The sequence below is a fragment of the Trichosurus vulpecula genome, chromosome 1 (assembly GCF_011100635.1).
Source record: "Trichosurus vulpecula isolate mTriVul1 chromosome 1, mTriVul1.pri, whole genome shotgun sequence".
Lineage (NCBI taxonomy): Eukaryota > Metazoa > Chordata > Mammalia > Diprotodontia > Phalangeridae > Trichosurus > Trichosurus vulpecula.
In genome coordinates, this window is record NC_050573.1 from 74,552,239 (window position 1) to 74,655,616 (window position 103,378).

General features: G+C 46.7%; 1 protein-coding gene across 2 annotated transcripts; it reads left to right on the forward strand.

Annotated features, from left to right (window-relative positions):
• Positions 1-17,437: 17,437 nt before the first annotated feature.
• ADGRL1 (adhesion G protein-coupled receptor L1) lies at positions 17,438-82,319 on the forward strand. Of its 2 annotated transcripts, XM_036756039.1 has the most exons (24): positions 17,438-17,654; positions 46,121-46,262; positions 48,852-49,065; positions 58,906-59,015; positions 62,353-62,367; positions 67,321-68,121; positions 68,862-69,176; positions 69,616-69,719; positions 69,953-70,138; positions 70,590-70,628; positions 70,817-71,000; positions 71,333-71,455; positions 72,626-72,840; positions 73,560-73,730; positions 74,191-74,400; positions 74,646-74,866; positions 75,172-75,238; positions 75,963-76,054; positions 76,438-76,606; positions 76,746-76,874; positions 77,064-77,160; positions 77,279-77,407; positions 77,830-77,847; positions 78,328-82,319. In XM_036756039.1, exons 2-24 carry the CDS (start codon positions 46,154-46,156, stop codon positions 79,065-79,067), a joined length of 4,458 nt encoding a protein of 1,485 aa, XP_036611934.1. In that variant the 5' UTR covers positions 17,438-17,654; positions 46,121-46,153; the 3' UTR covers positions 79,068-82,319. The 2 variants fall into 2 exon arrangements, with proteins under 2 accessions (XP_036611934.1, XP_036611943.1); XM_036756048.1 differs by lacking the exon at positions 62,353-62,367 and having other exon boundaries at positions 17,582-17,654.
• The last annotated feature ends 21,059 nt before the right edge of the window (positions 82,320-103,378 follow it).

Consider the following 103,378-nt stretch of genomic DNA (forward strand, 5'->3'; position numbering starts at 1 on the left):
CTGTCTTTGTTAATCTTTGTTACAAAGACAGCTCAATGGGAAGAGGAAAGGGAGAGGGACATATTTAGAAATGAAGGTGATATATAAACAAAAGGCATCAATTTAAAAAGAGAGAGATAATGTCCAGAAAAAGGGAAGGTAATAGTTGGAATACAGTCTGTCCTAGTTAGAGTACTGGGCAGGTAGGTGGAAAAGTGGATAGAGTGTTGGGCCTGGAGTCAAGAAGACTCATTTTCCTGACTTCAAATCTGGCTTCAGACCCTTACTAGCTGTGTGACCCTAGACAAGTCACTTCTCCTTGTTTGCCTCAGTTTCCCCATCTGTCAAATGAGCCGGAGGAGGAAATTACAAGCCACTCTAGTGTCTCTGCCAAGAAAATTCCAAAGAGGGTCACAAAGAGTTGGACACGACTGAAATGAATGAGCAATATCAACAGTTGGACTACATTTGATGTCTGGTATTCAGTTCTGGGAACTACATTATATAAAAGATAAAGATAAGCTAGAACATGTCCAGAAAGAGGTATCTAGGATGTTGAAAGGATTGGAGAATATGCCATACAAGGATAAATTCATGGGATCGCAGATTTAGAGCTGGAAGGGTCCTTAGTAGCCATCCAATCCCCTCATTTTACATTTAAGGAAACGGAGATTCAGAGGGGCTCAGTGACTCAAGGTCATATAGCGAGTAAGTATCTGAGGTAGGATTTTTCGACTCTAGGACAGGGGACTATTTTTGTGGTTATTGTTTTCTTTTGCTGCCCATCCAAGCCTATGGCCCCCTTCTCAGAATATTTTAAAATGTACATGCTAAAATGCAAGGGAGAGGGGCAGCTAGGTGGCACAGTGAGTAGAGCACTGGCCCTGGAATCAGGAGCACATGAGTTCAAACGTGGCCTCAGACACTGGACACACTTACTAGCTGTGTGACCTTGGGCAAGTCACTTAACCCCAATTGCCCTGCCTTCCCCCCTCCAAAAAAAATAAAATAAAATGCAAGGGATTAAAAAGGAAAGCAAAGGTTAGTAAAAAAAAAATAAAGATATCCAAGTTCACAAATTCCAGGAAATCTAGACCCCAGGTTAAGATCCTCTGCTGTAGGAACAATATTCTATCCACTACACCAGGCTGTATCTCTCACAGTTAAAGGAACTGAGGTTGATAGCCTGGAGAAGAGCAGGGGTGACACGTTTGCTACATTCAATTATCTGGAGGGCTGTCATGGGGAAGAAGGGCTAACTTGTCTAACTTGTCCTGCTTGGCCCCAGAAGGCTAAACCAGAAAAACAGAAAAAAAAAAAAACACCTGACAATTAGATCTGGGTCAAGGTAGATTGGATTGACTCAGAAAACTATGGGATTTCCCATCACTGGAGCTTTACAAGCAGAGACTGGATGGCCATTGGCTGGGGATAAACAAGAGTGGACTCTTATTCAGGTATGGCCTGAACAAGATGACCTCTAAGATTCTGTACATTGAGATACTCTCACGAAGCCCCTCCCAGCTCTAAGATCTACACTTTCTATGGCTAAGAGCCCAGGGTTGAGGGCAACACCAGCAAGACTGCCTTCTGCCTTCCCAGCTGGGAGGCTGCCGCTGTGGAGAGATCCACATGTGGTCCACCTTAAGGCAGCATGGCTCCACCTGATGCTAGACCTCCCTCAGGAAGCAGTACAATCCACTTCCCACTTCTGAGTATCCCTAATTATTCAAAATTTCTATGGTATGTTAGGCCAAAACTTGCTACCCTGACATTTCCACTCGCTGGTCCTACTTTTGTTTTTTGGGGTTTAGTTCATTTCAGCGAATACTTATTAAGCACCTACAGTATCACTGAGTCATAGATTTAGACCCAAAATGGGGCGCAGAAGCTGTCTAGTTCAGCTCTCTCATTTTGTAGCTAGCACACTGAGACCTAGAAAGATGGGCTTTCCCTAAGTGACAGGGGCAGGTCCTCTGACCCCAGAGCAGTGTTATTTACCATGCTGCCACCCTCTATGCAAGTGCCTGGGGTGGGTACTTGGGACACACAAAGATAGAACCCCAGAACCCTGGAGTCACTCAGACCTAAATCGAATCCCTCTACTGTATGGCAGATGTACTCTTCGGATATCCAGAAGCCAAATTTTTCTCCAAGTTTTCTCTATTCCAGGCTAAACATCCCACACATCTCCAACTGTTCCTAATATGGCAGAATTCCCTTACCATCTTAATTACTCGACTCGGGGACAGGCGCTAGTTCCATCTCCCTCTTAAAGGAAGAGGCCTCAGCATGGAGATAATCCTCTAGATGTGGTCCAGCTCCTAGGGAGGACAATGGCATAAATCCTTCCCATGATACGGTGCCTTCTCCTTTACTTGTGAAATTGATTTTTGTCAAGAAAAAAAATGCTATTTAAAATCCATCCTGTTAAATAAATTCAGTCCAATTTTCCAATCTGTCAAATTAATAGCAGCAATAATAATAGCAAGTGGCATTTACATCGTTCTTTAAGGTTTATAAAGAGCCTGGCATGTATTATTTTATTGGATAGATTGTAATTGTCACCACTTAAAAGATTATTATCCCCATTTAACAAATGAGGAGACTGAGGCTGGGTGATTTGGATAAGGCCCTGCAGCGAGAAAGTGTCTGAACATAACTTCAAACTCACACTTCCCTGACCCCAGCTCCAGTGCTCTATCCACTACACCACACTACCTTCTAAGATCTTTCTGTATCCTCGTTTGTATCCCTCCCTGCTTATGTCATTCACAAATGGGATAAACAGGTCACCTAGGCCAAGTCATTTCATTTAATTTATAAACATTTTTAACAGAACAGGGTCAAGGAGAGAGGCTGAGGCCACGGATTTGCAAACTGATTTTACCTATTTTCTGCATTTGATTTCAATCTTTTTTTAAAAAGGTATTTTTTGAGGGGGGAAGGCAGGGCAATTGAGGTTAAGTGACTTGCCCAAGGTCACACAGCTAGTAAGTTCGTCAAGTGTCTGAGGCCAGATTTGAACTCAGGTCCTCCTGACTCCGAGGGCCGTGCTCTATTCACTGTGCCACCTAGCTACCCCCACATCTAACCTTTACAACAACCCTGTGAGGTAGGAGCCAACATTATCTCCATTTTACAAGTGAGAAAACTGAGGCTGAGAGGGAAGGTAGTTTGTCCAGAGTCACACAGCTAATGATTGGTCTGGGGTCCGATTTAAACTCAAGTATCCCTGACTCCAAGTTCTGCTGTGACACCTTGCTGCCTGAGATCTCCATCCAATATGATAATAACCCATTCACTCACAGTATCACAGATTTAGAGCTGGGAAGAGCCTTCAAGGCTATCCGGGCCAGCCAGGGATGAACCAGAGAGCTCAAGAAAGCTGATCGTTAAACTTTCAGTGTGAGAAAAGCAGAGAAGTGCAGAAATCTGCGAACACTACAAATCGGGCTTGATTTGTTGTTTGGCTGATTGTTGAGAGTCGACTTAAGAAAGTGATGGAGAAAAAGTGTTAATAACTGCAGATTAAACTTAACAGTATGTCCTGAGGTTGTTAAACATTTCCTAGAACACTCTGGAACTCAAAGAAAACTCAAGTGATTTGCCCAAGGTCACACTGGTAGGAAGCCGAACAATCGGTGAATTAATAGTCTTTATTAAGTGCCTACTTTGTGCCAGGCACTGTGCTAAATTCTGGAAAGCCAAATACAAAGACTGAAACAATCCCTACTTGCAGTGAGCTCACACCCTAAGGGGGAATGGTAATGTAAGCATGCATAATTGATATCATGTTCCTTTCTTCTCAATGGCTGGGGAGGGAGAGAATTTGGAACTCAACATTTTAATTAGTTAATTTTTAAAAATAATAGTAAGTGACCAAGTTTCCAGATACAGTTGTTCACCCAGCTAGAAGTGTGTCCAACTATACTGTCACCCAGGCTTCGTTTTTTTTTTTAACCTTGTCTACAAAGATATCTCAAAAGACTTTGTCAGATACTACACTGGAATCCAGATGTATTGTGTCTATTTCCTTCATCCACCAGTCTAATGACCACATCAAACAAAACAAAACAACAACAAAAAAAATCAGGGGTGTGTGAGTGTGTGTGTGTGTGTGTGTGTGTGTGTGTGTGTGTGTGTGTGTGTGTGTGGAATCATTTTGAAAACTGGAAGGCTCTACAATCTGTGTCAGACAGCTCTATGATGCCTCAATGGCCCCTATAACTAACCTTGCTTCTTCACAGGTCTAGGATGATAGCAAAGACAGCAGTAATAATAACACTGGTCTTTTAGAGCATGTTCAGGTTTAGGGGAAAGAGGAAAATCAAAAGAGGAAAAGACTGTTGCCCAGGGTGGATGGAATGATGATAACTGACAACAGTAAGAAGGAAGAGGGGCTCAGCTCTTACCTCAATTCTGTTTTCTCTACAGAGAAGAATGACCTTCGCATTAGAAACAATGAAAGAAAAATGGCCACAGGGCAGCTCAAACCCAAGACAAGTAAGGAGATAGTATGAGAGTAGATATAGGCCCTTGATTTATTCAAATCGCCTCGTACAGATGACCTAGATGTCTGGTACTGAAAAAAAAAACTGTAGGATGTGAATGCTGATATTTGAAAAAATATTTGTGATATTTGAAAAATCATAGAAGAGAACAGGTTCTGAAGAGTAGAAAAGGGTAAACACTGTCCCAATTTTCAAACAAAGGGAAGAGATCTCCAAACCGTAAGCTGGCAAAGTTGACTTCTATTCCTGAGAAAATTCTAGAAGGAGTCATTAAAGAGATAGTTAGTGAGCATTTAGAAAAGTATGCAGTGATTCCAAAGAGCCAGCCTGACTTCAAGAATAGATCAGACCAGACTAACCTTATTTCTTTTTTTAACAGGGTTACTAAGCTAGTAGATGAGGGGAATTCTCTAGATGTGGTCTACTCAGATTTTAGCAAATCATTTGATAAAATACCTCATGCTATTCTCACGGAAAAGATGGAGAAGTGTGGACTGCATGATGAACAGTTAAATGGATTTGAACCAGTTGAATTCAAGGGCAGACTCAAGGAGCAGTTGTTAAGTGGTTCAGAGGCAGCTTGGTGGGAGGTCTCCAGTGGAGCACACCAGGGCCATTTGCTTTGCCTTTTGGTGCTTAACACTTTTATCAGTGACTTAGACAGAGGGATAGATGGCATGGTCATCACATCTGAAGATGACACAAAGCCAAGAGGGGTGGCTAACACACTGGAGAAAGAATTAGGATCCAAAAAAGATCATGACAGGCCAGAACACTGGGCTTAACTGAATAACATGAAATTCAATATGAGTTGGTGGTTAGATAGCTATTTCTCTGAGAAAGATCTTGGGGTTTTAGTGGACCGCAAACTCAATGTGAGTAGGAATGTGATGAGGAAACCCAAAAAACTCATTAGAACCTGAGCTACATTGAGAGGCATAGCTTCCAGGAACAAGGAGATGATAATGTGATCTTTGATCTGTCCTGATTGGACACCATCTAAAGGACTGGGATCAGTTCTGAGGATCAGAGCTTCTCCAGGACATCAACAAGCTGGATGGTATTCAGTGGAGAGCAATCTGGTGGAAAAGGGATTAGATTTGTCCTGTTTGGCTCGGAAGGCAGAATGAGGAATGATAGTTAGCAGTGACAAAGAGACAATTTTGGCTTTTCAGGAAAAAAAAACAAACAAGTAAACAAAACTTCTTTAAAATTGAAGCTATCCAAAAGTAGGTAAGATGCAATTCCTTTAAAATATGTAGAAGTAAAGGGCAGCTAGGTGGTGCAGTGGATAGAGCACCAGCCCTAGGATTAGGACCTGAGTTCAAATCTGATCTCAGACACTAGCTGTGTGGCTTTGGGCAAGTCACTTAACCCAGATTGCCTCAAAGTGTGTGTGTGGGGGGGAGATATGCAGAAGTTGATGGTTGTTGAAGACCCAGCCATTGCTAAGTTCTATTCTTTTAAAATTATATATTTATTACTTCGTTTATTCTTTACAACAACCCTATGAGATAGTTTCTATTATTAGTTCCTTTTTACAGCTGAGGAAACTGAGGTTCAGAAGGATAGAAATTTTAGAGATGTAATAGCTGTGTTCAAGTAACTGAAAGGCTATACAATTAACCAGTTCAAAAGCATTTACTTAGCCCCTAACTGTGTGGCAGGCATTATGCTAAGAGTTGGGGGATTCAAAGACAAAAATGTAACAATCTCCACTTTCAAGGAGCTTATAGGGAAACAACATTTATGGGTTAAGCACAGTGTATATAAACTATATACAAAGTAGATGAAAGAGATTGGGGGAGGGGAGGTAGTAGCAGTTGAAAAGATGGGGAAAGGCAGAAGGTGTAGCTTGAGCTGAACTGGGAAGGAAAGTAAGGATTCTAAGGGACAGAGGTAAGGAGGTGTACATTCCAGGAATTGTGGCAGGGGGTGGGGGGAAGGGGACTGCCTATACAAAAGCATAGAGATGGAAGACAGAGATGTCACGTGTGACAAACAGCAGGAACGCCAATTTGGCTAGTTCGAAACAAGAGTATATAAAAGGGAAGAATATAGGAGAAGCCTGGAAAAGTAAGTTGGAGGTGGGTTGTGAAGGGCTTTGAATGCCACCCAGAGGAGTTTGTATTTGTTTCTGAAGGTCAGTAGGGAGCCAGTGGAGTCACTGAGTAGGGGGATGCCACGGTCAGGCCTATACTTTAGGAATACAGATCACTTTGGCAGCTGTGTGGAGGAGGGAGAGACTTGAAGCCGTGAGACTCTAGGCAAGAGGGCTTGCCTAGGATGAGGACTTGAACTAAGGTGGTAGCCATGTGAGTGGAGAGAAGGGATGGATGGGAGAAATGTAGAAACATCTATTCAGTTGGAGGTAGAAATAGACAAGATTTGGCAACTGGTCAGTTATTGGGAGTGAGGGAGAGCAAAGAGTAGAGACTGCCTGGATATGTAAACCTAGGTGACAGGAAGGATGGTGGTACCCTAGACAGAAACAGAGAAGTTTGGAACAGAGGTGGCTTTGGAGGGAAAAGATAATAAGTTCTATTTTGGAGAAGCTGAAATTGAGATTACTGTGGAACATTCTATTGTCAATGTCCAGTAAGCAGTTGGTAATTAGAGTTCAGAAGACAGACTGAGGCCAGACCTACAGATCTGAGACTCATCTGCACATAGGTGATCACTGAATCCATGAGAGCTGATGAATTCACCAAGTAAGTGGATGTAGAGAGAGAAAGGAAGAGAGCCCAGGACAGAGCTTTGGGGGACAGCCACAATTAAGGGATTCCAGCATAGGACATGGAGAAGAAGTAGCTTGAGAAGTACAACAAGTGTGCTATCACATTTAGAGACTGGCTAAACTCATTCTGCTTGGCCACAGAGGGCAAAATTAGGAACAGTGGCTACAAGGCACTGAGGGGAGGATTTTAGCTTGCTATGGGGAAAAATTTCCTAAGAATCAGTACAATTCCATGAGTAGGATGGGCTGCCTCGAGGAGATAATAATAATTTTTAGAGTTTACAATACTTTCCTAATTAGCCTTCAAAGCATTCTCATCCCCTAATTTGCAGATAGGAAAACTGAGGCTCAGAGAGGGAAAGAGTGGCCCACCTAGTGGATTCTTCATCCCTGAGAGGCTGTTGTGACCACTTGCCTGGGATGTCGTTGAGGGTATTCTTATTGGGGTACAGGCTTACTTAGATGCCCTCTGGGATCCAGATACCTCCCCTTACGAGATCCTAGGTACCTCCCCTTATGAGATCCTAGGTCTCTGTGAAATATGTGACTGCCTATCCCAGAGGTTGGGAAGCTCAAGATTCCTGAACTCTCATTGTGAACTGCAAAAAAAAAGTGTTGCTCTGGAACTCACCTAAAGGGTTCCCTTCATTGGGAACGACTGACCCAGGATGCATCCAGACCCAACCCCATGGCCACACCTAGGCCCAAAGCACAGGTATGCCCAGCCACAAGCAGGAAAGCAGAGCTTACCCACAGGCTGCCCCTCAGAATGCATACTTTGAGCCACCACAAGCACAAGCACAAACACATAACACACACAAACAAATACATCACACACACACACACACACACACACACACACACCCTGTATAGTCATGTAGGCACCCAGAGAACATAACCCCTCTTGCACAATTTCTTGCTAGAATATTTTTCAGTGCAGAAAATGAACCATTATTAAAACATCACTGCGACCAGCCGGGAAAAGTCATTTGCAGCAATTTATATCGTGTCACTGAGGCTGCTGAGAGGAAACAGGAGAAGAGAGTGATTTAAGGACTTGGTGAAAAATCACATTCCATCAGAGGGAGAACAGATGGGTATTTTTTCCCCACCCTTTTCCCTGGCTCAGGCTCAGAGTCAGGAATCTTAAATCAGCTGCAGATTTGATCTTTGTTTCATTTCCTGTGGGGTGAATCTATGGCCAAGGAGAGCACAGTTAAGCCAGGCTTCAGGTGAATGTGACCACTGCAACTTAGTAATGTCCCCATCTCCCCTCCAACACCCTTCTTTCCAGCTTGCCCCACTCTTGGGACTCATACTGCTTTACTTCCCCTCTGTCTGGCTTCATCTTCTCCTTTACATCTCACCCAGACATCCACCCAGGCCCCTCTGCTTATCATCCCTGCCCTGCTTCCCTCTCCCTGGACCTGGACCTCCGGGCTCCCTTTCTTCCCCTTCCAGAGAGAAGCTAATCCATTCATCTTTAGAGGGCCCAACCCAGCTGATTGCTGACTGAGTACGAACTAGACCTTCTAGCCACCTCAACCAGACCAGGCTTCTTCTTTACATTCATTAACCGCCTCCCCGTTTACACCCCTCCTTTTCTAACCACCACTCCCCTTGAGATCCTATCTTACCCTGCTATATGGGGTTTTTAACCTGGGGACCACAGACCTGATAAATTTCAAGGGGTCCTTGAACTTAGATGGGGAAAAAACTACATTATTATTTTCATTACCATGTTATGAAAATGTTGTGTTTCCTTCCGTTAGAAATTTTTTTAGAATATTATTCTGAAGAGTCCGATGGCTTCACCAGACCTCCAAAAGGGTTTGTGACAGACATACAACTCTGCAAAGGCTGTGTCTCTTTTTATATTCGTAATCCAGGCGCTTAACAGAGTGCCTAACGCACAGTCAGTGCTCAAGCAATTTTTTCATTCATTCATTCATTCATTCATTCATTCATTCATGCCCTTAATCCAGCTTCCTATCATCATGGAGGTCCTAGGCAACTCTAATATATTCTAGAGTTGAGCTACTAAGCTCAGGCCTTGGGCCTCTCTTAAACAATTCAATCCAATGAGCATTTATTAAGTGCCTAGAATGTGCTAATCACTGGGGACCCAAATAAAATGAAAATGCTGCCTGCCCTCAAGGAGTTTACCTTTTGCCATGCTCGTCAGTCAGTCCCAGTCAAGGCAGTTTCCTAGTTGCTACATTAGTCCTGAACAGGAGTCTACACCAAGGACCTAGACCTGGGCTCCTATCTTTCCCCTTTCTTCCTCTGATCTTGAGTCCTGTCCTCCAGTCTGGAGGCACATTTAATTGTCCTCAACATCCCTGAAAAAAACTGGGCACCAAAAGACTTTCATGGCTCCCTAGCAAGGGGTAGGGTCTAGCCCCAGGGTCCCGCTCTTCTTCTGACTGCCTGGTCCCTGGGTCATGGGACACAGCAGCAAGCAAGGTGAAGGCATTAGCAAACTAATCACAGCCTAAGAAAGACTGGGAGTTGATAAAGAAATTGGGTTCTGGGGGACAGAGGGAAAGGCCCAATGCCTCCTGAAGGAAGGCAAGCTCTCTCTACAGAGTGACCTCTGGGTTTCCTCAAGCAGGGAGAGAGAGTCCAGAATTCTCCCTAGTCTCCTCATCCTCCCTCCATCAGGGGAGAAGCTTCCCATACTTTCCCTAGGTCCCAAGGACCTTCCCATCCCTATCTCAGTCACACTTCCTATAAACAGGGTTCTTTAATCTCTCTCCTATACATCAGCCCCTTTCCTTCTCTACTTCATTTTAGCTGGCTAGTCACCTACCTCCAGATTTTGCTTCAAGGCATCGGGGTGGGAGATGTTAGAGTGGGCTGGGATGTGACATAGATTTTCCCTAGAGCAGCAGAGACGTATTTTTTTTCTTCCATTTATTTCAGCAGCCCACCCCATCCCCCTTCACTTCCAGGACACATACAGTGACCTGAACCCTTTCAGATGGTAAGTCATTATACTCTCTTAGGCTGCTCCTCAGATTCATCATATCGAGCAGCCACAAGCACAAACGAATCACATCCAAGCACTTGAGTATAGTTGTGTTCCCAAATGCCTGTGTACACACACACACACACACACACACACACACACACACACACTCATGCAGACACGTAGAGAACACAGCCCTCATATTTCTGTCATACTCTCATATTCTGTAACATATTGTGTACCATCTACTAACATCTCATATTGTGTAACATTTACTAACTCTCCAACACTTTCCCCATTCTGCTTGGGCTTGCAAATTTCCAGTTTCTTGGTACTGGTTTTGAGGTTCTCCAAGGACCTGCCCATCCTTGCCCCTCCTCTTCTTCACCCCCTTCAATGTATCAGGACTAGAAAACCCTGTTACTCTGCTCTGCCCCCATCCCCAACCAAGCTCCTACCTGTGTGCCAAGCATCCTGTCCTCCTCCAGAGCTAGTCAGGAAAAAGCCTGCCACAGGAGGAGGTCTGAGTGGCTCAGGGCTCATTAGCTCTTCAGTGGTGAATGCTCCAGCCATGCATGTCAGGAAAGTGTGGATCCCCCACATCTCCCCAAAGAGTCCCCAAAGTCTCTTCTTGGTGACACACCCTTACTTTATGGTCAGTCTTCTGAACACAGGCTCACCGTAAATGATTTGCACTCTTATAGAATCCATTCCTATGCTTTAGCCCTTGCCCTCTCCCTGAACCACAGTTTTGCCCCTCCTGATCTTTCCTCCAGGCTCCACAACATGCCCTTCCAAGGCAACATTTTCCCTCTCAAGCCCTTTTTGTCACCTGACGCTCTCCAGTTCTTTTCTTCCCCCTCCAACTCTCCACTCACTCTCTCCTGGACTTGCAGAGTCCAGAGCAAGAGCTTCCTATTCTCCCCCATCTTGAGCCAGTCTCCCACCTAGACAGACAGTAGAATTAGGGGCAGGAAAATTCAAATAGGAATGGGGGAGGAAGAGGAGGAGTGAGATGAAGAAACTAGAAGGAGAGAAAAGAAGGGAGAAAGAGGAAAGGAGGTGGAAAGGAGGAAGGGTTAGGGTTAGAGAGGAAGGAGTGAAAAGGGGAAAGGAGGAGAAGAAGGAGAGCTTCTACCTCCACTTCACCTTATCCCTATTTTCCTTTTAATCTTCTTTTCCTCCTTTACCATTTCCTCTTCCATTTCTCCCCCTCTTACCTCACTCTTCCTACTTACCTCTAATCCCAACCTGTCCTCCATCCCCCATCCCAAACATTCACTAATTTCTTTGATTACCAACCCCTCTACAGTACCCCCTATCTGAGCTCCCTTAACTTTCCTCCTTCTGACCCAGGCTGCCCCTTACAGTGCACTCAAGTGAAGAAGCAGGGGAGGGGGGGGCCCTCCACCTCTCTCGTCCAAGGACGGAACACTTACCTGGTGGCCTGGGAGTAGCAGCATATCAGCTCCTGGGCACTGGGGAGGAAAGAACAGTCTAGAGGAAGGGGGCCCCTATGTGTTGGGAAGAGGACAGATTCTAGATTTAGAGCTAGACAGAAACTTTAAGAACCACATAGTGCAACACCCTTATGAAGAAACTGAGGCACAAGAGGTTTAATTGGATTGCCTGGGGACAAACAGCTTGTTAGGTCTTTCCTGACTCCAAGTCCAGTGGCCTATCTACAAACCATGCTGTCTCTCAAGTAACACCTGGGTGACAGAAGGGAAGATGAGGGGGAGGGGTATCCAAGGTGTCCAGGAGGTCTCTAAGACCTAAGGAACTGCATTTCCCTGGATCCTTGGCAGTTCTAGCTAGTTTCCTTGGCCCCCAGCCTTCTGATAAAGGCCTCCACCATAGCAGATTCCCTTACTGGTAAATGGGAACACAAAACTTCTTTGGAAGACTGCAGAAGGGGGGGGGCAAGCTGAGTTTCCCCCTCTATCATCTTCAGACAGGAAGTTACACCCAAAACCTGGCCCTGGGCAGGCAAGAGAGATGAATTCCTTCAGACCTCCTTCCTCTCCTTCCCTGAGTAGAGAAGGTTGGGCAGAAGGTCGGGCAGAAGGTGTCTTATGTTACCCCCTCACCCCAGCACCTCCACTGTCCTCTGGCCCCCACCCCATCTTCCCTCCTTCTCTTCTCCATCATCCCTCTCCTCTATTCTTCCATTTCCTTTCTCCTCCCACCTCATATCCTCTCATCTTCCTCCTCCCTCATTTACCTTTCCCTCTCCTTCCCCCGCATCTCGATCCTCCATCCCCACTCTCCCTTTTTCCTTCTCTCTCCCTCATTTCCTCCTCCTTCCTCCTTCCCTTCTCTCTTGCCTCCTCTGTCCTTTCTCTTCCACCCATCTTTCTCCTTTCCTGTTTCCTTCAACCTCTCATCTCACTGCCTCATTCCCCTCACTCTTGCTCAGATCCCCCCATCTTTTCTCTCCACTTTCTTCTTCTCCCTATACCCCCTCACTCCTTCCTGTTATCTTTTTTTCTCTTTCTCTTCTCCTCCTCTTTTTCTCCCTTTCACTTTCTTTTCCCTTCCTCCTCCCAAATTTTCCCTCCTCCCCAATTCTTCTCTCTCATTGCCCTCAAATCCTTCCCTTGGCCCATCCCCTCTTGTCTTCCTCCTCTCTTTCATCCTCACTTACCTCTCTCCTTCCCCATTCTCCCCTTCTGTCTCCTTCCCCCTTCATCCTTTTACCCCTTACATCCCTCTTCATATTCCTTCCTCCCCTTCATTCTCCCCCATTCTGCCCCTCCCCTTTCTGTCCCCATCGTTCCCTTTCCTCCTCTTCTCTTTCTCTCCCCACTTCCCATCCATACCCCTCCTCCTTCCCGGTCTACCCCAGGCCTGTACCTTTGCCCACTCGCGAGCATGTCACACGGAGGTTGGGCAAGGAGCACGAGGCGCGCCCGCGTGGGGCGTTTAGCGGATGGGTCTGCATGGAGTCGGATGGAAGAGCACTCGGGAGCAGGGGAGTGGGGGTGAAGATTGGCCTGGCTAGCTTCTGGAGCCCCTCCAGTCCAGGCTTTGGACCTCGGGAGGGAGGGGCCTACTCCAACCTTCATTCACAGGAGCCTACGTTAATGTTTTCAGCCGCTCCCGTGGGACCCCGCTCCGTTCCTTCTCTCCTCCCCCCCCCAATTTTTCGTAAAGCACAGGAAGAGAAGGGCCCCACAGGCACTAGAAAAGGATTGTCCTCTCACTCCCCTGGCAGTATCTGCTCCCGTTGCCTTCTCTTCCCAATCCCTGCTGTTCTAGTCTTTGGATCTGCAGAGAAAGATGGGCGTCCTCCCCAACCCCTCAAAAATAAACTTTTCCAGCCTCAGGGGAATCTTGCCTTACACTGACTGGAGGAGAGGATGATTAGCACCTTCCGGCGAAGGCCAGCTAGAGAGCAGTAGTACTTTGAGAGTAAGGTGTGTGATAGAGTGCAAGAACGACAAGATATACACTGAGACCTTAGTGGGAGGAAAGACCCTGCCGACTGTGAAACCCTGAAGAAAAACTACAACTCCCAGCATCCCCTGGGCTGCAGTTATTAGATTATTATTATTTTTTTCTTTCTATTCTGGACTCCGGGGTCTCTGGAAGCAGCTCCTAGGGTGGGGAGTTTGGGGGCACTGGGGATAGGGGGCTGATTGGGACTCTCCTACAGACATATGGAATGGTTATTACCCACTACAGGACCGCGGAGGATCTCAGAGCACTCTGCCAACCTAACATTGGTGGGTGAGCCTTTCAAAAGGGAAACTGAGGCCACAAAAGAGAAGAGGATCCCTCATACACACACACACACACACACACACACACACACACACACACACACACACTACACTGAAGTACAGATAAACTAGAAACTGAATCCAGGCCTCCCACAATCTACATTTTCATCTGTAAAATATAATCTTTGTATTATCTGCCTCACAGGGTAACTGTGAAGAAAATGCTTTGTTCATCTGAAAACACTTCTGAAACTGGTGATTAGTAGTAGTAGTAGTATTGCTATTTCTTTCCCCACCCCCCCATCACATCAGGGCTGAGCCAGGTCATACCTGGCTCCTGTGATCAGGAAGGAGATGGAGAGGAGCTCAGTCAGATAGGGAGACTCTCCCCTCTGCCTTGAGATTATGGAAGCAAAGCCTGAGAAAGACCCTTTGGAACAAGTGAGAAGACCTGACCAAGGCCTTCCCTCCCCCTAGTCAGTCATTCAATAAGCATTTATTAAGTACTCATTATGTGAAAGACATCCTGGCTCTCCAGGAACCCCCATTCTAAAGGGGGGAGGGGGACAGGAAAACAACTATGTACAAACAAGATATATACAAGATAAATTGAAAATAATCAACAGAGAGAAGGACCAACAGAGAAAGGGCTGGGAGGAAGGTGGTTTGGGGGCAAGTGTCTCCCTACGCTGATGTTCAAACTATTACTCTAATCCCGTCTCTCCCCCCACCCTCCAACCCCACTTCTGCCTCCGAGATTCTATACCCTATGTTAAAAATACGAAACTGGAGCATAGAATTGCGATAATGTACAAAGTTAGGACCGAGAAGCAAAGCCAGGTGTCCTGACTTCCCTGTCTCCTCCTCTCCTTCACTTCTTCCAGTTCCAGATGTCACTGCCGCCCCAGGGCAGTAGACTCCAAGTCGGGATTAGCTTTGCCTGGAGAGTTCTATTCAGGCACCTAGTCCCACACCTCCAATCCAGGTTTTAAGAGATGCTCAATGTTCTTATACTCAGTGTCAGCCGCCCCCCAAATTATGTGCATCCCTACTCCCACTACTTCCCACTGCAAGCTAAAACCCTCAAGGAAAAGATTGGGCAGTCCCTTCCCTGGAGATCCAGACCTTGTTTTGCACTGTTCCCCTCCCTCAAGCCTCATAGTCTTTCTCCATTACCCCGACCTAGCTTTGTCCCTGTCCTAGGTCGTCTGTCTTATTTCCCACCGGTTGCCAGAACTGCCTGCTCCAGGTGTAATGAAATCCATCCTGGATTTTACCTTCCGCTTCTGTTACCTAGGTCTGCAGGCGAGCTGGGCTCCCTTCCCCCTGGGATCCAGGACCAGATTTTGCACTTCCCCACCCCTCTTTGGTCCTTCTCCCTTCTCTATTCTTTTTTATCCCGAAAACTAACCCGGTTCGGTCTCCAGAGATCCTAACCGGACCTTACCTCTTATCATCATACGGCCTCCCCCTAGTGACAGCTCACTTTCCCTCGTTCTCCCGCCCTCATAACAGGTCTGTTCCTCCGAGATGTCCATCTTAGGACATCTGGGCCAGGTTTTGTGGCTCCCATTGTTTTTGCAAACGGGGCTCTAGTCCACAGTTCCGGGGTGGATCCCTCTGCCTCCCTGCACCCCAGGGGGTAGCGGTTGTTGACTCTGCAGCCCTAGGACCCAGGTCCTCCTCCTCCTCCTCCACCTCCCTCTTCACCTCTTCCACCTCCACCACCTTCTCTCCTTCCTCCTCCTCCTCCTTCTCTTCCCACTCCCCCACTCCCACCAGATTCCTGGGAATCCGGGGCCAGGCCATGTCCTAATTATGCCTAGCAGCTCGCGGCAATGTATTTTGGATACAGGTCCTGTTGCTAAATCCAGAGCCGAGTTTTTGTTTTCGCCTGTGAAGCTAAAAAACACCCCTGCTTCCCAGGAGCAGAGGGGATATTTATTGAGACCCTAGCCTCACCCCAACTTAACTATACAGTCCTGGCCGAGTTAGCGATCCTGGTCTTCTACACTAGATGACCTTCCTGAGTTCGTTTCAGTCCCTTTCATTATTGGTTTCGTCTCCCTGAGCAGTGGCCTCCTCCCTGCAGTCCCGTTTCATCACCCTAGAAATCCAAGCCCTAGCTTTTAAATGCTGTGCAAGGAGCTTGCCTAGATCCGTCCACACCTGGATCCTGCCCACATTTTGTCTCTCTCCTTTGCATGTAGCCGCCTGGGCACCCGAGACCTGCCCACGCTGCATCAACCAGCTCACATCTTTCTTTCCTTCCCTACCCCCACCCCGCCCCAGTTCTTGGGAAAATCCAGACCTGGGCTTTTCTTGTTCTCACTGCATTGGGCATGACGCAGTCTTCCGTCTCCCAGGGTGGAATCCAGTCCGCGATTTGCATGCCCCCGGTGCAACTGGGCATGTCGCATCCCTTCTCCATTCTCAATTCAATCCAATCCTCGTTTTTCATATCCCTCCTTAAACTTGGCACGTCTCATTCCTTCTCCCTTTCCCGAGAAAGCCGTTCCGTATTTTTCTTGCCCACCCCACCCCCACTAAGCACGTAACATTCTCTCTACCTAATTTTTCCTAGGGCGGGGAAAAGACCTGACGGAAGGGGGGGAGGGGAGGAAGAAGAAATCCAAGCCGTGTTTTTGTTTTTTCCCTCGCTGCACCGGTGCTGGTTGCAACGGCCCCGGTCCTGTCGGCTGCTCCAGGCCGAGTTTTGGAGTTACCTGCTGCCCCCCTTCCTTCTCCTCCCCTCCCGTAGCGGGTGCGCTGGGGAGCGGAGAGAGCAGGCAGGCGGCTTGTCATTGCTGTGTCCGGGCGCCGGCTCTATCCGTTCATCCCGAGGTGCAAAAGGGGGCCAGGGCCCCAGCGCCCCCCTCCGCCCCAGCTCCGCCCCTCCCCTCCGCCATGCAACGCGCTGCCAGCCACTGTCTCCTCCTCTAGCCGACCCCCCTTTCCCCGAGCTCCTCCATTAGCTCCGCGCCCCCTCCCCCCAGGTCCCCCGCTCGCTTGGAGCCCCCCGCGGGCACTGCAGGGAGCTCGAGCCGTAGCCTCCGCAGCAGCAGCAGCAGCAGCCCCGGCAGCTGTCCTGGGACCCGGGCCCCCCCGCAGTTTCTCAGCCGCAGAGGAGGCCCCGGCGGATGGCTGAGCGGGAGTCCCGGAGCGGCCTCGCCCGGCTGGGGGCAGCGGGCGGGGGGCTGGAGCTGCCCCGTTAACCCCTTCGCCGCCGCTGCCGCCGCCGCCGCCACCGCCGCCGCCGTCGGGGGGGGGGGCGGGGGGGAGTCGGCTGGACTCACACGTGCCGCCGCCGCCGCCGTCGGGGGAGCCGAGAGAAGGCGGGGGAGAGATGCTGCCCGCTTGTGTCGCTGCCGCCTCGCCCCAGCCCCGGGCCCCGGAGCCCTGACGCTGCCCACCCCCCTCCCCCCGCTCCCTCCCACACCAGGGGGGAGAAAGACCCACTCGCCCAGATCTTCGCCTCCAGCCCCGGAGCCCGCGCCCCCTCCCCATCCCCAGCCCGGGAGTGGATTGTCAAATTCGATTTTTTCCCCCCGCTAAATTTTTGGTGGTGGTGGCGGTGGGCTGGGGGAGGGGAGCCCCGGAGCCCGCCCTCTCTCCGCCACCACCCCCCTTCCTCGGCTCCGGGAGATGTGCCGGGCGGGGGGCCCGGGGACGAGAAGCCGCAGGAGAGAGGAGAGGACTGGCGAGGAGAGCGAGCCGCCCCTGGACAGGTGAGTGTCCACTCCGGGGCTAGAGGGACATGGAGGAGGGGACGTCACACCTGGGCCAGGTGTCTGGGGCACACGGATCGGGAGAGCTTAGTCTGCCCCCTGCCCACGTCCGGGTCTTGCCCCTATGCGGAGGATGGGAGCGAGGCGAGGAAGGGCGTGGGGGAGGGGGATGGATGGGATGTAGTCTTGTCTGGAAAGGGGGTGGCTGGATGGGGGTTCAAATCATTTTTGCATCTATTCGGGGGTGGGGAGAATCGGGGGCGTTGTAGCCGCAGAGCTGTTCATGGGAAGCCTATGGGGTTGCTATCGCCGCGGAGCTGGGCACCAGCTGTGAGCTAGCCGAGGTGCTGGCGCGGGCTGGGGTTGGGGAGGCGGGGGAATGGGGGGGAGGTGCGGAAAAGAGAGGCAGCGTCGATCCGCGGTGTGACACTAGCCGGGAAAGCGAGGCTGGGTCTGGGTGTCTATGCCTGAATGTATCTTTGTGTATCCGAGTGCTCGTGTGTGTGTGTGTGTGTGTGTGTGTGTGTGTGTGTGCATGTGTGTGCATGTGTATCTGGTTCTGCCATCCTGTGTCTTTGTGTGTATGTATGTACCGGCTGGTGTCCGTGTGGCTGTGATGGTGTGTTCGCCCTGGCTGTGTGGGTGTCTGGTTGTGTGTCTCTTCGATCTGTGTCTTCCAACCCTTGGAGGGGCTGTCAAGGGCTGATTCCGCAGGATGCTTTTGAATATACATATACATACCTGTGTGTATATATGTACATATATACATATATATGTTCCTTTTTGGTTGTTTTTCTCTGAGAGGAGGGGGGGAGTGATTGGGGGAGGGGTTGTCTGGGTGTCGTGGCGGCGTCTCCTGCTAGAGGCTCCCCTCCCGCCTGCCGCTGCGGTCCCCCAAGGAACGTGCTGTAGACCTGAGCACAGGCCCGGGCTTCTGGGGTGGGATTGCTCTGTCGGGCTAGGAAGAGTGGAAAAGGTAGCTTGGTCGCCTGTTTCTGCCTTTGATTGCTGTTAGACCCCTGCATCTGCTTCCCCCTCGATCTGCAACTGGGGGAGGAGGGTGTCAATCATGCCCCCCACCCCCATGCTCTAGTCCCTGAAATGTCAGGTTTAGGAAAGGGGAAAGGAATGGTTTCCCAACCACCCCCACCCCAACCTTACCCTGGATTGTGTGAGGGAGAGGGAATTGGTCTTATTCCTCTCTAAGACTCCCAACCATAAGAGGGTCTTGAGAGCTCAGGGGGGAGCTAGGCACAACCACTGAAAAGGTGACTGAAGGGAGGGGGGAGACGACATTTGTCTGTCTGTGTCCTGTGTCCTGTGTCCTGAAGCAGAGAGACGTGTAACACCTCTCTTCATACCCAATCCCACCAAAAATGAATATTCCCTAACCTTGTGCACACCTCAACTCCTTATTCCCCCATAGGAGCACAAACCCAACCCTTCCATACCCAGCACAGGTATACAGCCCTCCCTGCTCCCACACACACCTCAATCTTTATACAGATATGGAAAATTTAACAAACCATTGTTAAGCACCTACAAGAGTGCAAGGCCTTGTATTCCATTAGGGTTACAAAGATGGAAAAAGTCTCTGCCCTCGAAGAGGTTACAGTTTAGTAGGAGGAAAGGACATACACACATAGAATACAGGCATATACCACCTCTACTTCAAACCCCACCCCCCCACATACACACCCAACACCAAGTAAATGCCCCTGCCAATCACCTTCCCCACAATCTCCTACCAAACAGGGCAGACTCCCTTCTCCCATGTTTGGAGAGAGACCCTTGGAATCTTGTTTCCTCTCCCCAGACCAGAGGATCTGCCCCATGAGGAAATCACTTCAGTGGAGTGAGATGGGTAGCAGGATTCTGGCCATAATGGTTCATCTCTGGCTCTTCTTCCTTTCAAGGATCTACATCTTGACCCTAGCCTATCCCCCAAGCCCTTAGGGAAGTCCTTTTCTGGGCTCTCAGTTTTCTCTTTTGTCACACGAAGGGTTTGGATTAAAGCTGTTCCAAATCCTATGACCCCTTCTTTTCCTTTATTTCTCCCCCACCCTGTTTCTGATAGCTCTGTCTTTCCATCTCCAAACATGTGGGGTGTGGACACTGGGGCGTGGGGGATAAAATGGATGCCAATATGGCTGCTTCTTTCCTTCTCTCCCTCCCTATCCTATTCCCCATATAATAAGCCCCCTGTCACTCAATGAGAGGCTGGGGCCATGGGGGAAGGTCTCAGGGCAGGTAGGCAGGAAGAGAAGGGTCAGTGTGCTTTCTAAACACTGAGAGTATGGTCCCTAGGGTCTTTGGATGTGGCCTTGATACCTTCTGCCTTAGACTCTACACCCCACCCCCTTCCCATCCCAAACCCACTCCTCATCTACCTCTGGCCTCAGCCCCTAGATAGTGGCCTAAAAGCCTTCTCCCAGAAAATTCCCAGCACTCTCTGCTGCTCTATTCCACTGTGCCCCTGTCTTCCTCTTTTCCTCAGACCATCTCCCCTTTCCCATAGGGTGGTGGGAAGAGACTTCTGCCCTGGCTAGCTTCCTGGCTCCCTCCTTACTCCATCCCGGCCCTTCCCAAATCCAGTTCCTTTGCTTTTCCTGCTGAAAGTCTGAGTAAAGGAGTACAGACACCTTTCTTGACATTGGGGTGGTGTGCCTTCCCCTTCCATTGTCAGCTAGCCCCAAGGTCCCTCTCCCTTATCCCCCTTCACCTTATCTATACCTTGGGTCCAGTTGTCCTTTTGGGGTGGGGGATCCCCAGTACTAACTCAGGTCAGACCCAGGTCTTAGAGGGTGGGTGACTTCTCCCCTTCTCCCACTCACTCCTCCCTCTAATGCCAAATTTATTACTTAAAAGTAGGATGAAAACAGGGAGAATAAAAGAAGGAATACAACCTTCATTATCATATCGAGAAAATTATCCGTGATTTCCCTAACTAGCAATTTGCCTGCCATGCCGTTCAGCGCTGACTTGCCCATTAATTACAGAGATGAAAAATCATCTGGAAAGAGGGAAAAGGAACTAATTCGATCCCTCGCCAGCGACAATCAGTACCCATGCACACAGACACGCCACCACATACGTGTGCACGCACATGCGTGGGCCTCTCCCTCCCACTCTCATTCTAGTGACTCGGTGGCCATCTCTTTCCTTCCCTTTCTGCTTCCTGTCCCTCCTCCCTTCCTCTCCCACTCCCAGCCTTATAGATGGTGACTACTGTGAACATGTCAATGTCTGATGGGAACTCCTGACCCCACACCCTTGGGTGCCGAGATGAGCTTTTTTGTGTGAATACCTCCCTCTACTTATTTGTCTGGGAACACCTCATATGTCCCATGCTTCTCTGGGCAGAGCAGGCATATTCCCTTGTGCCCTTGAGCCCTTCTGTGAGTGTGGGGATAGAGGACCAGGAGGCAAAGTGTCTCAGTTCCCAAAGAATGCTAGTGAGCTACTCACTGGTCGGGAACCCTGGGGCATGGAGAACCTCAGGAGGGGAAAGCTTAGGAAGGAGGCAGGCAGGCTATCTAGCCTGGAGGGCTACCTGCTGAGCCAGTGAAAACCAGATTCAGCCCAGGAATTGTGTGACTGATCTGCTATGTGTATACTATATGTGGGGGGCAAGAGGTGGGTAGATAACTATGTCTCCGGTGTCTTTACATAAGTATGTGTGCATCTATATGTATGTCTTTGTATGTGGTTGCATGTTTGCCTGGGTTTGAACATGCATGTGTGTACACGTGATCCATGTATAAGCCAGGCACACCTAACATGAGATGCTAGCTCAGTAAGAAGACCTGAATTCCAATCCCAGCTTTGTTATTTAGGAGCTGTGTGGTCTTGGGCAGGTCACTTTCCTTCTCTGGGCCCCAGTTTCCTCATCTGTAAAATTAGGCTAAACTAGATGTTTTCTAAGGCCCCTCTCAGATTTATGGCAATGAAAATTGAGATTTAAATCAACAAACACTTATTAATTTCCATCTGTGTGCCAGACACCATGCTAGGCACTTCAGAAGAGGAAGAAAACGCGAGCGGGCGCGCGCGCGCGCGGGCGCGCGCGCACACACACACACACACACACACACCAATTCTATCTACTCTGAGCCCTCCTTTCCCTTTGCAAGTTGTCTGTGGGCTCCCGACCCCTCCCCCATTCCAGCGGGATACTACCGTGGCCAAGGACACGGGAGGATCTGGTTTCAGTGTGGGCTATGCTGCCCTGGGCTTCGATTTCCAGACAGCAGACAGCAGACAGCCTACCCTCCCCCGACCCCTGCCCCTGGGGAGGGGGGACCTGAGTCTCCCTGAGAACAGGGAGTGTCTTACAGGGGACCTCCCTCTTCTGGGATTCCCTGGGTCTAGGTTCTGTAGGTGGACAAAGGTGGAGGGGTGGGCCAGTGGGTTGAAAGCAAGGGGCAGAAAGTGGGATAACTAGCTCTGGGGGGAAGCAGTCAGAGGGGATGCTTGGGCTGGAGACTCCAGATACCTGAGTGTCTGCTTCCACTGCCCTAGTAGAGAGGCTTTTCCTTTCTCTCCTCAGCTTCCCCTGAAGCTAGGGGGTGAGGGGTAGGGAAGGAATGGCCAGTCCATGGGAATAAATCAGAGTCTATTCCACTGGGAGAAATCAGAGGCTGTAGCAGTGGGCTGAGCTATCTCTGGCCAGTCCTCTGTGTCTCTTTAGAGAGGAGGGAGGGAGGAGGGGGGAGAAAAAAAAAGCAGAATTCTCATTTTTCTAGCATTCTAAGATTTACGAAGCATTTTCCTCACTTCAGTCCTGTGAGGTAGGTCATGAAAGAATTACTCTTCCACCTGACAGATGGAGAAACTGAGGTTTAAAGAAATCATACAGCGAGTGCCACAGAGAGCAACGGGACAGTTTAAGGGGAGTCGGGGAGCCAGCCCAGCTTTCTTGTTTTGGAGATAGAGGGGTTCAAAGAGAAAGAGAAGAGAGCATGGCCCTTTGGCTTGATCAGTCCAACTAAACTCCAATCTGGACCTGTCTGTCTGTCCTCTGAGAGCAGGTTTATGCCTTTTTCGATGTCTGTTAAAGACTGTTAAAAATGAAAGAAGATAGGCAGCTCTTGAATGGAAGCTATGTAAATCTGGTGGGCCCCTACCCAATAACACCCAAGGTCAATCGGAGCTAGATCAGACTGGGCACACAAAATCTGACAGCTTCTGCCCTGATCCTCTCATCTTCCTCAGTAGGGAGCATGGCTTGCCCTTGGGGGTGTAGTGTAATGAAAAAAGCATTGGATTTGGAGTCAAAGGACTTGGATTCAAGTCCTGCCCTTGTTTCTTACTAGCTGTATGACCTTGGGTAGGTCACTTAACCCCTCCAGGCCTCAGTTTTCTCTCTAAGATGAGAAGGTTGGGTAAGATGATCTCTAATGTCTCCCTAACTCTAAATCCTAGACTTCCCTTTTTTTTTTTTTTTTGAGGTGATCGGGGGTTAAGTAACTTGCCCAGGGTCACACAGCTAGTAAGTGTCTGAGGCTGGATTTGAACTCAGGTCCTCCTGACTTCAGGGCTGGTGCTCTATCTACTGTGCCACCTAGCTGCCCCAAGCCCACACTTCCAAGAGAGAACTACCTTCTGTCACAACCACTACCAGGATCAGGAAGGCCTCTGGGAGCTGAAAGGGATATTGGTTAGGACAGAAGGGGAAGAGGGGGCATTATCCCTGTGGATTATGTCTGGGTAGAACAGGGACTCCATTTGTAAATGTCCATCTCAAGGTGCTAGCCCCGCTCTCCTATCCCTGGGGCAGACACATGAGGCAGAGAAAATGAGAGAAGGTATAGGGCAGGGAGCTCTGATTTGGGTTCAGAGGTCCTGGGTTCAGATCCTGACTCTGCTACTTACTTCTGTGACCTTGGGAAATTATTTTCCTTTCTTGGGCCTTAGTTTCATCTAATTTTAAATGAAGAGGTCCATGATCTCTAAGGTCTCTTCCAGATCTGACCTGGCCTCAGAGAAGAAATTTCCCAAGGAGAAAGGAAGGAATAGAACTATACAGGGAACCTAGGGCCCATTCTCAGCTAACCAAATCTAGATGTTCTGGGCTCCAGGCCTTTCTCTCAGGGATTAGAGGAGGTTCCCACTGTTCCTTCTCTGCCTCCTTGCTCTCAGCACTATTTGCCCTTCCTGGGATGAACTTAGGAACCTTGTGACCAGCAGTGGATTTTCCCCAGGATAAAGATCTGCATCAGAAGTGGATAGAGAAGCTACCTGTGCCTTGCTCCCTAGCCCCACCAAGGCAGAACCCTAGCACTCAATCAGACCAGGTGGAGGAGGAAGGCTGAGCGAAAGGTGCCCAGGGATCGAGACACCTTGGCCCAACCAAGACAACTCTGGAATCACTGCCCTCTACTTCATCGTCATCTTTCCTGTAGCCCATAGTGGTGATGGTGGTCACCTAAAGGGTTTGGGGAGCCAAGCAAGCCATTAAGGCCTTGCCTGGTTCATCCCATCTCTTTTCTCTCTGCTTGACACCAGCCCTCCAAATCTCTCCTTTGCTATTCGTTCTTGTTATCTTTCCCTCTCCCAGTTTCTAGAGGGAGTCCTGAACAGAGTTACTTATCCTAGGTTCCCTCCCCCCACCCCCGCCCAGGTCCTCTGTGGCTTCTCTGCTCCAGCCATACCATTATCCTCATTATGCCCCCAAATCTTACCCTTCTCCTACCCTAAAGCCTGGAACAATGACCCTTCATCCTCTGCCTACTGAAACCAAAGTCTTCAAGGACCTAGTCAAGCCCTATCTTCTCTAAAACGCCTTCCTTACTCCACCCCTAGACCCAGTCAGAAATGACCTTACTTCCTACCTGGTAACACACATGGCACTCAGTACAGTGACTTCCACCTAGTAGATGCTTAATAAACTCTGCCACTGACTTCTTGTGAGACCCTGGGGAACTCCCATCCAAGTCCTTCCTCTGAATTTCATTGCCCATGTGATCTTGGATAAGTTACTTTACTTCTCTGGGACTCAGTTTCCTCATCTGTAAAATGGTCTCTGGGGTCCCTTTCAACTCTAGATCTATGATCCTTTTCTGAGCTTCAGTTTCCTCCTCTGAATGATGAAGGGGTTGGACCCAACGATCTCTAAGGACCCTGCTAGCTCTAGAGTCTATGATGCTGTGGCTGAAAACTCTAAGAGGACAGGGATGGTGAGCCTTCCTACCATACAGAGGGCACGTGTACTGAATGGGTGAGAGAATGGCTTGGGTGGGAGAGGGGCGATATAAGTGACAGCTCCCCCTTTCATTGTCTTCAGTTCCAGTCAGCTGAGCTCCCTAATATGCTCAGAGCTGTGCCAGAGTACAAACAGACTGGGTCAAGGAGACCAGAGGGAAAAAACGCATCCTTGCATCTTAAGGAGCTTATGTTAATTTGGAGGCGGGGGTCACTTAGACTCACATCTGGAACATCCAGAGAACAGTACAAGGGGATGTTCTGTATCTTAATGAGCTGTTTGAGAATGGGGAGGGTTCTGAGGGGAAACTGGGCTCCAGAGAGAGCCCTGTAGGCCTTATGAGTTAGTCTTGGAGCAGATGTGACTTAGGCTGGGCTTTGAAGGCTCCAGAGGATTGGGGGAGTGGTATGAGCAAAGACTGGAATAAGTGGGGCCTCTGTGGAGTGGTGAGCCCAATGACTGAGTACCTTAATGGAGCAACAGAAAGAATATTGGCTCTGTAGTCCAACAGGACCTAGCCTCAAATCTCAACTCTGCTACTTGCCATTTGCGTGACCTTGGACAAATCACTTAACGACTCTGGATGCCTGTGATCACATCTATAAAATGAGAGGCTGACTCGATCATCTCTAAGGTACCTCTTGGCTTTAAGATCTATGAACCTATGGGTCTCATCATTCTTTATCGATGACTTGGATGAAATCATAGATTAATTCATTTGTTGTTGTTCAGCCGTTTCTCAATTGTCTCTTCATGACCCCGTTTGGGGTTTTCTTGGCAAAGACAATAGAGTAAATTGCCATTTCCTTCTCCAGCTCATTTAACAGATGAGGAAACTGAGACAAACAGGGTGAAGTGACTTGCCCAGAGTCACACAGCTAGTAAGTGTCTGAGGCTGGCTTTGAACTCATGGAGATGAGTCTTCCTGACTCCAAGGCCTGTACTCTATCTGCCATAACACTTATCTGCCCCCAAATTAATTCACGTATTATGTATTTAGTCCCTGCTGTGTACAGAAATACTGTGCTAGGGGGCTGCAAGTGCAATAAAATTGATATCCCTGCCCTCATGGACTTCACAGTCAAATAAGGGGATAACACACGAACACATGCCTGTAATATCCAATGTTATAGGAGAGTTGAACGAGGTATGAAGTAGAGTGATATGTGAGGTCCAAATGGGAAGATAGTTACTGACCAGAGTCAAACACGTCCATGCTCTAGAAGGAAAGAAGCATTTATTAAATACTTACTAAATGCTGGGCACTGCACTAAGCCTTTTACAAATATTATCTCATTTGGTTCTCGTAACAACCCACTGAGGTAGGAGCTACTATTATTTTACAGATAAGGAAACCGAGGCAGGCAAGGGTCAAACAGCTTGCCCAGAATCACTCCGTTAAGGGTGAATTTGAACTCAGGTCTTCCTGTCTCCAGGCCCATTGCCTTAACTACCTAGCTGCCATTCCCCAGTAGAATGTATGCTCCTTGAGGACAAGGGTACTTTGTTTTTGTCTTTATGCCTGGCATAATGCCCTCTACTTGTCAGGCACTTAATAAATGTTTGGTCAATTGTATTAATCAGGGAGGAAGTAGAATTTGAGCTAAATTTTAAAAGATGGGTAGAAATTTAATAGGCAGAAAAGGGGAAGGAGGGTATTGCAGTCATAGTGAATATCCTGAACAAAGGTATAGAGGCAGGCGGGCATCTCATTCATTTAGGGAACAAAGACTAACTCAGTTGGGCTAGAGCAAGGGTTCTTCATTTTTTGTGTATGTCATGGATCCCCTTGGCAATCAGTCAGGTGAAACCTATTTATCCCCTCTCAGAATCATGTTTTTTTAATGCACAAAACAATACACCAGGTGGCCGAAGAAACCAAAGCTTAGTGAAAATAATATTTTTCCCACCCAAGTTCATGGACCCTCAGAAATCTATCAAAGGACCGGGACTCCATGAACTCCAGGTGAAGGAGCCCTGGGTTAGAGCATAGCTATCATGCTTATCAAAATTCCAGATGACATGAAGCTAGAAGAGAGAGTTAATACACTGGATAACTGAATCATGAAAGAAGGGGAAAGGAATAAGCATTTATATAATGCCTATATTATCTCATATAACCGACAAGGATTTCGATAAACTGAAATGATGGGTCACTGAATAGGGGTAAATGTAAAGTTCCACATCTAGGTATCAAAAGTCAATTGCACAAACTCAAAATGGTGGTGCTATGGCTAGACAACACTTCTTGTGCAAAAAGTTCGGGGTGGGGGGTGGTTTGGTGGACTCTAATATCAATCTGAGTTGACTATATCATGGCAATTAAAAAGAATTTTAGGTTGCATGAATAAAAGCATGGTATTCAGAAAAGGGGAGGTGATGGTCCCACTGTCCTCTGCTTTGATCAGAACACATTTGGAATACTATATTCTGTTCTGGATACTGACAGACTGGCATTATAACCAGAGAAGGGCAACCAGGATGGTGAAGGGGCTTGAAGTCATGTCAAGTAAGAATTAAAGGTATAGAGTTGGAAAGGATTGTAGAGGTTGTCTACTGCAACAACTTTGTTTTATAGATGAAAATAATGAGGCCCACAGAGGTGAAATGACTTGGTTTGAGTCATACAGGTGGCAAATGACAGCACCAGGATGTGAACCCTGGTATTCTGGCTTTGGATCCTTTAGGGTGTTTGCCTCTCTATCAGTTGAAGGAGCTGAGTATGTTTAAGAAGGTAAGATTGAGGGGAAACATAATAGCTGTCTTCCAGTACTAAGGGAGGATTTGACTTGTTTTGGTCCAAAGAGATCAGAGCTAGGAAACAGAGGAAGGGGCTAGGGAACTGGCGGAGAGGCAGATTAGGGCTGACCCAAATGGACAAATAGAATAGGTGGTTTTGGGAGATAGTGAAACATCAGACACTGGGGCTGTTCCATGGGAGGCTGGAGGAGGAAGAGTTGTTGGGGTAGTGCAAGAGGGGTATGGGATATAGGTATAGGACAACACTGCACAGGCCCTGTCTAATCTTGAGAGTCTGTGATTCTGACTGGACAGGAAGACTGTGGAAAGAAAATATTGTGAGAGGTAGGTTCAGGGTCAATGGGGGACGGAGGGCCTGGAATGGCAACCCAAGGAGTCTAGGCTTGATCTTAGGCATCTATACCACAATTTGTTTTTCCAACATGGAGCCATTGAAACCCTAAGTGAAGAGAATGGAAGTGGGAGAGGAGGTGAAGTAACCAGTGGAAAGTAGGGTTTTCAAAGAACAAATATGATCAATTGAGGATGGAGATGAAGGAAAAAAGACTCTTACCCCTTACTGTTTGGTCACTTTTCCTGGCTACCCACTCTCTTTCCAGTTCCAGGTATCCTGTCTTGGGCCCACCTCTCTCCCCCCCACTCTGCCCCCCCCCGACAGTTGAGAAGGTTGGACTCCAGTGGACTGGAGTGGAATATAAGCTCTTTGAGGTCAGGGCTTGATGTGTGTGTGTATATGTGTGTGTGTGTGTGTGTGTGTGTGTGTGTGTGTATGTGTTTGTATTCCCAATGCCTAGCACTATGCCTTACATATCATAGGCACTTAATAAGTGTTTCTTGAATTTAATTAAATTGGCTCCCTAGGAAGCCCAGGGAAGGGAGGCAAGGTGAGGGAACCTAGAGTTTTAGAGCTAGAAAGGACCATAGCCACCACCCATTCTAACCCAATCAATCATTTTACAGATTTAGAAACCGAACCCAGAGAGAAGAGACTTAGGGTCTCAGGATAACAGATTTAGAGCTGGGAGGGGCCTCAGAGACCATCTAGCCTAGAGGTTTGCATCAGTGTTCACTCTGCATGAATAGTCCCCAATGTTTAGAATATATTCCCTTGTGACCTCCACCTTTTAGAACCCTTTACTCCCTTCCTAGCACAGCTCATCTCCCTCCTGTTTTGCATTCTAGGCCCCTTAAACAGCCTGGTGAAGCCTATGGACCCCTCTTCAGAGTAGTGTTTTTAAATACATAAAATAAAATACATTGGATTACAAAAGAAAACAATTATCCTGAAATACAGTCATCAAAAAAAAAATTTTTTTAAAAACAAGTTCACAGACCCCAGGTTAAGAACCTTCAGTCTACAATTTACAGATGAAGAAGTAGAGATGGAACAGTTAAGTGACTTGCCCAAGGTCACAGAGCCAATAGGTGTTAATGTGACAGGAGTCTAGGAAAAAAGGTGATAAACCCTGAGTCAGAGTGGGGTCAGTCTAAGTGGAGAGAAGGACCCTTCCTGAGGACTGGGCTATGCTGGGGCTTTTTGGGAAAGGTGAGGCTGCCTAGAATATGTGCTGTGGTTTTAAATTCAAGCAAGTGTCCTTGATACTGAAAGTCAGGATATTGAAAGCCAGAATGGTAAATGGGCCTACACATTATGCTTTATGAGGAAGGAGCAATTGGAAGAAGTAGGCATGTTTAGCCTGGAGAAGACTCAGAGGAGATGTCATAGCTGCCTCCAAAAATCTGAAGAGTTATCATTTGTAAAAAAAGTATTAGACTTTGCTTCTTGGCCACCAAATTTGGCAGAATTAAGAGTAATAGGTGATAGTCGCACAGGCAAGTTTAGGCAGGATGTGAGGGAAAACCTCTTGAAAATCTGAATTGTCCCAAAGTGGAATGGGTAAGGGCTGCCCTGAGCTCTCTGAGGGCTGGGACAGTCTTTTGTCCTACCTGTATCCCCAGTTCAGTGCCTGGCACATAGGAGTCCTTTCATAAATATTTATTAACTGACTGACTGGGTTCTCTTCTTCCCCTAGACTCTCTTCCTTGGTAATCTAAAAAAAAGCCCACAGGCTCAATTATCTTCTCTGTGTAGACAACCTCCATATTTATATATCCAACTCTAATCTTTCTCCCAATCTATAGTCCCGAATTTCTAACAGATTGTTGGAAAACTCCAACTGGATGTCCCACAGGCAACTCATACTCAGCTTGTCCAAAATGGAACTCACTGTTGCCCCAAATACCCATCCTTTCTCTAAAATTTCCCTGGTTCTGTTGAGGGGACCCCACCATCCTTCCAGTCACTCTGGTTCACAACCTTGGACCATTCTCAGTTCCTCCTTCTCCTTATATCCATTTGATCACCAAGCCTTGTTGATCCTACCTCTGAGACATCTCTCTCATGTGTTCCTTTCTCCCTATTCACATAGCCTCTATACTATTCTAGCCACTAATCACTCCATGACTGTTCTATTTCAATAGCCTTCTAATTGGTTCCCTTGTCTCTAGTCTCTCCCCTGTTCAATCTGTTTTCCATGCAGCTGCTGAATTGATATTCTTAAAACACATATAATACCATGTCACCCCCACTCTAGAATTTTCAATGACTCGCTATTGCCTCTAGGATCAACAGGCTCCTCAGCTGAGCATTTAAAACTTTCCATGATCTGACTCCCACCTACCTTTCCAATCATTCCATATTACTCCCTTAATATACTCTCCATTCTAGTCGCTGCTGTTGATTGTCCTTTGTTCTCGAAGAGGACCAAGACATCTTCATTTTGGTTAAAGCAACCTGCGCTAGCAGCTTCTGAATACCTAGCATTTCACCCATCTCCAGCCCTTTTGCCTTGCCCAAGTGGTTCCCCCATGTCTGAAATGTACCCCCTCCTCACCTCCACGCTTTAGGATTCCTAGCTTCCTTCACTACACACTTCTAGTGCTACCCTTCCCTGCTGTGTTATTCCCTCTTCCCCTTTGTATGTACTTTGCACTTACTTATCTCTCCCCACTACCACCTCAGTAAGAATGTGAGCTACCTGAGGGCAGGGGCTATTTCATATGGTCTTTGCATCCATAACCCACCATGGCAGCATAAATGTTTAATAAATGTTTATTGAATTGGACTGGGAGACTGGATGATTACTTGTTGGGTAGTCTGTAAAAGGAAGCCTTCTTCAGCTACTGGAAGGACTATGGCCTCAAGGTCTCATCCAGCTCCAAGATTCTATGATTCCATGAGAGGAAGCATGTGAGATAAAGGACAAGGCACCTGGAGATAGGCCTCAGTCCAAGCCCTGGCTCTGCCAACCTCCTAGCTATGTGACTTTGGGCAAACCTCTCTGGGCCTTGGTTTCCTCATCTATAAAATGGGGGGATACAGGTAGGAAATATCAGATGAGCTAAAACTATAAAGCATATAATACTAATACGTGCAGTGGTGGGAATAGTAATGCTAACATAATAATATTAGTAATATTATTACAATACTAAATGTAATACTAAAGAGCTCTATAAATGTGAGTTGCCTGGAGTTGATTAGCTGGGGGCTAGAATTCACTGGAGGCCTCCGCAGAGGCCCTGGATGAGAAGTGGGACTAATAGACACGAGGGAGAAATAGAAAGGAAAGGACAGACAAATCCGGGCAGGGGTGCAGGGGGAGTGTTTAGGGTCCGAGGAGTCTTGGAATGAGTGTCTGAGCTGAGGTGGATGGATCATGGAGCAAGATTAGAGTCAGGAGGAGCCTCAGAAGGCAAGAGGTTGAGGCGGGGGAGCCTGCATAGGCACCCAGCCCCATTCTCCCCCGCAGCACTTGAAGGCCTGTGAAGCCAAGAGAGTTGCTATGGTAACTGGCTTCTGAAGCTGGTTAAGTGAGGGGGGGGTAATGCTGAAGCAGTCTGTTCACCTCCTGTCACCCTCCCTCCTCCTTCTCAACTGGGCCCCACCCACCCTTGCTGAGGACAGAGCCTGGGTCAGGGGTGTGCTCAGTAAGCCCCACGGGAATGACCAACTTTCCTATGACAGAATCACAAACTGTTAGAGCTGGATAGTCCAACTCTCCCATTTTACAGATGAAGTTGAAGCCCTGAGATGGTGACTTGGCCAAGAATGCACACAGTCAGTAAGTAGCCAAGCCAGGAATTCACATGCAGGACTGACTCTTTTTACCTCACCATATGGTGTGGTTAAGCCTCTTTGTCTCCTACCCACTCCCCATCCCAGTCACTCCTTGGTCCTCTGACCTCTTAAGCTGCAGCTTCTCCCCCTTCATGACTCCAGCTTGGTGGACTATTTCATAGTCCATAGAAGCAGAGATACCCAGACATACAGAGTTCCAAGTTGGGGAAATTCCCCTCAGCCCATGCTTTTCTTTTCTCTTTCAGCTCCCATGCATGGAGATTAGGAAAGGCTGGGGGCAGCTATCTAGTGCAGTAGATAGAGCACTGGCCCTGGAGTCAGGAGGACCAGAGTTCAAATCTAGCTTCAGACAATTACTAGCTGTATGACCTTGGGCAAGTTATTTAACCCCAGTAATGAGAGAGAGAGAGAGAGAGAGAGAGAGAGAGAGAGTCAGGAAAGGCCAATACATGGTGATTTGCGCTCAAGGTGTGATCCCTGCACCCACTTGCACCCTGACTGTCAGCTCCATGAGGGCTGTATCTTTCCCAAGAAGACACTTTAGTGAAGATTGTGCCATATTGTAGCATTGTCCTCTGGGATCTGAAAGAAAGATTGGGACAGAAACTAGTCAAATAAAGTTGCGTAGGAATAAATGTCAAGTCCTACATACCTGGGTTCAAAAAACCAACTGAGGCAGTTGCTGCTGGATCAAGGTGAGAGAGCATCCCTTCAGAGAATAAAAGCATCCCTGCCTATGAGATGAGCCAGAGGAAACCACTCACTTTTGGGGCGTGGGGTCTTAGGGGCCTCAGAAGCCCATCTTATCATTCTACCTCTCCTCTACCACAGGATAGGAATCTCTAGGATTTAGAATTGGAAGTACTCTTTGAGACCAGCTAGCCCACCCCTCCCTGCTCCCATTTGACAGACAAAGAGACCCAGAGCAATTGAAAGTCTAGTCCAAGGCCCCGCAGGTACCAAAAAGCAAAGCCAGGGTGCCAACCCTGGCCTTCTTTTTTATTTCTTAATAGTGCTTTTTTTCTAATTCCATGTAAAGATAGTTTTCAACATTCATTTTTTTGGTAAAATTCTGAGTTCCAAATTTTTCTCCCTCCCTCCCCTCCCCCCTCTCCAATATAGCAAGTAATCTGATATAGGCTATTAAATATATTTCCACATTAGTCATGTTGTAAAAGAAGAGTCAGAACAAAAGGGAAAAACCACTAGAAAGAAAAAAAAGTGAAAATAGTCTACTTCCATCTGCATTCAGATTCTGTAGTTCTTTCTCTGGATGGGGATGGCATTTTCCAACACAAGTCTTTTAGGATTGTCTTGAATCATTGTATTGCTGAGAAGAGCTAAGTCAATCATAGTTAATCATCACACGATGTTGCTGTTACTGTGTCCAATGTTCTGGTTCTGTTCACTTCACTATGTATGCATCAGTTCATGTAAATCTTTCCAGGTTTTTCTGAAACCATACTGTTTGTAATTTCTTATAGCACAATAGTGTTCTATTCCATTCACATACCTCAACCTGTTTAGTCATTCTGCAATTGATGGGCATCCCCTTAATTTCCAATTATTTGCCACCACAAAAAAAGAGCTGCTATAAATATTTTTGTACATGTGGGTCCTTTTCCCTTTTTATGATCTCTTCGGAATACAGACCTAGTAGTGGTATTGCTGGATCAAAGGATATGCATATTTTGGTCGCCCTTTGGGCATAGTTCCAAATTTCTCTCCAAAATCAACCCTAGCTTCTGACTTAAACCCTATCACTCAGCCCAATGTAGTCCCATCCAGGAAGCTTTCCCTGAGGCATCCCCTCCTCATAAACTTACCCACTCCCAGTACTTTGTTTGCATGTGTCTAAATATATTTATCATATCAAGTGGTAAGTTATAGTTATCTTTGCATCTTGTGACCCTACTCATTTGTCAGTTCTAGGAAGGCAAAGATTAGGTATTTTCTAGACTGTGTGTCTCTCCCAGCACACACCAACCCCTGACCTCCAACTGTTCCCTTTATATAATCAGGAGATGCTTAAGTGATGGGACTCTATTGTAACATTGTCCATTCCCCTTCCTCTGGGATCCCAAAAGGATTTGGACAGGAACTAGTGAAATAAAATTTGATAAGACATCCATTTGTGACATCCTGTATCCTTGGGCTCAAAAAAATCAACTGTAACAATACTGGTTGGGGGAAGTATGATGGAAAAAGAAATTGCAAGTAGAAGAAAAAGAATACATTAAGAGAGACATAGAGTCTACAGCTAAGGAAGGAAACATGGATTTATTAGGCACCTACTATTCTCGAGGGACTAAACTAAGCTCTTTATAAATGTTATTCTCTTTTACCCTTACAACAACCCTAGGAGGTAGGTGCTGTTCTTATCTCCATTTTACAGATGGGGAAACTGAGGCAGTCAAGTGACTTGCCCAGGGTCACACAATTAGTAAGTGTCTAAGGCTGTCTTTGAACTCAGGCCTTCCTGACTCTGGGTCCAGAGCTCTATCCACCGCACCCACCACTTACCTAGCAAAAGAGACAATAGACCCATCGTTCTATGCCCTAGTCAGGTCCCATCTGGTCTACCTACCATGTTTGGTTCAGGGTACTGCATTTTAAGATCTCCATTGACAAGGCAAAATTGCCTCCAGAGGAAAGCAACCAGGCCAATGAGGGGACTGGATACCAGACCATGAGATGATCACTTGAAGGAACTGGAAATTTTTAGCCTGGAGAAAAGAAGACATAGAATAGAAGATGTAGGAAGGCGTTTCTAAAGTACCTGAAGAGCTCCTGGGGTATAGAAGAGAGACTAAAGTTATTTTATTTCAGTGCAGTTCCAGAAGCATTAAAGTGCCTACTATGTGTTAAGCCCTGGCCACAGACAAAGGCAGAATCAAAACAAAAGATCCTTGCCTTCAGGAACTAACATACTACATTCTATCTGAGGTAGGGGTAATGGGGGTGGGGGTGGTGGCAGGCACATTACAACATATATGCAAATACACATGGTACAAGGAAAATTGAGGGATGTTAGCCCAAAGGCAGATCTAGGAAAGATAAGAGAAAATTACAGGGAATCAGATTTCATCCTGATGTTAAACAAACACCTCCTTTATGATTAGACCTGGCCCAGCTGCCTTGGGAGGTAGTGACTTCCCTGTGATATTAAGGGCTGTATGATCCCCGACTAGGAGACTGCTACGTACAGATCAGTCTAGTTTCTCTCCAAGCTCTCTCTGAGCCCTAGAATTCTATGGTTCCTTTGTCTCTAACGCCAATCTCATTGCCGGAACCCAGGCATCCCCCCACCCCCACCCCGCCCTTCTCAGACCATGCCTACCAAAGCCCTGTAGCTCTGCCCCCCACCATCCAGCCTCTCGCCCTGGGTACCAGGTGCACTGGCTGAGGCTCCCTGGGGTGGGGGCAGGGGAGCAGCCAGTACCAAGGAAAGAGAAAAACACAGAGCTTCCTCGTCCCTGGTGGGCACCATGCCAGGTGCTGCCAACAGCCTCTATTCCACAGAGTAGCGGGGTCCTGGCCTCATGCCCAGTATTGTGCCCTGCACTGTTTCTGCCCAATCAAGGCCACTAGTTTTCTGGCCCTGTAGGCTGGAAGGGGCCAAGTTTATTGGACCTCCAAGGCCATCTAGTACAACCTACCTAGGCAATATTCCCCAACAAGTGGTCATCTGGCTGCCTCTGCTTGCAAACCTCCTGGGCAGGGAGTTCTCCACCTGAAGAGACAGCCCATTCTGCCCTGGGATGGCTGCTGAGTCTGACTTGTCCAGGACATCTTAACAATAACAGTTTCCCTTTCAATAGCCCTTCGGAAATTAAAAAGTGATTTCCTCACAACAGTCTTGTAAGGAAGATAGGACACATTTATCTTTAACTTAATTTTATTTTTCTTCAATTAATTGAAAAGCCACCTTTTCTCCCTTCCCCCTTCCTCCTCCACTAAAAAGAAAGAAGAAAAAATTCTTATAATAAATATGCATAATCAAGCAAAATAAATTCTAGCATTATCTAAAAGACAAATTGTCTCAATCTGTACCCCGAGTCTGTCACCTGTCAAGAGCTGAGTGGCAGGCTTCATCATTGGCCCTCTGGAATCATGGTTGGCCAATGCCTTGATTAGAGTTCTAAATCTTTCAAAGTTGTTTGTCTTTGCAATACCGTTGTATTACGTTTATACAATACAACATATTTATACATTTCTATACATTGTCCTCCTGGTTCTGCTTACCTCACTCTGCATCAGGTCATGCAAATCTTCGCAGTTTTTCTGAAACTTCATTATTCCTTACAGCAAATCACATTGTATCATATTCACATGTTATAATTTTTCAGCCATTCCCAAGTTGATGGGCAATCCTTAATTTCCAGTTCTTTATCACAACAGAGAAAGCTGCTATAAATATTGTTGTACATGTAAGTCTTTTTTCTCTTTCTTTGATCCCGTTGGTATATAGACCAAGACACAGTATTGCTGGGTCAAAAGGGAACACGCAGTTTAATATAGGGCATATGTTATTATCATCACTCCAAAGATAAAAAAAACTGAGCCCTAAAGAGGCTATGACTTACTCAGGGTCACACAGCCAGGGTCAGAGCTGGGACCTGAAGTCCACCACCAATGGTCTGACTCCAAGTCCAGAACTATTTGTTGTTATATCAACCTGCCTCCTTGTCCCCTGGGGAAAGGAGACTGCTTCCTGGTAGGGACACCTCCAGATAGGGACACTCTAGTGACTAACTGGCTACTCCACCCTTCCTTATCACCTTCTCCCAAAGCTGAGCTACCTCCTTCTTCCCCAGCTGTCCCCCGAATGTGCCCTCATTCAACAGAACATTTTTTAAAATTTATTTATTTATTTTTAGTTTACCACACACAGTTCTACATAGTTTTGAGTTCCAGATTTTCTCCCCTCCCTCCCCCCTCCCTCCCCAAGATGGCATGGAATCTCATATAACTATCATGTATAACTTCACATTGAATTAATTTATGCACCAGTCAAGTTGTGGAGAAGAATTATGACCAATGGAATGAATCATGAGAAAGAAGAAACAGAACCAGAAAAAAAAAACCCAAAAACAAAAACAAAAGAGAAGCAAAAAAGGCGAGCATGTAGTGCGCCTCGATCTGTATTCAAACTTCACAAGAACATATTTTTTAAGAGGAAAATTCCCTTAAGAGAAGATCCCATCTTCTCATGGGGCTCACAGGCACTTAGATAACTATAACACACAAGTGGACATAGTTCTTATAAAGGAGGTAAACCAAAAGGCCAGATGAGATCTGAGGACAAAGGTCAAGTACAGCTTGGCTCTAATCCTCCTTTTCCAGGTTTATTACACATTATTCCCATTATACCCTCTTGAAATAAACCAATCTGACCTTGCTGTTTCTCACACATGACAATCTATCTCCAACCTCTCTGCCTTTGTCCAGGCTATACCCCATGCCAAGAACACCCTCCTTCCTAACCTCAGCCTCTTATCTGCTTTTAAAAAAATATTAATTTGTTTTTAGTCTTCATCATTCACTTTTATAAGATTTTGAGCTCTAATTTCCCCCCCTCCCTCCCCACTCCCCAAGATGCCATGCAATCTGATATAGGCTATATATGTACAATCGTATTAAACATATTTTCACATTAGTCATATTATGAAAGAAGAATCAGAGCAAAAGGGAAAAACCATGAGAAAGAAAAAAAAAAGAAAGAAAATAGTCTGCTTCAATCTGCATTCACACTCCATAGTTCTTTCTCTGGATGTGGATAGAATTTTCCATCATGAGTCTTTTGGAATTGTCATTGCATTACTCAGAAGAGCTAAATTTAACAAAGTCGGCCATCACAATGTTGCTGTTACTGTATACAATGTTCTCCTGGTTCTGCTCACTTTACTCAGCATCAGTTCATATAAGTCTTTCCAGGCTTCTCTGAAATCCTTTTGCTCATCATTTCTTATGGAACCATAGTATTCCATTACATTCATATACCACAACTTGTTCAGCCATCCCCCAACTGATGGGCATTCCCACAATTTCCAATTCTTGGCTACCCCAAAAAGAGCTGCTATAAATATTTTTGTATATGTGGGTCCTTTTTCTTTTTTTATGTTCTCTTTGGGATATACGTGGTTATCTTCAAAGCTTAGTTCATACCATACCCAAGGCCTATCGAGATTTCTCCTTTGCTGGCCTCTCCCAAATAAATACTTTGTATGTTTCTTTGTGTGAATGCTGTTCTCAATAGAGGCAGTGTTATAAAAAAGACCCCAGACTCAATTTCAGAGTTAGTGTCTCAAGCCTTTTTTTATTATACTGGAGAGGCTGAAGGACTTTTCCCTTGGTTCTCAGGAGAAGCAGACACACCTCCTTAGTAACAGAGAGTGTGTTGAGTACAGAAGCAAGAACAAGTCTTATTGGGTTAGTAACTGTAACTCCTCCCTTCTGGATCAGGATTGATCCTTCTGGGTTACAATCTTCCTTATATGCCCATCCCATGTAACTCCTTGAAATGTTCCCCCACCCTGATCATATATCCCATGTTCACTTAATGAGGTCCTAATCCTATGCTGGGCAGGGAGAGTGATATGCATGAGGTTCATTAAACATGCTCAGTTACCAGACAGTTGCTGGCTGGGAGTTAACCCTGGTCAGTGTGAGCCAGTTTGCCTAGGGCCCCTCAGTTTGTGGTTTCTGAGCCCTTTCCTGGGGACCCTATGGCTCTAACTGTGTGGAAACTGAACTTTATATATATCACTGTGTGTGTGTGTGTGTGTGTGTGTGTCTCACAGGCAGCTAGATGACACAAAGGACAAAACATCGAGCCTAGTCAGGAAGACCAGAGTTCAAATCCAGCCTCAGACACAGCCAAACTGTGTGAACCTGGGCAAGTCACTTAACCTCTGTTTGCCTCAATTTGCTTATCTCTAAAATGGGGATAATAACAGTACTTGCCTCCCAAGGTCCTTGTGAAGATAAAATGAGATATTTACAAAGTGCTTTCCAAATGTTAAGGTACTCAATAAATGCTATTATCATTATCATCATCCTTATTGTAATTATCAACATCATCAAAATTTTACCCTCAGGTATCATTTTTGTCTATGAAGCCCCACCACCTAGCAGAGTGCCTGGCACACAGTAGGAGCTTAATATATGCTTGTTGATTGATTGCTAAAGAGATTCTTCTGGAGGTGGTATTTGAATTTGGCTTTAAAGGGTAAGTAGGAATAAGTAGGGCTGTGAGGTGGTGCAGTAGATAGAGCACCAGGCATGGAGTCAGGAAGACCTGAGTTCGAATGTGGCCTCAGACACTTACTAGCTATGTGACCCTGGGTAAGTCACTTAACTCTGTTTGCCTCAGTTTCCTCATCTGTAAAATGAGCTGGAGAAGGAAATGGCAAACCGCTTCAGTATCTCTGCCAAGAAAACCCTAAATGGGCTCACAAAGAGTCAGAAGTGACTGAATGACAACAACAGGAATTCAACCAGGGAAAAGGCTGAGGGAGACCAGCCAGGAACAAAGGCCCAGAGGCAGGTGAATGAAAGGTATGGTCTGGGACAGAGAATAGTTTAGTTTGGCATCAAATTAAGGATGTGAGAGTAGAGGCAACTAGGCAGCAGTGCAAAGAGCATTGGCTGGATGTGGAGTCAGGAAGACCTGAATTCAAATCCAGCCTCAGATACACTTACTAACTGTGTGATCCTGGGCGAGTCATTTAACTTCTGCCTGTTTCAGTTTCCCTGCTCTGGAAAATAGGCATGATAATAGCACCTGCCTCCCAGGGATGTTGTAAGGGTCAAATGAGATCATATTTGTAAAGTGCTTTGCAAACTTTAAATGCCCACTTCATGGAGGGAGGCTTTAAATGAGACATTGACCAATGGAATGCTGACAAGGTACCAGACTGTGGAGGACCTTGACTGCCACCCAGGGGAGTTTGAACTTTATTTAACAGGCAAGAGGAGGCTACTGAACTGAATAAGGTGAAGTGCAGTAGGGAGAAATTTAAAGCCTGGGCTTTACAAATATTATCTCACTAGATCGCCATAACAACAATGGATCTATTAGTGTCCCTATTTTACAGATGGGAAATTGAGACAGATGGAAGTTAAGTGACTTTCCCAGGGTCACACAGCTAGCAAGTATCTGAGGATGAATTTGAATTTAGGTCTTCCTGACTCTAGACCCAGCACTCTGTGCACTGTGGCACCACCTAGCTGCCTTAAGAAGACGGAAACATGACTTAGATAGGAGACCATTTGAAAAAGATCAGAGGCTCTTAATGATGAACAAGATCACTATGAACTAACAGTGCTATATGGTGCCAAAAAAGTGAATTCACTCTTGGACTGCATCCAGAGAGGCATAGTTTCAAGGTAGGGAGAGGTGAGTGTGGTGGAGGGAGGGAGAAAGAGGAGGGAACAAAGATGTATTTTCATTCATTGAAAAAAAATTGAACAAAATACATTTAAAAAAAAAATAAGGAGATGATAGTCCCCCTGCACTCTGCCCTGGTCAAGCCACATCTAGAGGGTATTGCTGATTTCTGAGCAAATACATTTTAGGAAAACACATTGGGAATCTAGAGAGTGTCCAGAAGAGAACAGCCAGGTTGGGGGAGGGTCTTCAAAATCATGTCATATAAGACTATATTGAGGGAATTGGGGATATTTAGCCTGGGAAACAGAAGAGAGGGGATGTCATGACTGTCTCCGAGTACTTGAAGAGTTGACGTGGGGAAGAAGTCTTCAACTCATTGTGACTGGCCTAGAAGCCAAAGGAAGGAAGCTGCAAATTTCTGCTCACGAAAGGAAAAAGCTCCCCCCACTCCCCAGTTTTCCAGTCGTGTCTGACTCTGGGTGACAGGTTTTTGTGACAAAGATACTGGAGTGGTTTGCCATTTCTTTCTCCAGCTCATTTAAACTGAGGTAAACAGGGTTAAGTGACTTGCCCAGGGTCACACAGCTAGAAAGTGTCTTGAAGCCAGATTTGAACAGTTTTTGGGATTCCAGGCCCGACACTCTACCCACTGCGCCATCTAGTGGCCCAAATGAGAGCTGTTCAAAAATAGCCTCTTACTAGAAGTTTCTGATCCAAGGATGGATGACCTTTTATCAGAGAATCTGGTAGCAGACATTACCACACAGGTACAGGGTGGTCTAGAAGAGGTGTCTAGCTCTGGCCATGCCATTCTACTAGCGCAGAAACAGTGGCCTAGAGTAGAAAAAGTGATGGCATCAGGAGAGATCTGGGTTTAAATTCTGCCACCGATACTGACTGTGTGGCCATGGGCAAGTTACTTACCATCTCTGAGCTTCAGTGTCTTCATCGGCGAAGTGAAGATAATAATGCCAGTAGTCTTTGTCTCATAGGGGTTTGGGGGAAGGTCAGATGAGATAATATGTGCAAAGTGCTTTATAAACGTTAAGAAACTGCCTAAGTGGTAGGTGCTGTTGTAGAGCACCGAATGCCAGAGCCAGAAGCCCTTAGAGACTCCCTTCACTGTGTAGACATGGACCCCTTTGGCGGTCAGTCTGGTGAGGGCTAGATACCCCTTCTCAAATGAATGTTTTAAAATAAACATTAAACTAAATAAAGATTAAAATAAAATAAAGGATTACAAAGGAACCCAATTATATTGAAGTAATAGTTATCAAAATATTTTTTTTTAAGTTCACAAGTATAAGAACCCTTGGTCTATCTGGGCCAACCATTTCATTCTTTGTTGATAGGAAATCAGGTCTAGAGAGGAAAAAACAATCTGTACCAGGTTTCGCATCCAGCTCATTTGGGCCAGAGCCAGGACTAGAGCTGGTCACTTTCCATCATACCAAGAGAAGATTGAGTTTGTGTCCTGGACAAGTTTTGCACACATTTTGTTAGACAAGACAGACAGACACGATAATGAGAGCAGTACAAGATGGTATGATCGTAGGTTGGTTCATATGGATTCGGACTGTTTGGGGCCCAGGAGAGGTCCAAGGTCACTGCAGACTGAGTTGGTCAAGGAATGCTTCATAAGTAAGGTAGGGGTGATGAAGAGAAGGAAGGGAACCAAATTAGCATTTATATAGCCTATGTGCCAGGCACTGTGCTAAGTGCTTTTAACAAATACCATCTCACTTGGTCCTAACAACAACCCTGTGGACTAACTGCAATTATTATCCCTGTTTTAAAAACTGAGGCTTAACTTGAGGTTAAGTGACTTCCCCAGGGACACACAGCTAGTTAGTGTCTGAGGCCGGATTTGAACTCAGGTCTGCGACTTCAGGCGCAACACTTTATCCACTGCTCTACCAGCTACATACCTGGCCCTCGAACATTCTAAACCTGTGGTACAATGTGGACTAAAGTACTGGTGGGAATGCCCATGATTTGGAATGGGATCGGGGCAAGGGGAGAGAGCAGTGAAGAGCTCCTGCCTAGCTAAGACTTCTGCTCTGGCACAGATTGTATTAGGTGACCTCTGAGGTCCATCCTAGCTCTGAAATTCTAACGTTCTGAGACTATAGGATGCAGGAGCTCAGCAGGGCCTAGAATGCAAAACTTCAGCATTTAAGCTGCAGAGTGGAGCGGAAAAAACACAGAATTTGGGAGACCACGGTTGGAAATGTTCTGTCGCTCCTTGTTAAGGAATAATAGTAATAAATATAATGATTGCTAACATTTATTCACAACCTTCCTGGGACTCAGTTTCCCATCTGTAAAATGAGAGGGTTAGATTAGATGGCCTCCGAGGTCTTTCCCACTCCAGATCTGTGATCCTGAGACCCCTTCTGCCATATGTCCCATGAAGCTATGATATGCCCTTATGGGAAAATGGGGAGGGGACATGGAAAGACTGTTATGTGTTGGATTGTGGGGAGAGGAGGTTGATAAAACAAGCAAAAGGGACATTCTAGAAAGATTAGTCCGATTGTAGTGTGAAAGATGCATCTGCCCCCTTTCCAGCCCCTGATTAAGCTCCTTTTGGGAGGAGTAGGGACCCCAGGAGCCCAGGTTCCACCCAGCCCATTCAGGTGGTAGCGCCACTTTCCTTCTCCCCCTCCTGCCTTTATCTGCCTCCTATATTTTCATAGAGGGGTTTTATGGATAGCCCCAACTTCAGCCTGGGCTTAGAAGTACTTCCCACCCCAGAGAACAAGAGAATTGGGGAAGCCCAAAGACAATCACTTTTTACTCTCTATTCCCACATCCATGGCTTCCTCCCAGAGGCCCTGAAGAGACAAGTGCCCTGTCCCCGACAGCTAGGCTCCTGGCTGCCTCGGGGGGTCCACATAAGGGGAAAGAGGGGACTTGGGCGTCCCTCGTCCCACATCCGTGGCGCCACTGCTCTGCCAGCCAGCCGGGTTCTAATTAGCCATGGGAGCTAGAGAGCAGGAAGCAAGGGGGCTGGGGGCTCATGCCTGGGACTTGGAGAGGTGGAGGATCAGTGCTCAGAACCTTATGCCCCTCACTCTGGAATTCAGTCCTCAGTCTTAAGTTGGGCTAAGATATCTGGGTCCCCTCCCACAGGTGGGGGAAGAGTCTAAGTGAGGAGGCAGGCAAAGGAGTGTGGAGGTGGCCTAAAGGGGAAGAGAAGATTCATTCCAATGCAGCAAGCAGGGCCATGTGCTAGGACCTGAGTGTACAAAAACGAGGTTGGACCAAACCCTGCCCTCAAAGTACTGGCTTTTTATAGGGGGATACAACATGTACACAAGTAAGTGAATACGACATACATACAAAAGACCAGATGATAATTCTAAGAGGGAGAAAAACAAATAACTTGGAGGGGAAGGCAAGGGCAGGAAAGGGCTTGTGTAGGTGGTGGCACCTAAGATGGGCTGTAAAGAGAGCTCAGGATTCTGGGAGGCAGAAGTGAGAAAGGACAGGATTCCATTCAACAAAATGGAAGTATGATGGATGTCTTGGACATGAATAAGCTAGTGGGACAGTTTGACTGGAATGGAGATGACAGAAAGGGGAAATGAGGGCGGCAGGAGATGTGGGGAGGACCACCTATAGAAAGCACTAGTGAGGAGGAAGATGGGTGGGAGAGGGGAAGAATGGGCTTGTTCCTAAGGATTGGGGGACCTACCCTCTCACTGAGTCTATCAGCAAGCATTTAATAATAGCTAGCATTTATATAGCCCTTTAAGGTTTGTGAAGCATTTTATATATTTATATATGTACATATGTTATATATTATTTCATTTGATCCTTACAACAACCCTGGAAGGTAGGTGCTATTATCATCTCCATTTCACAGATGTGAAAACTAAGGCTGAGAAAGACACACAGCTTGGAAATGTTTGAGTCTGGATTGGAACTCAGGTCTTCCTGACTTCAGGTCCAACACTCTGTCCACTGCACCACCCAGCTGCCCCTTACTGTATGCTTCTTAACAAGTACAGGTTTTTTTTGTGATATAAGTAAGAGTTGTGCGTTTTCCATCAATTGGATCTTTTTAGATCCGATGGCAGAGGTTAGACAGTTGCTTGTCAGTTACATGGTAGAGGGCATTCTTGTTGAGATATGGATTAGGCTAGATGGCTTTTGATGTCCTCTCCAATTCTGCAGTTCTATGATTCTGCCACTCCCCATGCTAACTGGGGGAAGGGTAAGAGGTTTCACAGGAATATTGGGGTAGAGATGAGAAGATGGGTTACCCAGACATTAAAACCTGAAGTCAGGCTGTGAGCTGAAGCTCTGATGTCACTGTGGGCAGCCAGCCCAATGTCCTAGTGTGTTGCTCCCACACTAGGGGAGAAATCCCCAGAGGACTCCAGTTAAGGGAGTAGAGTTGGAAGGTAGAATTCTGGGCTTCTTTTACTTGGGGACACTGAGATGAATGTGTGCCTGGTTCTTCAGGTGTTTGTGCCACCCTTGTGGATATATGTTAGAGGGAGTCAGATCCTGGACTCTGTGACCAGAAGGCATGTCTCCCTCCTCCTTTGATGCGGCTGGTTCTAAGAAGGTGCTGAGCCTGGCTGGCATGACCCAGCTCACGGGTGGGGATGAGAAGGAAAGATTCCAAGGGGTGGGACCGGAAGCATTGCCAAGAATTCTGTGCAGTTAAGAGATCATGGATGTGGGCAAAGCTGCAAGGCCAGAAACAAGTTCATCGGCCTAAAAAAGGGGAAGGGGAGACTAGGTGGGGGCTGTGGAAAGAGGGTGTCAGGAAGGGTAGGAACCCTTGGAAGGAGTTAAGATTGAGAGTGTGTGTGTGTGTGTGTGTGTGTGTGTGTGTGTGTTTATGAGAGAGAGAGAGAGAGAGTGGAAGGGAGAAAAAGAGAGAAGGAGGGAGGGGGGAGAGAAGGAGGGAGGGAGAGGGGGGAAGGAGAAAGAGAGAGAGGGAGGGAGAGACAGAAAAATAGAGAGAGAAGGGAGAGAGAAGGAGGGAGGGAGGGAGAGAGAGAAAGAGAGGAGGGAGGGGGGAGAGCAGGGAGGAATAGAGAAACAGAAAGAGAAGGGAGAGAGAGTGAGAGAGAGAGAGAGAGAGAGAGAGAGAGAGAGAGAGAGAGAGAAGGAGGAGTCGATTGTGCCAGTGTCCCTTTCTGTGTGTCTTTGTCTCTATGTGACTCTGCCTCTGTGTGTCTATGTCTGTTCCCTTTGTATGACTCACTGTATCTCTGTGCTGGGATGTATGTGTGTGGCCATCCCTCTGTCTATGTGTTTGCACATATGATTGTGCCCTGGATGGATGTCTATGTCTGCATGTGCCTGTTTCTCTATGACTGTCTCTATGGGCCTGTGAATGCACCTTTGTGATTGTACCTGGGCCTGTTTCTGCGTGTATCTGTACGTGTGCACCCATGCCTGTTTCTCTCTGTATATGCCTGTGCCTGTGGGAATGTGCTTGGGTGGCATGTGTGTGTACCCTTATTGGTTTCTGGGTATGTCTCTGCCTATGTGCCTGGGTGTATGTGTATGACTGTGCCTATCCCCAATCTTGTGTGTGTGTGCATGTGTGTGTGTGTGTGTATGCATACGTGTGCGTGTGTGTCCCTGTCTGTCTATACCTGTGTTGAGTCTGTCGATGTACCATCTCTCACTGTGTCTGTGTGCCCCTGCCTGTATCTGTATGTGTCTATGCTTGGGTGTCTGTGTATGACTATCTAGGCTTGTAGGTGTGTGCTTGGGTGCCTGAGTGTCTGGGTGTGCCTGTACCCCTCTGTGATGGTGGTGTGTGTGTGTGTGTGTGTGTGTGTGTGGGCATGTGTGTGTGTGTGAGTGTGTCCCTGTCTGAATGTGCCTATGGTGAGTGTGTTTTTCTACACCATCCCTCACTCTTCTCCACCCATGCACCTGACTGGGCAGTTAGAGGGAATCTTTCCTCCTCACTTTGTCCCCTCCCCTTCTCCTAGGCTGTCTGTCTGTGTCATCCTGTTCACCTGGTGATGCGGGGCAAGGCCCCCTGTGCCCACCTGTTCTCAGCCATGGCCCGCCTGGCCCCTGCCCTCTGGAGTCTCTGTGTCACTGCTGTCCTGGTTACCTCAGCCACGCAAGGTAGGGAATGGGGCTGGGGAGGGCTGCTGTAAGGGGAGTGGCCAGAGGATCCCACGGAGGAGAGGGTGCAGTAGAGGGCAAGCCCTTTGTCCAGTGGCTAGGCCTTTCTGCCTGTCCCACTGAGGGCTGGGTGCTGGCCCTGAATCTGGTCCTTCAGCCAAGGCAGGAATCTCTCATGCCCTCTTGTGCCCACCACACCACACCCTGGCCCTTGGGTCTCCCCAGTTTTGTCTTGCTCTTCCTCTCTGTGATTACATATCAGCAGCTCTCACTGGGAAGAAGGCTTAATTAAAGCGTGCCCGCTGACGTTTATTTAAAAACAACTAATTACCCAGCTCGGCCGGCACCGGCCCCAGGATCCCAAGTACATAGCAATTAGTACCCCGTGCCTGCCCACCCACCCTGATTATCCAATTACTCTCCCAAAGGCAGTGATCAGCAGGGGTCAGGGGCCAGGCCACGAGATGGGGATCAGGAACCCTCCCATTTCCACCTTTGGCCCATTTCCCACATTCTATCCCCCAAATCTTCCACACTCCCTGTCTCCATTTGTCTTTCTCCCAAGGCCTCCCCTCACACAATCTAGCCTTCCATCAATCCCTCTTCAGGGTGACTTCCCCAATGGCCCTAGCTCCATCCCTCATCCTAAGACATTCCTCACACCATCCCCTTGTCCCCTTGACCATTCTCAATGCCACCGCATGGCCCAGTGCCATGAGGACTCCATTCTGTCAAGATCCCCAACCACCCCAGGCCATCAAGGTCCACTGCCTAGCAGTCCCAGCCTGCCCCCCCCTACCCAGCTGAGCCCTCCCCGACTCCTCCCCAGGCCGAGCTGGTGCTAAAATTAGATGAGGAAGCAGATGGCACCAAGTGAAGCAGATTAAAAAATCCTCTCCCAGCCTAGCCCCAGAACATCCTTCCCTTTTTGCCCCCCATGTCTGGAGCTGAGCACACAGCCCCTTGGAGCTGTGCCCTTTTCTCTCTCCATTGCAATTCACTGTGGAACTCTGAGGTGTTTAAGATAGAGCCACCTGGTCTGCAGGAGAGAGGAGAGTCATAGGGATGGGAGGTAAGATTTAGTATGACTGCCAGCAGGCATAAGGCTCTCTCTGAAGGCTCTCAGTGATTGACTGGGTATACCTTGGGCCATATCTCCCTTGGACCCTATCCCACTGCCTCTGGCTTGTTTGCATGCACGCTCGAGTGCACACACACACACACACACACACACACATACACACACACACATACACACACACATACACACACACACACATACACACACATATCTATCCATCCCTAGCCTGACCCCCTCCTCTTTCCTTCCCTTCCATCTCTGCTCCCTTAGAAGATTCCTACCAGTTTCCCATCATTCATCTTCCTGCCTCTGTATTTAATAAGCACCCTGAAATGGGTACTGCAGATTCTAGTGGCGTGCAATGCACTGGACCTTGAGTCAAGTCTTGGGTGCAAGTACCAGCTTTGCCATGTGCCAATGTGACTACATGCAAATCACTTCTCTTTGGGCCCTAGCTTCCTCCTCAGTAAAGTGAGGGGGTTGGACCAGATGGAAGTCTAAAGTCCTTGCCAACTCTAACATTCTGCAATTTTGTGACACCCCCACCTCCTCTTGATCTCTCGCTGCATTTTCTGTCTCACCTGAATTCCACATGCTGCTGTTTCAGCCAAGGCCCTCCCATTCAGTTGGTCATCCTAGATGCTAGGCCTGCAGAAACAAAATGCACTCAGGTCCCTTCCCCCGGCCTCAGTCTCCTTATCTGTAAAATCAACGGCTTATAAGGTTCCTCCCTTAACATCCCAGTTCTAGCAGTGACATCTTGTATCAGCCTGGTGCTATATGCTTTTCAAAGCAATTTCCCATCCATTCTGTCTCCCAGCACCCTGGTGACATCCTAAGGGTGGGAACTATTGAGTACTGAGTGCAATATACATATACAATATACAATATACATATATACACACACACATATAAATGTGTATATATAGATTAATGTATATATGTATATGTATATATTCGTGTATATATGTATATATATTCATGTATACATGTGTATATATTCACATCTAGATGAAAATAAAGCTGATATGCCCAGGGTCACACAGCTAAGAAAGTGTTGAAGCTGAGAATTCCTCATTCTTGGGCTTTGATTGTTCCCTTCCTGCCTCACAGAAAGGACATGAGATTTGAGGTCAGAGGACCTAGGTTTCAGCCCCCAACTTATGATATGTGTGATCTTGGGAAAGTCACCTAATTTTGGTGGGCCTCAGATTCCTAATCTGTAAAATGAAGGGGTTGACTTAGATGACCTTTCTGGTCCCTTTCAGCTCTAAACCCAATGATTAACCCTATGATTATCTTCTCTGCACCACCACCACCAGTCCCAGACCATTGCAACCCAGTCCAATCTAGATGGGAAGAGGCCCAGGATCCTTACTCCTGTGAAGCCTCAGGGAAGCGCTGGGAGGGGGAGTGGGCTTTGTCCACCCAGCAGAGCCAAAGGAGCTCCTGCCCTATAGGGCCCCCCAGATCTAAGTGTCTCTCTTCCTTTGCCCCAACACTGGCAGGCCTGAGCCGAGCTGGGCTCCCCTTTGGCCTGATGCGCCGGGAGCTGGCGTGTGAGGGCTACCCCATCGAACTCCGATGCCCAGGAAGCGATGTCATCATGGTGGAGAATGCCAACTATGGACGTACAGATGACAAGATTTGTGATGCTGACCCCTTCCAGATGGAGAACGTTCAATGCTACCTGCCCGATGCCTTCAAGATCATGTCCCAGAGGTGAGGACCCTGCTGGTATTTGGGGGTAAAGTAGGGTGGGGGAAAGTCATTCATTCAAAACTCATTCATTTAGTTATTCATCCATCAACAACAACAAAATGTAAAGTGTCTAGAGTGTTCAAAATACTGTGCTTGCCACCGGGGGGACACACTATGTTTAGATAATATATGGTTCCTGCCACCATGGAACCTGTAGTCTAGTAAGGGATAAGACGCAAACACTGCTAAGTATGAGTACATTAAAATGAAAAACAACCTGCTGTGGGGATGCACTGGCTCAGTGGATAGAGCACCAGGTCTGGAGTCAGAAAGACCAGAGTTCAAATGTTGCTCTAGACACTTCCTAGCTGTGTGACCCTCATCACTTAACTCTGTTTGCCTCAGTTTCTTCATCAGTAAAATGAGCTGGAGAAGAAAATGGCAAACCCACTCCAGTACCTCTGCTAAGAAAACCCCAAAGGGGTCACAGTCTGGCACAACTGCAAAATAACATGAGGATGCATGAGAGAGAAGGTTGTGTTTTGTTTTGTTTTGTTTTGTTTTGTTTTTTACTGGGAAAGGCTTGATAAAGGAGGTGATATTTCAGCTGGACTTTACCGAATGGACAGAAAGTTAAAAGTTGAATGAGGAAGGAGGAGGAAGGACAGTTCATGAATGGGAAGCAGTAGAATTAAAAGCACAGAGGAGCATTCAGATGATAGAGGACGGACCGGTTTGGTAAGAGTATAGAGTGCATGGAGGGGAGAGAAGGCTGGAGAGGGTAGAGGGGGCCTAATTGTGGAGAGGCTTGATTGATGGGCAGAAGAGTTCTAACTTTATTGGGGAGGCAACAGAGAGCCATTGAAGATTTTTGAGCTGAGGAGTAATATTTCCAGATTTAATCATAAAGAAGATTATTCCAGCAATGAGGCAGAGCATATACTTCAGATGTTAGAGAGTGAAGCTTAAAAGACTTTTTAGGAGACTAGTACTGCAGAGGTCCAATGAGTGCACTCAGGTTCCAGAATTGCCTTCAGATACTGGGGCCTCCCCAGTAAAATCCAACCTTCAAGATCCTACTGGGCTAATCTTCTTTCTTTCCTTTATTCATTCATAAACCCTGGTGCAATGCATACGATGCATTAGGTGCTAATATTCCTAACCACACTAACTCCCAGTTCGGAAGTGGCCAACTGCATTGTGGGAGTATCATAGGGTACACCTGAACCCCTAGGCCTCCCTCTTTGTACTCTCAGTGATTTCATGGGCCCCCAGGGGTTAATTAGCCTCTCTGTGCAGATGACTCACAAATCTACATATCCAGCCCTGATCTTTATCCCAAATGCCAGTCTTTTTCGGGGGGGGAGGGGAGGAGAAGGCAGTGCAATTGGGGTTAAGTGACTCACCTAAGGTCACACAGCTAGTAAGTGTGTCAAGTGTCTGAGGCTAGATTTGAACTCAGGTCCTCCTGACTCCAGAGCCGGTGCTCTACTCCCTGTGCCACCTAGCTGCGCCCCCCAAATACCAGTCTTGAACCACCAATTGGCTACTGGACAAGCCCACGTGAGTGTTCATATCTCACACTCATGCTCTAAACAGAACTCATTCTATTTCTAAGGGTGCCACTATCCTCCTGGTCACCCAGATTTTCAGCATTGGATTCATCCTTGACTCTGCTCTCTCTCTCTCTCTCTCTCTCTCTCTCTCTCTCTCTCTCTCTCTCTCCCTCCCTCCATCCCTTTCTCTCTCTCTCTCTTTCTCACCCTTCATATCTAATCCAATGCCAATGATGAACAATTTTGCCATTAAAGCAGTTCTCCCCTCCATCCTCTTTTTCTCTGCTAACATAGCTTCTAGCCTTCTCCAGGCCCTCCTCACATCTCACCTAGGCTATTGCAATGCCTTCCTAATTGGTCTCCTTACTTACAGTGATTGGATCAATATTCCAAAATCACAAGTCTGATGGTGGCACTCCTATACTCAAGAAGCTTCAATGGTCCCCCATTGCCTCAAGGATCACATTAAAAAATCGTCAAGCTGGCATCTACAGCTCTCCAAAATCAGCAAACCATCCATCTTTCCAGTTTTATTTCATATTATTTCCCTTATCATTCTAGGTAAACTGACTTGCTAGTAGTTCCCCATATGAGATACTCCAACTCTCCTTTTGTACTGGCTCTCCCCCATATTTAGAAGGCCAACCTTCCTTACTTCCACTTTTTAAAATAGCCCTGGGTTCCTTGAAAGAAGAAGTCTAGTGTTATCTGAGGCCCACCCCCCACCATTACTTCTGTCTGTCTCTGTCCCTGACACTGTCTCTTGTTTCTGTGCTTCTGCTTCTCTCTGTCTCTCTGTCTCTGTCTCTCCCTCTCTCCCCTCTCTTTCCCCTCTCTCTCCTGTCTCTCTCTCTCTCTCTCTCTCTCCCTTCTCTTTCCTCTCTCTCCCTCTCTTTCCTCTCTTTCTCTCTTCTCCACTGTCTTCCCTCTCCTTCTCTTCTCCTCTTCCTTCCCTTCCCCCTCTATTCCTCTCTCTCCCTCTGACTCCCTTTTTCTCCTCTCTTCTCTTTCTCCCTCTCTTTCTCCCTCCTCCTTCCCTCTCCCTCCCTTGAAATTACACTGTATAACTTTATAAATACTCTGTATCCTTCACATTTACATCTCTGCATATGCCTTGTATTGCCTTTTGGCCATAAGTTCTTTGGGGGTGAGGAAAGTAGAGAAAACTTTGTATCTTTATATCCCCAGAGCATAACACAGTGTCTTGCATGGAGTAGACCCTTAATAAATGTTGAATTAAATTGATCTAAATTGAATTGAATCTAATCCACACTCTGCCTGGTATTCAAGAAAGACCCTCCACAATTTTAATCCCGCCTACTCTACATGTGCACCCACTGCTCCAGCCAGGCTCCACACCTCACTGGACTCTTCTCACAGCACATGCCGGGGTCTTCTCCCACCTCAGCACCTTTGCCTACTGGATTCCCTTGCCAGGCATGCCTTACCCTCTTTTTAGCTCACCCAATCCTACTCACCTACCTTAGTTCCCACTTCTCCTAAGAAACCTTCCAGTGAAGGAGCCTTGATTGTTTTCTCTCTTTTGAATGCCCTCCCTGCTTCTCTGCACCTCTTGACTTTCCTGGCTTCCTTCAAGTTCAAAATAAGATCCCACCATTCATGGCAAGCCTTTCCCAATCCTGCTTAATCCTATTACCTTCCCTCTGTTGATTATTTCCTATTTATCCCGCATATAGCTTGTTTGTATAGATTTGTTTGCAGACTAACTCTCTACTCCATTGTTCAGTTGTTTCAGTCCTGTCCAACCCTTCATGACCCCAAGAAAACCCCAAATGGGGTCTCAAAGAGTTGGATATGACTGAACAATGGCTGAACGTGGCAAAGAGACTGGAATAGTTTGTCTTTTCCTTCTCCAGCTGACTTTACAGGTGAGGAAACTGAGGCAAGCAGAGTCAAATGACTTGCCCAGCTAATGAGTGTCCAGATTTGAACTCAGGAAGAGGAGTATCCGGACTCAGGCCCTGGCACTCGATCCACTTTGTGGTCTAGTTACCTGACCTTGAGGGTAGGCATTTTTGCCTCCTTCTGTGTTCTCACATAATAGGGCTTGGTACTTTCTGAGTGATGGATTGACTGGGTGACTGACTCCTACTGAAGCAGAGAATTAAAGAATCTCGCATCTGCAGGGACCCTCAAAGACCATCTAGCCCAACCAACCAATCGATATTTATAAACCACCTACTATGTGTCTGATACTGTACTAAGCACGGAGGATACAAAAACCAAAGTGAAATGTGTGTCTACACATAAAATAGATACAAGGTAATTAATTGGGAGCGGAGGCTGCTGAGGGCATTAGAAAAGACTTGATGCAGAAGGTGGTGCTTGAACTGAGTCTGAAGGAAAAGGAGGGACTCTAAGCAGTGGCGGTGAGGAGAGCAGTGCATGTCAGACACCGGTCCAGCCACCGCACTGGCACAGAGACAGAAGAGGGTTTGTCATTTGCCAGGAACAGTGAGAAGTCCATTTTGGCTAGACTGTACAATGTACGAAGGAGAACAAGGCTGGAGCACCGTTATGAAGGGCGTAAGTGCCGGTGCCAAACAGAAAAGTTTATAGTTGATCTTGGAGATAATAGGGAGCCATCAAAGCTTCTTGAGCTGGGGGGTGACATGGTCAGACCTACTGTGCATTAGAAAAACCACTTTGGCAGCTGTGTGGAGGATGGATTTGAGCAGGGAGGGTTCTGAGGCAAGAAGGCTACATGGAAAGCTACTGCAGTAGTCCATGAGAAATCAGTCAATAAGCATTTATTAAACACCTACTATGTGTCAGACACTGAGCTAAGTGGTTTGAATGCAATGAAAGGCAAAAGATAGTCCTTGCCCTCAAGAAGCTTACAATCTAATAGGAGAGATAGCATGCAAACAAATGTATATGAACAGGCTATAGACAGGATAAAATGTGTTGTTCAGTCCTGTCTGACTCTTTGTGACTCTATTTGAGGTTTTCTTGACAAAGATACTGGAGTGGTTTGCCATTTCCTTCTCCAGCTCATTTTATAGACAGAGACACTGAGGCAAACAGGGTTAAGTGACATGCCCAGGGTCACACAGTAAGTATCCAGGACAGGGGTGGGGAACCTGTGGCCTCGAGGCCACATGTGGCCCTCTAGGTCCTCAAGTGCAGCCCTTTGATTTGAAATTTGTTCTGTGAAGTTTGGATTCAGTCAAAGGGCTGCATTTAAGGACTTAGAGGGCCACATGTCACCTAGGGGCCTCAGATTCCCCACCTCTGGTCTAGGCCATGTTTGAACTCAGGTCTTCCTGACTTCATTCACAGTACTCTATCCACGGAGCCACCTACCTGCCTCCTAGGCAAACAGTTTAAGTGACTTGCCCAAGATCACATGGCTGATAAGCATTGGGGGCCAGATATGAACTCAGGTCTTCTCAACTCCAGGACCAGCACTCTATCCACTATCTAGCTGCTGAGAGAGAGGAGTTAAGGATGCTACAGAATGCGTGAACCAGGGTGCCTGGAAGAATGGTTGTACCCTTGACAGAAATAGGGAAGTTCTGAATGAGAGTGAAGTGGGGGATGTGAACAAGCATGTATTAAGCACCTACTATATGCCAGGTACTGGGCTAAGCACTTTACAGATATTATCTCATTTGACCAAATGTCTTAGTTCAAGCAGGGTTTTGGGAGAAAGAACAGTAAGTTCTGCTCCAAACCTCTTGAGTTTGGCATGCCTATGGGACATCCAGTTCAAAGTGTCTAATAAGCAGTTGGTGACTTGGGACTGCAGCTCAGGAGAGAGACTAGGGCTGGATATCTAGATCTAGAAATCATTCTCATAGAGATGATAATTAAACCTATGGGAGCTGAAGAGGTCCCTCAGCGAGAGGGCGAACATAGAGGAAAGGGCTCAGGATAGAATCTTGGGGGACATTCACAGTTAGGAGATGCCTTATGGATGAAGACCCAGCAAAATTGTCTGAGAAATGCTTGTACCTACCAGACCAGGACAGAAGCCCGCCTAGGACATCTCAGAAAAATAGTCACATTTCTGTTAAAAGACTCCACCCCACACTCCCACCTCCCGCCAGTGACAGAGAGCTCATTCTCTGCTAAAGCAGCACTATGGGATTGGACTCCATAGTCTGATTGACATTATTCTCTAATAACTTTGTGCACAAGTCACTTCTCCATATCTAACCCACAAGCAGGGGGTGCTGGAGCCAGCTCAAGCTGGAGAAGAGCATTGTTCAGTTTTCAATGTGAGCATTTATACCTCGAAAATCAGCAAATGATACAATTCAGTCCTTGATTTATTGTTTCAATGACCGTCTAGATTTAAGAAAGGGTGACTAATGCTGATTAAACTTAAAAATGTGTCCTAAGTACATTTTTTTTTTCAAAGAGATGGTTGTTAAACATTTACTAGCACACCCCTGTCCATAAGCAATTTGAGGACTCTTATCTAGCTCCAACCAATCTTTCCAGCCTTATTTCTCATTACCTGCCACCCCCTTTATTTCATCTTTGTTCTGGTGGAAACAGAGCTATTCCCTAACCTTGCCCTGACCTCCTGTCTCTATGAATTTCCATATCTCCCTTCTGTTGAAACCTTTTCCCTTCAAGGCCCAACTCGGGTACTGACTCATATGTGAGAACTTCCTTTTTATTTTTCTTTAAAGAGGCAATCAGGGTTAAGTGACTTGCCTAGGGTCTCACAGCTAATAAGCGTCTGAGGTCACATTCGAACTCAGGTCCTCCTGATTCCAGGGCCAGTGCTGTATCCACTATGCCCCCTAGCTGCCCCTATGTAAGACCTTCCTGGTGCATCTCTGTTAGAATCTTTCAGGTTGCAATCTGTCTCTTGGTCCTCTCCTACAAAATTTTCTCATTTTGCTTTCCTTTGGGTGCTAAAATAAAATAAAATTTTAAAATAAGTCTTACCGGCACCTTTTGTTTTTTTCTGCTATATCACCACTATCTCCTCCCCAGGGAAGCCATGTAGTAAAGAAAAACATTAAAGCAAAACCAACTGACACAGTGATCACATCTGACAGTATAAGCAACGTCCCATCTCTGTGGTCCCCCACATCTCTAACTGAAAGGAAAGTGATGCCACCTTCCATCTCTTCTTGGTGCCAACACCGGTCATGACAGTTACTCAGGGTTCAGTTTCACTTGGGCATTCTTCTCCTTTACAGGAAGTTCTGCATCAGTTCATGCAAGTCTTCCCATATTTCTCCGAATTCCCTCAATCATAGTTATTGTTTCTGATAATGCCATCCACATATGGTAGCTTTTTTTCAGCCAAATCCCAATTATACATCCACTTTGTTTCTTGATTTTTGCTATGACAGTGCTTTGCACACAGTAAGTGCTTAATAAATGCTTTTCCTCAATCATTCATTCCAACAAGGGCTGCTGCATCTATTGTAAAGGGAGGGGATGGGTAATGCAGTGGATAGAGCGCTGCGCCTAGAGTCAGGAAGACCTGAATTCAAAAATCTGGCCACAGACATTCAGTGGCTGTGTGGCCCTAGGAATGTTACTTCACCTCTGTTCACTCAGTTTATTCACCTATAAAATGAGGCTAATAATAGCACCTCCCTCAAAGGGTTGTTGTAAGGATCAAGTGAGATAATATTTGTAAAAAGAGCTTAGCGCATCTAAGACATGAGGAGCAGATGGACTTCATTACAACCTGGAAAGACTTACACGAACTGATGCTGAGTGAGGGGAGCAGAACCAGGAGAACATTGTATACAATTACAGACACATTGTATCCATAAGGACTAACTGATAAACTTGGCTCCTCTCATCAATGCAAGGTTCAAAGACAACTCCAAAAGACTCATGATAGAAAAAGCTATGCACATCCAGAGAAAGAATTAAGGAGTCTGAATGCAGATGGAGGCAAACTATTTGCTCTTTTTTTTTCCTCCTTTTTTGGTTTCATTTCTCCTTTCTCATGATTCATTCCATTGGTTATAATTCTTCTTTACAACTGGACTACTATGTAAATAAGTTCAGTGTGAATGTATATGTAGAACCTACATTGGATTACATGCTGTCTTGGGGGGGGAGGGGAGAAAAGAGAGGGAGAGAAAATTTGGAACCCCAAAACTTGTGGAACTGAGTGTTGTAAACTAAAAACAAAAAATAAATTAACTTTAAAAAAAGGGCTTAGCACAGTGACTGGCACACAGTAGGTACTATATAAATGCCTGTTCCCTTCCCTTGTTTTCCCTTCTAGGGGGTACTTGACCTCATTGGGTTATTTGCCCAGTATGAGACCTCTAGGCAAAAGAGTATATACGGTTTAGTCTCTTTTCACATAATTCCTAATTATTTTCCAGAATTGGACTGGTTTATAGCTCCCCCCATCAGTATCTTAGTATGTATGTGTCATCCTCTTAGTAAACAGCAAGCTCCTTGAGGTCAGGGTGTATGTTCCACGGGGTAAGTATTCAAAGACAGCTTGTCAAATGAATGAATAAATGAATATCATTCTCTGGTGGTTCTGAAAACAAATGAATACATGAATGCTGAATGTAATCAAGCAAACAGACCTTTACTGACATCTATTCTGTGCTCAGTCCTGTGCTTGGCTATGCTGGGGCAAGAGGGGGAGGAAGGGAGATGATTAGTATTATCACTAATCATAATACTTACTAACTTCCTATAATAATATATAACTTTCTGTAATATAGAAATACATATCATAAAATAGTAACACATAACTTTCTATAATATATATCTGTATATAGAGAATATAATTCTGTAATTTCTAGAATTATATAATTCTATGTCTATAGATATCTAGATATATCTCTATATATAGAGAATATAATTCTACAATTTCTATAATATATAATTCTATAATATATATCTAGATATAGGTATCTAGATATATATCTATCTCTCTCTCTATATATATATAGAATATAATTCTATAATTTCCATAATATCAAATTCTATAATAATAAATAACTTTCTATAGCCCTTAACATGTGCCAGGCACTGTGCCAAATGCTTTACAATTATTATCCCATTTTATTGAGCCTCGCAATAACCCTGGGAGGTAGGTACTATTATTACCCCCATTTTACAGATGGGGAAACTGAGACAAACACAGGGTAAGTGACTTGCCCAGGGTCACACAGCTGGTATGTTTTTGATGCCAGATTTGAAGCAGGTTTTCCTGGCTCCAGCGCTATAGCCACTGTGATGCCTAAGTGTTACTAACCTCTCACATTTCTATAGCACTTTGAAGTTTACACATCACTTTTCTCACAACAGCTCTTAGAGACTAGCACTGCAAGTTACTTTTTCCATTTCATAGATGAGGAAGAAGCTCAGAGAGCTTCATTGACTGTTCCATGGTCACACAGCAGCTCATCAGTAAATGTCAGATCCATGACTCAAACTCAAGTCTATCTTTATTCTATGTTCAGTATTTTTTCCGCAGCATACCATGCTCCCAGTTGCAGGAAGCTGGCAGGCTTTTTTGTTTGTTTGTTTTTGTAGATGTTCTGAAACTTTTTATTTTATTTTTAAAAGACAGCAATAATTTACATCATTAAAAAAACCAGAAAGTTGAATGAACTTCTTCCAAAACCCCAAAGCTGAGTGCAGGTACTAGCCAGGAAAGATGGTCCATGGCTCCACACTGCTCCTCTGGCCTGGTTCTGTGGGATGCTACAGACCCCATTATTCAGTGAGGTTGCCCCCAAACTTCTGCCTGAGGAGTGAATTCCAGTCATCCCTTTGGAAAGGTGATAAAAGGGACCCAGGAGCTGCCTTCCACCAAGCCTGGGAGCAGCAGTGCTGTTTTCACTGTGTAAAGACCCATCTGGGCCTGAGGTGCCCTGAAGCCCAGGTGGCTAGCTATGCAAGGCTAGGTCTCTGCATAAAGGGTTGAGAATCTCTTTCTTGTTATTAGCAAAAGGTAAACAGACACCCTGAAAACCCTGAAAATGTAGAAATAACCTAATGAATGTGGCCACCTCAAAATCACACACACTAATAGGAGAGATGAGATTTACACATTCAATGATCCATTTGGAACAGAGGTAAGGAGTGTGTCTGACTCAAGGTTCATGAGTCAGGGGGCTTACCCTGCTTCAGCCCTCTTCCCCAACCCCCACCTCCGACCCCCATCCAGGCTTCACCCAGCACTTGTTTCCTAGCCCTCTCCCTGGAAGTTTCTCCCATTTCCTTCCTTGGTAAGGGGAAAGAGGGAGGGGCCACCTAAGGCCAAAAGACAAGGGGAGATTCCCCTTCTCTATCCTGCCCACCATCACGGCCTTACGTCTCTCCACAGGTGTAACAACAGAACTCAGTGCGTGGTGGTGGCCGGTTCTGATGCCTTCCCAGACCCCTGTCCTGGGACCTACAAGTACCTGGAGGTGCAGTACGACTGTGTCCCCTACAGTGAGTCACCTTGTTCCTCGCACGGACACGGGCCCCATCCTCTCCCCCCACACCGAGTGAGGAGGAGACACCTGTGTTCCCATAGAGCCTGGGTGGGAGCAAGGAAGGAGGCACAGGGCACTATGGGACAAGCTTTGTCTCTTCCTACTTTTCCTCCCTGGGACCCTCACACTCTCCTGCCCTCAAATATTGTCACACACCCTCTGTCACCCACAACCTCTTCCTCACATCATCATACTTTTCCCTCCCCCTTGGTCCCCTCTCCCTCACACTTATTCTCTCTTCCTAGAACACTCCCACCCCATCTCCATCTAATCTTTCCCTCACACCTTCTCTTCTCCTTTCTCGAACTCTCCTGTCCTCTGTTACATCTCCATCTGCTCTTCCTGGCACACTCACATTCATCTCTCTCACACAGTCACACTCTGGTGGCCCCACAATTTGATCTTTGTGCCCTTATTCCTTTGGATCTCCCTCATTAGAGGATGTGCCCACCAAGGTCTCTAGGCTCTTGGGCCAGAGGGGATGGCTGATACCAAACCCCAGGGGGTGAACAAGGCCGATACATCTTCAAGGAGATACACTGCTCCTTTCAGTCTGCCTTTCCATCTCCACCACCCTACTTCCTGTTTACTCAGGAAGTTCCACCATTTTCAATTGGGAGTGGCTATTGGAGAACCCTCCGAGGCCACAAGGAGAGGATTTAAGGAGCCAGGAGCTCAGCCTAATACACCCTGCCAAGGCGAGCAGCCAGGGAGCTGGGGAAAGGGTTTCTTCTCCTCCTCGGTTACTCTCCCCTCCCCCACACCACCATTTCCTTTTTTCCTGCCCCCCTTCTTTCCTTCCCTCCTCACCCTTATCCCCACCCCCAGCTTCTTATAGCCAATTTGGAAGCAAGGACTTGGGGGGAGGTGGAAAGGGAGAAGTGAGGGTCCCCAGTATGTATGTTTTGAGGGTTGGGGAAGGGCAGGGGGAGCAGGAGGCCCTGGTAATTCCATCCCCACCCCCCCCACCCCGTCCCCACCCACTTTAATTTCTTCTCACAGGTGACCGTCCCTGCTGGGGGAAATCGCTAATGTGCTTCCTTAACTTTCTCCTTTGACTCCTCCTCGTTTCCTTTCAGCACCCAAGGCCTCCATCCAGCTACCACCTAAGGGGAAAGTCCCTCTCTCCTCGTTGACGCCCTCCCCCTGCACACAGCACTGGGGGCAATCTCTCTCCCCATCCCTGCCCCCACCTCCAACTCACCCGCTGATGCTGGGATAGCAGGGAATATATATAGAAACCAGTGTATAAATCGCTGAAAAGACAGTGCAAATATTGTTATACCCCTGTTATCCAGGCTGACAAAGATCCCAGGGTCAGAGTGGACTCTATGAGGCAACATGAAAAGGCAAGAATAAAGTTAAGGGATCTTGGAGTCATATTAGCCCACATTAAATTCTGTGCAGTTGGGCCAAGCTTGGAGACAGGCCAAGTAAGAGATAGAATGGAAATGGACTGAGTCTTTGGTGGGCGGAGTCCTGTCCTAGGCACGGGGAACGCACAGAAGACGGCTGGAGCTTAATCCCCAGTCATAAGGAGTCCCTGGTCCGATCCATCCTAGAACATTCCAAGGTCTAATGAGAAAAACAGCACGAACACACAGAGCTACACAAAGGGCTCACAAAAGACTTAGAGTAGATGCAAGTGAACCCCATAGGGGCTGACCGTGAGCGGCGCTGGCTCAGAGCAGGGTCAGGAGGGACGCAAGCTAGAACAAGACACAGGCTGGAGTGAGACGGTTGTAGGAAGGACAAAGTTAGACTTGAGGAAGGGCTGGGATGAACCCGGAGGCTCTGGAACAAGTCACCAGGGAGGCCTTATTCCAGTCTCACAACTCCCTCAGAGAGCCAGAACAAGGAGACCAGCGTAGGGGACGCTCAAAGAATTGTGCAAAGGCAGCAGGGGAAGAGGCCGGAGAGGTGAGGCAGGCCTTCCCCTGGTAGCAGAGATGGGGGACCCCAGTGCTGCTGCGGAGGCCTCTCAAGGAGGTCTGGGGTGGGCTGCGGGTGGAGGCTGGGGGAAGCGGGAGGGACCCCGTGGAACACGCCCAACTAACAGCCACTTTGCTTTGCAGCTGAGTGCAGTCTAACCCCCTCACCCCCTTCCTCCCCCAGGTGCCTGCTGGGCCACGGGCAGGTGTGTGCGTGTGGAGCACCCAGCTCCTTGGTTAGGCTAGCTTGGTTAGGGAAATCGGAGTTTCAGTCACCCTGGCAGGGAGAGTGTCTGTTACCACTCCCAGCCCCTCCCTCCTCTTCCCCCAGACCCCACTGTGTCTCTCCATCGGTCTGTCACCTTATCTCTGGTATTTTGCTTCTCTCCATTTGTCTCTCCCTCCATCTCTGTCCCTCTCTGTGTATAACTGCCCCACTCTTGATGTCCATGTGTATTTTCCTCTCCATCTTTGCCCGTCTCTCTTTGTGTGTGTGTGTGTGTGTGTGTGTGTGTGTGTATGTGAGCACTTTGCCAACTTTCAAACACTATATAAATGTGAGTTATTATAATGTGCTATTTTTGCTATCTGTGTCTCTCTGTTTGATTTTCTCTTCCTGTGTTTATTCTGCCTCGATTAGAGTGGGGTTACCTAACCTCTGTAGGGCATCGAGTGAGGGGGCATAGGAAGCAAGAGCTTGGACCCAGTGTGAGGGTCCTGAGCCATCAGGAACAACGGGCCCTATTCCTCCCTGGAGCCCCAGAGAGAGGAGAGGGTGCCAGTAGCGGGCCAAGGAGCCTTGGCCCACGGCTCTTCCTCACACCCCTCCGCACTCGCCCCAGCCAGGCTCCGTTGTCCGGCTTCTCTTTCAGGAAGGCAGCCCAGACACGTCAGCTGAGGGTTCAGCGGGAAGCAGCAGCCTCGCAGCTGGCGCTCCCAGCTCCCAGTCTCCCCTCTGCCCGTCTCTCCGTGTCTCTCTTCCTTGCTTCCTTCTGTCTCTTTGTCTCTGCTCCCTTTGCTCTGAATTGCCTCGGTGTTTCTCCTTCTCCCTCTGTCTCCCTCCTTCTCTGTGCCTGTCCCTGTCATCGGGCCCTCTGTCTCCCTCTCGCCAAGTCTCTCTGTGTCTGTCTTTCTAGACACTCCCCCAGCCCCCTCCACTGGCCCCCATGGAAGGGATTTGGGGGGAGGAGGGGGCGGCCGAGCGGTGCTGAGGGGTTGGGGAAGCAGGTGCGAGGAAGGAAAAGGAGAAGGGGATGCATTGCCAGAAAAGAAACAAAAAGCAATTTAATCTCTTTTTTTTCTCTTTTTTTCTTGCACCCCTTTTCAATTGTTTTTCTCTCTCTCTTCCGATGCTTAAAGTAGAAGTGGAGCAGAAAGGTAAACGCACTGTTACCAATGCTAACCCCTAACTCACATTTTGTTCTCCCCGTGCCTATACTTAATGTGACCCCCCTCCTCCCTGCCCCTCTCTCCCTGCTCCCTCCTCTGCCCCACCCTGCCCCGCCCTGCCCCCCACCTTCTCCTTCCTCCCCTCTTCCCCTCCAAATCAAGTCGATGCTCTCTGACCCTGGTGCCCCCTGCCAGGTCGGGAGCAGCCCCGCCCTGTGCCAGCCACGGGCTCTTCTGCCCTCCCGACAACCCCACGGAGGGGCTTCTCTCTGAGGTCCGGACTCTTCTCTCTGTCTCTCTCTTTCTGTCTTTCTGTGTGTCTTTCTCTTTTTCTCTCTCTCTTTCTCTCTTTCTTTGTCTTTCTCTCACCTAGTCCTTGACCCCTGTCAGGGACCTGACAGCCTCTCATGCCTCTTTTTGCCTCCTTCAGGGGAAATGTGTAAGCAACCAGGGCTAGTTTGTTTGGGGAGTAGGGGGCATGCACCTCACTCTCTCTCCCCAAATTGCCCACCCCAACTTTTCCCCCAAGACTTCCTTCCCTCTCTCCCCCCCACTGGGGGTCATTTATTTCCTTCTTTCCTCTGCCTTCTCTGGAATTGGGTTTGGGTTTGGAGGGGGGAAGGGAGGGGAGGGAAGGAAAAAGGGGTACAGTTCATTTTCCTTTGGGGGAGCTGATTATTCCACTGGCTTCTGACAGCTACTGAAGCTCTCTTCTCACTTTGGAGTTTCCAAGGCAAAGAGGTGTTTTGGAGAATGGAGTACCAGTCCTCCCCAACCCCACCCCCCACCCCTTGCCTTGCTCTGCCCTTCCAAGTCAGGAACCGAGAGACCTGGGAGAGTGTCCTGCCATAGAGGGGAAGGTGGGGAATGGGGAGGGGCTTGGAGGTGTGTGTGTATGGTTTGGGAGGGGGGTGGGGCTTTCCCTGTTTTTTGTTTTTTGGTTTTTTTTTTCCCATATTTGTGAAGCTGCAGTCAGGGTTTCTTCTGGGCTGTTGTGGTTAACCTGGGCCAGAGGAGAGTGGGGGTTGGGGGGAGGGGCGCTTCCAGGAGTACCGTAATTTCAAGCCTATATAGACTATCCTCCACTAGGGAAAAGAGATCGGTGGAGTGCTCATTGTGGGCAGGCCGGAGTCCTGACCTCAGGTTTCTTTTAAAGACTTTGGGTTGGGATGGGCAGACAGTGACTCTCTTCCGCAGTTTTACAAATGGCAACTCTGGAATGCATTAAGGTGCCACCTACAAGAGACAAGGAGATGGTATTAGTATCCCTTCTGGCCCTGAAATTACGGTACATGGAATATCCCTGTTAGGAAGGGGGTATTGCTGAGCTGTTCTCCCTCCCTATCCCTCCCCTTCCTATAGGAGACCTGGGCAGTCAGCCCTCCTGGGTCCCTGCCCCTCACCCCATCCCTCCTCTCTCACCCCTTTCTCTTTCCTTGAGTCTCTCTTCCTCCTGGCATCCCCGACGCTCTCCTTGCAGGCACGGCTTGGACACACCGGCTCTGGATTATTCTCTCTCCTGGTTTTGGGGAAGGGTGACATATTGCTGGGTGGACACACCCATAGTGACAACCACTTGCTGGTTGTGTGTGGTTAAGGGACAAACCCATGAGCACAGACTCTGCTCTTCCCTCCGTTTTTGCCTCATCCCCCTAGTATTATTGCTAACAATGTATTCTTCCTTCCCCCTCTGCCAGGTCAGGCTCCAAGACCCTGTGTTGTCCCCACCACCACCACCACCACCACCACCATACCACATACACACCAACCCCCACTCACCTGGCAGAGAAAGCCCAGCATGGAAAAAGGGGGAAACTGAGGCACCAGGGAGTAGGGGAAGGAGTCATCACTCTCAGCCTGAGTCAAGTGAGCTAATGCCAGGATAGGATGGGCAAAGAACCTAAAGTATGTATGCCAGAGTTGGCTGGCAGAAGTCTTGGGTGGCAGGGACAGAAGGATGTGGATATAAATGGACAGATGGATGGAGGAAGGGCTGTGGGACCTTTGGTGTGTACCTATTTCCCTTCCCAAAACTATCTCTTAAACTGAGCCAAAATCCCCTTGAGGGAATGCCTATGGTGTCACCCACTCTCACTCAGAACCCTCCATGGGTTCCAGGGAATCCCACTCCAAAGGGAAGCAGGACCTATTGGATGGTAAGTTTCCTAGGTTCCTTCACTATCTTTGTGCCTCAGTTTCCCCTCACCCTGTTATATGGGAAAAGCTTCTGTCTGCTTCATGCTTTGGGGCCCTTTGAGGATCTCCAAGAAGCTGGGGAAGTGGGGGAAGCCTCCACAACATGGACCTTAGACAAATTCTGTGTGTCTCACCCATGAACTCCCCGAGTTAACTAGGATGCCTGAGAGGCAATGGCTACCTGCTGCTGTCCCTTCAGGTCAATGTCCAAGAGGGGCTCTGAGACACTCCCTTCTCTCCCCTGTGCCCACTATGCCAGCACCTTCAGAAAGGAGCTGAGTGAAAGCAGAGAATTCACTTCAGACCCCAGGACCCCAGCTCCCTGTGCCTCTTCCTCTCCCTCATGGCCTTGGTTTCAGGTGGGGCAGAGACTCTGAACCACATAACCATGTTGTGTTCAATGCCTGTAGTCCCTGAAATGAGGGAGATAATACAAATCAGCGTCCGTTGTGAGGTGTGGAATGCTACAAATATATTGTGGTTCCCGGGCCTATTAAAAACTGCTATTCTGCGAGGAGGAGAATGGGGACTATCCTGCATAGAAGAAAAACTAGATATTATTGGGGGAAGCGTTGTGGGGTAGTGGAAAGAGTACAGAAACTGGGGTCACAACACTGGAATCTGAATTTTTGACCTGCTACTTCCTACTGGTGTGACTTCGGGCAAGTGCCTTCACCTTGCTGGATCTCATTTTCCTCTGTCAAATATTTGGACTAGAGCAGGAGCTCCTGTGTCTTGGACCCCCTCTGGCAGTCTGGCCAAACCTACAAAGCCCTCCTCAGAATACTCATTATTTTCCTCTAGAATCATAACTGAAGATTTCCTTCAGTTAGGCATTAGTGAAAATAAAGGTCATTTCCGCCCCCCCATCCAAGTTCATAGACCTCCTGAAATCTATCTCTAGGTTCTACCCCCTGAGGGTCTGCGGACCCCAGGTTATAAGAACCCCCGGACTAGAGGAGTCTTCCAACTCTAAATTCTACAATCTTAAAATTATAATAATTAGGATCTTGTGACTGGGCTTTTTTTTTTTTTAATGGGAGTGAGGCTAGAAATTGCGGGAAGGGTGAGAAGCCGCCCATGTCGGGGTGGGGGTGGAGGTGGGCGGAACTGGTCCCTATCGCTAACAGGAGTCTGTACCACCATTGTGTGTTGGGGAGAGGCTAAATTAGTTTCAGTCCAGTCCTCGGGTGGTGAGAAGGGAGGGGCAGGGCAGAGCTGGACACAGAGATGCAGTCGAGGTTTTCCTCCTTTTCAGGGAATGGGGGGGGTGGGGCGGGCCCCCCACCTTTCTGACACCAACGCTGCCTTGATCCCTCTTCCCGAGCCCGGGACGGCCGCAGGTAAATCGGGGGGCGGGGGAGGGAGAGGGAGGCCGGTGGTTGGGGGGGGCCCTGTCTTCATCCTAGATTCTCGTTCCCTCCCTCGTCCCCTCCTGGCCGGACCTGGGATTGCACCCGAGTAATCCTGGGCGGGCCTGGATTCTGGAGTGAATTCTCTGCTCGCCCCTATCCAGCCTCTCTCTCTTTCTCCTTCTCTCTCTCTTTCTCCCTCTCTCTCTCTCTCTCTCTCTCTCTCTCTCTATTTCTCTCTCTCTCTCCTTCCGCCAGCATTATTAACCTTTTCTCCCCAGGCTCGCTCGGGCTCGCCTCGGACCCAGGATTGGCGCCGCCGCCCCCTCCCATTCCTTGTCTCTCTTCTCCGCCGCATAGCTGTCCTTTGCCCTTCCCCCTCCTCCCCCTGCCTCCTCCCTCCGTCTCCACGCCAGTCCTCCCCCCATGTGCACGAGTGCCAGTGTCTGTTGCTGAAATGATCGTGTAGTGACCCCCTAGAGAAACCCTACCAGCAAGAGGGTGAGGGGAGCCGCCCCCTCCACCCCCCATCCTAGGCTGGGAAACCTCTTCCTTGCTCTTTATTGTGTGGGGGAAGACTGGGCTTCATCATCATCACCACCATCATCAACATCATTATAACCATCACTGGAAGAGCTGATACCCCTTCCCCTCCCCCCTGGTGGGGAGAGGCCTTGACAGTACTATGGGTGAGAAGGAACCCTCAACACCACCAGTGGTGTGGGGGACCCCTTAACACCCACCTCTGGTTGGGGAGGATCCTAGACAGTGCCAGTGGTATGGGGGACTCTCTCGGCAACACAACTGGTGTGGAAGCCCAAAACCCCTTCAAGTTTTTCAAGCAGAGAAAGTGGGGCACAGTCCATCTCCCAGTGGAGGAGAGTGTGGGGGTCTTCCAAAACACACCCATGGAAACAGAGGAATATTGATTGACTTCCTGAAGGAGAAAAATAGAGGCACAATGTGGGGAGTGGGTAAAAAAAATCAAGGGGATATGGCCATGCCCCCAATTAAGTTATTCTGTATGAACGCTTAGGGGAGGTGTCAAAGCAAACCCTTCATCCCTGGCCGCATATGAAAAAGAAGGGTTACATTCCCACATACTAACCAGGTCTTGACTTACCACTCTCAGCTTCCAGAGGTAACCTCTCCAGGGCAGGGAACAGCAAGGGAGATGCCCCATCCCCACCCCAGATACTCCTTTCCCATCACCAGTCCCACCAAGCAACCGTGACTGCAGCTGCAGGAGGGGAGACCTGCTTTTTAACCTGGCCTCCTATGATCGATTCCTCCTTTCTCCTTTCTCTTTCTCTCTCTCTCCCTCTCTCTTTCTCTCTCCCTGTGCCTTCTCTCTACCCCCTTACCTCCCCTCTCCTGCCTGCCCCTGGCCCAGTCTTCGTGTGCCCTGGGACTCTTCAGAAGGTGCTGGAGGCCACATCTACACATGAGTCAGAGCACCAATCAGGGGCATGGTGTAAGGACCCGCTACAAGCTGGGGACCGCATCTATGTGATGCCCTGGATCCCCTACAGAACAGACACACTGACCGAATATGCATCATGGGAGGATTATGTGGCTGCCCGCCACACCACCACCTACCGCCTACCCAACCGTGTGGACGGCACAGGCTTTGTGGTCTACGATGGTGCTGTCTTCTACAATAAGGAACGAACTCGAAACATTGTCAAGTATGACCTACGGACGCGTATCAAGAGCGGGGAGACGGTGATCAACACTGCCAACTACCATGATACCTCACCCTATCGCTGGGGGGGCAAGACAGATATTGACCTTGCAGTGGACGAGAACGGGCTGTGGGTCATTTATGCCACAGAAAGCAACAATGGGCGGCTGGTGGTAAGCCAGCTCAACCCCTACACCCTGCGCTTTGAGGGTACTTGGGAAACAGGCTATGACAAGCGATCAGCCTCCAATGCCTTCATGGTTTGTGGGGTCCTCTACGTGCTGCGCTCAGTGTATGTGGATGATGACAGCGAGGCTGCTGGCAACCGAGTCGACTATGCCTTCAACACCAATGCCAACCGAGAAGAGCCCGTCAGCTTGGCATTTCCCAACCCTTACCAGTTTGTCTCCTCAGTTGATTACAATCCCCGTGACAATCAACTTTATGTGTGGAACAACTACTTTGTGGTGCGCTACGGTCTTGAGTTTGGACCACCAGACCCCAGTGCTGGTAAGGGTAACCTCTGACCCAGAGATGGCCATTGATACTCCTTCAGTCTTAGACTCAGGAATGGTAGTCTTTGATTTCATTCTTAATACCACCCCCATCTTAAGTGGAGGATAGATTTCTCGAAAGGGGACTTTAGAGATCATCTGGCTCAACTCCCTCATTTCATAGAAAAGAAAACTGAGGTTCAGCTTAAATGACTTGCCCAAAGTCTTGTTAAATAGAAGAGCCAGGATTTGAACTTGTCTCCTGACTGTAAAAAAGGTACTTTTTCCACATGCCTGACAGCGACCTTGGGGTCCATCTCCAGGGTAGGGCTCCAGAGTTGTTAGATTCTAGGAATAATGAGGTGATTGTGCCACCCCACTCTACCCTGGTTGGTCAGACCACATCTGGAGTATTGTGGTCATGGGCACTACCTTCAGGGAGGATGTGGATAAGCTGGAGCATCTCGAGGAGGGTAACCAAAATAGCGAAGGGCCTCGAATCTATGCCGTATGTATAGGTAAGACCTGTCCTAACTGTTGTGGTGAGGTTGTGGAAAGACTGGCTACACTAGACCTGGAGTGAAGTAGGGATCCTCAGGGGGCAGAACATGTCCTGCCCTTATCAGAAGACACAGTAACAAGATGGTCAAGGGTGGGGTGATTGGAAATACCAGGGTATGATGTGTCTGAGCATGGGGGAGAGGGCTCGGGAAAGTCCACCTCTAACACTGTGTCTATCACCCCACTACAATATAGGCCCAGCCACTTCACCCCCCCTCAGCACAACAACCACAGCCCGACCCACCCCATTGACAAGCACAGCCTCACCTGCTGCTACCACACCTCTCCGCCGAGCACCCCTCACTACTCACCCTGTGGGTGCCATCAATCAGCTGGGACCTGATGTGCCACCTGCCACAGCACCAGCTCCTAGCACTCGAAGACCCCCAGCCCCCAACCTGCACGTGTCACCTGAGCTATTCTGTGAGCCCCGGGAGGTTCGGAGGGTCCAATGGCCAGCCACCCAACAAGGCATGTTGGTAGAAAGGCCTTGCCCCAAGGGCACACGAGGTGAGTTCTGGATGCTAGAGTGACTTCTTCCCCTTCCAAGGTGGATGGGAGGGTGGGGGGGTGATTGCTAATTCTCACCATGGAAGACTGGAAAGTGCTCTCCCTAGGCTTAAAAGGAACAGATTATGGGTCTCATGGGGTAGGGGGCAAGGAACAGTGGGGATTAGGGGAAGTGGAAAGGGTAGATAGAAAATATCAACACATAATGACAGTCTCTTCCCACAACTTTGTCCCTCTGGCCTTCTTTCTCATCTCTGTCCTTCCATTTTCCCCTCTCCTGTCTCTTCCCATCCATTTGTTCCCAAATTTTATCTTGCTCTCTCATCTTTTGGTCCTCTCCCACTTTCTTTCTTTTCACTACCTCCTCCTTACTTATCTGTCTTTCTCTTCTACTCATTCTCTTCTCCCATTTGTCTCCTGTCTTTGCCTATCTTTGTAGGAATCGCTTCCTTCCAGTGTCTACCAGCCCTTGGGCTCTGGAACCCCCGAGGCCCGGATCTCAGCAACTGTACTTCCCCTTGGGTCAACCAGGTGGCCCAGAAGGTACCAGCACTTGCCCCTTGAGGGTCCGGGTCATGGGGTTGGAAGGGTCTAATGGGAGATGGATGTGAGAGGGAGCTCCTAGGTTACTGGGGAGGGGTAAGGAACTGAAGTAGAAAACCTGACTGTTGTAGGGGTTGTAAGGACAGGATCTGGGCAGGGAGAAGTTCAATAAGCTGGGAGTGACTGGGGAAGTATAGAAGGAAATAGTCATGGTACAGGATTCCTGCCTCCAGATCAAGAGTGGTGAGAACGCAGCCAACATTGCTAGTGAGCTGGCCCGCCATACCCGGGGTTCTATCTACGCGGGTGATGTCTCATCTTCAGTGAAGCTAATGGAGCAGCTGCTGGACATCCTGGATGCCCAGCTGCAGGCTCTCCGGCCCATCGAGCGTGAGTCAGCTGGCAAGAACTACAACAAGGTGGGCCTGCTTGTGGGCATCCTGGGAGAATTTGGGAAACTAAAAGCATCTCCTATGCCTATGTCTGGAGGAAAAAGAAAAGATGCTCTAGTGGGATCTGGGTGTCACCTATCCTGGAGCCTCTGAGCTGTCTGTGCCTCTCAATTCTGCATCCCCCTTCTGAGGCATACCTTCACAACTCCCCTGGTTGAAAAAGGAAGCAAGAACCATAAAGGCTGAGGTTTAGCAGCTATAACACCTGAACCATCTTGTGAGGTCAGAAAGAACTGAAATTAGATGCTGAGCTCACCTTGGAAGCCACTTGTGCTAGATATTTGGCTAGCAATCAGGATGAGCTGGTGATGTGGGTGAGAATGGGACCCTTAGGATTCTAGCTGAGACAGAATGGGGCTGGGAGGCCAGGCGTGGTTATTAGAGTTTGGAGTCTGACGTCTTCTCTCTCCTGCTCTAGATGCACAAGCGAGAGAGGACCTGCAAGGACTATATCAAGGTGAGATGGAGATGATGCCCCAACGAGGGCTGAGGGATGTAGGCACCAGGGGCTGTTAGGGACCAGGATAGGCAAGGTTAAGAATGAATAGAGGGCTGGAAAGGAGCCTTGGAGGCAGGAGGGAAAGTGGAGCTGGGATAGTCAGGCTAGAGCAGGCACTCTCAGTCTTACTTATCCCACCCCCACAGGCAGTAGTGGAGACAGTGGATAACCTGCTTCGCCCAGAGGCCTTGGAGTCATGGAAGGACATGAATGCCACAGAACAAGTGCACACAGCCACCATGCTGTTAGACATCCTGGAGGAGGGGGCCTTCTTGCTAGCTGACAATGTCAAAGAACCAGCTCGATTTCTTACTGCAAAGCAGAACGTAGGTGAGTAATAACCCCAGGCCACACCAGGAAACAAAGGGCTGCCTTGCCCCAGGATGTGAAGATCTAACTAGGCCATGCAGAGGTACCCTGAAAACATGCCTAGAACCCAACATCCCACCTGGGCATATGTCTTGGCTCCAATAACAAACCTGGGAACCTGCCTAGAATATAGGGACTTGTGCATAGATAAGAAGACTTTAGGCCATAAAGGAGGGACAGCTCCCTGCCTAGCTCCTTCAGTCAGCCTCCTGCTATAGGGTTCCTTCTTCAGGCCCTTGGATGGTAAAGGCCAGAGCCCAGTGTGCTCAGGCACTTCTCACATCCCTCCACAGTGCTCGAGGTTACCGTGCTGAACACCGAGGGTCAGGTACAAGAACTGGTGTTCCCTCAGGAGTACCCCAGTGAAAACTCCATCCAACTTTCTGCCAACACCATCAAGCAGAACAGCCGTAATGGTCAGTACCATGGGAGGGAGGGGGAAGGAAGGGAACCCATTGGGGAATGTCTTGCTGAGCTCTAGTAACACACCAGCACTCAACTTCATCATGGGAGCTGAGAGGTATCTCAGAAACCAAAGGGGACAAAGTGAATGGGGTCCACTCCAGGGTGGGGCTCCAGAAGTCATTCATCAGATTCCAGGAATAATGAGGTGCTTGTGCCACCCTACTCCACCCTATCCAGGTTGGCCAGACCACATTTGGAATATTGTGGTCTTGTGGTCCATGTAGAGAGGATGTGGATATGCTGGAGAACATCCAGAGGAGGGTAACCAGAATGGCGAAGGGCCTTGAATTTATGCCATCTAAGTATTGGGGACATTTAGCCTGGAGAATAAAATCAGGGGCATAGTCACTGTTTCCAGGTATCTGAATCTCCCTGCTAAGTGGAAGCAGGATTAGATATGCCCTGTTTGGCCCCAGAGAGCAAAGACAGGAGCAGTGGATGGAAAAAGTTGCAAAAGAGCAAATTCAAGTTTGATGTCAAGAAAAATGTATTGAAAATCAGAGCTGTGCCAGAGTGGAACAGGCTGTGCTGGGACATAATGGGTTTCCCTTCATTCTGCATCTTCAACCTGAGGCTTCCCAAGCACCTCTTGGACTGGGTATAGTGGGGGTTCTTTTCATGTGTGGGTTGGACTAAAGGGCTCCCAAGGTCTCTTCCAATTCTCCAGTGCTGTGAGTCAGTGACTTAGACCTGGAAAAGATTTTAGAAGTCATCTCAGCCAGGGGTTCTTAACCTGGGGCGAGGGGGTTCTCTGTGAACTTTTTTTTCTAATTCTTAAAACTATATTTCCATATAATTGGTTTCTTTTGTAATCTGAAATATTTTGTTTTAAGCACTTAAATACATTGTTCTGATAAGGGGTCCATAGGCTTTACCAGAGGGCTGTAATGCCAGAGGAACCCATGGTACAATAAAAGTTTAAAACACACACACACACACACACACACACACACACACACACACACAAAATCCATATCTGGTCTAACCCTCTCGATTTACAATTGAGGACGTGAAGGAGTAAGGAGAAGACATTTGCCCAAGGTCACACAGGTAGGAAATAGTAAACACTGGAGCAGTATTTGAACTGGTGCTGACCGTGTTCACCACACTCTCTATTCCAGGGGTGGTGAAAGTTGTCTTCATTCTTTATAACAACCTGGGCCTCTTTCTGTCCACGGAGAATGCCACAGTGAAGCTGGCAGGTGAGGCAGGCTCCGGGGGCCCTGGGGGAGCTGCGTTAGTGGTGAACTCTCAAGTCATTGCAGCCTCCATCAACAAAGAATCTAGCCGTGTGTTCCTCATGGACCCAGTCATCTTCACTGTGGCCCACCTAGAGGTAAGCCCTGGAAATCAACCTGGTCCTGCTCTCACAATGCTCACGTCCTCTGGATGACTCTGAGGAGCCTTGCCTGTGGAGAGCATCATCATCCTCCCGGGGGTCCCATTTTGTCCTCTGTCTGGGGGAAGGGAGGATGGACAGGGCAGATCCTATTGGACCATATCCCCTGTTAGGAGCTTGCCATATTCCCCAGCACTGAGACCACTTCAAGAAAACTGTCAGGGCTCCTGTCCCCAGTCTATAGCTCCTGATTCCTAGTACTTGGTGCTCCCTCCTCCAGGTAGGGTCATCTTAAACTAAGCCTTTGAAGTTTTGAACTTGAAGGGAATCTTCTTGGTTCCTTGTTGCAATTCCCTCATTTTTGCATATGGGGAAATTGAAGCTCAGTGACATTGTGACTTCCTCAAGGTCACATAGCTTTTTAGAGCTAGATTTGACGCTTGAACCCAAGACTCTAGACTCTTTCTTAGTTTGGTGGGTTTTTTCCCCTCTACTGACTCCCACTTTGCATGGAGTACTAAGTCCTTGTCTTTACTCTTATTTTCAAAGCCCCTGACCTGTAGGTTTCACCCCCACCCCATGGCACTTATCCAATGCTGTGTCTTGTCTGAGGCTATGCTACAGCCTGGTGGGGGTGAGGGGTTGGAGAGGACTCCACAAATCTGATGCCTCTCACTATAATACTCTGACACACCCCAACTACCACCACACAACAGGCCAAGAACCACTTCAATGCCAACTGCTCCTTCTGGAACTACTCAGAGCGTTCCATGCTGGGCTACTGGTCGACCCAGGGCTGTCGTCTGGTGGATTCCAACAAGACCCATACCACCTGTGCCTGCAGCCACCTCACTAACTTTGCCGTGCTCATGGCTCACCGTGAGATCGTAAGCCAGTGGCTCCATCAGCTCCACTGGGCCAGGGCCTGCTTGTTAGCCTGGCTTTGCATGGCATTACAACATGAGGCATGCCAAGGGAATCCCAACTCCTTGGGCATAGGGAGTCATCAATACCTCCCCTGCTCAGGGCATGGGGCTGGAGCACATAGAAATGACAAGGGGAAAGGGCTGCTTTTCCTGGCTCTGTCTCAATTGCCTCCTTCTCCCCAGACATTGAGGGGGAAGCTCTAGCTTCATTACTTCTCCATGGGCATTCCAGAGCATGGGGGAAGGGGGCATACCATCCACAAGAGGGTGGGAACCAGTCAGCTGGCGAAGGGGCAGAAGGTCCAGATGGGTGGTCCAGTGAGGCCCATGTTGTCCTTAGCAATTGTCTACAAATGGTGCCCTGGTTAAGGCAAGGTTAGGGTCACAGATCCTAAAATTGCCCTTCCTCATTTCTCCCCAGTACCAAGGTCGGATCAATGAGCTGCTGCTGTCTGTCATCACTTGGGTGGGCATCGTGATCTCCCTTGTCTGCCTGGCTATCTGTATCTCCACCTTCTGCTTCCTTCGGGGGCTACAGACTGACCGAAACACCATTCACAAGAATCTTTGCATCAACCTCTTCCTGGCTGAGCTGCTCTTCCTTGTCGGCATCGATAAGACCCAATATGAGGTTAGTCAGGGTGCAGGGAGCCTGATGCCCAGGGGGATAGGGCTGACTTATTCCCCTCCCTGAGGAGAGGATCAGAGCAGAGGCAGCACTCAGCTTGCCACATCCAGCACATGCCAACATCAGGCCTCTTTAGCTTCCAGGGGGTTGGACACCAGCGCTCAAGGGCCCAGCTGGGTTGGGAGCATGGTAGGAGGGCTGGCCTGGGCAGGGCCATTTCCCCTCATGCTTGGTGCCTGTGCCCCTAGATCGCCTGCCCCATCTTTGCGGGGCTCCTGCATTACTTCTTCCTGGCAGCCTTCTCATGGCTGTGCCTGGAAGGCGTGCATCTCTACTTGCTGTTGGTGGAAGTGTTTGAGAGCGAGTATTCACGCACCAAATACTACTACCTGGGAGGCTACTGCTTCCCAGCCCTGGTTGTGGGCATCGCTGCCGCCATCGACTATCGCAGCTACGGCACCGAGAAGGCGTGAGTGTTTGCTCTTCCCTTTGTCTCTTTGGCCTCCGCTCTCCTAAGCCCCCAGATAGCACTAGCCCTTGGGATGGGACCATTCAGGGCCTAGGGCGCACCCTCTTGACTCCATAGAAACCCCGCTAGACTGAATCAGCCCCCAGGGACAAAATGGGGAGTCCTATTGGTGGTGGAGGTGGAGCAATTTGGGCCTTCTCTGAAAGGAGATTTTATTTGTAAAATGCTTAGCACATAGTAGGTCCTTTATAAATGCTTATTCTCCTGCCTTCCCATCTCTACCTCATCCTCTATCTCTCTGACAGCTGCTGGCTCCGAGTAGACAATTATTTCATCTGGAGTTTCATTGGACCTGTCTCGTTTGTCATTGTGGTGAGTCAGAGGAGAGGGTCCCAAACTCATCAGGCTCCCTTGAATCATAGTGGGCTTCACCTCCTAATTCTTCTATATCTGTACCCTGTTCTGCCCTGCCCTTTTTGAGATCCAAGAAATGGAACTCATCCTCTCTTCACTACATAACGGTGGTGCTCAGTCTTCTCTTGCCTAATTGTGATGTCTGTCTCCCCAAAAGAAGGATGGTTTCTAATCTTCCCCATACAGTGGGTAGTTTCTAGTCTCACACTCCTACAGAGCTAGACAAGAATTTAAAGAGTCTTTAGACCAACCCCCTCATTTTACAGATGGAGAAACTGAGTCTCAGAAAGATTAAATACTTGCCCAAGGTTATACGGGCAGTAAGTAACAGAGCCAGAATTCAAACATGGGTTGTCTGAATCCCAAATCTCTGTGTGTGTGTGTGTGTGTGTGTGTGTGTGTGTGTGTGTGTGTGTGTGTGTAGACACAAGTGAAGCTGCTTTGATTGATCCCTCCTATTGGAATGGAAAAACAAAACAGCCCCAGGCTACCCTCTGGGTACCCATAATGGAGTGAGAGCACATTTCCAGTGCCAGGCAGCAGGGTTCTCTCCCTTCAGCATTCAGCAGTCTCAGACCAGGCCTAGCTAAAGTCCTGAGTGTCCTGGTGAGGAAACGTCATGCCAAGGCAAGCAGCCTAACCCACCCTCCTCCATGCCCTTGTCCCTTTCCTCATTTCTCAGGTGAACCTGGTGTTCCTCATGGTGACCCTCCACAAGATGATCCGTAGCTCCTCCGTGCTCAAGCCTGACTCTAGCCGCCTGGATAACATCAAGTAAGTGGCCACTTGAAGGCAACTCGGCCTTCCCATCCAGGGGCCCCCAGCTCCAGCTTCAGCCTCGGGAACTGACCGCCCATCCTAGACCGAGGGCTCAGCCTGGCTGAGGACCCTGTTGACCTATTGCCAGCTGAAATGATAACTTGGAGGAGGCAGAAGCCTAGGGTGACTATACTGGGGTTGGGTGGACTAAAGGATGGTCCCCCCTACCTGTAGGCTCCCCGCCCCTCACCATTCCCCACCTTTCATCTACACCTTCTGCCTTAACCCAAGCTGCTCCTCTGCTTTGGAACCTTGGCTTCCTCCAAGAAGCTGCTGCATAGGGGATGACTCAGAGGCTTTTTCTCTCCTCTTGCCACGCCCCCCCCCCCACCTTACAGGTCTTGGGCCCTGGGAGCCATTGCCCTCCTCTTCCTACTGGGTCTCACCTGGGCCTTTGGCCTCCTCTTCATCAACAAGGAGTCAGTGGTCATGGCCTATCTCTTCACCACCTTCAATGCCTTCCAGGGGGTCTTCATCTTTGTCTTTCACTGCGCTCTGCAGAAGAAGGTAAGAGGGGTGTCCTCTGGATTCCACTCCCTTTTCCTTGTCTCCTATAACCCAGCTTTGGGGGCCGAGTGAGTGAGTCAGCCCTACGCCTCCTACTCTGCCTGACCCACCTGCTGCTTTCTCCTCCACCCACCCTCAGGTGCACAAGGAGTATAGCAAGTGCCTGCGCCACTCCTACTGCTGCATCCGACCACCCCCTGGAGGCGCTCACGGCTCCCTCAAGACCTCTGCCATGCGCAGCAACAACCGCTACTATACTGGGACCCAGGTACCCAGGGCTGCTGGGGGGCCTAAGGCTTCTGTCAGGGCTGGGAAGGCTGCTCAGTGGCAGGGCTGGTGATGATGAGGCTATCCATCCAGGAAAGGAAGGTCAGGTGTTAACTCTGTCATGGAAGGGTCAACCAGCCTAGGCACCGAGGGCGCTAGAGCCCCTTCTCATGCCCTGTATTGTTCCCAGAGCCGAATTCGAAGGATGTGGAATGACACCGTGAGGAAGCAGACAGAGTCATCCTTCATGGCTGGAGACATCAACAGTACCCCAACCCTGAACCGAGGTGAGACACCGATGCCCCTGCCCTTCCTGACTCTGGACTCAGGTTCCTTCCTCACCCTGAAATTCTGTCAGACTCTGGATTGTCTGGTGATCTCTGACACCCAGCTCTCCTCTGCTAGGCACCATGGGGAACCACCTGCTAACAAACCCTGTACTGCAGCCTCGAGGTGGGACCAGCCCCTACAATACCCTCATTGCTGAGTCTGTGGGCTTTAACCCTTCCTCACCCCCTGTCTTCAACTCCCCAGGTAAAAGGACTACCTGTGGGGACAGAGCTGAGAAAGGCAGCGTGGTTGGTTGTAGCAGAAAGACTGTGGGACTTGGGAATCAGGAGGCCTGCGTTCAAAATGCAGCTCTTTTACTTACTCTGTGACCATGGACAAGTTCCTTTGTGTCTCTGAGCCTTGGTTTCCTCATCTATAAATTAGTTATAATAATACTTGCCTCAGAGTTGTTGTGAGAAAAGTCTTTGTGAACCTTAAGTCACTAAAAAAAATGGAGTTGTTGCCAAAAAAGAAATAGGACCGGGCATGGGGTACCTAGGTGTTTGTTTGCAGGAAGGCTTCATAAGCCCCGGATTGGGGGCTGGGTGTTTGAAGCTGGGAGATGGTATCTCTGGACCAATCTCATTCTAACCCTCTCTCTTTTCTCTCCTCATGCAAACCTACAGGGAGCTACCGGGAGCCCAGTACGTCCTACCCTTTTCCAGTAATATTTCAGGAGGTGGGAGACAGTCTAAGGCAGTAGCTGCTGCCAGACGGGGAAGGCCTCGAGTGTGGGTCAGAACATACAGGACTGCCCTCCTCTCTAGGCAGGGTCAAGCTCGGCTCCTCATATCCTTAAGTATCCAAACCCCCTAGCTATGACTCCTCAGGATCCTGTGGAGAGTTGCTGATGAGTGATAGACTAGCCCTGGGAAAGCTAGTTCTCTCTGGTGGAGGTAGCTAGAGCAGGGAATAGTGTCCCCAGCCACAGATGAGGAGGTAAGAAGTGGGAAGGGCTCACCTCCCCAGGGTGATGGGAAGAGTCCTAGAGAGTGATTGAAAGGACAGCCTAGCCCCTCTCCCTCACATGCTCCCTTCCTCATCAGCCTCCCATGGCTTCCTTCCAACCATGTTCCCATCCATACTGCCCCCTTCCTCCTGACCGGTGCCTCTCTGTCTTACAGAACACCCTCTAGGAGGCCGGGATGCATGCGGTATGGACACCCTTCCACTGAATGGTAACTTTAACAACAGCTACTCCTTACGAAGCGGCGACTTCCCCCCCGGGGATGGGGGTCCAGAACCACCCCGAGGACGAAACTTGGCTGATGCTGCTGCCTTTGAGAAGATGATCATCTCAGAGCTGGTGCACAACAATCTCAGGGGTAGCAGTGGGGCAGCCAAGGGCCCCCCACCCCCTGAGCCCCCGGTGCCACCAGTGCCAGGTAGTGGTGGGGATGAAGAGGCAGGGGCGCCCGGAGGGGCTGACCGGGCCGAGATCGAACTGCTCTACAAGGCCCTGGAGGAGCCCCTACTGCTGCCCCGGGCCCAGTCGGTGCTGTATCAGAGTGACCTGGACGAATCAGAGAGCTGTGCGGCTGAGGATGGGGCAGTCAGCCGACCCCTCTCCTCCCCTCCTGGCCGGGACTCGCTCTATGCCAGTGGGGCCAACCTTCGGGACTCGCCCTCCTACCCGGACAGTAGCCCAGAGGGGCCTAGTGAGGCCCTTCCTCCACCCCCTCCGGCCCCACCTGGTCCTCCTGAAATCTACTACACCTCCCGCCCGGCCCTGGTGGCCCGGAACCCCCTGCAGGGCTACTACCAGGTGCGGCGGCCTAGCCACGAAGGCTACCTGGCTGCCCCAGGCCTGGAGGGGCCAGGGCCTGATGGTGATGGCCAGATGCAGCTGGTCACCAGCCTCTGAGGGGCCCCATGGACTCAGAGGGCTGGGTGGCCCAGTGCCAGGGGAGGGGGACCCTGGGTAGGGGAGGACTTTGGGGGATAGAGGGTGAACTAAATGGAGTGTGAGACAGGCTGTCCTCTCCATATGTACCCCTCACCTATGGGCCCTACCACTCCCCTTTTAGGGGACTCTGAGGAGGCAGGGTCCCTGATGTACAGGGTACACAGGAGTTCCCGACAGCCACATGCACCAGCTGTTTTGGGGGAGTGATGTGGGGGTAAGCTGAGGGCCCCCTGGGGGTAGATGGGCAAGAAGTTGGAGGAGCACAGGCCCTCCTAGATTCCTTGCCCAGGGGTAAAGCGGTTGCCAAGACCCCACTTTGCCAAACCTTTCAGTGGCTCCTCTCTGCAGCCAGAAGAAGCCCCACCCCAAGGAAGAATTTCAGGGCAAAGGACAGATGGACAGCCTTCTGTGTATCCTCCTACTCCCCTGAAACTGGGGGTTCTAGCCCAAGGGAAAGCCCCAGGAGGGAAATTGAGGGGTGCGGCTGGAGGTTTAAATGTTGAACTTTCTTCTGAGCCAACTACCCCTCATTCCCTCCCTGGAAGCAAGCCTGCTCTGAGCTCCCCCCTAAGACTGCACCCACTGACCCCCCCCAGGGTGACTCCTGACTAAGCACAACCCCCCATGGGGCCCCTAGCCCATGGGGGTGACCCCCTCGGGGGGGCAGCTCCCAGATCTCTGGGGAGTAGATTCTGGGTCTGGAACTCTCCCTGGGGCGGGGGGCCTCTTCACCCTTCCCCTCCTCCCCCATTGCTGTAAATATTTCAACAAAATGGAAAAGAAAAAAAATTACAAAAAAAAATCTCATCACTTGAAGCCACTGGGAGCCCGCAGCCCAGGCCGGCTCCGGCTCTCCACCAGCCGGAGCACCCACCCACCCACCTGCCCACCCACCCACCTACCCACCCAGCAGCCAAGACTTCTCTCTGCTTGCGCGTGCATCCTGGCCAGGTTGGAGTGGGGGCCTCCATGGCAGCTTTTTACAATCAAAAGACAGAAAAAAACAAAACAAAAACAAGAAGCAAAAGAGACACAACCTTTTTCCTTCCTGGCACCACGTTCCTGTCGTTTCCCTCTGAATCCGGTCCCTAGCATCATCTCTCCTGGGGCACGTGTCCCACCGCCTGCTCTAGGAATGGGGATCCATTTTCCTTTCCTTGCCCCTCCCTCCCTGCCAAGGGGAGACCCCTCTGACCCAAAGATGCTTTCCTGAGGTGGCTACACCATCTTTTTAAGTTCTGTTAACTGCAAATTGCTTCTGGGCCTCAGGACCAGCAAAGGGATAAAGGCGTCATTTTTCTGTCTAGAGGGGCTAATGGAAGAGTTTAAAAAAAATGGCAAAGGCCCCCAGTCCCCGGGTGCTGGAGTAGGGAAGGGTAAGATGGGAGTTTTATGTCCATGTTTGGGGTCAGGATATGGAACGGTGGCGCTTGCCCTGTCTGGAAAGCGTGAGAGGTCCCCAGCGGGGAAGGCATCAGAGGACGCTCCAGCCAGGCTGTTTCTCCAAAACTCCTACACTTCTTAGAAGCTGGTTTTCGGGGGGAATCTGCTCATGCGTGCCTCTCCCTGCTAGATTCTCTTTTCCTCTCTAACCTTTTCTCACCATCCTCACCTAAGGGCTCCTCTCCATGCCTCTTGGGGTAGGAATGGGACAGCCCAGCTGTGCAGTGTTGCTACAATGCCCTGGTCCCTGGAGTCCCTTGTGGCCATTTCCCCAAAGGGTGGCCCCTCCCCATTCCGGCTCCCTCCACCTCATACCCTCCCCCTACCACTTTTCTCACAAGTGCCATGAGTTTTCTAACATCTTTGGGTCTCAGCCTGCTGCTGCCATTAACTTCTTGGTTTGGGGGACAGGAGCTCCAGGGAGTAATTGGGGAATAAGTATGTGTGGTAGGAGGAGAGAATGGGGGTCTTGGGGGAATCCTTTTTGCTGCTAGAAACCCCCTCCCTCCTCCTGGGGAGCTGGGGCTGGCTTGTCCCCATCATGTGGGGGAGAAGGGGTCAAACCAAAGAATGGTGGCTTTGTCCCACATTGGGGGCAGGGTGGGGAGGATGGTGAGAAGGAGAACCTGGTTGGTCTCCATCTCTTGCTCTCCTAGGTAAGACTGAGAGTGACCCTGTGTTGGAAGTGCTAAATTCACTTCTCCAGGAGCCCCTGGGTTGAATGGCAGTGAGGTCAGGTTGGGGAAGGCAAGGACCATCCAAAGGCCTGCATCACCATTTCCCCCACGCAACATTCCCCTCTTTCTGCGCTTGGGAGAGATTTCAGGCAGGAGCTACCCCCAGTGACCTCTGTCTCGATTCCCTGATTGTGGCAAAGGGCCACCTAGGTGGGGGAGGGCTGTGAGAAGCTCAGTTGGGGAGGGGGGAAGGAGAGATAGTGAAGGGATGTGACTGATGAGGGAGCTGGCGGGTGGAAGGCCTAGAGGGCCCCCTACCCTTCCTGCCCCAAACTTGGGGCAGCCGTATGACACCAGCTGGGGATTGGGAACTCCTGGGTTTCTGTGGAACCTGAAGGAATGTAAGGAGTCCTGCTTCCCCCCCCCACACCCCCACCCTCCCCTTATCTCCCCAGACACGGACAATCATGGGGGTAGGGTGAAGTGAGTCAGTAGGTTCCCATCTAGCAAGGACAGGGATAGCAACAGGAAGGGTTCCTAGGCCTCACGGCTGCATGGCAGGGCCCCCTGGTGGGGATACAGAAACCATCGCAGCCCAGCTCCAAGCCACCCTAGAGAACCCAACTGTTCCCCCACCCCAACTAGCCCTGGTGCCTTGACACCCCCACCCCAGCTGGGACAGGACCCACTGTATAGAGAAGGTTCTTGGTTTCCTCCCCTACTCTCCTCTCCCTGGGCTCATGAGTTCCTTCCCTCTTAAAATTTTGTGGGAGGCAGTTTCTGGATTTTCATTTCTCTTGGTTCCCTTGCCTTCTTTCCCTTTTTTCTGTCTCTGCCTCTCTCGCCTTCTGTCTGTCTTTCTCCTCTGTGTCTCTCCCATCTGTCTTGTCTTCCTCTTACCCTTCTTTTCACCCTTGCTTTCTCTCTGTCCGTTTGGGCTTCCCTCCTCCTGTCCTCCTGCCACCCACCTGCCCCACCTTGGTCTCCTCCTTTTCGATATGCCAAACCAATTTTGGGTCGAGTGCATTTAACGAGAACAAAACAAAAGACTCATAAAGACAACCAGTACGTTTCAAAAAAAAAAAGAAAAAAACATCCAAAAAAAAAAAAGAGAAACCATTGTCGAGTCAAAAAAAATCAAACAATAAAGAAAATAAGATTTCTTGGAACGTTTAGAGTGGAGTGATTTATTTCGGGGCACAAAATGGGGAAACACGTGGGAGGGGGACCAAAGGTTAGGGAGGACCTCAATGAGAGTCCCAGCTATGGGCAGTGACAAATTCATTGGAATGATTATGTCTTAGGAGAAAGCAGTCCAGTGAGAGAAATACTATTTTCTGCCCAAGGACCTTCTTTGCCCCCAGGATATATTCATCCTATTTATGCAGACCTTTGAGATGTGAAGCATTTTTCTTCCAACAACCTTGAGAAGGAGGTCGTAAGGATGTTATTATCCCATGTTATGGATGAGGAAATGGAGGCTCGATGAGATTTAAATGAAATGTAGCCAGACTTAATAGTCCCAAGTATCAGAGCCAGGATTAAAATACAGATCTTTCCTTTTTACAAAAACCAGAGCCATTGAGATTTGAAACCATGAGGGTAAGCATCATGTATACAGCTTCCAGTTCCCTCATAGGGGCACACACATTCACACACACACACACACACACACACACACACACAAATTCACACATACGTTAGGAAGAGCATTTTTTTTAACTTCTTGACAATTTCCCTGTCTAATTGCTTTATCTTTCATTCTCTAACCACTGTAAGCTTCCCTCCTCTATGGTACACATATCAAAAATAATAATACGACAGAACTTGTCCAAGAAGTATTGTATTCTTTTTTTTGAGGAGATCAGACAAACCTTAATCATACGTAATAGTTATTTTTAGCCATGGCATAGAGGGGATCCTGGGTTTTTGAGGGCTCTGTCAGCACAGCCTAAGCTCTGTCAGGTTCTAACATGCTGCAAAAGTTCCAAGTATGGTTCTGATAACAGACTGAGTCTGCTTTCCAAAACTCAGCCTAGCCACATACGGAAAAACTGACCACCAGTAGATTGGCCACTTGTCAATGAATTCCTTGGTCATGGCAACCCGTGAAACAAAGAAAAATACAAAATGTCCCTCAGTTCTGTCTGTTTCTGCTATTGCAGTGACGGCAGCAGAGTGTAAGGCAAGGTGTCTGTGTGTACTAAGGAGCAGAGTTTTTAGACTGTCTATAAAATCCACTTGGTCTACTCACTTTGGCTGTTAATGCAATAAATGTGAGATTCTTGTCCGATGACCAACGACCAGGCACATCACAGGAGGAACTGAATCATACCAATCTTGAAATTCTTGATAGAAATGAAACTAGAAGAAATAAGAAAGTTTTTCATCTAAACAGCAAGATGGCTCACAGGTAACCAATCCCTTGGAGAAACTTAGAAATAAGTCGGGGGAGTTGGTTTTAAAATATGCCCAAAGGTTTCAAGGAACATCACTTTGTGAGACATTTGATTATCTAAAACTCCAGTGATCATGGTATTTGCAAAAAGGCCACCATGAAAGCAAATACCACTCATGAATTAACATGGTTGTGTGGAAATTGAAGAAGAGAAATTCTACAAAGAATTTGATAAGACAATCCAAATTATACCAACATGTTCTTTTATACTCTGAAACTTCAATGCGGAGGCAGGAAAGGTGAGCATGATGAAACACAGAAAATGAGGCTCAGGAAGAAGCAATGAGAGAGGCCAAACGTGTTTACTACACAGAAACTTCGTGCCTTTCCATCACAAATTGTGTTTGTCTTTCATTCTCAAAGAGGACCATGGCATCAGGGAAATGACGACATGACTTGCAGTTGACTAATTTGAGTGAGGGAGGGCTGTGCAAGATCACCAGCCTCACTTTCTCCTTCAGAGCCATCTGGGTCCAGTGGCCAGATATTCATCACAATGGCCCAGGATGCAATGGGAGACCCTGGCCCTTTTAGGCTAAGGCCTTTTCAGGTTCTCACTTTGAGTGAGGTAATGCCCATTCAGTGAATAGGCCTCTTAAGAAAGTGAGTCAAGGGATGGCCCCTTTAATTAAAAAAAAAAATCAAACTGAGAATGTCAATAGTAACTGTTTCTCTTTTGACCAGCAACCCTGAGGGTCTTCCCCTCCCAGTTTTCCATGATGAATACTTTCTTCAAGAAGGGAGCCAATCGATGCTAGATGTAGTAACCACTGAGTAAACTGAGAAAATGAAATCGCTATATTTTAATGAACAACAAAAAACTCATCATTAATGTGGGGGTCCATTTGTTTGTGTGCAGTCAGACCTTAACTTGTTGGAGCAAAGAGGAGAATTAGTATAAAGCTGGGTGTAGAGACTGGACCTGTGATTTCACTGGAATAAAGAACTGGGACAGAATGAAGAAATCCCCCTTACTGATGGAAATTAGCAGCTTCTTTGCAGCTTATAGTCTTAGAAGTAAGTTGCTAGAACACTGAGAGGCTAAATGACTTGTCCAGAGTCACACGGCCAGGACTTAAACTGAGTCTTTCTGGCTCCCAGGTCAGTTTTCTCCAAGGCCACAGTGCCTCCCCATGACTTGCCGAATGACTGAAAGACATCAGAGACATTAGAGTATAAATAGCTAGAAGAAATAAAAAGGAGAAAAAGAGACGGTATACAACTGAAACAACTCAATCCTCTCCTCTTTAAATGAATCACTGATAACAGAAAAAGGGTAACGAACAATAGAAAGCAATTCTATAACAATTTTATACAGAAGTTTGACTGATAAAAATCAATTGCTATAATGAGAAAAGAGCAACAGAGTTTAATGAAGAATCTTAGCCAATACATAAGTGCCTGGTAGAGAGATTGCAATCAAAATGAACACTAGTTTGGAATATAAACTCATTTGTAAAATCTTACAAATAAGAGTGATGGGTGATTCCAAGGTGTATCACCTGCTAAAGCAGAGAGAAACAGGAATGGGCAAAACCAGTTTAAGAAAAGCTTGTCAAGAGAACTAACTTAAGCAAGTCATCCTGATAGCTATTGTCTACACATTCCCAGGTCATTCTCCTTCTTTCCTCAATGAGTCTGGTACCTGGTTTGCAGTCTTTCTCTCCTCCCAAATGCCTGCCCTCACAATAGGGGGCAACATACATACTGACCCTCCCTCAAACACCCTAATTACTCAGTTCCTCAACTTCCTTACTTCCCATGACCTACTCCTCCAACCCAATTGACTCACGCACAAAGATGGTCATACCCTTGATCTTGTCATCACCCACAGATGTACCACCTCCAAATTCAAGAATTCCAAAATCCCCTTATTGGACTATAATCTATTGGCTTTTCACTTTTCCCTCTGCTTTCTTTTACAAAACCCTGCTTTTCCTCTTTGCTGTGACCTCCAATCCTTTGACCCCTCAATTCTCTCCCAGGCTATCTCACTGCACTAGCCACTATCTCCTCTTTTCCTCATCTTGACCCCTTGGTGAACCAATTCAACTCTACACTGTCCTCCTCTCTTGAACCCCTAGCTCTCTTTTATCTCTGATTACATCCTGCCAAGCCTCAATACTGGATCACTTCCACTATTCACCACTTTCACCCCTACACACATGCTATAGAACAAAGGTGGAGAAAATTACACAACCCTTTTGACTGGGTCTACTTCAAGTTTATATTAAACAGCCTCAATTAGGCCCTTACTGCTGCAAGGCAATCCTACTATACCTCCTTTATCAATATCCCATTCTACAGTGGCTCTGCCAAGCCTTTTCATGACCCTTCAAACCTCTCATGTCTCCCTTTCCCTTCTTCTACTAAATTGAGATTTTTGCCTCATATTTTACAGGAAAAAAATTGAGGCCATGTGCTGTGAGCTCCTTCTTCTCTTCTCTTCTCTTCCTCATCTCCTATCACTTAGATGTCTTCTGCCACTTTCACCTCCTTCACTTTTCTCACATAATGAAGTGACCTTATTCCTTAACAAGGCTAACCCAAATACCTTTGGTTCAAGTGATCCCATTCCTTCCCATTTCTTCCCCTTCTATCATTTCCATTCTATCATTTTTTTTCAATTTCTCCCTGTCTACTGGCTCCTTCCCTACTGCCTAAAAATATGCCCATGTCTCCTCCATTCTCATAAAACTCTCATTTGATCCTTCCATACCCACTTATATCTCTTCTGCCATTGGTAGCTAAACTCTTCAAAAAGGCAATCTACAATAGGTGCCTCCACTTTCCTCTCACTCTCTTCTTAACCCCTTACAATCCGGCTTCTGATCTTATTATTCCACCGAAATTGCTCTCTCCAAAGTTACTAATGATCTCTTAGTTGCCAAATACAATGGCATTCTCCTCAGCCTCTCTGCAGCCTTTGACACTGATGATCACTCTCTCCTCCTTGATACTCTCCTCTCTCTAGATTTCTCTCCATGTTTTTCCTCCTACCTTTCTGATTATTGCTTCTCAGTCTCCCTTGCTGGATCTTCATCCAGATCAGACCCTCTAACTGTAGGTGTCCCTCAGGGTTCTATCCTGGGCCCTCATCTTTTCTCCCTATAGACTGCTTCACTTGCTCATCTCATCAGCCCCCACAGATTTAATTACCATCTGATGATTCTCATATCTACCTATCCTACACTACCCTCTCTGCTGATCTCCAATCTCACATCTCCAGCTGCCTTTCAGATATCTCGAACTGGTCCAATACACATCTTAAACACAACCTGTCGAAATATGAACTCATTATCTTTCCCACTAAGCCCCCCCCCACCAGCACCTCCTACCTTCCTTATTACAATAGAGGGCAAGACCATGCTCCCAGTCCCTCAGGCTCATAACCTAGGAGTCATCCTAGACTCCTCACTATCTCTCATTCCCCATATCCATTCTGTTGCCAAGGCCTACCAATTCTACCTTTGCAGCATCTCTCGAATATGCCCCCTTCTCTCCTCTGACACTGCCCCCATCCTGGTCCTCATCACCACACACCTGGACTACTGCAATAACTTGATGGTGAGTCTGCCTGCCTCAAGTCTCTCTCCATTCCAATCCATCCTCCATTCAGTTGACAAAGTGATCTTCCTGAAGCATAGGCCCAATCATGCCACCCCCATACTCCACAAACTCCAGTGGCTCCCCATTGCCTCCAGGATCAAATACAAAATGCTCCATTTGGCATTCAATGTCCTTCATAATGTAACCCCATCCTACCTTTCAAGTCTTCTTATATATTATTCCCTACCATGTATTCTTCAATCTAGGGACACTCATCTCTTGACTATTCCACAAACAAGAATCTCCATCTCACAGTTCCAGGCATCTTCTCTGGCTGTTTCCCATACCTATAATGTTTTCCCTTCTCAATTCTGCTTCGTCTTCCTTATCTTCCTTTGAATCCCAATTAAAATCCCTTCCTTTACAGGAAGCCTTTCCCAACCCTGTTAATTCTAGTTCCTTCCATCTGTTAATTATTTCCTATTTATCCTGTATATAGCCTGCTTTGTGTGTGTGTGTGTGTGTGTGTGTGTGTGTATATTTATATGTATATATATTTATATATATATATATATATATTTTATATATACATATATATGCTTTCATGTTGTCTCCCTCATTAGATTATAAGCTCCTTGAGGGCAGGGACTGTCATTTGCCTCTTTTTGTATCCCCAGTGTATTAGGCACAATGCCTAATACATTAAGAATCTAATAGTTACTTAATAAATGTAATCGATTAACTGATTGATCCAAAGGGCATTGAAGGATGAAAGTGGAAGGATAACATAAGAAAAATTGAAAATATCTACAAAGATATTTATTACAAACTCTTTTTCCTATCAGGACAGCATAACCACCACACTTGGACTCTTAACAGTACAGTCCCAGATGTACTTCTAGAGAAGGCAGAAATGGCACTAAAGAGAATTTTTAAAAAACCGTTGGATTGGATCAAGCACACAAGAGATCTGTGCTGGAGGTGGCACAATTACAAAGGTGTTAAAAGATTGATTCACAAGGTAAATGAAGGAGGAAGAGACACCAAAGTGTGGGATGTAAAATCTGACCCTATTAATACCCCAAAAGGCAGCCAAGAGAACATCAGCTACTAACCTACATTCCTGCCTTTCCATTTATATACACTTGGAGGGTATCCTGAGTGAGTATGTTAGGAAAGAATGGTGGATTAGGCTTTCACAAGCCATATTCCTCAATAGTCCACATCTTTACCATAACACAAATGCCTAGAAGCTATAGAAAATACAAGAACCCAAACTGTGTTCATTGTTCATTGATTATTAATAAAAACATTTCACTCATTAGAACAAAATGCTGCCTTAAAGTCTCTCTTCCTGTAAGAAGAGTCTCTCATTCATATATAAAAAGCCTTCAAAATTCCTTGAAGGATTTAATAACAGAGATAACCTTGTTCAACAACTCTCTGATCATAAACATCAGATGAGACATAAAATAGAGGGATAAACACTTGCCAGAGATGTTTGCTATTGTAATGCAGAGAATACAGTGAAGAAGTATAAAAAGGTTTCTGCATTGAAAGTAAGGTCCTCTTCACATGTTACATCATGATAGTTCCATCAGGCCCTGGACAACTGCAGAGGCTTCTGGAAGACATCTGTAACTAACCAAAAGAATTTGGCCCAACTATTCACACAGGAAAGATTAAGTGGATGAAGAACAACTGTTGTCCAATTGGATAGATAACCTATGGAACATGCCCATCAGTGTGATTATCTGGGAGAGACAGAACAGATGGGACAAGTTGGAGCCAGAATTGAATAAGAGGAGAATAGGCAAGATCACCTTCAGGAAATGGTATGACCCCCCAAACTTCTCACAGAAATGAAGGTTCATCTTTTTAATAGCAATATTCTACTGACAGTGTTATATGGCTTCCAGAAATGGAATGCAACAGCTGCCAAACATTTACAAATGATTGCATTTACAACCAGAGGGCAATGGAGAGGCACATGGTAGGTATGAGGAGTCTGCAACATTTAACAAATGAAGAACAGGAGTAAAAGATGTCATTGGTGAAATGTATGATGGAGGCGGGGGGACCCTCAGTGAATGAGCTGATCACATCGTCAGGACAAGGTGAATAACCTGAATCAACCAGGCAACAAATTTTTATTAAGCACTTACTACATGCCAGGCACTATGCTAAGTGCTGGGGATACAAAGAAAGGTAAAATCAGTTCCTACCCTTAAGAAGCAGAATATTCTAGTTGGGGGAGGGGGACAACATGAAAATGTGCATATGCAATATACATACATATACATACACACACACAGAGTAAATTGGATGTAATCTCAGAGGGAAGGCACTAGCATTAAAAGGAACCAGAAAAGGCCCCTTGAAGATGGTAGGATTTGAACTGAGACTTGAAGGAAGCTAATCTGTAGAGATAAAGATGAAGGGCTTTGCAGGCATGGAGGACAGCTACTAGAATTTATCTGGCAGGAGATATAGTCCACAATAAAGTCCACCTTTATATATGAATGAGAGAGTCTCCTTGTAGGAAGAGAAACTTTAAGGCAGCTTTTTGTTCTAATGAGCCAAATGTTTTTATTAATAATCAGTGAACAATGAGCACAGTTTGGGTTCTTGTATTTTCTATAGCTTCTAGGCATTTGTGTTATGGTAAAGATGTGGACTATTCATATATATGAAAGATTTTGTGAAGATAGAATCGACAGAATCAACAGATCATATGTGGGAGGGAGAGAAGGGAGGGTGAATAAGAATGAGGAATCAAGGATTACACCTAGAATGTAAGCCTGGGTGACAAGAGGACAGTAATACTGTCAAGAGTAATACGAAAGTTCTGAAGAAGGGAGGATATGGGGGCAGGGTGAGAATGAGTTCAGTTTTGGACATGTTGAATTTAAGTGTCTCTATGACATCCAGTTCTAGTATCCAATAGAAAGTTGGAGATGTGAGACTGGAGGTCAGGAGAGAGGTTAATAAAGATGTATAAATAGATCTGAGAACCATAGGCATACAAACTGATGTACTGGGATCCTTACGATGTCAGGAGAAATCAAAGAACTCCAATGCATTGGGAGGAACCCCTTTGGTAAATTTATAGGACAAGGACAAGCATGACACAGAATTGGCAAACACAGATCAATTGTCATGTGTAGTGATGAGAAGAATGACCTAATGGATGAAATCACCAATCCATTTCAGTATCTGAGTATTTGGGTTCTTATTCCGACTTCCCACTTTAGGTTATAATACAGGTTACACAACAGAAACCTATCATGAAATCAAGAAGATTTCTAATTGGTTAAGAGTGAGCTTGGGATTGAATTGGGACCAATGACCTCACACCAGAGTGGCCAGGTGGGCGAATACCAATTCCTCACTGCTGTTTTAAGTCCAGAGACATCATTCTTTTCTAGGGCTTGAGAGAAGGGCAACAAAGGTCACCATGGAGGTGCCAGCATAGAAAGGATCACGAGTCCAAGTAGGGATTCTAAAGATTTGGAACAGTTTAAAAGTTTGTGCCACTTAATCTAGTACTATATTCTTCTTATTCCTTCACCTGAAGTCTTCCAGTGAAGGACAAATGACTGGTTCTTTGAGAATGCTGTCTAAGGATTTTTGAGAAAAGGTAATTAAGAATTGAGTGTGACCGATCTATGAATACAGAAAGACAAGCAGGATCAAGGACCAAGGAAGGAGGCATATTCGTCTAGTTGGGTGGTAGAGGGAAGGGAGAAGTATATTCAGATATCATGTAAAGTTTAACAAACAGCGCAAAAAAAAAAAAGTGTAAGCCCTAAGCCAAAGGCAAAGTCTTCCCTTGGATTAGCTCCAAAAAAATAACTGGAATCCCCAGGAAGCTTACTGAAATCCTCAATGCCTGAGGCCTAGAACTATATCTTTTAGAGTTACATTTGCCAGTTTTCAATATTTCATAGACTGATAGTTGCTGAAGTGCTTCCTTCCCTATCATTTGTAACAACTGCTGCCCAATACCACCCTGTCACTTATGAGAATTGATAAGGAGTCACTACCCCCACCTATTTCACAGAAAGAACAATGTTGATGTCTGAGCATCTCCCTTTTAAATGGCTACTGACCCCTTCACACCTCTTAGGCAAAGAGTGAGCTGTCCTGAGATGAGTGGGCTACCCTGAAATGGAACAATGTGGTTCAGTCTAAAGAAAAGGTCTGAAGTGTAGAATCCCAAAATAGAGTAAGTCTCAGGTATCAGGGTACCCCCATTTATCTCCCCAATGGATAGAAAATTCCAAGATCTTGTACCCCTGGGAGAATCCTCTCTCTGCCCTAAACACCTGGAGCTATAATGAGGCACCTCAGTGAACTTTTGTTCTTCCTTTTCCCTTACTCCCCAGATGTAATCAGTTTTTACCTCTTTAATCTCTCATTCATCCTCTCCTTTCTGCTCCCGCTGCAAAGGGCTATGGTTGAGGCTTTCATTATCTTATAACTATTAATAGCTTGCGTGGTTAAAACTGACAAATGATGCAGGGGATGTGAAAAAATTGGGACACTAATACACTTTTGGTGGAACTGTGAACTGACCCAACCATTTTGGAGAGCAGTCTAGAATTAAGCCCAAAGAGTTACAAAATTGTGTGTACCCTTTGACCCAGCAATACCACAATTAGATCTGTTTCACAAGGTAATCCAGGAAAAAGAAAAAGAACTTATATGTCCTGAAATATTTATAGCAGCTTTCTTTGTGGTGGCAAAGAACAGAAAATTGAGAGGATGCCCATCAATTGGGGAATGGCTAAACAAGTTGTGGTATGATCATGAGGTATTACTACAGTGCTGTAAGAAATGACGAGCTGGTTGATTTTAGAAAAACATAGAAAGACTTGCATGAAATAGAGTGAAATGAGCAGAACCAAGAGAATGATGTATGTGGTAACAGGAATATTGTTCAAAGAACTGTGAGTGACTAAGCTATTTTGAGTATTATAAATAACTCAAATCAGCTACAAAGGACCTATGAAGGAAGATGCTATCTACCTCCAGATAAAGAACTGATAAATAGAAGTATGTATAATATAGTTTTACATATGTATATATACATGCATTTATATATACACACACATATATACATATACATATCTGTGTCTAACGGTGGCTCTCTCTAGTTTGGGATGGGGAAGGAGGGAGAAAAAAATTAAAAGTGCACAGCAGAGAATAAAGAAAACTCAGAAGGGAACACAGAAAAGCAGCATGGCTTATTACATGGTTAAAAAAAAGTAAACAGTGTGAAACAGAGAGTCATGGTTTCTCATTGAATCCTCTTTTTGTGTTGTGCTGTGTACATGGAAATTTTTTTGTGTCTTCTATCTAAGTTCAAAATGAATTAAAAAAATTTTTTTCAATAGGGTTTAGACCTTCTTTCCTCCAGGATCTCTCTTTTCCCTTCATACCACAATCAAAACAATCTTTACAATGAATAGATCTGGCCATGTCACTATCTCACTCAAAAATCTTTTGTGAACTCTCTAGATGACGTGGTCAAGAGTAAATTATTCTCATCCAGAGAAAGAATTACACAATCTGAATGCAGATTGAAGCAACCTATTTGCTCTCTCTTTTTATTTTATTTTTTGTTTTGTTACATCTTTCTCATGGTTCACTTCATTGGTTATAATTCTTCTTTACAATTTGATTATTGGGAAAATAAGTATAATGTGAAGGCATATGTTGAACCTATATTAGATTACATGCCATCTTGGGGGATGAGTGGGGAGGAGAGGAAGAGGGATAAAATTTGGAACTCAAAAACTTGTGGAACTAAGTGTTGTAAACTAAAAAAAAAATTAATTAATAAAAAACTTTAAAAAAAATACATTTCCTACCCATAGATGGGAGAGGTATGCTATCGGCTTCTCTTCTAGTTTCTTCGTTGTCTGATCTTTAATAATAAGGCCATGAATTCAGTAAATATTTTGTGGAATTGGTTTAAAAAAGTATTGGTTTAAGCTTAATTTCTGCTAGACTGCTTTTCAGTTTTCCCAGCAGTTTTCATCGAATAAAGGGTTTTTCATTGTTAAGCCATCCTTATATCTCAGGTGTAAATCCAACTTGGTCATGATGATGATGTCTTTGCCAAATCAATGGAATCTGTTTGGCAGGATTTTATTTATCATTTTTGAATCAGTCTTCATTCGTGATATTGGTCCATAGTTCTCCTGCATTTTTCTCTGAACTGGACTAGGTATTAGAATTATATTTGTATGATTAAAAAAGAGTGAATTATTCTGATTTTTGAGGGGAATATTTCCAGCACGTTCACATTGGGAGATTTATGGGACGTAGAATGTAAAAAGATGAATGGGTTACAGTCTGCACTGGTGGACAAAATATTCCCCACTCCCATTGATGAGACCATGACTCCATCAAAGAATCAAAGCAAGGGAAAACTGTATCTGTTTTATATTTTCTTGTTTTTCTCATGGTAAGAGGAAGGGAAGCTATATAGCAAGTGATTGGTAATAGGGGAGGAGAACCAAATAGGCATGGAGTGGGGTGGGAAGAGATAATGCTATTATTATCTTGGCCCAAGTGGGCCAAGTTAGACCTGGGGAACTCTAGTTGGAAAAGAGAGTTTAGGAAGTTTAAAAACCACCTAGTCTGGGTTTAGGTAGATTCTTTTATATAAATTTCTAATTATCTTATCCTGGTATATCAATCCTAAATCTATATATTTCCTTTTCCTTTGCAAATATGCCCTGGTAAACACTCTTGGGATCTGCATTATTTAGCAGTCAGGTTAAGAAAAGAAAAAGGGAAGGATGCTGGAAACAGGCACCAAGGTTGGAAGGAAGGAATACTATCTATATGGATGGCCCAGCACTGTGTCTAAATAGGCTAGAGGCTCCATTTGTAACTGCCCAATTCTTTTCTATCCTGCTCTCGTGCAAAAGCCCACTCCTGGGCAGTCAGGCCCCATGCCCCATCTCTGTATAAGGAAGGGTGATACCCTAGATTTAGAATCAGAGGTTTGAATATGGGGTCTAACATTAGCTGTGTAGCTTGAAGCGAGGCATTTTCCCTCTCGAGGCCTCAGTTTAATCATCTGTAAAATGGAGTTGGATGAGATGATCTCTAAAGTCTCCTCGGGCTCTAAATTCCATGAGCCAATGAAGGAAACAACAAAATTAGGGCAAAGGTATGGCAGTTCTCTGAAACTGGAGAAGGAAGCAGGTTCAGAGACTAAGAAAGGTCAGAGGACAAGGTAACTCAGCTGAAAGGTTCAGTGGTCAGGATAGTTTTAGAAAATGATGAAATGTGAAAGCTCTGGTCCAAAGGTGAGGTGTCCTTGACTGATTCCAAGAGGAACTAGCACCCCAGGAAATAGACTTGTGGCCATAATACCTAAGGAGGGCCTAAGACTGAATTCTTTTCAGAGAGCCATGAGATTGGATTTCAGCTGTGGGCTGAAAGGTCTCTAGCCAAGGGTCTGCTCTAAGAGGGTCAGGACAACTCTCAGCTGTGTATAAAGAAAGTTCATTTTCTCCTCTTCTTCTGCTTTCCCTACAGATTATCAGAAACTCAACAAGACTAGATCTGGCTAGTTTCTTCCTCCTAATTTCCATGGTTTCTGGCTCTGCTGAGACTCTGAGGCATAAATCTCCATCTAATTGCTGCAATTTCCTATCTGGGTCTTAACTCATTCCCTATCCCTACTAAGATTTCTGACCTCTTTCAAATGGAACCTGTTACTAAGGCCTTATGTCTTCTTCCACTCCATCAGGGAAATTGACTATGTTCTGGACCTCAATCTGACTGCACCACAGTGACTTCTTAGGACCCACACTGAATAATCACTGGTTATGAAGAGTTGGAAAGGACCTCAAGAAACCCTCTGGAGCGGGGGTGAGGAACCTATGGCCTTGAGGCCACATATGGCCCTCTAGGTCCTCAAGTGCAGCCCTTTGACTGAATCCAGGCCATATATGACCTTGAGGCCACAGGCTCCTCACCCCTGTTCTGGTCAGAAGCAGAGCCAAGATAATAGAGTAGCAGGAAGCACTTCAGCAAACTCCCTCCAGTTCTCCTCCAAACAGATCTAGAAAACACATCATATCAAATCCAGATAGAGAAATCCAAGAAAAAGTTAAAGTGAGTCATTTTCCAGCCCAGGTGGTATAGGTAGATAGACACAGAAGTCTGTGATCACTGGGGACAGGGTCTGGCCAAGAGCACATCACCACGCCCCAGTACCCAGGGAGAGACTATGAACCAGAGCCATTCTACAGTAGCATGATGGGTACAGGGGTCAAATGGCAATTTTGTCACCCACTACCCAGATCCAGGGTGGACTGACCTATGCTTAGGGGTGGCATTCACAGGTAGGGAGCAGCAGAAAGTCCAGAGTTGTGTACTGAAATAGAAACAAGTTCAGAAGCAAATAGCAGCTATGTGGCTGGATCCCAGGAGTAGAGTAGAATCTCAGTTCCAGCTTCTATCGCAGTCTGGAACCTGCAGAGGAATAAGGGCAGGAATCCCAGACCAAAAGGAAACCTGAAATTCAGTCATTCTGAACCAGCAGAACTTCCTAGATGTCCAGTAGTAGCTGGGTCTACAGAGGCAGATCAAGACCAGGGCAAGAATTTGTAGAGGTTAGGGGCGGGGGAGGGTAGCAATCAGATTTTGCTTTGGACCAGACTACTCTGAGAGCACTGAAACCTTGAAAGTCCCCAGCCTGGACTGTCTCTGATGGAATCACACAACACTTAATACCCCCAAAAAAGCAGAAATAGGTCCAGCTCAGACCTTCCCTCTAGAAAGATGAAGAGTCCAACCTTAACACCAAGTCTAAAGTCAGAAAGTCAGCTGGAAGAATGAACAAATAAAAATAGAATCCCACCATAAAAAGCTTTCATGGTAACAGGAATACCCAAGACACAAACCCAGAAGATACTTACTCCAAAACATCTAAAAGCAGAGCCTCAAAGTAAAACACAGTGTGGGTATTGTTTCAATTAGAATTCCTAGAACAGATGAAGCAAGAGTTTTTAAAAAGAGTAAAAAAAAGTTTTATTAATGAAATGAAAGCATTAGAAGGAAAAAATGGAAGAGAAACGAGAACAATGAAGAAAATCAGAAAAGTAATTAACAGCTTGGTATAAAAAGTACAAAACCATGCCTAAGCAACAAACTTTCTGAAAATTAGAATGATCCAAAACAGAAACAAATGACTCCATTAGATAACAAAATCAAACAACTGAAAACACAGAAGAAAATGTAAGGTATTTCATAGCAGAAACCACTGAACTGGAAAATAGATTAAGGAGAAAAAAATTAAGAGTCACTGGACTACCTGAATGCCATGACCCTCCCAAAAAAGAGCCTAGACATAAAATTTTAAGAAATCTTAAAAGAAAACTACCAAACTCTTTTAGAATTAGAAGGCAAAATGGAAACAGAAAGAATTTATTGGTCACCTCTTAAAGAAACTTCAACTGAAAACTACCAGCAACATTATAACCAAAATCCAGAGCTTCCAGGTCAAAGAAACACTTCAGTCAGAAAGAGCCTAAAAATTACATATGACTTGCAACCACAATATAAAGGAGCAGAGAGATTGGAATATGACATTCTGGAAAACAAAAGATATAGGTTTATGGTCAATGATGTATAACTTGTCCAACAAAATGGAGTGTAATCCTACAAGGGAAAAAATTAAGTATTTAATGGAATAGAGGATTTTCAAGAATTCCTGATAAAAAGACCAAAGCTGGGTAGAAAATTTGAAGTTCAAACACAGGAGTAAAGATAAATATAGAAAGGTAAACATGAATAAACAATCAGAAGAGTCTATACAAGGATAAATTGCCTAATTCAAATATAGGGAGATGATATATATTTGTCCCTTTTCAACTATATCATCATCAAAGGGCATAGGAGTCTAATTAGCAGAAGGCCTGGGAGTGGTTCTGTTATATTGAGATGATCTTAAGAATAGAAAGAGAGCATAGAAATCTATCTTGCCCTGCAAGAAAGTAAGGGAAAAGGGAATGGGGAGGAGTGGGGTGACAGAAGGGAGGGCTGACTGGGGAACAGGGCAATCAGAATATATGCCATCTTGGAGTGGGGGAGAGGGTAGAAATGGGGAGAAAATTTGTAATTCAAACTCTTGTGAAAATCAATGCTGAAAACTAAAAATATTAAATAAAAAATAGAGACAATAAAAAAGAACTAATAGAATCTGAATGCAAAAAAAAATAGAAAGAGAAGAGAGAAGGGGGGAGAGGGAAAGGGAGATTAGGGGAAATTATCTTACATAATGTGTATGTAAGTGCAAGTAGATGGCTATTCAAACAAAGAGAAGGGAGGTAGGGGCAATGGCAAATACTTGAAGCTCCCTTTCATCTGAACTGGCCAACACACACACACACACACACACAGAGAGAGAGAGAGAGAGAGAGAGAGAGAGAGAGAGAGAGAGAGAGAGGAAGAGGGAGAGGGAGAGGGAGAGAGGGAGAGAACTGAGAAATACATTTCATTCAACAAAGAACTAGAAGAGAAAAAGGAAAGGGGGGGGATTAGAGGGTAGATTAAGAGAGTAATCCTAAATAAAAATAAACTCTAACTTAAAGATGCACAAGAATACTTCTACTTAAAGAATATTTATAACTCATTTTGAGGTGGCAAAGAATGGGAATCTGAGAGTGTATCCATAATTTGGGGGATGGCTGGTCAAGTTACAGTATAAAAATGTGATAGGATACTATTTTTCTGTAAGAAATTATAAGGGGGTGGCTTCAGAGAAACCTGAGAAGAGTTGTATGAACAGATATAGAATGAAATAAAAAGAATCAGGAGCACACTTTGTACAAGGTCAATAATATGGTAAAGAATTTGAATTGGGTACTCTTATTAGAGTAATGATCAACCACGATTGCAGAGTACTACTGATGAAACATGCTACCCAGAAGGACTCAGAGTGCAGAATGAGATTTTTTTTTCGGACATTGCTCTGTAAAGATTTGTTTTGATTATATACGTTTGTAATAGGGATTTTGTTGTTGTTGTTGTTTTGTTGTTGTTGTCATCATCACCAATTGGGGAGTGGGAGGAAGAATAGAAGGTAGATTTTTGCTGACTTAAAAAATACATATGTAACTTAAAAATTAAGAAAAAGAAAAGTTCTAGTTCAAGAGTTCCTAACCCAGAGGCCGGCTTTGTTTCATTTTTAATATTTTGGTAACTATTTCAACATAATTGGTTTGCTTTGTAATTTTATACATTATGTTTACAAACATTGTTCTGAGATAGGATCCATAGGTCACACCAGGATTCTGGAATAGACCTGACTCAGGCCACTCCCCTGGTAGTATCGGTTGTCGATATTGGATCGAAATGAGATACTTGTAGGTCATTCAGCAGTAGGTCATTATTTAGTTAGACATAGCAGAAGGGGACTCAACAATAACTTCAAGTTATTCAGCTGAGCAAAGCTCTCTTCTCTGAGCTACCCATTATGATTCACCAGTCAAGCGTCAGAGATGGCACCTGGAGCTAGCTCCTCCCCTCCCCCTGCTGTTTTGTACCTAGGTGATGATGAATTGATGTCAACAACTGAAATCTTTAGTTCTTTGAACCAACCAAGTTGTGAGAATGGTCTCAGTGTCTTTTGAGGAAAACTAGCCTAATTTTCATTGGAACGGGGTTTAAGATATTGCATGTACTGAAACCAGTCTTCCAAAGACATCCATGACACAAAAAGGGTTAAAAACCCCTACTCTTAACCCAACTCCCTCATTTTGTTAATAAGGAAAATGAGGACCAGAGAAGTCAAGAGACCTGCATCAGGTCATACATTCAGTTAGCAAAGTAGACAAAAGAAAGAAATAAGGTGTAGTGGAAAGATTCCTTGCCATTGGAGTCAGAAAATGTCAGTTCAATTCATGGCTCTGATACTTCCTTGCTATGTCACAGTGGGCAAGTCATTTCCCCTTTTCTGAACTTGTTTCTTCATCTTAAAAACAAAGATAACAATACTGGTACTACCCACATCACAAGAGCAGCAAGGACAGTCAGTCAATAAATATTTCTTAATATTTACTATGTGCCAGGTACTTTGCTAAGCACTGGGGATACAAAGACAGTCCCTGTCTTCAAGAAACTTACAATCTAATGGGGGAGACAACACATAAGTAAATATGTATAAACAAGCTATATGCATGGATATAGGAAATAATTTATAGAGTCATAAATATTTACAAATAGGAAACAATTTACAGAGGGAAGGCACAAGAATTAAGAAGAGTTGTGAAAGACTTTCTGTAGAAGATGAGATTTTAGTAGGAACTTAAAGGAAACCAAGGAAGTCAACAGGCAGAGATGAGGAGGGAGGGCATTCCAGATGTGAGGGACAGCCTGACAAAATGCCTAGAGGTGGGAAATGGAGTGTTGCTTGTGGAATAGCCAGGAGGCCAGTGTCACTAGAACAAAGTGCATGTGGCGGAGAGTAAGATATAAGAAGACTGGAAAGATAGGAGGGAAGAGATAGGTTATAAAGGACTTTGACTGCCAGAGGATTTGATCCTGGGGGTAATAGTCATTGGAGTTTGTTGAATGGAGGTATGACATAGTTGGACCAGCACTCTAGGAAAATCACTGTGATGACTGAATAAAGGATAGATTGCAGTGATGACAGACTTAAGGCAGGCAGATCCACCATCAGGCTATTGCAATAGTTTAGGCATGAGGTGATAAAGGCCTGCACCAGGATGATGACAGTGTTAGAGGAGAGAATGAGGCGTATGAGAGATGTTATGAAGGCAAAATTGACAAGCCTTGCCATTCAATTGGATATGGGGCTGGAGGTGGGGAGATAATGAGGAATCCAGGATGACTCCTCAGTTGTTAGCCTGGGGGACTGGTGGTGCCCTCAACAGTAATAGGAAATATGGGGGGGCAAGAATAAGGGGAGAAGAAAATGAGTTCAGTTTTGAACATGCTGTATTTAAGATGTCTACTAGACACCCAGTTTTGAGATATTTAAAAGACAGTCGGAGGTGCAAGATTGGAGGTCAGCAGAGAGGTTGGGGCAGGATAAGTAGATTTGAGAATCATTAGCATACAGATGATAATTAAATCTATGAGAACTGATGAGATTACCAAGTAAAGAGTACAGAGGAGAAGAGGGACCAGGATAGAAACCTTTGGGACACCTACAGGTAAAGGACATGGATCTGGTTAAGGATCCAGCAAAGGAGAATGAGGAGTGGCCTGATAGTAGAAGGAGAACCAAGAGATAGTAGTGTCCTGAAAACCCAGAGAGAAGAGAATATCAAGAAAAAGAGAGTGAACGATAATGCCAAAATCTGCAGAGACATCAAGAAGAATGAGGATTGAAAAAAAACTATTAAATTTGGCAATTAAAAGATTGGTGGTAGTCGGACAGAGGAATGATAGGTTGGAAACTAGATTGTAAAGGGTTAAGAAGAGAGTGAGAGGAGAGAACATAGAGTTATCTATTGTAGGCAGTCTTTTCATAGGATGAAAGTAGGGATAGAAGGATCAAGTGTTTTTAGGCAGCAAAGAAGTAGCCAATAGGGAAAGATTGAAGATAAGCTATTGATAAAACAACTCTGAGGTACCACCTCATACCTATCAGAAATGACAAATGCTGGAGGGGATGAGGGAAAAATAGGTATACTAATGAACTGTTGGTGGAGTATTGAACTGGTCCAACTATTCTGGAGAATTAGACTCAAAGGGCTATAAAACCATGCAAAACCTTTGACCCAGCAATAGCACTACTAGGTCTGTATTCCAAAGAGATCAAAGGAAAAGGAAAAGGACCTATGTGTGCAAAAATATTTATAGAAGCTTTTTGTGGCAGCAAAGAATTGGAAATTGAGGGGATGCCCATCAGTTGGGGAACAGCTGAGCAAGTTGTGGTATAAGATTGTGATGGAATACTATTGTGCTGTAGGAAATAATGGAAAGGGTGGTTTCAGAAAAATACGGCAAGACCTATACAAACTGATGCAAAGTGAAGTGAGAAGAACAAGGAAATCACTGTGCCCAATAGCATCAATGTTGTAATGATGATCAACTGTAAAAGATTTGGCTACTCTGATCAATTCAATGATCTAAGACAATTCTTAAGGATTCATGATTTTAAAATGCTATCCAGAGGGAGGATTAATGAATTGAACTATAATTTTCTATTTTTCTTGCTTTTTGAAAAATATGGTTACTATGGAAATAGATTTTGCAATATAAAAAATTTTAATAAAAAAGAAGATAAGTGGGGACCATAGAGGTGGTTGTTTGTTAAAGGAAAAGGGATGGAATAGGAATTGTTCAGGTAGAGGGGCTGGCCTCAGTAAGTAGTAGGGCCACCTCTTAGGATATGACAGGTAAAGCAGATAGTGGCAGAAGTATCTGAATGATGGGAGGTGAGGAAAAGGTGAGAAGGAACTCAGGGGAAATGGACTCAACATTTTCTGTAAAATATGAGGCAAGGATCTCAACTGAGAGGGGAGGAGAAGGAAGAGCCATGGAACGTTTGAGGAGGGATAAAAAACTTTAGAAGAGACACTGTGGAGAGTAAGATAATGACTTGATAAGGGAGGTTTAGAAAGATTGCCTAGCAGCAGTGAGGGCCCAGTTGAGGTTGTATAACATAAATTTGTAGTAGACAAGAGTTGTGTAATTATAAAGCTTAGTGATTTATAAAGTTTAAATTTCCTTAAAATTGTAAGCAATTATTATCCCAATTCTACCACTTATTATTTATGTGTCAAGATATTTCCCCTCTCAGGCCCCCAATATGCATAATCTATAAAATTATGGGGGTTGGAACATTGGATCTTTTCAATTATCTCCTTCCTTTCAAATATTCCTAGAGTACTCTGAACCTTTCCTTGCCCCATTATATTCTACTTTGCATTACACTTTCTATTCTATCCCATCCTCACTTCCAAGTAGACCGTAAGTTCTTTGAGGGCAGAGACCAATATTTTTTAAGATGTATATTTTTAAATTTTAGTTTTCAACACTCACTTTTATAAGATTGTGAGTTCTAAATTTTCTCCCCCTCCCTCTTCTCCCCCCTCCCCAAGACAGCATGCAATCTGATACAGCCTATATATGTACAATCATATTAAATATATTTCCACATTAGTCACAGTGTAAAGAAGAATTAGAACCAAAGGGGAAAACCATGAGAAAGAAGAAATTTTAAAAAGAGAGAGAGAGAAAATAGTCTGCTTCAATCTGCATTCAGACTCCATAGTTCTTTCTCTGGATGCGGATAGCATTTTCCATCATGAGAGACTGATATTTTTAAACTTGGTATCCCAGTATAGTGCTTACACATAATTCAATACTTAAAGTACTTCAAATATCTTTCATCTTCGCGTTCCTTTCAGGTACCTTTCATATGTTAGGTCATGTCAGCTGATATCTGTACAGCGCTTTAAAGTCAGAAGAGTACTTTAAATACATTATCACTTGAGACATTCCTTCATGCAAGAAGTTATCAAGCACCAACTATGTACAAGGTGCAACTGTCCTGTGTGGAAGTAAGTACCATAAGTATTATTACTGCATTTTACAAATGAGGAAAGTGAGGGTCTAAGATGTTAAAGGATATACCCACTGTCTCCCAGCCTGTGCCAGAGATAGGATTAGAACTCAAAATCTATACTATTCCATCCATTCAACAAGTACCTACTAAGTGCCTACTATGCGGCAGACACTGTGCTAGGTCCTGAGCTCTAGGCACTAAATTTCGGTATCTTTAGCCTACTATGTGCCAGGCAGGGATTCTGCCAGGTACTCTTACACAGTGCCTGGCACATAGCAGGGGCTTAAATATTAGTTGACTAAGGATAAGGAGATTCACTGTTTTCAATAGGTTTTCATTCTTTTGGGAAGAAACAATTCATACACGGATAAATACAAAATATGTACAAAGTAATGCAAGGGGAAAGGGATTTGCAAAGTGGAGGATGGGAGGGTCTGCACATAAAGATTGGCCTCTTCCAAGGGATGGCACCTGAGCCTTAAAGGAAGCTAAGGAACATAAAAGGCGGAAGTGAGGGGAAAAATATTCCAAGTTTAGGGAGCAACCTGTACAAAGTCATGTTGTGGGGAGA

Bases quoted from the DNA above. Each gene is read 5' to 3' on its own strand.
- ADGRL1 (XM_036756039.1), top strand. From the start codon at position 46,154: ATGCGGGGCAAGGCCCCCTGTGCCCACCTGTTCTCAGCCATGGCCCGC. The intron at 49,066-58,905 runs GTGAGGACCCTG...GTCTCTCCACAG, and splicing joins TTCAAGATCATGTCCCAGAG to GTGTAACAACAGAACTCAGT. The intron at 74,867-75,171 runs GTGAGTGTTTGC...TCTCTCTGACAG, and splicing joins AGCTACGGCACCGAGAAGGC to CTGCTGGCTCCGAGTAGACA.